The following is a 144,179-nucleotide window of genomic DNA, read 5'->3' as shown; positions in this document are numbered from 1 at the left end:
TTTTTTTTTTTTATTTTATTTTTTATAATTTCCTTTTCTGCTGTCCCTAGTGGGAAATCCAACAGAAAATCTGACACTAATCAAACTCCTATATGGTTTGGACTTCTGAGTGGAATTCCCTAGGAATTCTGGGTCAGATTTGCTGTGTATTTTTCCACTGCAAATCAGACCCATGGGAACTTGCCCTCAGGATATGTCAAAAGTCAGATCAATTCGGGTCCGGGACCCGCACCTATCTCTAGAACGAGGCCCCTAAAACCCCGTTCTACTGATGTGTTCTTGCTACGCTGTTTCCGTAAGTCCCATAGAACTGAATGGTAGTTACGGAATAGCGTAGCTCGCATGCTGCTTCCATAACTGCCATTCACTACTGTGGGAGTTATGGAAACAGCATAGCTCAGCGAGCTATGCTCTTTCTGTCATTCATGGTCGGGAATCACACGCTTCAGCCACAACACAGAGCAGTAGAACAGGGTTTAGGGGGGCCTGTTCTAGAGATAGGTGGGACCCGCATCTATCTGACATTTATGACATATCCTGTGAATATGTCATAAATGTCTCTGATGGGAAAACCCCTTTAATGTTAAGTTGCTTAGAACTCCCCCATAGAATCCGTAGAGTAGAGAGGAGATGAATCCAAAGCTTCACTGAGTGATCAGGTTACAGCTGCCTATAGAATATGAAGAGGAGGTTGAGGGAGACACAGGAGAGAAGCACAGAGACTCTGCTGCAGCTTCTATTAAGTGTTCTATCTCACCCTAGTGCTGGATTCTCCACTACACTGCTCATTACTGCTGTATAAGCTCCCCCATTCTGCTGCTTCTATATGTGTGATAGAGAGGAGCAGGGTCGTCTCTTGTTTCTAGCTACTATGGGGTCTCCCATACACAGCAGTCTCCTCCCTCTCTGGAGTGGAGCTCCGGGAAAACGAACAATTCGAATTAAAGCAGACAAAATGGGCAAAGTGCTGAAAAATGCTGATTACGAGTGATATAATAGTCAAATATAGTGTTATTCCTCATGTACACACACATGAACAGCATGTACTGCTGCCGCCATAACGCCAATTCTAAAATATTTATACAATTCCTTCATAAAGTCTTTCTCTTGGCATAAGGTGGACCTCGCTGGAGACCTTCTTCAAGCTTGCTTAGAGTGGTTAAATGTGGGTAAAAGATGCATGTGTTGTATAATTCCCATTCTCCTTTTTTCTTTTTGCAATATTTATTTGAGGTGTTAATAGAGCCAACGCGATATATAGTGAATATACAATATTGGGTGTGAACTGTGAAAAATTGGTAATAAGCTGAGGTGTACCTGGAAGCTCCTAGGCCCCAAAGCATAATCTGTCACGGAGTCAGTACTGCAATCTTCTGATGTGCCAGTGGGACTAGTTGTAACTTCAACCTCTGCAGTACCTGTAGTTACACCCTTTGTTGGAATCTGTGCCTAACACTATATCACATCCTACCAAGAAAGGTGTTTGGGTTTTTTTTGTGGGGGGGGGGGGGGGGGGGGTTTAAGACTTTTCACACTGCTGCTTGATGTCTTTGCTAGGGGTTCCGCAGCATACAGCGTAATTCTTACCATCATACCTACAGAACCTCAACGAACCCTGTGCCCGACTGAACTCTTTAAGGTGTCGTGTTAAATGCTGCGCTATATTCTATTTTCTGTTAATTTGGACCAGATCTGCGATGAAATCTCCTGACAGCCTTTGACGCAGATGTGAACAGAGCCTAAATGGGAACCACTATGCAGTCTTCATGGCCGTTCTCTGATGCCTCTTCACTTTACACGGGTGTCGCAAAGCAATTTTACAAATGTAACTTTACTTTTCAGTGAAAGCTCCTAATCTTTTTAAATTTTGTTTTTCTTTTCAGTTTATTGAATGATTGACTTGTGGAGATCGGCTTTGTACGATCTATAGACGTATTCTAATATCTGGCCTACCTTTGCTACCGGCGCCGAGCACACAAGCCCATTGTACGTCTTGCTGTAAGATGTTAATCGCTGTCCATTTACTTCTGCTTTATTGTCCACTTCTAGCAGCGGCTCTTCAGATCTTCATATTGTTTCACTTGACTGTGTTTTTTTTCTCTTGACTCTCTTTGTTCTTGAATCATGTTTTACTATTATCGGTAAAAATGATTCTGTGATCCTGTTACAGCTGCTACTTGATCCCGTGCTTTTGATGGTTTTGTGTTTTCAGAACCTTTTAGTCCCTCTTGTTCTGTTTTTTTAAGAAAACTCAAAATACAAGTAGATTTATAGCTCCTATATTTATCTGAGCAGAAAGCATGGGGCATCGATTTTTAGTAGCCAAGCGTATGCATATAAAGCTAGCGTCACTCTGTTGTGATTAATGACCTCTCATGCAGCCATGCCCTGTGTTAGCAATCTGAACTCCTTGGGCTAAACTCACACGTTGCGGAATTTGGTGCAGAAAATCTGCATCAAAACCGCAGGTAGTTCTGCAGGTCAATTCTGCACCTAATGGTTTTTTGTGCGGCTTTTTATATGCATTTTTAGGTGTGGTTTTTAAATTTTGATGCGGAAATGTTTGCGCTGTTATGCTGCGGACTTTGGTGCGTTTTCTTTTAAAGCTAGTCCGATACAATTCGCAAGTGGAAACGCGAGATAAATTGACAAGTTCTGGTTTGTAAAATGCGCACCGCAGGTCCATTTACGTGCAGAAAAAAAAGGAAAGTGCAGATGAGGGTTCTTGAAACCTTATTTGCTTTGCGGTGTTATGCTGTGGATTTGCCGCATGAAAATACACGTGGCAAATCCGCACGTAATGGCCATCGTGCATTTGGCCTTAGGCCCCATGCACACGACCGTAAAAAAATCTCTAATTGTGGACCGTGATACGTGGTTTTTTTTTTTTTTTTTTTTTTTAGTTTTTTTTTTTTTTAAATACTGACCGTTATCGGATCCATTCAATTAGACTTTCTTCATGGCCAAAAGCGAGAGATAGATGGATAGATAGATATTTATTATTTTTTATATATTTATTTTTTTTTTTTTACAGGATAGACCAACAAACTTATTTTGGCTATGTTCACATCACGTATTTTTTTTTACGTGTACATCGAGGAAAGCTCCTAACAGTGGCATCTGCCACCCATATACGTTTAATGGATAGGTCATGAAAGTTTATAATCTCTTTAACCCTTTAGGGACGCAGCCTAGTTTGGGCTTTAAAGATTCTCAAATCCCTATCTCCTATTGCATGTGATCGGCGCTGCAATGTAGAGAACAGTAAAGTTTTTTTTTTTTTTGTTTTTTTTTTTAAAACGTTCATTTTTGGCCAAGTTATGAGCTATTTTATATATATGCAAATAAGCTTTGAAATGGACAACTGGGCGTGTTTTTTTTCGTATGTCCAATCCCTTACTTTGACCCAATTTTAGATCAAAATGACGGATAAAAAGAGATCCGTTAAAAATCCCATTGAAATCAATGGGATTTTTAATTTTGTCTGTTATGTTGGTCATCCATTCCTTTCACGGCGATAAAAGTGCAGAATACAGGGTTTTGTTTTTTGTTTTTTTTTCCCTTCTGTTCAAGAAAACGGATGGGTTGTTTTTATTATTGGTGTCCGATGTAAGGCTATGTTCACATCTGCGTCTGTGTGTTCTGCTCTGTCAGATCAAGGACATAACTAAACCAACGGTTCTGTTGCGGAATCCATTGACTTTTTTTAAAAGGATTTTTTTTAAATTAATTTTTCAAAGTACAAGTAAAGACAACATAAGCACTAACCTGTAAACTGGTTGGAACAACAAGGCACCATGGTTACAAGACAAAGTACAGAGAAGGCTGTGAACAAATAAAGGAGTATCATAATACAGGATATACTTTGCTGCTAATCCGTAGCAAAAGAGGTGACTACAGTAAATGCCTAAGAACAACTAAAAGAACACACATGCACACACCATTCAACCAAGCGCTCCAGTCATCCTGCATTGCTCCCATTCCATCCAGAAGGGTAAACCGACATTAGACTGCAGTGTCCGAGGCCTCCAACCATCTAGAACAAATCTTCCCAAATTTGTCAGGGCAGCTCCTGTTGAGATGGTTTTTGGTACATAGGTACGTATTTATTTGCGTATTGGACCCAATGCTCCAGACATGGACACGTCGTGGCCTTCCATGCCATAATCAACCTTCCTAGCACAAAACAAAGCGGAAAAATATTTTATCATAATAGCCGTGTACAATCTCATTCATTATGCCCAAAAGGCACAGTCTAGGGTCGAGGAGCCGAGGAAAGTCTGTTATCATGAAGGAGCTCCACTACCGCAGACCAAAATGGTGAAACCTTAGTACATAACCATATACAATGAAGGTATGTGCCAACAGCAGATTGACACCTAAAACAGCTATCCGACCTGGACGTCTAACCGGGGTATAATATATTCGGTGTTTAAATCTCGACTGCATTAGGAAATCCCTTGCACTGACAACGGAATCTAGGAACGAAAGCTCCACATCCCTCCACTTCCTCAGCCAAATCAGGAATATCCCTCTTCCACCCTGTAAATGCCCTTTCAAAAGGTCCTGGGGGTGCCAAGCAAGTCCTCCACTCTGGTTCTACTACACCTTCCTTGGGGTTTTCCAAACTGGGCTACGCAGGCATGGCGTAATTGGAGATAATGAAGAAAAAAAAAAACCTTCTCGATACCCCAAACTTCTCCTCAAGCTCCGAAAAGGACACCAAGCCACTCTCTGCAGAGTACAATTGACCTAAGAGTCGAATACCCACCCCAGCCCACATCCCTGCCCCCGGTAATGACATTAGGTGAGAACCATGGATTGTTCCACAATGGGGTCCTAGGAGAGTGAGGAATCCATTGACTTTAATGGCTTCTATCGGCTTTCCGCCGGGGTGTCCATTATTTTACCGGAGACAATAGCGCAGCGTGCTGCACTTTAGTCTCCGGTAATCTTGGCCGGATCTGGGACTGATGCCCCTAAATGTGTCTCCAACAAAGATGTGAACGAAGCCTGAAACAGAAATAAATTGCTTGTAATCCGTTATTTTTGATCACATCTGTTAACTATCGGATGATATTAAAACGAATTATACAGCGCAAGTGTGAACTTCGCCTAAGGTGCTGTGTAACTTGAATTTTCAGCCTTTATTTTAGTAGCTCCTCCGTGCTCCTTTCCATCGCCTCTTCTGTATTCCCATGAACTTTTCATCTTGCTAACTTGGCATGGAGAATGGATAAAACAAGTTGCGTTTTTGAGGAGGATCTGATCATACAAGCGCAGGATCAGATCCATAAAATGCTGATTGAATTATGCAAGGGAATATTTTGCACAGCTGTTAGAAATGACGGTCAGTCTGTAGAGTCTTTTATATATTGAGCGTTCAGAGTTTCCCTCCTTTCTGCTTTTTGGCTACTTGCAGCAGTGATTTAGTAACGCTCGCTGAAAGGATTACTATACAGCCTGAAAGCCTAAACCACATATAATTAGACGTAATGGTGGCGAGAACCATGGGCTCAAGGCAAAATGTCAATTTACTGTGTAGTTAAATACAATCTATTCTCTGTTATCAGCCATTCCAGTCTGTAGGGCTGCAGATGGCCTGTCAGCGCTCCTGACTTGTCTGTTTTAGTAATCGCCTGTAAAAAAACAAAACAAAAAATAAATTTAAAAAAAAAACGTCCCAGAGCATTTTGCCAAGGAACGAGTTCTGTTGTTCCTCCTGGAAATGTATAAATTGCCAAATGGGTGTTAGCGTTCCCCTTGTAAATAGGGTGTTTAATTACACTGTCACAGCCAATCGGTGCTGACCGCATCAGAAATGCCCAGTTCTCTGTTTATTAATATATTTACTGGAGGAATAACAGAGGAACGGCACAATGCAAAGTTCTAAGGTTAATATTATCCAGGATTCTCTCATGGGAGAATACAATTATTTACTAATATTGACCTGTCAGGAGACGTGACCGATCCTCTAACCTCTGTATGTAGGGTCACCCTCTTCTGCTTGTTGTCCGTTTTCCATGACTCTTGGTTGATTGAGTGTCGTTTCGTGTCATTACATGACCTTATGCAAATGAAGTACGACATGTACAGAGACTTTCTGGAAATCTATTGAATTTCCAATAACTAAAACAAAACAAGTGTGTGATTATGCAAGAGCAGGAACACGCTGCAAACATTGTTACCGTCCTCGAGTCAATGTCTGACATAAGCGTTTGTCATATCTTTGGTGTAAGTCCATGGAATCAGTGCAGTGGTCCTCCTGGCGATGTCATAGGGGCTTTATTATTTGCAGATATTTCTACGAAGAATAATTTATTTAGGTCTGAAGTTTAGTGATCTGGTACAAATATATACATGGTGTGCGGTTTTCTTCTCTGTTAAAATATTGAAAGCTAGCCGTTACCTTTTTGTCTTTCATAGGAAATATTAAAATAGTTATCAGGACGTATGTGATGTTGCATATAAAGCCCTTACGATGTTCTGCGTCAGTACATTGTATGACCGCCAGCATGCTGATGGAGCATGAGGGGACACTGAGGGAAGAAGTGGATCGGTAGGTGAGGCGAATATTTAGTTATTTTTAATTTTATGGCCGATGGAAAGAGGGGAATGAATGGCGCACGACCGCAGTCGTTGTGGCGCATGGATGTCCGAAAGGTGTCACAACTTCAAATTTTTTTTCTATCAAGACTGGCGTATGAAACCCCCCTCAGTGCCTCCATACTGGCTCTCCCTTTTCCACGAGGCCTTGGGTATTGTACATGTTGTGTAACATATGGATAAGGTAACAATTATCCACAAGTCCTGTCTCTAAATCACCAGACTAGTTTGATTTCATGCATTACACGAGTTTTTATAGACTGGAGTTCTTTTGTTTTGTTACAAAAATCTTGCGGTTTTGCCATTGTTGCAAAATCGACAAAAATATACCCTCGGGGTCCATTTAGATAATGTGGTTGAGGTGGTTAAACCACATCCAAATACTGCTTACGTTTTTACTGCAGTTTGATGCATTTTTCAATTTGGTGGCCGTTTTCGGATGCATTTTTTTGTTGTCTTAACTGCACCTCGACTGCAACATCTGAATGGACATTCAAGGGCTTGTCCAGTCCTTAAAAATTGATAGTCTATCCTGAGGACAGACTATCAATATTTGATCGGTCTGGGTGCGACTGCCGGGACACCCGCGATCAGCTTTTTTTAAAGGGCCCTTCCCCTTGATTTCCCTTACTGCTCACACTGAATGGCCGTAGCGGCGGTTCACAGTATTACAGCCTTCTCCCATTCACTTCAATGGGAGAAGGCTGTAATAATGTGAACCACCGCTACTGCCGTGTCGGCGATTCGCAGTGTGAGCAAGTAACCGGAATGAAGGAGAAGCCGTGCTCGTAGGAGCGCTGTGGCCCCTTCAAAACAGCTGATCGGCAGGGGTCCCGGCAGTCAGATATTGAAGGCCTATTCTGCGGATAGGCCATCAATTTTTAGTATGCAGCAAATAATTTTCATGTATCTGGATATCTTGTTTCCTTCTGCTAAATTACCACTTGACACTTAGGGGATGTTCACACGGCTTCTGTACAAAGCCGAAAAATACTAGATATTTTTTCAAGATTATTTTTTTGGGGTTTTTCCAAGGAAATGGTCAAAATCTGCCTAAAAAAAAAGCATCAAAAGGTGACCTGCATTTCTTTTTTACAAGGCGTATCTCTATGCTAGTTTTATGTAACTGTTGCGTAAAATGACACCTAGAATTCCCTACCTAGATTGTAGGAAACTGTTTGCAGGCATTTTCAAGGCATAATTCGGAGCGGAAAGCGACCGTTTTACGTTCTGAAATACACCTGAAAAAACTTCTTATATAAGCATTCCCTTATTAATAATAGTATTTAAACTGAACATTAAAAAAAGTAAACCCCTTCCTTTCCGGACAATGAAAACGTTGCCTTTATAATTGGGCTTGGTAGCCACAGGCAGTAAATATGAGAACAGCTGATTTGATCCCAGCAGTTTGCAGAGCTATTTATGGTAGATGAGCCCGGAGCATGTGTTCTTCTCTTCAAGCCATACATGGTTGCTCGTCTGTTCGGTTACCACACTGCATTTGGCTTTGAGTGCTCTGAGGTTGTAGCAATTCTCTAATTTCATGCGGGCAAACACAGGCATGGATAAAGACAACACTGGCAAATTCTGCCTGTTCTGCTACTTGGAGCTGAAAACTTTTTCCCAAAGTTTTTCTCCAGCCAATCCAGAATTTTCCGAGGGAGTGCTGGGATTGTCATCTGGTCACATGTCTGGTGCGAGTGCGTTTTTAGCTGCCGTCGGAAATTACTCTTAGAATCTTCTTGGCAACAGGCAAAGAAAATGTCTGCTTATTAATATTTACTCCATTATCGCGCTTCGACTCACAACTGGGAGTGACTTCATTTATTTTTTGCTTTTGAACTCTCAGGTTTTGGCTTTATTTTTAGTTAGAAATTCTTCGATTTCCATTTTTTCCCCTATAAGCAGATGGCTGGTTCTAGGATTTAATCAAGTAAGTCTGTTTTTGAAGTTGAAGTGTGTTACTACTTATGTTTCTGCTTTACATTTCCTTGCTAAGAATGAAGTTTATATGCAAATGTTACTTGGGAAAGGATAATTGTAAGGATATTTCAGACATCTGTTTGTCTTGAATGCATATTAATAGCAGCCATATTGAAGAACATGACAAAGTTTGACAAATTTATGTATTTATATTTAGTATTTTATATAGTCTTGTCTATCTTTTCTACAGTTTTCATAGTATCCTATTATGCCAGGTGTTTTATGTTTGGGTTGCAACTTTGCTGCGATGAGTTGTGGCTCTTCTTCCTTCTGGTGATTTGTCTTCCCCATGTATTTATATGGCATCGTTTTGTAGTATATACTATTATAGGTAGTGCGCCTCTTTGTGTGTGTTTTTTTTTGCTTTTTCACTTCCTTCTTGGAATAACATTCAGCTTGCGTTTTAAGTGTGAAGATCACGTTGATCGTACCAGTTTTGGGGTCCAGATGAACACAACAAATGACATTCTTACATTTCTATGTGACTTTGTTATTCTGATTAGTTTGACTTGTTCTGTTTGTTTATACAACTTTTATCTCCAATTTTTTTTCTCGTTGTTTTGGTTTGCCAATGCAACTGTTCAGATGTTCTTGTGGTGGCGTTCTGATTTCACATGATAGTCACTTGGAGTTGTTGGACATTGTGGTCTCTTAGGCTACGTGACCGCAACAGACTATGGAGTTAGTACACTTCATTGTCGACTGATTTTAGTCCTGTTGTAGCCCCTGAAAACAATGGCGGTTATTCTGTGGGTAACCAATTTTACAACTTGGACTACATTTGGAAAAGTCTGTCTAGTAGCCCTAAACTTTTCAGCTATAGCCTTTTCACCTTTTGAAGAGGACCGTAAATGACGTCCGTCTATGCTATTCTGCTGATGTTACCAAATTTTAATTTTGAATGGTTCTAAATAAAGTTCGACTGCACCCAAAATTGTATAAATACATGTTTGTAGGTTCGTGCTAGCCAACACAGGTTGTACATCTGTGAACTGCAGTAGATAAAGAAGATAGGCCGCACTTAAGAGGTGGAGATAACCGGAGCCACTGGAATAAACCACTGGGTATTTTTCTCCACATTTTTTGAGTGTTGCCTACCTTCTTTATCTAATCTGTATACTTTGGGGGAAGCTGGGACTATGCCCCAAGTTTGGCGCACACCATTGAATCAAAAGGAACCATTAGGAGTGCTTTTCCCATCTCTACTCTGTACATCTGTGAAATGATGTTTCGAGTTGCGTAATATCTGAGATGAGTATCCTTCAGCATTGTAGCTGTAATGAATCTACTTTTTCTTCCTACTGCCCAACCATGTGGCCCTGTATGTAACACTTCTGTTTTGGAGCGTCTCATGTATATGGAATTTTATCAGTAGTGGTAAGGAGCCATAACTAGTCACCATGACAAGGATGTAGGACATTCGTATCTGTGACTAATACAACCAGACGACAATATTTAAATTGTATTGGTAGAAGTAGGTTCTCATGGCAAGAATGTCCGGGTTGGTGAAGATCATGTCAAATTTACCAAAATTCTGAATGGAATAATTGGTTAAAATGTTGTTCTAGAATTAGGCCTCCTTCAGACGTGGCGGAATTGCTGTTGAATTCTGCTGCGGACAGTCCGCAGTGGAATTCTGCAGCAGCCGTTTTTTACATTTTGTTTCTATACATTTTTAGGAAACTTGGTTCAGACGTTGCAGAAAATAACTGTGCGGAAATCAGGCTGCGGTTCAGAACTTCCCCTCCACAGCATGCACGTTATGTTGCGGAGAAGCAGCGGAATTTCACTGCGGGTTTCAGCCTTTGCATTGCAAAAACTGAAATGTATGGCAAGTCCACTGTGATCTCTGTAACGTCTGACTTACCTGTCAAATGTGCAAATGTTGGTGCAGATTCGTTGGGTAATTGCCCCGAATCTGCACCAACATTTTGCAGCGGAAAAATTCTGCCATGTGTGAACATGGCCTTATGGTTTTGTAACTGCTATCTACTTTGTCATAACTTAGTCCTGTCAATAACACCATATGTGATGGGTATGAATCGGGATCTGTCCTTAGGCTTCATGCACACGACCGTAGCCATGTGCACGGCTGTGATTTTCGGGGTCGGCCGGCCGCAGAGTGTAACCTGCGAGACGCGAGCAAATTGCAGGCCGTGCACGTCCATTATTTTCTATGAGCCTGGACCGCAGAACATGGCCGTAATAAGACATGTCCGTTCTTTCTGCGGTACAGGCTCCAGGGCCATGCACGGACTGTGGAAACCGTGGTTGTGCGCATGGGCCCGTAGAAATTAATGGAGCCGCAATTCTCCCGTGGATTTTCGGGGGAATTGCGGCTGCAAAAGCACATTCGTGTTTATGGGGCCTTACTGCTAGGCATAGTCGTGATTTTACCTAGCCCGCATTAACAGTGATGATCTTATAGGATTGTTCGAACAAATTTGAAAGTTTCCCATGTTTTACCAATGTGATGGGACATAAGTTTTTAGAACATGTAGCGTGTATTTGTACAAAATACACACTGTGGGTGCAAATGTCCCTTTTGGTCGGCTGCTTTTAATACTGATCTTTGAGAAGACTACTAATTCAAGCCTCCACAAGGAAACAAGACCACATGCAATGCTGGAATGGCGGCACTTCCATATGAAAATATATTGTACTGAGGAATACATTTTTTAAGAAACAATGTTAATACTTTTGGAGAGAATATGGTCCAATAACTTTATGAACATTTGAGATTTCAGGAGAAAGCAAAATGTTGTATAGACTATTTGGTAATGTTGTTTTTATTTATGCAACATACATCTACATACCAAACCATACATATTCCATACCCTTGCATCTTACAGCTTCCTCAAGGTTTATGAAACTCTGCAAAAATTTTGACCACAATTTCAGAAATTTTAGTAATTTACCGTTCCAAGACAATAGTTCTAGCCACGTGTTCCTTTACTGCTAAAGATATTTCACCGTTTTTCCTTAATATGTACTAGCTTTGACTCTGTGTGTGTGTGTGTGTGTGTGTGTGTGTGTGTATATATATATATATATTTATATATATATATATATATAATTTTTTTTTATACTTTGTGTATGTGTGTGTGTATATATATATATATATATATATATATTTTATGTATATGTCCCAGATAGACTTGAAGAGGCTCTGTCACCACATTATAAGTGCCCTATCTTGTACATTATGTGATCGGCGCTGTAATGTAGATTACAGCAGTGTTTTTTATTTAGAAAAACTATCATTTTTGACGGAGTTATGACCTATTTTAGCTTTATGCTAATGAGTTTCTCAATGGACAACTGGGCGTGTTTTTACTTTTTGACCAAGTGGGCGTTGTACAGAGGAGTGTATGACGCTGACCAATCAGTGACCAATCAGCGTCATACACTTCTCTCCATTCATTTACACTGCACTAGCGATATAGCTATATCGCTATGTGCTGCCACATAAACACACTATAACGTTACTGCAGTGTCCTGACAATGAATATACATTACCTCCAGCCAGGACAGATGTGTATTCAGAATCCTGACCACTTCTCTGTGATTTACAGCATAGCAGGCGTAGTCTCGCGAGATTACGCTGTAAGCTGTCATTTACAGCGAGATCTCGCTGTTCTGTGCTGTAAAGCACAGAGACGCTACAGAGGTGGTCAGAATTCTGAATACACATTACGTCCTGGCTGGAGGTAATGTATATTCATTGTCGGGACACTGCGGTAACGTTATAGTGTGTTTTATGTGGCTGCACATAGCGATATAGCTATATCCCGCTATCTGCAGTGTAAATGAATGGGGAGGAGTGTATGACACTGATTAGTCACTGATTGGTCAGCGTCATACACTTCTCTCCACAACGCCCACTTGTTCAAAAAGTAAAACACGCCCAGTTGTCTATTGAGAAAGTCATTAGCGTAAAGCTAATATAGGTCATAACTCAGTCAAAAATCGTTTTTCTAAATAAAAAACACCGCTCTAATTTATATTACAGCGCCAATCACATTATGTACAATATAGGCCTCTTTAATCTGGCCATTTGTTCTTCAATTGGTAGGTTAGTCTAATATGTAAATATCTGGTAGTGTATGGATAGATAACGCCTATTGGAGTTTGACAAAGGCGTTACTTATTCTCGGAAAGCATAATTTATTGTGCATTATAGATCACTTCCTGGTGCAAAAGTAAATAATTTTAAATTTACAAATAACCTAATGTCAAAAAGTGAAGAAAAAATAATAATTACATAGTATATATCACTAGCAAGGTTGTACTTGCTTACCAAAGTACCATCATCCAGTGGGCCTGACCTCCGACACAATAATGAGTTTTTGGATCAGTTTTATTTTTTTCGTTTTTTTTTGGGCCAAAGCCGGATATTGATCCAAAATAAAGGAAAGGTATAAAGTCTGATGCATTTCATTCCTTTGGCTGAAAAAAACAAAACCTTTTACCAAAAACTTCATTAAAACTGCATCTGTGATCTGTGAACTTAAAAAAGTTTCCCCCCCCCCCCCCGTGTTTTTTTTTTTTTTTTTTTTTTTTTTAGAAAAATTAGATCAATGATAGGCCTAGATGAGGGATGTGACCTGACTAATGGCAATCTTGTTCTTGCCTTCACTATTAGTAGATGTGACTGACCTTTTGCAGTCAAACCAAAGCGCTAACAGTCTAGTTGGTAGGCGTATACTGAAGAAGAACCCCAGTTTTTCCCATGGCACATCTCTGATTACTTAGGTCTGCAGCTCAATGCAGAATTGCTACTGAACGAATGGTAGAGAAGAGGCTGTGAGACTTGGCATCTTACTGCCCAGGGTTCTAGACAAGTCTTAGATATTCATTTCAATCAGTAGAAACTGTTATGCTTGATACATTATCAGGGTCATGATGTCCTCCTCTACAGTCTCACCGTCACACGTATGACCGGATGTTTACGGTTGTCCAGAACGTTCTTCAGAGTGTTGCTAAGTAAACAAACAAAAACAAATTGTGACACTGGAGAAGGTTGCGGAGGCTGAAAGCTGGAGAAAAATAAAACCAACTACGTCGACCCTTTGTCAAAGTTGTTCCTATGGCACGACACATTTAAGATTTGTGTAGTGTTTTAAGCCTATGTCACGTCGCCCAGCTGTGTAGAAGGTCAGATCTTGAAAGTGACCATCTGGTATGTAGGTTAATTTTAGTGAGGGGTGTTGCACTGATGTTCTGGACACCATCTTTCTTTATTTTTTTTTCTATTAAATGAGAATAGTTCTCTAGCATGGCTCCGTATACCTCTGTTCCTAAATAACGAGTTGTCATATGCCACATGAATTAATAGCAGATTGGCTTTATTACTGAAGGTGTGATCTCGTCTCCATACCAGGCATTGCCAAAGTGGGTTTTTGGATAACATAAATGATCTCTAAAAAGGTTACTGAGAAAGCTGCGGGAACGCTTTTCACATTGACAGGGATATAGGGAACGGCTTTATGTATCTTACTAAATTATAATTTCCTGATGATGCGGAGAAGGTAATAAGAAATCCTACAGTGTGTGCTCCTCTATATATATTTGTGTGGTATTGGTGGCAATAATAATTCTAAAAACTGTTTTCCTTCTATGGGGTATGGGTCCCTCAAATACTTTCCTGACACTTAAACCTCATGACTATATTGCCTATAAATTTTGTATTTATCCAAAATAGGGCACTATAAGCCTGCTTTGAGCTCATACTGTACCTCTGCGTGCCTCCTTATTTTATATAGATGCACATGAAGCTTGTGACCTGAAGCATTGCATGCCATATTACCAGTGTATTGCTTTGAGGGGAGTATATGGCGGCACACTGACATTGATCCATAATAGGTGTGCCCGCCATACTGTATGCATGGACTCTTGTTTAAATAACATTCACGTGAGTCCCAGGCAAAAAAAAAGTCTTGCTTTACTTGACATGCACTGCATCTCCTGACCACAAACTTCATTTCATGAAATCTCCATATCATGTAGAGACATAACTTTTATTTTTTTGTGGTTGTACTCCTGTGAGCCTTGTCAAGTATTGGGAAAAGTTGTCAGACTCTGATCTTCTATAGTTAAAAAAAAAACTAATTGTGACATTTTTCTTTTCAAACGTAAACATTACTGCCAATAAATGTCATTAGGGTTTTGGATTTACATTTTACCTATATTTAATTATATATATATATATATATATATATATATATATATATAATTTTGCATTCTAGCTTAGACCGGGTAGTCTTTCTGTCCAACAAAATGGTTAAAACCATGACCACATAGAGAGAGAGAGAATTGTAGGGCTTCATTCAAATCTGCGTCGGGGTTCCGTCAGACTCTTCCATCAGGGGAACCTACGAACGGAAACCAAAGTGAAACCATAGCTTTCCGTTAGCCTTACCATTGATTTCAATGGGAACGCTCCAGTTGCTAATGGTTTCCGTTTTTTTTGACCGAATCAATAGCGCAAAAGCTAGGGTTTCCGTGTTTTGGTTTCCATTCGTGGCTTCATCTGACAAAGGTCTGACGGAACCCACGAAAGGAACCGCGATGCAGATGTGAATGAAGCCAGATGGAAAAAGGTGTACCTAGCAAATGTACAGCATGCTGAGAACTGGAAGTCTAAGGTGGTCCAGTCTGTTGCAGATTTGGTCAAAATCTTCACAATAAGATATGGACAGGTGGCAGCCACGTACCTTATTGTATTGGGTTCCCAAATGATGAACCAATGTGTACTTCTAATGGAGATGAAACTTGAGTAGGAATAGAAAGCAAACTAATATGAACAATCCATGTTCATGTAACAGCGTTGTGTAAGTAGATTATCCACGATCATTACCTCTTTTAAAATTGGAAGCATATATTGTATTTCTGAATTTTAGAATTTCTTTCCTACTTGTAAGGTCACATTCACATTGGTGCAACATAGAAAGCCTTGGCATGCCAAACCGTGGCAAAAACTGTACTGTAAATGCATGTGGTCTGCCCCATCTGTGGCTTTAACATTAACCGAAAAATATTCCTATAACTAGAAGTATGAAAAAATGTTATACCGCAATAAATAAAAGCATATTAACAAAAATCACGCCCTTTCAATCACACCCTGTGAATGGGACGAATGCAGGTGCCAGCTCCAATTTATAGGCGCATTGGCTTCTGTCCTAGTATTTGTCCAGCCTTGCACTACGGTGTAATATCTGCTTAAATTCCACAGTATCGAAACCGTCAAATGTGAATCCAACCTGCATTAAGTGCAATGAGTAATAACTATACAACTGTTTATCTTCTGCTATAAATGAGATTAAAGTGGAAAATCTTAAATTGCGGACATAAAAACGGAGATGTGGATTGTTTTAATAAATATATCGATGTTCACAAACGTAATCCTAAAGAAATCCCTGTGATTATGTTCAGCAACATTCCTTGGGGAGACCTCTTTTTACTTCTAAAGAAAGGTATAAATACTCATCTTTCTTCATAATTGTATATAAAATAAACCATAGAAAGATGCACACTACATTTTGGATGTGGTCTGTTTTTATTCCTTTAAATGTGAATGATCAGTTAAACTAAATCCCTTAATTGTAGCACAGCTTTATGGTAAAGTTAATTTGGATTTCACCTCTAGCTGGCTCCGGTACAGGTATGTGTCCAGACACTTGCCGCCACCTTCGTGCTATTTCACGTGCTTTCAAATAGCTTCCCTGGCACAGGAAAGACCACAGAGAGAGCTCTAGGTCAGGTCTATTCTCATGCAAATGTTCTGATGTCTCTAATAACTTTTATTTTTTTCCATCGTGTCATGACTAGTTCAGGGCCTGCGGAGGCGGTTCATGACAGAGATTCTCTTTTTGGTGGTGTTTGAGTCCATGTGTCCGGCAACACTACCCACCACACACCCTGCACTAGGCATAGTATGGTTTATCCATTTAGCTCAGAGTATTAATTAAGACTTCTTCCCATCATAAGTTATGGCATACCACTAGGATATGCCACAACATTATGGTCCGTGGGGGTTTGACTTCTGGGACCAGAGCCAATCCTGAGAACGAAGGAACCAAGTACCCTTCCGCTTTTCTCTTGTACATTGACTCTCCCAAGCCACTAGCTGTGCAAGGAAATGCAACACCATCCCTTTCTAATTAATAGGGCTGTACATTTCCCTGCAGAATGGGTGGCTGGGAGCGCCACTGTACAAGGAAACACTGAAGGAGCTAGTATTGTGACCCCCTTTGTTCTGAGGATCAGTGGGGGTACCGGCTGTCAACCTTCACCGACCTTAGTAAGTGTCATAGCCTAACTATATTTCATCACTTTTGCACTAGCCGATTTTTCTGCCTGTAACGATAGCCGATTGACATTAAAGTAAGTCAATTGCCACTCATTTGGTCCATCTTACATGGAGCAGTCGTTGGTACTCTATGGGGATCGAGCGGTTTTATTAGGGTCCTTCTACATGGGTCAATAGTCAGGCAAACGAGCTTTCATATGAATGCTCGTTCCCGATCATTGCCCTGTGAACACAGGGCAACGAGCGGCCGATGAACGAGCAAATGCTCGTTCATCGGCTGATTGTGTACTTTATGCCACAAGAAATATTATCGTTGTTGGCAGCGCATCTCCCTGTGTAAGCAGGGAGATGTGCTGCCGACATGATAGTTTGTCCCCCATGCATTTCTATCGTAGTAGCGATCGCTCGTCCCCATACATTACAATCATTCTCCTTATGAAAGTAGCAAACGAGCGCCGATCAACAAGCTGCCTCATTGATTGGAGCTCATTTCACAGCCCATATCGGGCCGTGTTAGAGAACCTTCAGTGAGATAATTTGGGCACACACCGTTCCATTATCGGCTGCACATCACTGTTTACACAAGGAGATGTGCTTCCTGCGACCGAATTATTTAAATGCCCGCAAAAAAAAAAAAAATTTGATCTGCCGACAAGTGAGCATTGGATTGTTTGTTGGTTGATCGCTGTACATGTTACACAGGCCAATCAGGAACACGCATCCGACATGTTGGGAAAGTTGCAATGTGTTAATCAGAAAAATTAAGCTTCAGGGTTAAACGTAGATGATAAAAATAAATCCCTTATGTAATTTCCCATGTCCTGTCTACTCTAGTTAGCTGAGTAGCTGGATGCCCAGGGGAACAACTTCATTAAATCCCAGCCACCATGTGACTTGGCACACAGACCTACTAAAAACCCACAGGTAGAGGTCTACACAACTGTGCAGCTATTAAAAATAGTTCTAACCCTTTACTGGATTTATAATGAGATCATTCAATGTCAGTGCTTCCAAATGTTGGAATGTTCCTTGATAATATGTCCTCATTTATTAGTATTTTTCTACGGCTATACTATGTATAAGGCTCACCTATTCTCGATGATAACTTGTAGTTGGTTTGTGTATTGCATCCGCTTATTACAAATTTATTGTACAGAAAATGTCTTCCGTGTCTGGTGTAGATGACATGACACTTTTGTTATAATCCCTTCGGTGCTAGAATGTTCTTTAATGGGACTTGTGCAATGATTTTATTGTATTGATCTTGGAATATGGACAGTTTGTAAAAAGTTCATATTTACAGCTATGAATTGACCAAAAACTGCTTCTCGTCCTGGGTATATATTCATATTATCTGACCGCATGACCAGTGACTGGCGCTCGACTAAACGTAACCAAGTTGTTGATCGGCGGTAAAATGTAGATAAACAGGACTGGATTCAATATTTGGTACAACAAACGAAGTGCTCATTCAGACGAGTGAAAATCACGCTCAGCGCACTGATCCATTGATTTCAATGGGGCCATTCACGCATGCAGGAGTGTCTGTTGCGTGAAACTCACCGCATGTCCTATATTGGTGCGTTTTTCACGCACCTACGCACCCATTGAAGTAAATCGGTGCATGAAAATCACCCACATCACACGGATACACATCCGTGTGATGTGCGTGATTTGCGCATCACTTCCATAAAAAAAGTGCTTTGCGAGTGCGTGAAACTCATGCCACTCGCAAAGCACACTGATTCATAAAGCAACACGCACGGACCAGATTCACGCCTGTGAATCTGATACGCTCGTGTGAATGTAGCCGAACAGTGGCTAAGCTTTATAAGTGAGGGGTCCTGAGATGGCGGTGGTGCTTGGCGGTGCATTGCAATTTTATGTTCAAACAATATTTGAATAATTTTTTTTATATTTTCCAATTACTTTTTATTTGCAAAGTTTTACAACCTTACTGCATAATAACCAATGCATCAAAGATGGGTACATTTACAGTAATAACATAGTAGGGAGGATATCGTTCAATTATTTAACAAAGATGGAGTTTAATAAGTCCTTCCCTATTCTTTCCCTTAACGTTGCTTTTCCTTCCCTCTAGCCCCCTCCCACCCCGATTCACCACGAGCTCCTGTGCAAAAAAAAACAACAAAACAAATAAAAAATTACAAAATCCATTAGAACTTCATAAGTAGAAATTTCTTAATCCAAAGATCCCATTGCTCCACAAAGAGCATATTCTTCCCTCTTTAAACTGGAAAGTCTATGCTCGATGTGTATAAATTTAATTCCTCTCGCCTCCCAAGCTTTTACGGACGGGGGAGCTGAGGAGCGCCACCTTGCTGCTACTTCTAACCTAGCTAGGAATAATGATTGACGTACCGGAGTGCAATTACTTCCTACTTGAAGAATCGTAGATACATCTCCTAAGAGACATACCTGAAGAGCCAAAGGGATAGTACAATTAAATATATATTCTAAGTAGATAGTTATATCCAACCAGTATTTACTTAGTTTGGGAAGGCGCCAGGTGAGGTGTATCCAGTCGTCCTCTGGACCTAGACATTTCGACACCAGTTTGTCTCAGGCCTATATTTTTTAAAAAGGTAGCTGAATAATATGGTCTATGGACTGTATTAGAATACTATTTGGAATAGCAACTATGAAATTGTGAAATTTTATAGTTGATATTGGAGGATACCCTCGATTTGTTGGTACACTTTAAACCATAAGTCCTCTGTACCCCGATATCTACATCATCTTTTCTGCGATTTGTGATTTTATTAGGTTGAGCAAGGTGGATTATAAATTGCTCATATAACCTCCAAATTGCTCACCTTTTAATAACCGTTTCTAACGAAGTGCATTATTCCCCTTTTTTCCCACATATATCTTTGGCGGTGCATTGCTATTTTATGTTCTAACATCAGTCAGTATTTGAATTGTTAATGTAGCCATATAAGCCTGCATTATTCCTGTGTATATACCGCCTGCATTATTCCTGTGTATATACCGCCTGCATTATTCCTGTGTATATACCGCTTGCATCATTCCTGCGTGTATATACCGCCTGCATCATTCCTGCGTATATACCGCCTGCATCATTCCTGCGTATATACCGCCTGCATTATTCCTGTGTGTATATACCGCCTGCATTATTCCTGTGTGTATATACCGCCTGCATCATTCCTGTGTGTATATACCGCCTGCATCATTCCTGTGTGTATACACCGCCTGCATCATTCCTGTGTATATACACCGCCTGCATCATTCCTGTGTATATACACCGCCTGCATCATTCCTGCGTATATACACCGCCTGCATCATTCCTGCGTATATACACCGCCTGCATCATTCCTGCGTATATACACCGCCTGCATCATTCCTGCGTATATACACCGCCTGCATCATTCCTGCGTATATACACCGCCTGCATCATTCCTGCGTATATGCACCGCCTGCATCATTCCTGCGTATATGCACCGCCTGCATCATTCCTGCGTATATGCACCGCCTGCATCATTCCTGCGTATATGCACCGCCTGCATCATTCCTGCGTATATGCACCGCCTGCATCATTCCTGCGTATATGCACCGCCTGCATCATTCCTGCGTATATGCACCGCCTGCATCATTCCTGCGTATATACACCGCCTGCATCATTCCTGCGTATATGCACCGCCTGCATCATTCCTGCGTATATACACCGCCTGCATCATTCCTGCGTATATACACCGCCTGCATCATTCCTGCGTATATGCACCGCCTGCATCATTCCTGCGTATATACACCGCCTGCATCATTCCTGCGTATATGCACCGCCTGCATCATTCCTGCGTATATGCACCGCCTGCATCATTCCTGCGTATATGCACCGCCTGCATCATTCCTGCGTATATGCACCGCCTGCATCATTCCTGCGTATATGCACCGCCTGCATCATTCCTGCGTATATGCACCGCCTGCATCATTCCTGCGTATATGCACCGCCTGCATCATTCCTGCGTATATGCACCGCCTGCATCATTCCTGCGTATATCCACCGCCTGCATCATTCCTGCGTATATCCACCGCCTGCATCATTCCTGCGTATATACACCGCCTGCATCATTCCTGCGTATATACACCGCCTGCATCATTCCTGCGTATATACACCGCCTGCATCATTCCTGCGTAGCCTGTATTATTATGGTGCCTACCTGGAGGTTGAGGTTCAACTTTTGTATGGGCACTATATTGTTACTATCTTGAGGCATACAGGTTTAGGGCTTGTTTTCGCATCAATCTTGGTTGCATGTGTTTGCTGCCAACTGTGATCACCGCCACAGTCTATTTTGTGTGATTTTAATTGTTTTTATTGAGATAACTACAGTCATTGTTATGATTGCTCTAATAAAGGTATATTGATTTATGAGTTGAAATACTACTATGGTACTGTGGTATCCTTTTTTTTATATAGGTAATTGCTTTAATATGGTATATTACACCTTGCACTAACATAGGGGACAATAGTTTGTGGTGCTGCTTATACTTCAGGCAGGCAGACAAGATGTTCATTGGTTAAATTCTAAACCTAATAGTGTCAAAGGGAACTGGTCACGTTCAACATGGTGTCCTACTTGCGGGCCGGATGAGCTGAGCGGATTGATATAAAGTTTTGTAGGAAAATATTCAGTATAACTTGTTATTTACTGATGTAAATCCCTGTTCTTTCTATACTTAGAAGTCCAGTAGGCGGGCCTACTCAATGATTGACATCCTGCCCTTCTTCCATCCAGAGATAGCTGTCAATCACTGAGTTGGACCACCCACTGGACTCCCAAGTTCACAATAAGCAGAGGTTTAGATAAATGACTAGTTGTTGTTCTAAATATTTTGTAACATAATCAAATCAATCCACTCATCTTCTCCTGCTTTATAACATTCTGCCTGCAGAATGGATTGTATAGCAACATAAAAATTAAGTCTGACCGAAAAATCACCTTAAGTGTGAAATTGGAGGGAAGTGGTGGTACAGTAGAAGGGCTCCTGTACCTCTATAGAAGCCCTATTATGACTAGGCTCAAAACGGAGTAATTTGGCTGTGTGTATGAGCCCTTATGCAGATTGCATGCAGTAGGGAGTGGAGCTACTGAAAGCTTGTGTGTAAGGTAACAAGGCAGAGTAAATACTGCAGAATAAAATTCGAATTAAAGTGTTCCTCCGGTTAACTTGCCAGGAGGAGGGAGTAGTGTCTTTCAGACCTCGGCCTGTTCCTTTTGTCAAGTCTAGGGTCTAGTAGAGCACTACAAATGTACCCTGACAAAGCTAGGTGAGTCCTGACTATCTTTACTCCAGGGGAGTAGGAGGAGACAATCTTCTAGAAGTTGTGAGGGGTGCGATTTTAATTTCTGAGTAGAAGTGGGAAAGTTTTTAAGGAGACGTTTGACTGTTTTGGAAGCCTCAAATATTTTTAATGTCTGCTGAGAAAGGTGGTATACTTTTCCAATATATTGTAAAGTAATAGAAATGTACAGATGACATTTCCTCTCCCGTCAATGGTTTAATGGTTTTTAAGAAGTCCAATAAGAACTTCCCAATTTACTACCCATTCACCGGATATTCCACACAAGACATTGCGTTTGGAGATTTTTCAGCCTGGTGTGGGATTTTGTGAGGTCATTTGTTTCCAGTCATTATTCCTGTAATTTAATTTGTATGTTCTGCGCTCTATGTCCATTGTATTTCTATCTTGTGTGACTTTTTATTAAGGGGATTTAAGGTATAAACAAAACAGGTTGCACTGCCAGACCACAAAGCCTTGGCACTCCACGAGAGGCCGAGCTGGGATTTACAAAGAAGATAATCGGCCAGTTTTAAGAGGAAACCTAAAAACCACGAGTCCTGTCCTGTCCACCTGCCAATATAAATGAATGCAAACGGAAAATGTTTAATTTATTGTTTATCTTGAGAAATGTCCACCCACACTAGCAGGATTGTTTTTGTATAAATAAACCTTGGAATTTATTACCTTATGACAAATTCATAGTTCTGTCTATAGTTAGGGTTTTGCTCTGGAGCCTTTAGAACTCTGTTGTGCCCACACACCATAGATGTATGTCGGCCAAACCCATCAACGGGACCGGTCAACTTTCCCATTGGGGGTGAGTTAGGACAACCTTAAACATATTGTAAAGAAGAATCGGGCATGTTTTTAATTTTTAACATTCCGGATCCTTGTTTCTCACGGAAGGTAAGCCGCCCCCAGAGAGTTGTCTGGTATTGACTTACAGTATTCCACTCTTTCCTTTTGAGAACACCTGCAAACTCAGCTGAGCTTGCATATGTATGGGGAGAGGGGTTGTGAGGAATAGCTGTCGGCCAAAGGAGCATTCGCCGACCGTTATTTAACCCCTTCCCTCTTTGGACACTTCTGACCTTCCTGACAGAGCCTCATGTTTGAGATCTGACATGTTTCACTTTGTGGTAATAACTTCGGAATGCTTTTACCTATCCAAGCTATTTCTGAGGCTGTTTTCTTATCACACATTGGACTTTGTTACTGGCAAAATTTGCTCGATACATTCAGTATTGTGAAAAACACCAAAATTTTGCAATTTTTTTTTTTAAAAATTCGCTTTTTTCTCAATTTAAATGTAGCTTCTTGTAAGACAGGCAGTTATACCACACAAAATTGTTGCTAATCAACATCCCCCATATGTCTACTTTTAGATTGGCATAATTTTTTTTGAACATCCTTTTATTTTTCTAGGGCGTTACAAGGCTTAGAACTTTAGCAGCAATTGCTCACATTTTCAAGAAGATTTCAAAAGGCTATATTTACAGTCGCCAGTTCAGTTGTGAAGTGGCTTTGAGGGCCTTATATATTAGAAACCAACAAATAAGTCACCCCATTTTAAAAACTTCACCCCTCAAAATATTCAAAACCGCATTTAGAATGTTTCTTAACCCTTTAGATGTTTCACAAGAATTAAAGCAGAGGTAAAATGTACAAAGTTAATTATTTTTTATTCTTTTTGCAGAAATTAATTTTTAATTTTTTTTGTAACAACGTTTTACCAGAGAAATGCAGCTCAATATTTATAACCCAGGTTCTGCAGTTTTAGGAAATATCCCACATGTGGCCCTAGTGTGCTTATGGACTGAAGCACCGGCCTCAGAAGCAAAAGAAGCACCTAGAGGATTTTGGGGCCTTCTTTTTATTAGAATATATTTTAGGCACCATGTCAGGTTTGAAGGGTTCTTGCGGTGCCAAAACAGTGGAAATCCCCCAAAAGTGACCCCATTTGAGAAACTACACCCCTCAAGGAAATGATCTAGAGGTGTAGCAAAATGTAGATGTAGCAAATTTTTTCTAATTTCCAGAAGGACTAAAGGTGAAAAAGCACTGCAAAATTTGTAAAGAAATTTCTCCCGAGTAAAACAATCCCCTATATGTGGTAATAAACGGCTGTTTGGACACACGGCAGGGCTTAGAAGGGAAAGAGCACCATTTGGCTTTTGGAGCTCAAATTTAGCAGGAATGGTTTGCGGAGGCCATGTCTCATTTTCAAAGCCCCTGAGGGACTAGAACTGTGAAAACACCCAAAAAGTGACTCCATTTTGGAAACTACATCCGTTGAGGAATTAATCTAGGGGTGTAGTGAGCGTTTTGACCCCACAGGTGTTTTTATAGAATTTATTAGAATTGGGCAGTGAAAATAAAAACTCCCTTTTCTCCAATAAGACGTAGCTTTAGCTCAAAATTTTTAATTTTCTCAACAAATAAAGGAAAATAAGAAGCCCAACGTTTGTAAAATAGTTTCTCCCAAGTATGGCAATACCCCATTTGTGGTCATCAACTGCTGTTTGGGCACACAGAAGGGCTCAGAAGGGAAGGAGCGCCATTTGGCTTTTGGAGTGCAGATTTTGCTGGGTTGGTTTCTGGGCGCTATGTTGCATTTGCAAAGCCCCTGTGAGACCAAAACAGTGGAAACCCCAGAAGTGAACCCATTTTGCAAACTACACCCCTCAAGGTATTCACCTAGGGGTGTAGTGAGCATGTTAACCCTGCAGGTGTTTTGCAGAAATTAGTGTGTACTCGATGTTGCAGAGTGAAAATGGGATTTTTTTGCATAGATATGCCAATATTTGGTGCCTAGCTTGTGCAACCATAACAAGACAGCTCTCTAATTATTATGCTGCGTTTCCCCGGATTTAGAATCACCCTACATGTGGCCCTAATCTTTTGCCTGGACATATTGGCAGGGCTCAGGAGTGAAAGCGTACCATGCGAAATTGATGCCAATAATGTGGCGATTTACAAAGTATTGGTTTACAATTGCAGAGGCTCTGATGTGAACTAATAAAAGAACCCCCTGAAGTGACCCCATTTTGGAAACTGCACCCCTCAAGGCATTTATTAAGGGGTGTAGTGAGCATTTTCACCCCACAGGTCTTTAACATAAATGATTGCATTGCGGATGGTGCAAAGTAAAAATTTCAATTTCTCTTTAGATACGCCATTTCAGTGGCAAATGTCATGCCCAGCTTGTGCCACTGGAGACACACACCCCAAAAATTGATAAAAGGGTTCTCCCGGGTATGGAGATGCCATATATGTGGAAGTAAACTGCTGTTTGAGCACACTGTAGGGTTCAGGGGGGAGCAATCGCTGTTTGGCTTTTGGAGCGTGGATTTTGCTTGGTGGTAGTTTTGTCTGGAGTATTACTGGTATTTCAGTTTATAATGTGGGGGTACATGTAAGATGGGCAGAATAAATCAGGGGCATAGTCAGGTGGTATAATAATGGGGTAAAAAACCACAAATGTGTGTTACGCTGTGAAGCAATCCTTTCTGCACAGGCCGGTGTCTCACTGATAAGGGCGTGGGGCATTTCATATCATCATTACCCCTCTGTATGGATACTTTAGGACTTCATTCATGTGGTCTGATGCAATAATCTCTTTACTTGTGTCCTTACCTTTTGTCATTTCTATACGAGGGATACTGAGGTAGGTTCTTGTTTTTGGGAGGATTGTATATCTAACTGCTTATCAGGGCGGTATCCCCCATTTGAACCAGTTACAGCAGCCATCTGCTTTTTTAAGTGTTTTTACTTTGTCTTTGTGGAGTATTTTTTGTTAATAAATGTATATACTTTTATTATATCTCTTGTGTCTATAGACTCTTTTGCCATATACATACCCGTGTGTGTGTGTTCTTTGTCTTTATCTATTGTAGTTTTTTGGGTATATGGCAACCTCTAAGATGCAGCGATCGCTGTATCCAAGGGGTTAATGGGAGGGATCGGAGGTATCTCTGGTTCCTGCTGTTACAGGTGGATCAGCTGTAACATACAACTGACATCCACCGCTGATGACGCCAGCTCCGCTCCTGAGCCGGCACCTTCTTGCCGTCGGCTACGGAAGCCTTTTATGCCCTGCCTCTGGGCGGGGCCTCAACAGCTTCCATACTAGGCAGACCGGGAGGCCGGTATTAGGCTTCCGGTTGCCATTGCAGCCACCGGAACCCCGGCAATCTCATTTAAGGGGTTCCAATGAGTTGCAAGCTCAAATACAGCGAACACTTTTGACCGCTGCATTTAAGAGGTTAATGGCGGGGATCAAAGCTAATTTCGGTACCCGCCGTTAGTCAGCTGTAAGATACAGATGACATCCGGGGATGATGGCACCGAGACTGAGCCGGTGCCATCCATTTGTCGTGTGGATACGGCAAAGTGCAGGAAGCACTGGCTTTCCATGACTTATCCATACGACAAATGTTGGGAAGGGGTTGTCTAGGATTAGAAAAAACATGGCTACTTTCTTCGAAAAACTGCGCCACACCTGTCCATGGGTTATGTCTGGTGTTGCAGCTCCACTCTATGGAAGTGAATGGGGCTGAGGTACAATACCAGACAGCACCTATAGACCGGTATGGCGCGGTCTTTGAACAAAAGCCGCCATGGTTTTTTTAATCCCGGACAACCTCTTTTTAAGGTGTATGGCCATCTTTTAGTCATCGAAGGTAACTAAATGTCATTTTAATGTATTGCCTTTTTGTGTGAGGTTGTAGTATGAGGTATAGATTTAAAATGTTCTTCATGTAGTTTAATGAGAGCGAACACCTGTGGACATTCAATGGTAAATCCTCATATGATCATAAGCCGTTTCTTGAGGATTGGATTTGAGAAATTCTGGTCTAGTCAGTGAATGGCATCTAGTGCAAGGCGGCATGATCTGTTCCGTTTATGTTCTTACCATATTGAATTTGTCAATATGGCGTCATAGCCATTTGCATGTAGCCGGTACAATGGCGCATGGAGTTATGATTTTGTTATACGGAGCAATATGCATTCCGCGTGCCTCCATATTACGGCATCCCATGGAACTTGGCATGGCGCGTCTCCCAGTTGTACAATTTTTTTTTTTTTGCAGAAAGCCTATAAGTCAATATTTTTACTTCACGTATAATTGTAAATGTATAGTTTGTTTCACAGTAGGAATGGCGCTGTTATTTGGGCATCACACTGACTCTCTTATACTGTGGTTATTTGTACACTGTTTGACCATACACCATATGGGAGGTCGCCAACAGAAGGTACCGCACAGGGCATCGTCAAATTTAAAGCTGGCCCCGATATAATTTCTTGGGGAATATCCACATGGAAGCCAATCAGAGTAAGTGACTTGGTAGCAGGAATAGGTATACTGCTTTAAAGCAGATCTGTCACCAGTTTATGAAGTCTTTATCTCCTAAGGCCTCATTCACACGGCAGGGTTTCCCGGCCGGGTGCCGGCCGTTCATAAATCGGCCGGCACCCGGCTGCATTAGGAATAATAGACCCCTAATGGGGCTATTCACACGGCCGATTTTTTGACGGCCGGGAAAACCGCCCGTCAAAAAATAGGACATGCTCTATTTTCGCCCGGGTACCCGGCCGCCCGGCTCCCATAGAAGTCTATGGGGCCGGGTATTACCCGGCCATCACCGGGATGTGTCCCGAGTGACGGCCGGGTTTTCCGGCTCTTGCGCTCTATCTCCTCCTCCTCACAGCGCAGAGTGCATGTGAGGAGGAGGAGTTGATGCCATTCTGACGAATGGCATCGCTGTACACGGTGTGGCAGGGCCGGGGTGTACAGCAGGTGGAAGGGAGCGCTGCGCTGGCTCCCTTCCCCTGCTTGTTAAAAGCGCCCTGGCCCGGCGACACCTTTGATGGCGCCGCTAGCAGCTGCAGCAGCTGCTACTGCTGCTACTACTGTAGCGACGCCACTATAGCAGAGCAGGGAGGTATCTCCCCGCTCTGCTATGTGCTAGCCGCACTTTAGCTCCTTGAAGGAGCGGAATCCCCGTGTGTTCGGGGATTCCGCTCCTGGACAGAGCGCTTGATGTCTCTGTCCATATCTGGGCAGTGACATCAGGGGAAACTCCTGAAGCGGAATCCCCGAACACATGGGGATTCCCCTTCAGGAGTTGCCGATGATGTCACTGTCCGGATCGGCCCGGCACGGATGCATAACTTTATGCAAACCGGCCGGGCAGAATGGCCGATTTTACCGGCCGGCACTCGGGCTCGGACGCGACCCGGTCGTGTGAATCCCGCCTAACTAATCTAATACCTGCTATGATGCTGATAATTAGTGATATATTTTTTATAAAAAACATTTGCAAAGTTGAGCATTTTTCTAAATATGCTAGTTTGGCTATACTTGCAAAAAAGGAGGTGACTTTCTTTTCACTCTAAGGGGTGTAATGTTTTCTGTATGACGCTGTCCAATCAGCTTACAGCTTCTCTCCCTTCCCTGCTGAGCAACGCAGCCTGATCATACAGTATACAGCTTCCATTCCCGACTGTGTATTCAACTGGCGATATCTCCGGTTGTGTCACAGCTAGAACTGCGATCCTGCTGTCATATGAAAGATTAGAATCTCCTCTGTTATATGCCACCAGCCGGAGATATGGCTATTTTGAAGTGATCCCCCCCACTTTTGTGGAAAAAGGCACGGCCAGAGTCCAACAAATTTTTCTTATTTGCGCCAAAAAACTTGCATAACTTGTAGTGGAAATCTATGCCAGCTCCTGTCTGGCGCAGATTTTTCTCTGGGGCGTAGAAAGGTAGAGGCCTGTGTTGGATGACCCCTTCAACCCCCATTCGAACAATTAATTGAATAAATTATGCTCAACTCAACGCACCCCTTTTCCCCTTCGGTCTCCTCAGCATGACGCGGCTCATACAATGTACTGATGCTGGTGTGTGTGTGGCGCAGAGGGGACCCAGAAAGGAGAAGAGGTGAGTGTATTCTTCTAATTTCATGGCCGATTTGGGGTGGGAATGGATGGCGCTCAGCCACGGTAAGATGCAACAGATTTATTGAGGCTTCGCCTTTTTAATCTGTTGCATGTTACTCCCAGAAAAGCAGATGGCTAAGACTGGCGTATGAAACGCCAGTCTCCGTAAATTTGCCCCACAAAGTAAGGCCCATTTCACACAGCCGTATTCTGGTCTTTCTTTTGCATCAGTATTTGTAAGCAAAAAACAGGAGTGGGCGCTATGGAGTTCATAGTTACAGATCATGCAGGCGGCACACTGTGTTAGTTGTGTAGCTATTCAGGAATAGGTATCTGCTGCAGAACCATACACAGCCCATGGAGAGAAATGGCGCTGTTTCTGGAAAGGAAACGGACTATTTTAACCCCCCCCCCCCCCAATCCTGAATAGCCACTTTACTTCCAGATTTGCCACTGATTTGACCCATTGCTGTGTAATTAATCTGCAACTGGTAGGGCATGCAGTGGATTTAACCAAACAAAAAGACAATAAAAAAAAAAGTTCTCGGAAATACACCCTGAAAAACTGCATCATACCGCAAAAAATGCGCACACACATAGAAAAGAGCCTGTTTTTTTTTTCTTTCTACCTATCCGGTAAACTGATCCGTCAAAAACAAACATTTTACCTTCCGTTGCATTCTGTCAGTTTTTTTTATTTCAACGGATCCGCTTAAACGGATGTGAACGAAGCCTTTAAAGGGGTTATCTGGGAAGTTAAATTTTTTTTAGTAGGGGATCCAAATTAAATAAACAAAGAAAAACAATATTTACCTATCTTTGCCCTGGCGATCCAACTCTGAGGCTCCGACGGCACTACCGGTCGTTGTTTACATGCGTGTAACGTGTGACCGCTGCAGCCAATTAGAGGGCTCAACGGGGCTCTGTGGTGACGAATCGTATTTCTGGCATAATACCAGAAATACAACATATGGTTGCTGAGCAGTCCGATTGGCTGCAGCAGTCACATGCTGCGCCCATGTAAACAACCAGCGGGGGTGCCGCCGGATCCTCGGCGCTGAATCGTCCGGGACAAGGATAGTTGAGTATTGCTTTTTTGGTTGCAATGAGTGTGAATTGGATTGCTAAGAATTCAGTTAACTTAAATGTCAATTTTTTTCCTAGTTACAACACTATTCTTTTTCCCAGCTTGTAACATTTATCTTGTGTATGTAACCCATGTTGGGGGTCGATGAACTAATTCAGCCAAATCAATTCGCTAGCGGAGCCCACGCGTTGCCCTTACATCATTCTACATGATCACCCCTGTCATTTCTTGTAGTTAATGGAGAGATTACTGTCAGATATTGCACATAATATAAAGCACATGTGCAGCCGTGGTGTCCTCATCAATGTTTGGTACCACAGTGATTGTATACGCAGGACTGGATGCTACCTGCCGACTGTTTAGCTCTGTCCTCCTTAGCACAGCAATCTTTGCACTATCCTGCCAGCGAATAGGAGGGGTGACCAGTTCGCTCCTGGAAGAGAGATAGTACTTTGTATTTTTTTATTTTTCTTCCCCGTCTTGGATTTTTACTTCTGTTGCGTTTTGTCTTTTTTAGTTTATTTCTGAAGCGTTTGTTTTAATTTGACCCATTCTGCGCTTTTTTAACCTCTTCTTCCAGTCTCTGCACTTGAGTGCCTAATTTCTGTCTGTAATCTGATTACTGGCTTGGTTTGCTCCGGCTTCCCAGCCCATTGCTATGCACTCGCTGTGCTTAGTCTCTCCAGCCTGACGGCTTCAGTGCAGGATTGGGACATTGCTCCGTCTCTCCCTGCTGGAACGGGCCTAGAGCTGCGGTTCTCTCTGCGTCTGCTCTGCTGCTGCCTATACATTGAGGTAACTGATAAGAAGCAATGTTTAGGAACCGATGGATTTCCAGCTATGTGGGAAGTGTCATTTGCCCCGAGGACCCAGGTTAGTGTCTCAAGCAATTAGTTAAACGAGCTTCATACGATTTATTTTATTTTTTTCTTAATTTCTTGCCGCATGAATTTACAGGAGTTTATTATATATATTGTGTGTTGTATTCTATTTTCTTCATTGTTTTTCCTATACACTACAGACAGATTAGATAGATCTGCTTATGAGCTTACGTTGACTTTACCTCATTAACGTTAAATATGTCACAAAGTTTAATCCGGATCTATTTGTGTATTCTGCCTTTTTGTCTCTAGTTTTGTTCATTTTTTTTATTTTTCTTGTATTCTTCTGTTTGTTTAAGCAGCAGAAAGGGATTTATCCTAAGAGCTTGGTGTGTGATTTCAGGTAGCGCCCAGTCTGTACAGAGCTGCAGCCCATGACCGGGAGAATTGCATTATGCAAGGAAGCTTTTCATTAGGATCTGGACTGTGCGCCTTGCAGCTGCTGGGCACAGCGACCAGTTGTGTGTGTTGTAACCCTTAGTAATGAAATATGTTGCTGTCTGAATAAAGGCTCATTCACAACTACCTCCGAGCTATTCTGAGCCACAATATGGCGCCCACCATGGGGTCGCCAGGGTGATAATGTACCCCCGTATGCCTCAGTTCATTCATACAGAATCCGATAGAAAAAAAAATAGTTGCATCTATCAAATTTCTGTATTTTTGGAGTTTTTTTTTATTTTTACCCCCCCCCCCCCCCCATCATTGAGGTGGGGGGATATCTTCCTAAGGGCCGGTTCACACGTTTCGTAGATACTACAGATTTTCCACTATGGAATTTGCTGCAGAAAATCTGCATCAAATACAGTAGCAGCAAAGTGGATGAGATTGAACAAATCTCATTCACCTGCTGCGTAAATACTGAGCGGAAAATACCACTCAGAAATTGACGTGGTACAGAAATTCATTCTGCAGCATGTTCGTTGTCTTTACCTAAACGCTGCTTATATGTTGCAGGATTTCCCCATTGGCCGGCTTCCTGGGATGACCCTTCATCCCATGTGACCGCCGCTGCAGCGGTCTCCTGGGATGAAACGTCATCCCAGAAGGCCGGTCTACTAGCTTGCCGGCTAAGTGTTGCAGTTTGGTGCTCTTTTTCGCCCGGAATTCCCTGCGGCGCACAGGACTGATGCGCTGCATGCTATTACGTAGTGTATCCGCCACGTGTGAACTCAGCCTAAGATGGCAATATACATAGCGCCGTATGCTCTGTATTATGAAGCCATGTGATATGGCGTGCCGCAATCCAGCCTCCTCGAGGCATGACGTCTTATCGTTCATTTATACGTTACGATTTATCAGTGGCAAGCGATAGAGGACGATCAAGGTTTACAGCGTTCTAGCTATTGTATGTACCATGAACAAATATGTTCTCCTATTTGATAGAAGTCGGAGAACATCTTGATGAACAATCCTTGTGTGGACGATCTGTTTCCATCAACCATAAACGATCAGTTTTATCGGTGATCGTTTTGTATATCTGTATTGGCTGAGTATTATTACAAATGTTTGGATTCGTTTGTATTGTAACAATAATTGCTACGTATTTACAGTAAATGGGTTTTGACATATTAAAAATAAAACAAAATGCGTCAGCAAAATTGCCGCTCATGGATTCCGTATGAATACATTATGTTGCACAGGTTGTATTCAGACACATCGTAGTTGAATTGAGGTTTTCACAATTTTGTGCAAAAAAAGTATGCAGTAAACGGATTCATCTGCAACATGTGAATACACCGTAATGTGCAACATTCATATGGGACCCATGAGATAAAAAAAATGGTTACCTCGCATGCTTTTTTACAGAGGTTTTTTCCACCATTGCTTGTTGATGAGAATACAACGCCGTACGACTGATCCGCCATAAAGGGTCCGTACACCCGTTCTTTCAGCTGAATAGATGCAGCGCTGCCTTTAATGATTCATGTTTTCCTTAATGAAGCAAGGGAAAACTCTGAAATCCGATTAGAGCATTATCACATAAGGGAATTGCCTCATGCAATATTTCCCAGAGAAATTTCTAACTGGAGAATTTGCTAATTATTTTTGAAACCCAAGTGCCTTTTTTCTTTTCCAAATTGTGTTTTAATCTGGCTGACCCACAATGGAAAACCTGACGGCGCATTTTTCTGCCAATGCTACAGCCGGCAATTGTGCCACTTCATTAAAACTGATATGAATGACTTGTGACTGTTTTGCACAGCTCTATTGTCTGTCCTGAGAAGTAGGATGGGGGAGGAGTACTCGATTCCTCCCCTTCTGCGGGAAGCATTGCTGGTCATGACGTGTGGATGGAGCTAAATGTGACTCCACTGGTGACTAATCTGTAAATGTGACGTGTTCCTGGTACCAGGTTTAATGTTCGCACGTTGTAAACTATTGCAAAGAGTTGTATAAAATGTGACTGGGGAAATAATTTTATTAGATGCAGGTTTTTTTTTTGTGTTTTTATTTTGTAATTTTTTTTTTAATTTTTTTTTTAAGTTCCAGGTTAACATTTGATAAACCTTCTCTAATACTTTAGGCAACTGCTTGTACTGCAATGCTCCAATATAGTCTATCAGAATTGCTGCCCGTAAATATTGGTGCGGACTAGTGAACCCGGTGCCGATTTGAAGATCATTCTTGCCTCGGATTTACTTTATTAAACTACAAGATGTGGATTTGCGCCATTGAATTAAAATGGGCGCCATATACTAATCCCTGAGGTGTGGACATAGCAAGTATGAGCTATCCCATAATGAGGTAGGCAGCTGGGGGTATTTCCGGTACCTTGAAATCTCCCTTTTTAGTCTGTCAGCGACCATTATCTGTGGTCTGTCTTGTACTGGCAGCAGCCTATAGTCTGCTGCCAGATTATCAAGTTGTAGCATATAAAGTCTGAACCTGTGCTATTGGATTGTTCACGCTTGTAAAGAGCGGTTCTGAGCAACATTGTTAGGGAATTGTGGCATAGTATTCATGCAATGTGTCTAGAGGGGGAAATCCTGTGTATTACAACATGCAACGGTATATGGCGCAGTATGGGACCATAACATTCTTTAGGCGCTGTATCTATACAACCTAAATCTGTACTATAGGTGTATGCAGGACCTGCTGTCACAGAAGCAGTCCGTCCTACTGACCTGACTGATTCAGGTTTGAGCACAATATACAGCTTCTATGTTTGCAGGATACATAGAAGCTGCATCTCAAAAAGTACATAATTTTTTATTTTTTTTATAAAACCAAATTAAAAAGTTTGAAACCCCATAAGTGTTCAAAAGTTTACATATACATACAATATGAGTTGGACTGGTGCAGCTGTTTACTGGCATTAGTGGGGCACCCATCAACTTAACATTCTGATCTTTATTATTAAAATTGGAAAACTCTCGGTCTTCATGTGAGCCTAAACTAAAGCAGTACCTGCTCATAGCTGAATTGGTTTTTAGAGCATATACAACTTCATTCTTGACGGCACTCATAGCGCAGTCAACTGCGCTATTGATTCTGTCAAAACGACGGAACCCTGTCACAACGCTGACAAACGGAAACCATTAGCTAGGTTTCTGTCACCATTGAGTCCAATGGTGAGGGAAACGGACGCTAAGGTTTCCGTTTGCCTTGAGGGGTTAATCTGACGGAACCCCCTCCGCGGAAAGGAACGGTGATGTGAACACAGCCTTACTGTGTCACAATATGTTAGCTGTCCAAAGTTTTTAGAAGGCCAAAGTGAGAGAAAATATGGCAAGTTAATCATCTGTATATTTTGAAGCTGATATTTTTATATTTTTAAACGCTGAAAAAAGTCTGTGTGAACAAGGCCGTAAATGCGGTGGCGTCTTCCTTGAAGGCTCTATCTGGTAAAAAAAAATAAAAAAATGGCTTCCTCTGCTATGTATTGTAGTATCCAGCATGGGGTATTTCTTTGTGCAGGGGGTGCAGTGGATAGTTATACCCTCCGCTCCTGCACACTTCTGCATTATTAATATATTTTGGGTCACTCTTCAACATTTCTGTCGAACTCTGCATTAATAAGTTGATCCCATGCCGTGTGAATCCATCCTTGGTGCTGGGTATTCTTCCATTCTCTAAGGCCTTATTCACACGGACCTATGTAATTCAATGGGGCCATTCCGGCATGCAGTGTTTTTCACGCAGCGGTTTTCTGTTGCATGAAACTCACTGCATGTCCTATACTTGTGTTTTTTGTGCATCGCGCACCCATTGAAGTTAATGGGTACGTGAAAATCAAGGACCGCACAGACAAACATCCGTGTGCTGTCAAAAATTCACACACAAGTTCATAAGAAACTAAGAGAAAAAAATAAATAAAGAAATATGTACATAACCAGACAACTGGTGCCACACGGAACTGCAACGCATGACAAACGTGTCCATTTTTTGCAGACTCAAAACGGACACGTTCGTGTGAATCAGAACATGGAGTACAGGCTTAGGCCTGTCTTTCAGCTCTTATTGCCAACATTTTAATGTGATGACAAAATTGTCAGTAACTGAGTGAAGTTGCCTTTTATAGAAGTAGAAACCCACATCCGAGTATAACTTATGATGGCACCAGGTCTGGGATAATTTTTTTTTTTAAATTTTCTTTTTAGCCGATGACATGGGATTCTCAGAAATACTCCTTGCAGCAAAAATAGCTTAGTATGTGTTACCAGGGGCCCGATACACTGCAGACTTTCCGCAACGGATTAACCGGTGGAAACCCTGCAGCATTTACAGTAGCAGCAAAGGGCATGAGATTTAACAAATCTCATTCCCACGATGCAACTAAAATCTGCCCATAATTCATGCGGAAATTCAGCTGCGACTGTTAATTTATGCTGCAGATTCTGAGCTGGAATGCTCCCCCCCCCCCTCCCCATATACTTGTATAGGGAGTATAAAATCTGCAGTAAAAGTGGCAAGCTGTGTTTTTATTGCGGCTTTTTACTGCATTTCCGCATTGATTCCGCAGTATAAATGGCAGCTACACTGCGTTTCTACAGCTATATGCGCAGCAGAAATTCTCCTATTTTCTGCGTATTTCTGTGATTGCGCTGCAGATTTTCTGTTGCAAAAAATCCGCAGCGTATCTGTCCTGTGGGAACATACCCTAATTGTTTTGTTTTCTGATTTGAATAGATTCCAAACCCATGTCAAATAATATTTGATTTAAAATGATAAATATTTATTGCACTCCAGACGTTTGGAGCGGGTGGATAGGACATCCCGGCCTCTCTTTCATTGAAGACTTGTACCACTATTGACCTGTGAACCTGGTAATTTTTGGGAAAGATAGTGAACATTCTGTTGGGAAGCTCACTAGATAAACCCTAATGTGAAGATGTTCAGTATATTTAGCTATTATTGGGTTTATTTCTTGATTCACACCGGTTAGTTTGCTGCAGTTTTGGATGCATTTTTCTTTTATACCTTTTAGGATCCACTCCTTGATTTTGATAAGGCCGGATTCACACGAGCGTGTGTTTTGCGCGCGCAAAAGGTCCATAAAAGCTCCGTGTGTCAGCAGTATATAATGCGTTACTGTGTGATTTTCGCGCAGCCGCCATCATTATGACACTCTGTTTTTATTTTAGTAAACAGAAAAGCACGTGGTGCTTCTGTTTTCATTCATAGTTTTGACTACTGTAGTGCGCATCACGCGCGGCGCACGGAAGTGCGTCCATGTGCCATGCGCGGTTTTCACGCACCCATTGACTTCAATGGGTGCGTGATGCGCGAAAAACGGGCAAATATAGGACATGTCGCGAGTTTTACGCAGCGGAGGTACGCTGCGTGAAAATCAATGACCGTCTGAACGGCCCCATTGACTAACATAGGTCTGTGCGAGGCGCGTGAAAATCATGCGCGTAGCACGAACGTATTATAAGTTCGTTTTGAATAGGCCCTAAAAGAAATGCGCCAAAAACTGTACCGGTCAACCTGGACTTTTTTAGTTCCTTTTTAAAAAATGTTGAAATTATAAAAAATATTGGTATTAAAATGAGTGAGTATTGCAGAGATCTGTATTTTTATGTAACCTACTTTGTGATCGTCCAAGTGCTTAGTATTCTAATGATCTTTTAGTGTATTTTTCTTACCTTTTTTCTTGTTTGTTTCCTAAGGTTTTAACAGAGAAGGCCCAATCAGACATAAAAATTCAAGACTTCAATTAAGAAAAATCTCAAGGTACAATTAAAAACTAAACTTGCATGATTGCCAATACGTAGTATAAAATAACTCCTTTTTTGTAAAGTTTTGTTTTATTTTTCCTTTTTTTTGTGTGTGCAGTTTTTGAGCTCACACCCTTCATTTGATGAGTAAGCAGAGTGGAGCCAGTTCAGTGTGTGTGTGGTCACAGCATCCCAAGAGCACGGAATACAAGCCAAATCTGTTTCCTTTTCTGAGCAAGAGGGCATTGGATTCGGGTTTTATCCTCTTCCAACGCACATTCCTCCACCCCACGTCGGCCTAGAATCCTTTTATCTATGCAAGTTTCTGAGCTCTCTTTGTGCCCGGCCGCTTGGAGATTTCCCATTCAGCAGGCCAAGGGGATACTGGAGTTTTTCATTTTGAATTCCTTAAAGCCTGAGGCCACGTCACTTCTAATAATCAAATGATTCTATCAGCATTTACATGGATTGCGCTGGCGTTATCCACCATGCGCTCTCGTCTTTATACGTGATAATCGGCTATGCTTTATTAGAACTGGCGTCCGTTCATGCAGGGCTTTGCTGACATTTTGTTGGTCCCACGTTACAGTTTGATGAAATTTGTTTGGATAGAATGGGACCAGAGAATACTCATTTCGAAAGCTTTCCACCCTTCCACTAATAAACACGGTCAGCAGTGATGTCATATTTCCACAGGATACATGACCAGTTTATTTTCATTTAACGGTTCTATTACAGACGTGACCCCGTGCCTCTCTGGTGGGTTTCAGTATCGAGAAGTTAATCTAGTGTCAAATGCTTTCAAAATAAATTTCCCTGTTGAAGGATGAAAAATTAGACCGGGTATTTTATAGTTTTTATATAAGCTCCAATGTTAGTTTAGCAATAGGATAAAATCGACACAAGCAAAGCAATAGAAAATATATACGGTCTAGAGGAAATTCTTATGATGAAAAAAGTAGAAAGTAACCACTTGTAGGTCATTGAATTGTCCTTTTAGGCAAGTTTTGTTAATTTTGACAACTTTTTTTTTTTTAAACACGTTTTTTCATTTTGTAAGGTATACATACCTCATAGAAGGAGGGGGGGGGGTCACCGTGGGGGTTCTCAGATTAACATGGTTTTGATAAAATAACCCCTTCCCGGCCCAAACTGAAAATGACCATCCCAGGAGTTGCAACAGTGGGGAGTAGGGCTGTGTATTATGGTTAAAACCTCCAATCCCAGCAAATAACCTTCAGTTATGTGATCAAACAGGATCTCCGCACTGTACAAGGTGTGGAGCCACCTTATAACCGTTATCGCCAGTCCCAGCGGCTTAATAACTTGGGCTTGTGTCATGGAGACCACTCAGGAATTTACAAGGGCCAGCCCTGGGGATCTTCGTAAAGTCCTATTAGGCCATACTTCTAGTATGCTCTAATACGTACCTATGCATATTTTTTTACGTGCTGGCGCAATATTCTTACAGGCAAAAGTAATTTTAGAAGAACATTTTCAAGAATACTTGTAGAAAAAACTCCTTTAAATGTGGTCCTCATACATAATGGACAAAGCTTGGCCAAACCCGGCAATGTAATGTGTATGGGGCCCTCTGACTTGCCACGACTGTAGACGTTGGAGGATAGAGGCGTCAGGCATGTTGGATTTCCGTGAAATAAAAGCATGATATGGCGATCCACTTCACCGTGCGAGGACTTTTTTTTAGAAAAGTATTTAATTAAACAGTCAATGTTTCAAACGCGTAAGTGGTCTTGTATCCTCACTTCACCATACCTGGTGTTTTATGAATTTCTTTTCTAATGAAGTCCTTGTACTTTCAAGTAGATCGTTGGTTCATACTTCTATTTCGCTGTTAATACACGTTGTGCCTGATTGGGGTCCGTGCATCGAACCACAGAGGACAACTGGACACTGGAGCTGGATAACTTTTCCTTTTTACTACATATGTTGAATTTCAACTTTCCCAATCCTTTGCTCCCACTGGAAGTAATCTGCTGCCAGATGTATCTGGAAGCAACGTATGCCCCGCTGCCCATTTAAATCAACATGCTTGCTGCCCCGTAAAGTTTTTTTCATGTGTATGTCCACCTTAAGTTTTTAGATCAGCAATAAAAAAAACACCTTATTTTTAGAAAAAAATAAGGGTTTAGAACACCTGGAAAGCTGTGTGATCTGTACCACAAGTATAGCAAATGCCCAACCTGCAAGAACCACGGAATTGCTCCCATAGGTGCTGTAATGGCCAAATTTTGTTAAAATGCTGTAAAATAACCACGCTGCCACCTGTAGGCTGTAACTAAATAGAACATCTGAATATCTGTGCATTCAGGTTATAGTGCACCTACTTGACACAATTATAAATGCATATAAGTGAATTTTGATATATTACATGGACTTGAATAAATTGTTTCCGTATGTTTTGTTTTTTTATTTCTGGGCATTTCACAGGACCCAGAGATCCAATAAACTTTTAGGAATCAATGAGGTTAATACATGCACCTTCTCTACTCTTAGTTATTTCTTAGTTATATCTGTTTCTGGAAATAGTTGCAATGACAAGAAATGCGTAAGTAATGATGGTTTCCTCTGATATTTCACCCAGCTTTGCAAGAATCCTGAGCAGCAAATCTATTTGGTTATGCAGCAATATAGAAGCAATGGATAGATCATTACATTCTATGCAAAATTGCTGTATTGATATTTAGGAGTCTGGTAAAAGTCGGTGACGGTCACGGTTTGCGATATTGGCAGCCTTGTTGAAATTCACTTGGTTTTTATTTTTCCAAAGTACAGTACAAAAGTATACAACATCCCAATGGTAAAGTCTCACAGTATTGTATTTGGCCGCCATGTTGTATTTTACCTAACTCGTATTCTTTAAATGTAGCAGTGCTTGATCGGTGATAGGTTTTCTTTTTTATTTCCCTAAAACTAGCTTCCAAAAACCCTTAGACTGTGGAATTCAAGGAGATTTTGAAAACAACTCAAAGGATATTGATGCACACCTACTCGCTGTACTTCCGAAAGGTAAGACCTTTTAATATCTGATCACCGACAAAGCCACCGCGAGAGATGTGAACGTAGAAAACATAGAAGTACGTTCTGTAAAAGTTCACTATATCCTCCTATGACTTGGTTATTAGAAGTGTTGCGTGATGTGGAGCCAGCAGATTATTTTCTCGGCTCTGACACACATCATGGAAACTCTGAGATATGGAAACCTGGAAGCCGTTCCTCTAACACCGTTTCCTGACTCTTTATATCCTGGTTACTCTAAAGAAAGTTCACGTTACTATTCCCAGTTGATCATCTGGCATCCGGATCTGGGGTTAACGTTTTATATTAAATTTATAGTTGTTCTCCATGGTTATAAGTTTTTTTTGTTTTTTAGAGGATTGTTTTTAGAAAGGTGCCACAGTAGGTTAGTTGTGTTTTTCATCTGTAAAGAAGCTATGAAGAAATGTAAATCTATATACTCTCAAAGACTTTAGAAGCAGAGCACACTTTGCAGGGTTTAGCTTCATCTATCGGGTAATATTGTCGGTTGTTGTATTGCTGGGTTAACCAGGGTTGATTTTGGATGGAGCTGTCAGATAAAGATAATTTCCAGGTTATTACCGTATACACACACAAACGCTGTACACAGATTTTCATCCACCATGCCTTTTTTTTTTCCCCAATGGGGCTCACCATTTCCCTGTCGCAGACACCTTTCACACTCGTGCGCGCTCGCTCTTTCGCTCTTTTTCGCTCTCTTTCGCTCTTTTTCACTCAGAAGTTGTCAAACCAACCTGATTTTGTTTTTATGAAGAGGTGAGCAGAAGCCTAGACAGAGGTGGTCGCTGTGAATATAGTGTTTTTGGACTTTGACACTGTCCCTCATAGACGTCTAATGAGTAAATTAAGGACTATAGGTTTAGAAAGTATAGTTTGTAATTGGATTGAGAATTGGCTCAAGGACCGTATCCAGAGAGTTGTGGTCAATGATTCCTACTCTGAATGGTCCCCGGTTATAAGTGGTGTACCCCAGGGTTCAGTGCTGGGACCACTATTATTCAACTTATTTATTAATGATATAGAGGATGGGATTAATAGCACTATTTCTATTTTTGCAGATGACACAAAGCTATGTAATATAGTTCAGTCTATGGAAGATGTTAGTAAATTACAAGATGATTTGGACGCACTGAGTGTTTGGGCGTCCACTTGGCAAATTAAGTTTAATGTAGATAAATGTAAAGTTATGCACCTGGGTACCAACAACCTGCATGCATCATATGTCCTAGGGGGCGCTACACTGGCGGAGTCACTTCTGGGTGTACTTGTAAATCATAAACTAAATAACAGCATGAAATGTCAATCAGCTGCTTCATAAGCCAGCAAGATATTGTCGTGTATTAAGAGGCATGGACTCGCGGGACAGGGATGTAATATTACCACTTTACAAAGCATTAGTGCGGCCTCATCTAGAATATGCAGTCCAGTTCTGGGCTCCAGTTCATAGAAAGGATGCCCTGGAGTTGGAACCAATACAAAGAAGAGCAACGAAGCTAATTAGGGGCATGGAGAATCTAAGTTATGAGGAAAGATTAAAAGAAAGAAAAACCTATTTAGCCTTGAAAAAAGACTAAGGGGGGACATGATTAACTTATATAAATATATTAATGGCACATACAAAAAATATGGTGAAATCCTGTTCCATGGAAAAACCCTCAAAAAACAAGGGGGCACTCCCTCCGTCTGGAGAAAAAAAGGTTCAACCTGCAGAGGTGACAAGTCTTCTTTACTGTGAGAACTGTGAATCTATGGAATAGTCACCGCAGGAGCCGTCACAGCAGGGACAGTAGATGGCTTTAAAAAAGGCTTAGATCATTTCCCAGAACAAAAAAGTATCAGCTCCTATGTCAATGTGTAGAAATTTTTCCCTTCCCTTGGTTGAACTTGATGGACATGTGTTTTTTTTCAACTGTACTAACTATGTAACGTGCTGTGGGCCCCAGTGCTTCAAAAGCAACAGTGATAACTTCTGAGCCACCGTGCTGCCCATAGATGTAATGTGGTGTCCCCCCAATTAACTGTCTCATATAGTGAACTTGTATCCAACCTTTAAAAGAAATAAAAATGTAGTCCTGGTCACACTGATGCCATAAAACTTTCTCTTACGCTAATTTATATAAAATGACATGTACTGATCTTATAGATGTAGGTATTTCTTATAGGTGCTAATGGTGGAGGTGCTGCATCCACACAGCTATGTAACTTCTATTCAAATCTAAAATAAATGGAAGCAATGTTGACCTTTACCACAACTATTAATGGGCATAGTGGATCCGTATGTATCTGTAAATACTTATCCAATCGCGTTTAATTCACTCAATTTGTAATTGTTTTGCAATTTGGGCCCTGCAAACTGGGGGTTCTGGTTGCAGAGGGCATTGGTCGGGCATTACAATGATGGCAGTAGGTGGTTAGTTTGGATGTTTTATTGATAAATTCGGTCAGAACTAGTTAAATTTTACTCAAAATCAAAGTGTCTAAACTTATTCCAAGATTCCTTTGATTTTTACCAGCAGTTTTTAATAGATTTCACGACCTATATTATAATATATTGCTAGCGATGTATTATTTAGCGGACTCCTAACCTTCAGATAGCCTCATTTCTCTATTTACAAGAGCATTTCTTCACTTTAGTTTCAGAGTTAAGAAAACTATTTGAGCCCAACAGGAGAGTAATTACAGAAATGAAGAGGTGAGTTCCATGTGCTTTTTAGTAGGCCTGATAGAAATGAATAGGGGATTTCCATGTGTTATGAACGTCCTCTCCTCCTTTTTCAGAAAGGAAAGAATTGCAAGACGTTTGGAAGGCATTGAAAATGAAGCACCACCGATAATGTTACAGAACAGGCTACTGGAGGAAGACACTCCAAGATACATGCGAGCCACCGATGCATATAGCCCTCTTGTAGGTACGAGATGTCAACATATTCTCCTCCACCTGCATATGGTGAAATTATAGAAACCTTGTAGGTTTTCCTTTTACAGGGTTCCATCATCTTTTTTCCTTAGGGCCGGTCAACATTGGTAGAGGTCACTGGGCAAAATAGTTTGTAGGGGCACTTTACGTGGAGACCACTCCCTGATTTTTCACAAACCGAGTAAAAATTCAGTAATATTACATACAAAGTGCAGAAGAAAACTAGGCTAAGTTGGTGCTGGTCTGGGTAGCACCATGTTCCTAACCGTAACCAAGAGTGGCAGAGCTGAGGATAAACTTATTTAGTTTGATTTTTGAACAGTATAGTGCAGATGGTGGGTGCCCCAGGGCATCTGCCCTCCATGTAATCCTTGAGCTTTTTACTATAAATTTTGCATATTAAATAACTCTGGTCATGTCTATGGCATTGCTTTAAGGGTACATGCCATTTCTAAAAACTTCTGACTTGTCTGAAGTATTGTTTGGTTGGGGTCCTGGACTCCTACTGAGATCAGGAACAGCTTGGACTTGCTCTATTAGGAAAGCCAAAAGAAAAGCCGAGTAGTGCATGAGCTCATAGAAAGTCTATACTCTGCTGATCATTGCCGAGGGGCACAGCACTCTGCTAAGCGCTTCTGCCTCTGATCTCAACAACCTGAACCGCACCGATCAAAACTTCTGACACGTCACTGACTTTTAAAATAAAATAATTAAACGCTACCCATTCTTAGAATCGTAGAGATTCCTCTTCCGGAAAGCTAGAAGGCACATTTTATGTGAGTTCTTGCCTCATAAGTCGATGACTGGGATGAATAATTAATATGAACATGTGAACAACAGTCAACTACCATTGGTTATGCTGCTTGTTTATTATGTAGGTGATTAATATTTGATTTTGAAGTTGATATTTGCTTACATGGAACATGCAGTGATTCCGTGAAGCTTCTCTCAGAGCTGGCGTAAACTTTTTATTATTTTATTGCTGAAGTTTTTTTGGGTTCTTTTCCCAGGACACACAAATGATGATGCAACCTCAGAGTCTTCAGTAGAAACACATTCAAATTTAAGATATCCAAATCCAGCAGCAGATGTTCAGGCCGAGACTACTAGTGTTCTAGGAAACATGGATGTACAAGAAACAGAATCTAAAGCAGATCGGATAGCTCGATACAAAGCCGAACGTAGGCGACAGTTAGCTGAAAAATATGGCCTTCCTTTGGACCCTGAAGGAGATTCAGAATACCAGTCTAGGTATACACGAACAAGGAAAGACAGTGACACTTCCGAGAAACGGTCAGGAATTTTTGAGGATGATTATTCCAGGGACGATGTTTCTGATTATATGTATCGGCCCGAGAGCAGGAAGGCTCGGCCCCCTGACACTAAACACCATGACCTTAACGAAAATGTGTCACCCCGCGATGCTCTCCAAAACCTGGAAAATAATAACCAGTTTCATGGAACCTCACAGGTAGATGGTCCTACCACTGTTTCTTCACATGGGCCGGGAAACATTTTAGGAGAAGCACCAGTTTCGCCCAAGTTCCCTTGTCATGCATCCCAGACTTCTCCCAAGCGGTCTTCTTCCCCAGTTTCCATCTCTGCAGAACACCAGACTGACCCAAGGCAAGGGTAAGCAAGAATCTAATGTTAATGTTCTTCCAAAACAGGATTTTTTTTAAATATATTTTTTGGAGGGCTATATAGTACAGACCTGTATCATAGGTTTTGCAAACTGGCCAAATCTGACCCCATTCTAGCAATGAGTTGAATGTTCTTTTTATAAAGGGTTCTTCATCAAAATGTGTCCTTTCTGTCTCTCACCTCACCTTCTTTATGTAGAAAATAAATACCCTGAAATGTTTTTTTGCAAACAATAGGTAGAAAAAAACAGGGCGATTGTAGTCCTGCTGGACCTCACGAAATGGACTTCTAGGTAAAGAGTGATATTCATTGGGAAATAACAGAAAACACGTTTCAGCTGCAAACTGGAGCCTTCATCAGGCTCTAGTGACTTTATGAGCTCTGGTTTGGTGCTGAAAAGCGTTCTGTTATTTATAAATACCACGATCTTCATCTGGAAGTCCTTTTTGTTATATCTAGCAGCGCTGCAATCACCCTGTTTTCTACCTATTGTTTGCATCCGATTACGGCTGTGTGCCCATGGATCTGTCACCAGGGAAAGCAGCAGCCTATTCACTTATCCAGGGTTGTGCCTGCCCAGCACATCCTGACCAGGTGAACAGTTCTGCTTTTACTTAGGTCTGTCCAAACCCTCTAAGGTTCCATTTTATGGCACAAGATCTTTTTCTCTTTTTAACCAATGAAATGTTTTTGGCTTGACCGTCGTAGCCATCATTTATTCACTCTTGTAGATTGTCACTTGAGATGACATCCCCCAAATACATATACTTGTACTCTCATGATTAATTCTGACACACAAATGCTAAGATACTTTGTCACTGTTGGTGATCGGGCTGAGGACCACCACGTTTGCACTCCGTTGGTAATGGTTAAGGATACAGCTCGGGTGCTTTGATGCAGTAATTTGTAGCACAGATGCTGGAGCTTATTACAGGCGTGGGAACATATCCGATGCCTTATAATCGGCAAAAAAATTTGGGCATTAGATTTCATTAAATAGTGTCCTTGTTGTGGTATAGTCATCCACAAAATATTTTTTTATATTTTGTAGATGCCTTCGTGGCATGTTCTGACTGGCATATTTCCATTCTTTTGAATGCTTTGCCCCTGTATTCTCCAAATAACATTTCTCAATCGAATATCCCTGCCAGTCTATATGCCATAGACCTCTCATTTTGACTTTATCAGTAGCAGATTGCTCTTTGCACAGTTTACTTGGAAAACGAGAGCTTGTCTGATCTATCACAGGGGCACTGCTTCCATATTGCAGGTGGATACATCATTTTCTGTAGGGCAGGAAGGGTTTTAAAGATGGGTTGGGTTATTGTCTGTTCATGGTTGAGTTTCATCTGTGCACATATCTAAAGGTTTTTTTTAATTATTTATGGACTTATTTGTATACACATCCATTATTTGCAGTCTGTCTGAATTATTAACTAGCACTGGCCTGTATGGCAACCATAATTAAAATCCATCACGTTTTTACAGTACAAATGTAGCAGAAATTAACTTTGAATTTTCTCTTTTGTGTTTGGTTTAGTGTAGATTAGGATAAGTAATGCAGTTTATTTTCCTGTAGCCCTATATTAAAGCACAGATAACAGATTATGATAAAGCAGTGGGGGAAATGAATTAATATAGGTGCACCGTGTCAGCAGTGTGCCATCCCCCTGTGCAGCATCCCTAGGGCCGAATTTAGAGGAACGTGGGGAAACTCGGACGTGAATAACGGCAGTTTTTCACGTCCAATTTGTCCCAGTATGCGTCCCGTTTTCACAGATCCCCACAGACTTGAGACTATCGAGGGATCTGTGAAAACTGAATAAAATAGGACCTGTTCTATATTTCAACTAAATAAATTATGCACATCTCTGGCTGTCCTTGCGCCAGAAAGAGAAATCTACGCCAGCTATAAACTGGAATAGATTTGTTATAATTTACACCAGTTTCTGGCATATATTATAATTTGTTGGGCTGCAATTGGCCACACCCACCCACCCTCTTAGTCCCGCCCACCTTTTTTAAAGTGCCGTATGCAGCATAAAAATGCAGAGGTCGCAAAACTGGTGTCGATTTGCGTGATAAACTCCCCCTTAAGGTATTTGTTGTCAGTTTTGGCGTCACTTGTCTATATGGTTGAGCTGAATAGATTTTGCAGGGAGTCCCATATCAGAAACCAATCAAATATTCGCTTTAGCAGATTTTATTTAACTTCCTGCGATCAGAAATGAAATCTGGAATGATTTATTTTCTTTGACATCCAGTAATGATAAAATGATGTGCTCGTTTCCAGGAACGCAGTCCTGATCTGAGACGACACTTGCTCTGCATATAAATGAGTGTATTGATAGTGGAGACTGTTCTTGGCCTTGGAAAATTGATCTAAAGAAGCGTTACCGTCCCTCTTGTAGATAAACTTTCTTAAGAGAGTCTGATTTATGTGTCTAGTTATGGGGGGGGGGGGGCTGCTATGAAACTTTTTTTGGTCTTCAGAGCCTTGTGCAACATAAGATAAAAAGTTCACGTTTTCCTGCATTTAATGTGAGTGAAAATATCACATTGGTAACTGGCCGTATAGGTGTCGGCAATTACCCCCAACTTCCCCATAAACGTGCACACTCAAATAGGGCGAGCGTATTAAGGTGGCCGAACGCCATAACATTATAACTCGTGGGGGTCTGACCTCCGCCCTGTTGTTCAGAGGTAATTACTGTAAAGGAGCTATGGTGCTTACACTAGCGCTGCGTTCCTTCATTCTGAGGATTGATTGGGGTCCTGGCAGCTGGACCTCCACCGATCAGTAAGTGATGGCATATCAAGTGCACAGAAGCCGTGCAGAGAAAGCTTATTTTTTTTTTTCTTGTTGCTTACATAGCGCCTACATATTCTGTAGTGCTGATTTTTATTGTTACAATAATTGTAGCCTGCAGTAACTCCACAATCGCACTTAGTGTAGAAAACATTGCATCAAATTTTAAAAATGTATGGGAACTTGGCCAAAAACTTTTAATGACTAAACAGCCTGAGAGCCCTTGAATCTTACCCCTGCCAGTTTTTGACATGGTATTCGTCAATTCAGCAGATTGTGTCCGGCCTGGGAGCTGCAGGGAATTCTGATTGTGGTGCAGTTTTTCGGAAGGAAAATCCGCTGCGGAAAACGAATAAAAAAATAAAATAAAAAATGTCATACTTGTATAGTTATGGAGACTCGTCCCTCTGTCGTCCTGCAGTCCGGCCTCCTGGAACGACGTTTCAGCCCATGTCACCGCTGCAGCCTGTGATTCGCTACAGCGGTCACATGGGATGAAATGTCACCTCAAGAGGGCAGCCTGGATGAAGAGTAATTCTGGGTAAGTATAAGGTGGTTTGTTTTTTTTCAGAGGTTTTTTTTTGCGGCGGAATCACAGCTTTTCTGCTGCAAACTTTGCAACATCTGCGATTTTGTTTCGGGTTTTGCCTTATTGAATCCAATGAGGAAAACCCACAACATATAAGCAGCGATTACGCAAATACAATTGACATGCTGCGGATTTAAAAAAAAAACAAAAAAAAAAAAAACCGCACCGCGGGTCAATTTCTGAGCGTTTTTTCTTTTTTTTTCGCTCATTTCCGCAGCGTGGTTGAGATTTGTGCTCTGTTGCGAAAAAATCTGCAGTATTTACGCTACGTGTGACTTTACCCCTTTGGCCTCGTTCACATTAGCGTTGGGTTGTGTTTGTTTTTCCATTCATGGGTTTCTCAGACTATTAATTTCAATAATAATGCTTCCGTTGTAAATGGTTTCTGTTTGTCTCCGTTCTGTAAAGTCTCCATTTTTTTTAGCGGAAACAATAGTGCAGTCTAATACGCCATTGTTTCCGCAAAAAAAACAAACCTGAAACCTTTTGGAACGGCTCCAATTGCAACGGAAGCAAATCGTATTGCAGACGGAAGCTATGGTTTCCGTTTGTCTTTCCGTTCATGGATTCCTCCAAAGGTCTAACAGAACCAGATGCCGATGTGAGTGAGGCCTTAGAGCAGGGGTCTCAAACTCGGCCGGGTAAGTGGGCCGCATGTAGAAAAAATGGGAAGTTGACGGGCCGCATTACTTTCAAATTTGATAGAATACAAAATTATTGTTAATTAGTTATTTGAACTACTATAACACTATATTACTAGAATAATAATACTACATTACTATAATAATAGCGCTAGGTTTAAAATTTGAGATTTCTCCACGTGCTTATTTCAACAATCGGTGCCCTCTGTAGATAAGGCCACGGTGCCCTCTGTAGATAAGGCCACGGTGCCCTCTGTAGATAAGGCCACGGTGCCCTCTGTAGATAAGGCCACGGTGCCCTCTGTAGATAAGGCCACGGTGCCCTCTGTAGATAAGGCCACGGTGCCCTCTGTAGATAAGGCCACGGTGCCCTCTGTAGATAAGGCCACGGTGCCCTCTGTAGATAAGGCCACGGTGCCCTCTGTAGATAAGGCCACGGTGCCCTCTGTAGATAAGGCCACGGTGCCCTCTGTAGATAAGGCCACGGTGCCCTCTGTAGATAAGGCCACGGTGCCCTCTGTAGATAAGGCCACGGTGCCCTCTGTAGATAAGGCCACGGTGCCCTCTGTAGATAAGGCCACGGTGCCCTCTGTAGATAAGGCCACGGTGCCCTCTGTAGATAAGGCCACGGTGCCCTCTGTAGATAAGGCCACGGTGCCCTCTGTAGATAAGGCCACGGTGCCCTCTGTAGATCAACACACCCCTAGATAATGCCAGTGTCCTCTTCAGATACTGCCACAGTGCCCTCTGTAGAGTCTGCCCCAGTGATGTCAGGGGCTTGCCCAGAGCTGGAGTCCCAGAGCAGAGCCGCTTCTGGCACACTGCCTGGGATTCCAGCTCTGCTCCTGACATCACTGTCCATATATGGACAGATGTCAGGGGCAACCCCAGAGCTGGAGTCCCAGGCAGAGCGCTAGTAGGCTCTTCCTGGGACTCCAGCTGTGCTCCTGACATCACTGGGACTCCTGCTCTGGGGAAGCCCCTGACATCATTGTCGATGTATGGACAGCGATGTCCGAGGCTTCCCCAGAGTCCCGGAGCAGAGCCGATAATAGCGCTCTGCCCGGGACTCCGCTCTGGGGAAGACCCTGACACACTGTCCATATATGGGCAGCGATGTCAGGGAATTCCACAGAGTCCCGGATCAGAGCCGACACCAGCGCTCTGCTCGGGACTCCGGCTCTGGGGAAGCCCCAGACATCGCTGTTCATACGTGGACAGCGATGTCAGGGAATTCCACAGAGTCCAGGAGCAGAGCCGACACCAGCGCTCTGCTCCGCTCTGGGCAAGACCCTGACACACTGTCCATATATGGACAGCGATGTCAGGGAATTCCAGATACTAGCGGCTGCGTGCTTGAGACCCCTGCCTTAGACGCTGGTGAAGAGGAGGGTTATTTCACAGTGGTGTATGGAAGCGTTCACAAAGTCCCTGTATTTTAGAATGTAGGTTTTTGTTCTTCCTTTTTTTTCTTTTCTTTCTAGACCCCTATATCCAACCTCTCTAAATTGACATTTAACTTGTCTCGCATTAGACTAGCTATCTGTTTATTTCTAATCTCTTTGTGCCTTCGAGCCATGCAAATAATACACCAGAGCGTTAATAAAGAGAATGAGCTTTTTTTTTTCCTATACTTTTTTATTATTTTTAAGTTAATAGTTTAATTTGTGTTTCTTGGGATCCCTGCTCTCCTATACATTACATGTAGCCAGGTCAGAATGACTGTGGAGTAAAACCAAATCCCATATGTTAATATTTAGCGACTGCATGTCAGATGGTATTTTAATGGAAAACATATGTTCCTGAAATATTATAAATCTTCGCTATTTTTCCTTTGCCATTTATTCCTCGGTCTTCTCGTGAGAATCCACGAAGAAATGATTTAATCACTGTCACTATAAAACCTTTATGTAAAGAAAATGCAAAGTCGTTGTGTACACGTGACTTAAGAGGTTGTTCATGTTAGGATCTTACTAGTAGAAAGGGTCAGTCATTTATAATACAATTCTGACATGTCATAGAAATAGCATGGGGGGGGGGGGCTCTGGGACCCCAGCCATGGACAAGAATAATCTCTTCTCAGAGAGTACAGTATATGGTCATACGGTTCTCTATGGCGTGGAGTTCGCTCTCCGGGGAAATCCAATGCAAGCCGAAGCTGCTTTACCTTTGTTCTTCCAGCGACTGCTTGGGCTCAGTGTCTGGACTCACATCAACCACAACATGTCTCTGACCTTACTAAAAAGTTTTTCCAATGACCGTGTCTCTTGTAGCCATAGATCTCGAAGGTAAATTTCACTCTTCATCAGGGCAAATGAAAAAGGGGATAAATGGGCAGATCTACTCGTTTATGTAGTGTTGTTGTTTTTTTTTCTGTAGCCAGCTACCAAATGTATATAGTGCTGCCATGAAAACTTAGGTATTACCTAAAAGGGCATTACCATCGCTAGGTTATGCCATAAAATTCTGATTGGTGGGGTCCCAGATGTCAGACCACCACCAATCTGCGATGCGCTATATAATGGGAAAACCCCCTTTAAACTGCACTAGATGGCCATTACACGAACTTTGACTAGATTCTATGGTCAGTCCGTCTTGTTTTCCTTTTGTCCATTAACAACTGTAAATTGTAGACTATAACATAAGGCTCTGTATACACCTATAAGGGTTAGGGTGGATAAAATTTTCTGTGAGGGCATTTTTTACTTTAAAGGCATGCATACGGGTAGGGTAAAGAGGACCTGTCCCTAGGTCAGATAAGTTGAACTGGTTAACTGACCTGAATAGCGCGGTCTCCTCGATTCCAGCGCTGGTTTTTCCTTTTTCCCTGGACCCCGTTCCAGAGCCACTGTTGTGTTGACTCCCTCTATGCTAATTTGCTCTAGTTAGCCAACAGGGCATGAACTACCCTTAAGCTGCCTCATGCTGATTTGGTTTGTACAAGAGGCAGGGCAGCTAGCTCCACCCTGATGGCTAACTGCAGCAAATTAGCATACAGATGTAGCCAAGTTTATCTTGTCTCTGATAACTTGCTGCAACGTGAAATCACACAACAAAAGCCATTGAAAAAGGCAAGTTAAAGTTTCTTGCCACTGTGTATTTAATGTGTAGAGAGTCCAGGTAAAGATGGCTACATCGGTATAGGGTGCCAACACTGTAGTGGGCCATATCTTTAGAACAGGGTCCGGGACTAAAAAAAACAAAATGCGCTGGAATCAGGGAGACAGCGCTATTCAGGCCCGTTAACCAGTTAGATTTATATGACTGAGGGACAGGTCCTCTTTATGGCCTTCACTTATACCACGGAAGTCCAGGGTGCCGTTGGATATACCGATCTCAGAACAGCATGGGTTATACCTTTTTTTTTCTCAATCTTTTCACTCCACCACCTTTTTCCATTTTTATCTAGCATATTATTAGATAAGGGGAAATTAAACAGCGGCGGTGCTGGGTTTTCATGCAGATTACAGCTGATCGCTCGGGCCCCATCACCTGAACAACCTTCGATCAGTTTATATTGAGGATACCCCGAAATGTGAGCAGTTCAGATTTCTTGTTTGGGACTATATCTATGGAAACTAAAATGTGTTTTTACTAATGACTCTTGCGTGGGAAGGGATTTATTTTTATTCATTTTTTCTTTTCTTTTTTTTCTTCTCTGGATAGAACTAGTCAATTGTTCTCTGCTCTTTATTTTCATCACTTAGAAGAAATCTGAGACTTTCAATGTTTATTGGACACTAAACTACCTCTCCAAGCCTTGGAAAAGCTCAAATGGGAGGCAGAGCATTATAAATTCTCACAGTACGCAGCCTCTTCCAAGCCAACCACCGCTGTGTGATCCGGGTCTCCGTGTTCATACGGGTCATGTTACATTACATGGCAGCCCAGAGAGCACAATACAATTACCTAATATGCAGCTGTTGTTGGCTGCCCCCTGTTTAGTTAACTCCATTACAGGTAGAGCCGAGTCTACAATAAACTAAGCTCTTATCTGGCAGAATAACGTAGAAAAATGGCTTATAATTCATGGTTATTTATTTAATAACCGGATCCCTCCAGCTGGCCAAATTAAGTTTCTTTCCATATGCGCTGGGAGTTCTCGATTTAAAGAAGACATCTGTGTTGTCTACCCCCCCACCTCAGCTCCTTCCAAGAGTGTGTACATTTAACGGCCATCTGCCCCTTAGTTCTTCTGCCTGGGGATCTACCTGCTTTGGTAATATTTGGGTTGGTTGATTGGCATACAGCAAGGGAAAATAATTATGATGGACTCCGAGGTTATTTTTCTTCTAGCTCTGCAAGGAGTTACGACTTTGTTAGTTAGAATACCACAAGTGACCACCGTAATCCCTCCATGTCCTAGGCAGGCACGTGGGCTGTGTTCACAACAGCATTGCCTTTACGTTGAGGGGTTCCGTCGGAGGTTTGTCGGGTTAACCCCTTAATGGACAGGCAAACGGAAACCTTAGCTTCCGCTTGCATCACCATTGATCTCAATGGTGATGAAAACGTTGCGAGTGCGCTATTGATTCCGTCAAAACAACGGAACCCTGTCACAACAGTGACAAACGGAAACCTTTAGCAACGTTTTCGGCACCATTGAGATCAATGGTGATGCAAATGGAAGCTAAGGTTTCAGTTTGCCTTTCCGTTGAGGGGTTAACCCAACGGATACCTCCTCCGTAACCACTCAATGGAAAGCGACGCTGATGTGAACAGGCCCTTAGGGCAGCTTTACTTTGTGAGGACCTTACAAAATAACTTCTCCCATCTCAGCTTCCTGGACCTTGTGTGAGATGAGTTGCTCTGTAATGCTTCCCTACTCTAATAGACGTGGTGCCAGAAGGGGATATGCCCGAATATCTAAAGCAGATCACCCCTTTTAAAAGAGATGATCTGGTTTCATGATATAAAAATTGTGTAATGAAAAGCTATAAAAAAAAATCCCCAAAATGTTCTGTATCAATTCCTCACATTTTTCAAGGTCTCTGCTTGCAGTTATTCAATAGGAGTCTTCATTGTTTACTCTGTAATCACATCTGCCTTCTGCTTAACCATAGAAAAACTGGCTCCATCACGTGACCGAAACCAACGGCACCTGATTGAACCCACTGACTTTAATGGGTTCCGTCGGGTTTCCCTGATGGTGTCCGTCGTTTTGCCAGCCAAAATATCACAGCGATTTGGCAATCCTAGTATGGCTGAAGACTGGCATCTTTAGCCTAATGACGCGCTTATAGACTTTCTATGTGAGCCTGCCTTCAGGCATACTAGAATTGCCGATCACAAAAACTAGTGCTTTGTCTCTTTGGCTGCGATCAGTGGGGGTCTCGGCACCCGGACCCCCACCAATCAATACTTCTGACATGTCACTATGACATGTCAAAAGTTTGCTGAACTGACATTTCTCTGTATTCAACTACACAGCAAAGGGAGAGAAGATGTCCTAAAATATATTGTCTGCAAGGAACCATTTCAGACTGGGGAGGTTCTGACTGTGGAGTTCGTCAATCCGACTAGTGACCTACAATTTTTGAAACCTATTTGCCCCATGATCATGTGTCCTCCATACTGAGAAGCTTTCATATATGTTACATATGTATGTGAGAATATAATAGATCCAGCAGAGAACATAAAGACACTTTAGTGATAAATCCTGTGTATTTACATCCTATATATTTATTCACCTACCATTCTAAGTGCTACCGATTTTGTTGGTGTTTAGACTGCACTTCAATAGATCTGATCTTTGTATCTGAGTATCCGGGTCTAGTTTATCCATCTGCTCGGTCTTTGCTTTTGTCTGTTTTGTGCGTTTGTTCTCAGTCTATACTTTTTGATAAATGTGAAAGCGTCTTCCTTTCCAAAACTCTGCAGTACCAAAACGGAAAATAAAAAGTTACTTGCTCTACACCGTTTTTCTTGCCAAAAAATACTGGAAATTCAATTTTACTACACCTGCTCCACTGCTTTTTATGACTTGAACGTGAGCCTTGTGCTATTTAAATGCGGTACAATGTACAGAATATGAGAGTCTGGATTACTGGAACGCTTTTAAGGTGATCTCTTTTATGCAACAGTGCAGGGAAGCAGAAACCAGAGTGGTTCCTACAGAAAGATTCCGATGGGGACACAGCGTCTCTCATCAGCTGGCCCTCCAGGTACCAGAGCTTGTGGTTTTGTGGCTAATTCTCACATTTTAATTCGGTTGCTCGTTCCCAAATTTTAACAAAATCCAAATTTTAACCACATTTATCCCTAACCACAGAACTGGAATGGCCCTGTGGCATCACATGCGCACCTGTTTTTGTTTTCTCCACCACAAACTTATTGCACAACTAATTGGCTAGCAAATAAAAAAACTAAACTGAAGTTCGTCTAATGTAATAGATTTCATAATGGCTAATAAATTGTAACCCTTTTTTATTTAAATACAATAATTTGGCCTTGAAAAGGAAATGCTGTGGAGATTAAATATGCGTTTTATATATTTTTAAAAGTTTCCGTCCTTTTTATATACTTTTTTTATTTTTTTAGTTTTTTTGCATTCAATTTTTTTAATTTTCTTCATGGTCTTTTTAGTTGGTAGATCTACCTTGACCGCTACAAGGGGTGCCATCTGTTCATTAACTTACCATTTGGAAATGTACTAAAAAATGGTTTACCAGATTTCCATTTAATTTAATTTAAACAACCAGGATGTATGTTATCTTGTCCTTTTTATAAAGTTGTGGATTTATTTATAAAGTTTTGTGGTGAAGTTGTAGAAACGAGCCTCTTGTATTGGGCTTTGTTCACATGGCGGAGTTTGTGTGGACGGTCCCACAGCAAATTCCGCCACGGAACTATTCCTGCCGTCGGTAGTGGGAGGTTCGGACAGAATCCATCCAAAGATCAAGCAGGACGCTTATTTCCCGCTAGTGACTCACAGCGAAATTAATGGGAGGCGGAATCCGCCGCAAGATTTCCTCTGTGGACATACCCTAAGGCCCCGTGCACACGACCGTATTTTAATCTATCCTGAAATGCTGTCCGTAAATACGTTTCTGTAGGCATCAGTAGTTCATCCGTATATACGGAAGTTTGTCCGTAAATACGATCTGTATTGCATCCGTATTCCATCCGTATATACGGATCCGTGAAAACAGAGGGAGGATGCAAATGTCATCAGCATGTTACATAGCAACGCTTCCGTAAATATGGACCACATACGGATGCACATCCATAGCTGTCCGTATTTACGGAAGCTCCCATAGACTTTTATGGGAGAATCATCGCTATAATTACGGACAAGAATAGGACAGGTTCTATAATTTTTTTCAGCACGGACACCCACCAGTAAAAATACTGAAATGTGTCGGTAGCCAACAGAAATTAATGGGTTAGTAATTACTGTCCGGAATTACTGGTGAAAAATACGGTCGTGTGCATAAAAACGTATATTCTTTTTTTAAGGCAGTACGAAGTTAATACCATATAATATACTGGGAAACTGAAAAAAAAATCATTAGTGATGTGGATTTGGAAAAAACTACGATTCCTCTGTATTCGTTTGGGTTTCGTTTTTACGACTTTCACCGTGTGGTAAAAATGACAAATTTACTTTATTCTGCTGGTCTATAAGATTATGACGATACCGTGTTTAGATCACTTTTCTTTGTAAAAGGAGTAAAACGTTAGGCCCCATGCACATGAACGTGCTTTTGCGGCCGCAATTCCCCCGAAAATCCACGGGAGAATTGCTGCCCCATTCATTCCTATGGGGCCATGCACACGACCGTGGTTTTCATGGTCCGTGCATGGCCCCGGAGCCCGGACAGCAGAAAGAACGGGCAAGCCTTATTATGGCCGTGTTCTGTGGTCTGGGCTCATTGAAAATAATGGCCAGCTGACCCGGAGTGCATGAGGCTTTAATTGAAATTTTTTTTTTCCATATTCTGAAAGCCCTAGCTTTTTTTTTTTTTTTTTTTTTTCCATGGATTGAGCGGTGTAAGGGCTTGTTTTTTGCGGCACAAGCTGTTGTCTTGAAAAAAAATTTCACCACTAAGTTGACAAAACAGCGATTCCAGCTTTTTATATATTTTTTTTCTTTTCACCGTGCGCATTAAATAATGGTATATTGTAATAGTTTGGACTTTTACTGACACAGCGATTTTACCAATTTTGCTTTTTTTTTTTTTACGCATTATATTAGTCCTCCTAGGGGACTTGATCCAGCGATCGCTGGTACAATACACTGCAATACAAACATATTGCGGTATATTGTCATTTTGTGGGTCAGTTCACACAAAGTTCTTTGACACATTTTTTGACGCGGAAAACGTGCCAAAAAACTGACTTCAATGAGAGACGGAGGCTTTTTTTTATTTTCCCGCGAAAATAAAAACCGTCTCGTGGGATAAAGAAGCTACATGCCCTATCTTCAGGCGTTTACGTCTGACCTCTCATTGACCTCAATGGGAGGCAGAGAAAGCTTATTTCGCAGCGTTTTTTGCTCAATGGCCGTGGGCGAAAAATGCAGCGAAAATCGGCGTTCAGGGAGAGGAAAAAACTGTGTGAACCCAGCCTTAAAGGTATCTGTTAAGCCCTACCACAGGCAGGGCTTTACAGAGGCAGAGTGAAGGCCATCCTGGTGGCCTTCATTAGGCCCCTGGGCTGCCATGACAACCATTGGCGACCCTCGATCGCGCTATGGGGCCGCCGATGAGCTGTCTGAATGGGGGCGCCCCCCTCTCGAATGCCGCAGATGCTGTGGTCGCGATTGACCGCAGCATTTGAGGGGTTAAACTGCCAGGAACAGCATGATCACTGTTCCTGGTTAAACACAGCCGAGACCCGCAGGGTATGGAGCGGGCTTACCGCGTGAGTCGCTCCATACTTCTCCTCCTGCACCTTGACGTAAGTGCACGCCAAGGTGCATCAAGGGGTTAAAGGCATTTTTACATGGGCCAATCCAAACTGTATGGGGAGTAACTATCATTAATAAGATTGTTCGGGTCCCATATAGCTTACTTAATGTCCGCAACACGTCCCCTGTTTACACGGAGGGGGAGTGCTGCTAACAACTACTAATTTCAGGGCAGCATAAAAGGTCAATCCGATCATTGACCCAAGTAATTAACTTATAAAAAAAAAATCCCTGAGACCAGGTAGCCAGTGCATCTGGAAATAACCTAAAGACATAGTAAGGCCTCAATCAGGCGGCTGAGTTCGGTCCATGATATTCGGACCTTGTGTCGGCTGTATGTCCCAGACCGCCCGGGCTCCCAGCATCCTCATTATCTATAATGCTAGGAGTTCCTGCTCCCCACGGTAATTCTGTTCCATACTGAAAACCTTACTATACGGGACAGTATTCCCGCAGGGACTCCTAGCATCATAGAGACCTATGATGCTAGGAGCCCAGCTCCCTGAACTGTGGTCTGTCCAGGAAATAGGGCCAACACCTGGTTCGTATAACACGGACCGAAAATGGCCATCTGAACGAGGCCTAAGTCTTGAGACATGAGCTTCTTTCTTAATCTTAGGGGAAATATTATTGCACAACTCTGTAAATAGCGATCAAAATAAATCCCTGGCTCACCATCCCTTCTCCAGTAATATAGTACATATAACTTCAGTTTCCTACTGTTGCCTATATAACTTGGGTTGTTTTCTATAGAGTATTTTGAATGGTCTAACTCGATCCTTAATTCTGTGGTACTTTTTTCCACCATTGAGTAACCCATCACATATGTATTGTAATAGAAGTTCTTTTGAAAACAACAATGGAAAATGGCTTTACTCCAGGAAGTGGTCTTTCCAGTTAAAGACTTTTTACTACAATCCACAATTATCACCCACTACTGGGACCCCCACCAATCTCAAGGATGGGGGTCTCAAACCCCCTGTTCCTCCCTTACTGCAACCCCGCAGTGTTCAGGACTTTGAATGGAGTGGCAGTCGAGCATGGAGGGGAACAAATGGTTCAGGATCTCCGTTCCCGCGATTCAGACCCCCAGCGATCCGATAATTATCACCTATCCAGAAGGAATCATTGTCTGTCTATTCTGGGAATACCCCTTTAACTCTGAAATAGTACAGTCTAATTAAATGGTCGAATATTGACTTAAAGGGTAGCCATCTATAGTTCGCTCTGGAAAGAAACCTTTCATCCATATGCAGGAGAGTATTTTTGCATAACTTTCGTAGTATTCATTTTCTTAGTCTCCCTACTCTTTACTGGATCACCACAAAACGAGTTAGTACCTTTACTGTTAGGCAACATAAAGCCACGTGTCTAATAGCAATCATGTCTCTGGCTGGAAGGACATTCTGGGGGTAATAGTTTTACAACCCACGTCTTTAGGCCAGACCTGTGATGCAAGATTACTTATCCGAGGTTTGTTAGTATTAAAAGGGTTTGTCTCATCTCCACAACCTTTATGAAATGAAGACTGTGATCAGCGTAACACTGGTCTGATGTCCCAGAGCGTCGCAGGTTTTCAGAAGTTGCGGCCCGGCATACATTGATTCCTTTTTAGTGGCCACTGCAAGGAAAATATAGTATTAGGGTATGTGCACACGACCTATTTTAAGGCGTAATGGAGGCGTTTACACCTCGAATTACGCCTGAAAATATGGCTCCAATACGTCGGCAAACATCTGCCCATTGCTTGCAATGGGTCTTACGATGTTCTGTGCAGACTAGCTGTCATTTTAGGCGTCGCTGTCAAAAGACGGCACGTAAAATTACGGCCACGTCAAAGAAATGCAGGACATTTCTTGGGACGTAATTGGAGCCATTTTTCATTGAAAAACCGCTCCACTTACATCCGTAATGGACGCCGCGAAAAACACATGCCCTTGTAAAAACGTCTGAAATTCAGGAGCTATTTTCGCCTGAAAACTGCGCCGTAATTTCAGACGTATTTTGCGTTGCCGTGTGAACATACCCTTACAAAGAGCAGGAGCTGCTGATATTTGCTCTAGTGGGTCTTTGCTCTGGCTCATATTTTCTTTGCTAAACTGGCATATACTTCTGTAGAAAGAGTTGCCATTATTTACTTGCACCTTATGCTGCTTTGTAAATACCGTACCATGTGTAAGATCATTTAGGGGGCAGGCGTGGTAAAATGTTAGTATTCAAATGAAGCCGTGCTAAACTAAAAATCTTTGCCCTTCTGCATGACACAAGCTACTCTTATCTCGCTTCTAAAAGGCACTTGGATATAGTTTGCCGTTCACTTTTAGGAGACTTTCTGATCTCGGTAGAAAGTTATTCCACAACAGAACTACGTGACTTGTTACATTTGTGTTGCGTCTTGTAATGACCCCGGCTTTCTCAAGTTACTTCCCTTTATGTCCTATTTATCAAATTCTATCCTTGTCTATTGTTATGTTCTGTCATGATCATTATACTAATTCTTTACATTTCATTAAGTTTGGAATTCTAATTCATTTTCTTTTTTAAAGAGTTAAAGTTAGAGAGAGACTGGTGCGAGATGAGAACATGCATGGGAGTCCAAAATTTGACACAGAGACCTCTACCCAAAAGAAGCATCATGCTGCCCCAGCCTACTATAAGCCTTTTCAGTCCGAGAACTCTGCATTCGATAGAGTCTTTAAGCAGCCAACTCCAGGCCGTCAACCCATCCATGGCCACATCCAACCCGCTAATGTTGCTAACGCACCCAAGATTGTTTCACATACGGAGTCTGACAGCGTTATGGTGTCTGCCTTTACTACCTCGCTAAGAAATCCACGGGCAGTCAACGAAGTGAATGTTGAAAAATCACGTCAAATTTCTCAAGGTCTGACCAGTACACTCGAGCCCTACAAAGCTGCGACTAGTGATGGTAAACCACATGACTCTTTTGAGGAAAGTCCAAGGTTTATATCCTCCAATGTGGACAAGCCGAAAAATGACGTACCACCTCCTAAGAACATGCTTCCATATGTGTCCGAAAATGTTCTACCCCAGAACAAGCCAATTGGCAGCTCTGGAAAATCAGAAGCCATTATGTATCTGCAGAGTGGATTAAGCCCTCACCCGTACAGACCACTAGGGCAACCCAAGGAGGTTTCAACAATGAAGCATAAAATGCTGGTGCGCTCAATGTCAGACTCTGGCATGCAAAAGTCAGAAGCTATTCATATAAGAGACTCGGAAGAACAAAAGGAGATGGTTTTTTTGGGCACTGAAGAAAATTCCGACCTTGCCAATGGAGAAGCTGGAACGGTAAACACTAAGGTGTCTGTGGCCCATCTTAGGACTGCATTTTTGGAGACCGCGAATACCAGCAAAAAAGCTGACCCGTGGGTGATGTTTGCAATTTTTTTTTTACCCCATTAATATTGTGTGACCCTGCACGTCCTCAACTTAATGCACAATGTAATCTGAGACACACTTGTTTGGTGACCAAATAAGCCCACTCACACTTTGTCACTGATCTACCTCTCTTTTGGAATGTTTTTGTCTGTCCTCTTGCATGTTTTTGACATTCGAAATGTTTGCTGTGCTCTTTTCTTTCATCCTTATCTTTCTCTCTTTCTCCCTCTTCTTCAAATAACCTTCATCTTGGTTGCAAAGTGAACCCAAGACTGAAATGCCAACATCAAGTGTTGATTTTGGTGCCGCCAATGAGCGGGAAAGAGGCCCGCGAAGGCCAAGACTCTATATCTCTCCTGGGGACAATAGAAAGACTTCTGAAAGATTTAGAACCCAACCTGTAACTTCAGCTGAACGAAAAGAAACAGATAGGTACGCAACTGAATGATGAGCTGGAGTCCGTACAATCGAGACCGATGTTTGAATGGCATGACTGTGTGTTTTAGGGAGCTGCCCAATGGATCACGCTTTATTTGATTTATTGCGCTTGGCGTTTTGAGCCTATGGCTGAAATTCGAAACCGCTTTACTTGTTTTTCAATCCCATATACGTATTTTTTTAATATGAAATCATAACTTTAGTTTTATGTATTTTGCGTTATGGAGACGCTTTACATTTAACCTTAAAACACCTATCGTTGCACTTTTGTGTTTTTTAGTTGATTTGCTGTGAAATGGATTTGGTCACGTTTTGCATGAGTATTACATAACTAGAGAACGTGTGTTTTGAAATAAGACCGGAAAATGATTGTTTTATCTTCCACAGATCAACATTTTATCCATCTCCGCTAATGCAGACAGCAGAAGGTAAGTGAGTGTACTTAACGGTGTGCATTTTTTGTTTTTCTTTTTAGGGAATTTCACCGATCTGTGGTTTTGACACATTATTTCACCTTTCTTCTACTTGAAGACTGTCTACCTATACATATTGCACTCTATTTGTACCCTTATAACATTAACGTCACATGGACAACAAGTGTGAAGTGTCTCCAAAAAGGACAAACCACTTAAAAAAAAATTTTGCCAGATTATTTCTGTTTCACTTACATTTTTGTAATTCTACAAATAGCCTCGAGATAAACAAAGAGCATGTGCGGTGTGATGCTTAGTAGTGTAATGTCATGCAACTTTAATAGCATTGTGCAATTTACACCACGTTGCGATGTTTTGGCATGCCAAATCCATGTATTGTGTAGCTGTATGCACTATGGGATGTAATGGTGCAAGCATTCTTCTATCTTGCCGTACAATAACTCTGACCTCTCTAAAGGGGCTTCCTCATCCTATCGAAAGAACAGGGGTTCCCTAACCCCCATTTGCCCATGCAATCCGGCAGCCAGCTGCAACAGAAGTGGCCGCATATGTATGTGCCTCTCTGCGTTTAAAGTCTGAGTTATGGAAAGAGCTGAGCCTTGCTTGCTTGAAGCTGATGCAACAAGCCATGCTTGGCATCAACCGGGTTTAGGGGCCCCCAATTCTCCCGATAGGTATGGAGTTTTTGTTTGTTTGTTTATTTGCTAAATGTAAAATTGTCATTTTTGGCTTTTCCCAAAGAGGAAGCGAAGCTGGACGAAAGAGCAAAGCTAAGTGTGGCTGCAAAAAGGCTTTTGTTTCGGGTAAGTAGACTGCAACTTTTTGTTAATATTGATGTGGCCTTTTGCACTGCAGTCTGCAGGAACAGGGTTTGATCCTTGCTACGGTTGTTCATGTTTATTATCAAGACCTTTATTATGGGTGAATCATTTTTGGGCAGTATTCCAATATAGAAGAGAGGTTAATTATTTCTACCCAGGACTCTATGTCAATAGTTTCATTCATCTACCATATAATGCGGCGATTGCTATAATAGTAGACCATAGTTTTCCCAACCAGGTAGAGTTTTATTCACAAAGCAAATTGTGTTTTGAATTGCTAATATAGAATATTGGTTCCTTGTCTGTAATTTGAAAGCCGGGAAAAGTAGACTTGTTGACTATCATTATTAATATATAGTGATGTTATATGTAAAGCTGCTCAATCTGAGAGCAGGGGGGGGGGGGGGCGCAACAACAACAAATACAACTGACATAATTAGATATTCAATTTTACTTGCATCTCATTACTAATATTTGAAGGTGTTGTGCGGATTAGGAAAATTTCTGTCCAAAAACAGCGCCACTCTTGTCCAAAGGCTGTGTCTGGTATTGCAGTTCAGCCTTAGGCCTCATTTACACGAGCGTGTGTGTTTTGCACACGCAAAAAAACGCAGTGTTTGGCGTGCGCAAAAGGCACTTGACAGCTCCGTGTGTCATCAGTGTATGATGCGCGGCTGCGTGATTTTCGCGCAGCCGCCATCATAGAGATGAGGCTAGTCAACGTCAGTCACTGTCCAGGGTGCTGCTGATCGGCAGTAACTCTTTCAGCACCCTCGACAGTGAATTCCGATCACAATATACAGCAACCTGTGAATAAAAAAAAGACGTTCATACTTACCAAGAACTTCCTGCTTCCTCCAGTCCGGTCTCCCGGCCGTTGCCTTGGTGACGCGTCCCTCTCTTGTCATCCGGCTCCACCTCCCTGGATGACGCGGCAGTCCATGTGACCGCTGCAGACTGTGCTTGGCCTGTGATTGGCTGCAGCTGTCACTTGGACTGAATTGTCATCCCGGGAGGTCAGACTGGAGGAAGAAGCCGGGAGTTAGCGGTAAGTCAGAACTTCTTTTTTTTTTTTACACGTTCATGTATATTGTGATCGGAAGTCACTGTCCAGGGTGCTGAACCAGTTTAACTCTTTCAGCACCGTGAACAGTGACTGTCTCCTGACATCGCGTACCGGAAAAATTTTTGGCGGGTTCGGTCAAAACGAGTTCGGCCGAACCCGGTGAAGTTCGGGTCGCTCATCTCTAATTTGACACTCCGTTTGGATGTTTGTAAACAGAAAAGCACTTGGTGCTTTTCTGTTTACATTCATCCTTTTGACAGTTCTTGCGCGAATCACGCAGTTCGCACGGAAGTGCTACCGTGCGGCATGCGTGGTTTTCACGCACCCATTGACTTCAATGGGTGCGTGATGCGCGAAAAACGCACGATTATAGAACATGTCGTGAGCTTTATGCAACGCACTCGCGCAAAATTCACGCATTGTCTGCACTGCCCCATAGAGTAATATAGGTGCGTACAACACGTGAAAAGCACGCGCGTCGCACGCGCGTATATTACGCTCGTGTAAATGAGGCCTTAGGGTATGTGCATACGAGAAGTGCCTTTTACGTCTGAAAAGACAGACGGTTTTCAGTAGAAAACAGCTGCCTTGTTTCAGACGTAAAAGCTCCTCCTCGCATTATGCGAGGCGTCTTTGACGCCTGTAATCTTGAGCTGCTCTTCATTGACTTCAATGAAGAACGGCTCAAATTATGTTGCAAAGAAGTGTCCTGCACTTCTTTGCCGAGGCAGTCATTTTACGCGTCGTCGTTTGACATCTGTCAAACGACGACGCGTAAATGACAGGTCGTCTGCACAATACGTCGGCAAACCCATTCAAATGAATGGGTAGATGTTTGCCGACGTATTGTAGCCCTATTTTCAGACGTAAAACGAGGCATAATACGCCTCGTTTACGTCTGAAAATAGGTCGTGTGAACCCAGCCTAATTCACTTAAATGGAAATTATCTGCAATACATGGCCAAAACTGGGTCTGTTTATAGAAAAATAGTGGACAATTTTTCTGAACCTGTACAACCCCTTTAATCTATTCAATTAGAATTGGGTAAGATGGTTTTAGTTTTTTGTTTTTTTTCCCCCCCCCATTTTACCATTGTTTATCTCTTCATAGCCATGGGGCCACTGTTATTCTTCTTGGCATTGCTACTAGTGAAATGTAACATTTCCTGCCCAGTTTCTCTAGGGTTTCTTTATTTTATTTTTTAAAAAACTTTATGAATATCCTGTCTGTTGTACTTGTTATACAATAAAGTACTGCGGAAGATACATAAACCGTACTCAACGTCTGTTAAATTATTGAAATAAAAAAAACCAATAAGAACTTCCATGCGCATCTGCCATCGATATTGAGCACAAGGATATGAGGTATATAATACAATACAGAACTTTACACTGCACGCAGGAGGGTAATATTTACATTTTAATTGCAATGGGTCAGTCAGGAAAACCGAATACACTACAGTAATCCAGGGTCCAATACACATCATCCGTTAGGCATTCTATCTTGTGGTAGGGAAACACGGAGGTCGCTCACGCTAAAGGAGGTATGATGAGATGAACACCACCCTCCCCAAATACTCATGAACTTATGTTGGCGATCAAGATGTTTGTACACTAAAGTTTTCGTATGGAAGGACAGAATTCACCAATTTCTTCCATTGTGAGGCCGTAGGGGAGTGATCTCCCATCCAACGGATGGCTATAGCTTTTCTGGCTAGAAACAGGGATTCATGGAGGAAAATTCCTTCGTAATGGGACCAGGTGTCCAGTTGTAACAGACCCAGTAAACCGATACCTGGTTCACCGGGAACCGGTCTGTCCAATTTCAAAGAGAGTAGATTTGTTACCCCTCTCCAAATGTTTTTCTATAACCGGGCACAGCCAGATCTCCCTCAGTACTTTTATTCCATTGTTGAATGTCTTCCTTGATATCAGAGTTTTGTACTAACAAGAAAACGGTTTTATCCCCTTTATCACTGTAGAATTATTTTTTTTGGTCCCAACATTTTGGATGCTAATGTGTAAAATCTATTTGGAGTTCCCGTGGATCTGTCCTAGTGCCAACACCTGTGTCCTCAGTGTATGTGACCAATAGGCTTAATTGTAATCGATCCTAGTAAAATGTGTTTGACATTGTTGTGTTTTAATTGCAGGAAATGGAAAAATCTCTGGACTCAAAAACCAGTAAACCACGTTCTAGAAATGCTGCCGTGGAGAGGAGGCTCCGGCGTGTACAGGACAGGTCCCGCACTCAGCCCGTCACCACCGAAGAAGTGGTTATCGCTGCGACGTAAGTGCTGGCACGACCCTAATTTGTTATGCTGGGGGCTGGGCACGGTTCCCAGTTTTTTTTTTTGTTTGTTTTTTAAATTGAGGGGAGAATGAAGGACTTGTAGCTTAGGGACCCGGGCACTTCACACCACGTCTGCCAGAATGATGGATACTGAGTGAGATGCTCTGTGTTTCCAAAGGGAATTGAGACATGAATCATCTAACTGTGGAGGCCTTTCCAGGAAAAACCAGGTCATTATTTCTTCCCTCTAGCACCAAATAAAGTACGTGCTGCGCGTTCTGAAATTTGAGTTGGTGATACTTTTCTCTACATAGTAATTAAGTAAGAGGTGACGTGAAGCTGGAACAATGGTGGTTCTCTTGTCACAATGAGATATTTGAGTGTTTTAGAGATGCTTACAGTTGAATTATTTGCATTTTATAATTTCACATTTTAATAGCCACCGTAACAGTTGCAGTAAATGAGTTCAATGTCCTAGGTTATAGCGTATCCACTATGGGCGCAGTTAGGGGCATAGCTACAGGGGATGCAGACATAAGTCGCATCTTGTGCCTGAGGGGGCTCAAAGCCCTCACTGCCACATGCTGTAACCGGATCCCCCACACACTGTCCCTGCTATATTTTGTATTGGGGCTCAGGAGCTTCAAGTTACACCTCCGTGCTCCGTGGTGGCGGCCTTTTTGTTAACATACCTGATACTTACAATAATGCACCTATTCAACTCACCCGTGAAGGGAACTGGTCATTGGTTTTGAGCACGATTAACCACCACCATATTGTAATACGTGATGCAAACGTGTTTCTGAAGATGCCCATATATAATCGAACTGATAAACCTTAGAATATCAACTTTGAAAGTGCGCTGTAAGCAAATTACCTGAGAAGTCATCCGGGCGTGGTTGCGATGCAGAGGAGTCTGGCTGTCAACTCCCTAAACACTAGGCTTGATTGACAATCTCTTTCTCCTGCTACATCCTCTCAAGCTAGCTACGAACCTAGGCATGCGCCGTTGCGCTGTATTTCTGGCACCTGCGCAGGGAATTAAAGAGGCTCTGTCACCAGATTTTGCAACCCCTATCTCCTATTGCAGCAGATCGGCGCTGCAATGTAGATAAGAGTAACGTTTTTATTTTTAAAAAACAAGCATTTTTGGCCAAGTTATGACCATTTTTGTATTTATGCAAATGAGGCTTGCAGAAGTTCCAGTGGGCGTGTTTAAATTAAATGTCCAAGTGGGCGTGTATTATGTGCGTACATCGGGGCGTTTTTACTTCTTTTACTAGCTGGGCGTTCTGACGAGAAGTATCATCCACTTCTCTACACAACGCCCAGCTTCTGGCAGTGCAGACACAGCGTGTTCTCGAGAGATCACGCTGTGACGTCACTCACTTCCTGCCCCAGGTCCTGCATCGTGTCGGACGAGCGAGGACACATCGGCACCAGAGGCTACATTGATTCTGCAGCAGCATCGGCGTTTGAGGTAAGTCGATGTAGCTACTTACCTGCAAACGCTGATGCTGCTGCAGAATCAACTGTAGCCTCTGGTGCCGATGTGGCCGACACGATGCAGGACCTGGGGCATGAAGTGAGTGACGTCACAGCGTGATCTCTCGAGAACACGCTGTGTGTCTGCACTGCCAGAAGCTGGGTGTTAACGAACAGAAGTGGATGATGCTGATTCGTCAGCATCATACACTCCCATTCCTAACGCCCAGCTAGTAAAAGAAGTAAAAATGCCCCGATGTACGCACATAATACACGCCCAGTTGTACTTTTACTGTAAACACTCCCAGTTGTACTTTTGCAAGCCTCATTTGCATAAATACAAAAATGGTCATAACTTGGCCAAAAATGCTCGTTTTTTAAAAATAAAAACGTTACTGTAATCTACAATGCAGCGCCGATCTGCTGCAATAGCAGATAGGGGTTGCAAAATCTGGTGACAGAGCCTCTTTAAGGTGTACGGTCCACCGGCTTTCTGTGTATCTGCGGGTACCGGCGCCTGCACAGTACACAGATAGTCGGTGGGTAGTACACCTTCCCTATGCTGACGGAATGAATGAGTGGTGATGTCTCTGGAACAAAAGACCCCTTTTTCTAATGCGGACTACACCTTTAAGCTCGCAGTCCTGTGTTCTTTATAGGACTATACTATGGCCCCTGACCTCTAGGCTGCCATGCGAAGTAGGTAAATGCCAGAGAATCTGACAGTTAAAAACACACCAGTAAATATACGCCATTGAGTTGCCTGTTTCTGTATACTGTTTCTTAGTTACTTCTAGTTTACTCTGAGAAAACTTCATCAGGAATTTACCCCCTTCTCCCAGATTCCCAAATGGCAAATCTCTCTGGTTATGCAGTGACGTATCCACCACACTCTTCATTCTTCGTAACTAGGCAGAGTTGATGTTCAGGAAAGTTGGGGGACAACCTCTGTGGATGCTGGTTTGATACAACCCAGCTTTTCCAGAAACAGATATAACTGGGAAAATACTTAATTTTTTGGGGATTTTTTTTTTTTTTTAATGCTTTTATATTTCTATACAATTCTACTGCTTATCTCTAGTTTGCCTTTCTGTTCTCGATTTAGTTGTGGGCTCGTCATATATACAGAGATACAGATTTCTCTCCCTTGGCAGAACCAGCACCTCTATTAATAATCGGGTATGTTCACACGCTAGCTGTCATTTACGGCTGAAATGACAGCCTGTTTTCAGAAGAAAACAGCTGCGTTGTTTCAGCCGTAAATGCTCCTCCTCGTAATATACGAGGCGTCTGCGACGCTCGTATATCTTGAGCTGCTCTTCATTGAGTTCAATGAAGAACAGCTCAAATTACGTTGCAAAGAAGTGTCCTGCACTACTTTGCCGAGGCAGTCAATTTACGCGTCGTCGTTTGACAGCTGTCAAACGACGACGTGTAAATTACAGGTCGTCTGCACAGTACGTCGGCAAACCCATTCAAATGAATGGGCAGATGTTTGCCGACGTATTGTAGCCCTATTTTCAGGCGTAAAACGAGGCATAATACGCCTCGTTTACGCCTGAAAATAGGTCGTGTGAACCCAGCCTGACTTGCTATATAGATTTTTTTTCTTTTTGCATATTTTACCCTTTTTTCCTTCCTCTTGACTCACTTTGCTACTCTTGTTTTTCCTTTTTGCGGTGTTAAAGCAAGCCTATCCCTGACGCACACACAGTGACTACACACACTGTAACCCCAAGAGTCCCCAGTCCCACTGTTACTAAGAGTTGTGTGCACCGTATCAGGTATTAGAGGGGACGCGTCTTGCATGCCAAAGAGAATGATAGTCAAATGTGACAGATGCCCCATTAATTATTAACTCTGGTTTTAACACCAACTGTTGCTGTTACGCTGACACTATAACCGTTTGTATGGTGTGGATGCATGACTTCTAACCTGCCTGAAAGGTGCATTATATGAAAGGGCCGTCAATGAAATCCAGACATGCGTAAGTTTTTGTTTTTCTTCTACTTTCCTCTGTTTCTGTTTTAAATATGACTGTAGATGTGATTTTGTGGACCGGTTATGTCGTCATCTGTTGTAATGACAGACATTGTTTGTAATGGATGGAAAAACACGTCACGTTTTCTAGTCTGTCGCACAAATGGAGTGTTTTTGGTCTATTCCGTTTTGACGATTTTGAGAAGAGATGTCCATATAGCCATTAATGGCATGTATGAACTCTGCACATCTTGTACTTCTATTTTTTTGGGGAAAGTTGTAAGTCTACAGCCTCATGCACACGACCCTTGTGCCATTCGGGCTGTTTTTTATGGCATCCGATAGTCTTCACGGACCCATTCACTTTAGCGGGTGAATGGGGTCTGTGTTTAATGGTCCAAGTCTCCGATCCGAGGAAAGATAGAACATGTCATATATCTTTCCTCTGATCACTAACGTGACTCGGACGGCGCACACAGTGGTGTGCATGAGGCGTAAGGCTATGCAGGGTCAAACTTTTAGCCACAAACATACTTTTTTATGCATTTTTTTTTATTTATTTTTTTATTTTTTACAAAACACTATGGTTTAATTCGAAATTGCATGAAGGTTCCCATGAGTGTAAAAGTGCTGGCTGGCGTTTTCACAGCGTGCCAGTTGTCTACTTTCAGACCATATATGGGTATGGCGGTTTATTTTTCTATTTTATCGTTTTGGGTTTTATATTGTGTTTTTGTGAAGTGTCATGGCAGTGAAAGGGTTAATGTATTTATCGTATGCACTAAGTTCCCTCTAGTGTTGGCTGAAAGCAACCTCCACCTTTTGCATCCAATTTGTTTTATTGCTTTAAAGTATCTAAAATAAAATAAAAAGTAATAAATTATAATCCACTTTGCAAATATACTTTTATTACAAATCTGCTACTATTTTGTGTCTTCAGCTCCTATGCTGATCTATGTGTCTCCGCTGAATCCTGTTGTTGCAGCCCTTGAATAAAATGTTTTATCTCATGGGTTTATTACTGCTTTATGTCTAATTTTAAAGTAGAAGTCCTGATAGTTGTCGCTGCTTGTATCAGAATGTGTACACGCTTGTGACGTTTTTAGTTCTTTATGTGATTGGTTCAGCATGTTTTGTGTCTTGGTGCCTGTTGTTTTATGATGGTAGCAGGCCGCTGTATTTGGATATACGTTATTTATATGTCTCCTCTTCCTTCTCTCCTGTGGCTCTAAATTGTAGTTTACAGGCATCCGCACATCACAAGGCTGCGTCCAAGGCAGAACCAGAAATCGCTAAGGAAACTAGCGCAGAACCCAGTGCCCCTGAGGAACCAGATTCTTCTTCTCTGTCCTTGGCTGAAAAGATGGCCTTATTTAATAAACTCTCCCAACCGGTCACTAAAGAGAAATCTATTCGCAGCAAAATGGATATCCGACAAAGGAGGATGAATTCACGCTATCAAACTCAGCCGGTTACTCTGGTTGAAGTTGAACAGGTAACTCCCACCCCCTGTTCTTCTACAGTAAACGTTCACTTGGTCTCTTGTATAGATTTGCTCCCTACTTCAGACGTGTAATAAATGACCTGTTTAATGCTCACGCTACCATATGCAAGATAGTCCTGCTGCTCCTTCAGGTTCTGCATGCTACTGTAGGCTTTCTCCATCTTTTCCACAGTACCAGTGTTGCAACAAGAAACAAAAGAACAATAGCGAGTTTCATTATATAGGAGAGGGATTGAGCAAACTGAACCTTGACAACTAGGAGAGTCTGCCAGAACAAGCTACGCAATGATGTATCTTGCTGGAGGCCACATAAATAAAATCTCATTAAAGCTTTCATTAAAGGGGCTATCCTACAAAGATTGTTTATTTTTATAAAGCACCACATTTCTAATAAATTTTGTATTTCAACTCATTAAAAAAAAAATAGATCCAGTGTAGCGTTATTACATTCATTTAGAGAATGGCGCCATCTGGTTTCAAAGTGTATAGCAATGGGCACGTCCAACTAATGAGCGGAGTGCTAGTGGACACGTGTGCCCCCCCCCCCCCCACAGCTAGTTCTCTGCATGGTGATCCTCTGTTTACTGCAGAGCAGATAATGGAAATATATTTCCTCCCTGCTTGTCAGGAAAGGAGCAGAGCCTCTCAGTAGCATGGCAGCATAGCGCAGCAGATTCCTTCTGCTTGTTAGGACTGTAAAGCTGGATTGGAAAGTAAGAAGTGACTATATGGTCAGCTTCCAGATAGGGGAGGAGACTGATTCTGCTCCCTCCACTACCAGCACAGGTTAGCAGCAGCACCAAGGGGGACAGATGGAGGTCAAATCTGATGGAGGTTTTTTTATTTTATATACTAGAAACACTGCAAGTTATTTTAAAACCGCTATTAACAGCATTTCTGGACTTTTAGTATGAAGAGGATTCATGGGATAACCTTTTAAGTAAATACTAAGTGTAGTATTTCACGCATATGTATAAGTTACAGTTCGATTATTGAAATAGAAGACCACTACTGATCTTTAACAGACTTTTCTGTGATGGAGTTTTCATTCCCCTATATTTTCTGTATGTTGGTCCTCTCTTTGAGAACCCCCCCCCCCCCCTGTAGACCATTTTTGTGGGGTCATTTCAAAGAGGTTCCACGTCGTTTACAATATTACTGCTTGTTGTGGTGCGAAGTAGGGGAGTTTCAAAAATGACATTTGGGATCTTGCTATTCCCTGGAGTCCTCTGTTCAGACTTCAAACGTATGTGCTGGGGTGGATAAAAGGGGCATTTAATGTGTCCATGTGTTCTTCACTGTTGTATTTGTAATTGGATAGTTGTTCCAACATTGCCATATACAAATATTAAGTGACAGGGATTGTAGACAATCTTATACTTCACACTCTATTGCTTTTCATGATTATATTGTCATATTTCAATTCAAAAAGATCTAAAATCGAGACGCTGAATGAAAGATCCCATCATTGTAACAAGTCAATATGATCCCCTCAAGGTGTCTTATCTGTCACCCTAGTGTAGACACGGCTGCTGGACCATTTTAGCTCGGTTGGGACTTGAACTTGTTCAGTTAATTAAATTAAGGTTTCAACATTAAAAAAAAAAACTGTAAACGATCTCCGACATTAAGCTGTATCGGTTTACTGACATGTGTTTTTGGTTTATTGTCTGTGCAGTTTAAGAACGGAGGTGAAAAGATCGCTCCATTATCTCAAACCGTGGTAACATCTGTGGCAACTTTATCGTCTCGATCGTCTCCTGTCTATCCCGGGGACATGAATGTCACAAAGTCATCTAATTATGACGAGAGAATATCAAGTGTCTCCAGCGCTTCAACTCAGCTTCACACTTCACTGGAGACCGGAAACACTACAGAGAGAAGCCTGTTGCTGTCAGAATCGTGGAGTTCTCCTGCTGCCGATAAAGAATTGAGGAAACCATTGTTTGACGTGACCAGAGTGTCTGTGGCAGAAGATAGCAGCAGCCTGAGAACATCTAGCGTGTTTCAGAAGGAAGACGTTCATCCTGCTCTGAATGCTACAAAGGAGGAGGAACCTGCAAAAGAGCAGAAAATGCTTGGGCATGTTAACTCAAGTAAGAGCACGGTGGAATTATTCAAGCAACCGACAGTGTTACAGCCTGCTGTACGCAGAGAGCTGTCAATAGAGAGCGCCCTGCAGGTACAGGTGGAGGATATGCAAGCCGAGAAGACAAATCTGCAGTCAGACGGGACCACGTGGAGCGTGAAGAGTGCACTCGGTAAGAAGCTGTTTTATTTCAATGTAACGTTGTGCGAAAACAAACATATATATTTTTTTTCTCCTAGAACAGTGGTGGTTTTATACCCAAAAACCTGCTTCTACCCCCCTTAAACTCTTAGTGGGCCAGGGAGCTGGGATGTGGCGAGCAGGATCCACACTATAGAGCAGAACTGACCTGGAAAGAACAAAATGGACATTGGGGAGATTTTCTCTTTAAAGATCAATCAGCTCATTATTACCAGTTCACATTACACTAATTGCCCGACGTAAATGAAATGATAAATGATCAACATTAAAGAATGGGGTTCATCATCGATCACCTTTACCGCTGGTGACAAGTGTTCCCTCCATGTCAGATCTGCAGGCACAGGGACCATTACCGCTTCAGTAATATGACCCTGATGTCCACTGACCTATCTCAGCTCCCTTAATCCCTAGGGTGGAGTGGCATTTGGTTTTAATGGATTTCTGTGGTGTTCCTTTAATGTACCTCATATTAACCATTATATTTATGTAAGTAAGGCATCGTTCACATATCCGGCAGCGCTCTATTCTGACGTCGACTACGCTATTGATTCCGTCAAAACGACGGAACCCTTTCACAACTGAGACAAACGGAAACCATTGGCACCGGATCCGTCACCACTGAAATCAATGGTGATGGGCACGGAAACCTATGGTTTACGGTTGTGTCAATCTGGGGTCTGTTCTGACAGAAAGCTCTGATGGAACATCAGAATGGAGCCCTGACGCATTTTTGAATGAAGCCTAAAATATTGGAAATGTACGGTTTGTTTGTTTTTTATACTGTTCTTGTCAATGATAGTCTGTGTCAAAGTGAGTTTGTAGAGTTGTCTCATTCCGCTATATATGTTGGCATTTTGAGCCAAGTGGGCATGTTTAGGATGGATTCGGGAGAAATCGCGGTCATTCGGCTTAAGGGGTTTTCCCACGAGGGACGTTTGACATATCCACAGGATATGTCATTAATGTCAAATAGATGCGGGTCCCACCTCTGGGACCTGCACCTATCTCTACCATGGGGCCCCCTAAACCCCGTTTTAGCTTTGTCTGCGATCACTGACTCCCGGCCACTTCCTGACTTTATGGTCGGGAGTTACGAAAACAGCGTAGCTCAGCGAGCTACGCTGTTTTCACCTTCATGGTCGGAAATCAGCCGACACACAGAGGTAGAACTGGGTTTAGGAGGCATCTATCTGACATTTATTACATAACCTGTGGATATGTCCTAAATGTCCCTCGTGGGAAAACCCCTTTAAAAGTACATAAATGGGAGACTTGGCATTGTTGATTCACCTGAGATCCTGCTACCTGCCCTGTAATTCTCCTTTTCCTATGCTCTCGCTGTTTCTGTCCTCGGGTACAATGCTAGTTGCTCATTGTAGTGGTTTCTCCATTAAGTTTACGTCTAGAAATGGCAACTGTTCAGTGTTCCCCCTGGATGTATTTTTTAAGCAGTACGTGATTTCTATCTTGTGCAGTAGTTAAGATGCTGAGCGTCCGTTCTCCAGTTTTAATATTTTCTGGGTGGCATTTGAACATGAAGATGATAATTGTGGCTGGTCCTGATGTTTACATTTCCACCAGGGCCTGTTAATAGCCTGGACCCCTCAGTTCTGGTCAATAGGTTTTCAGAAAAAAGTTCAGGGACTACTTGGTTCAGCGCATTAGTTGGATCCTTAGATCCTGGAGTTTTATTAAAACTGAAGAGCCTTTTAATATTTTTCTATCCACAACCATAAATACATGGTACAAACATTTCTAAAGTTTCCTTTTTAATGGCAGCCAATTTATGTGGATTTTTCCCTATTGTCAGCACGACCTCGTTACCGCTGCCCTTGACACATCTGATTTTATATCCTGGACTTTGATCCTGAGTGCAGAGCGTGCGGCTCTATTGCATCCATGTTGGTCATTGTTCTGGCAGCATTGCATTGTTCTAGCAACTGGGAAACACCTTAAAGTTTGGAGATTTACATATAACGTATTCATTAATAGGCATTGATGGGGTTGTAACTTTAGATTTTTTTGGTGTTTGTTTTTTTTATTTCCCATAATTCATTATTTGCATAGTACATAGAGAACTTCTGTTGCATATGAGGCCACACTTAAAATTCAGGAACGGAAAAACTGGTCGCCTCGTAGTCTACTTGCGAACCGAACTATTAATTCATATATACATAATAATGCAGCTTTATCTGTCTTTACATTTAAAGACTCTGTCACCACATTATAAGTGGCCTATATTCTACATAATGTGATTGGCGCTGTAATGTAGATTACAGCAGTGTTTTTTGTTTAGAAAAACAATCATTTTTGACGGAGTTATGGCCTATTTTAGCTTTATGCTAATGAGTTTCTCAATGGACAACTGGGCGTGTTTTACTTTTTGGCCAAGTGGGCGTTGTACAGAGGAGTGTATGACGCAGACCAATCAGTGACCAATCAGCGTCATACACTTCTCCCCATTCATTTACACTGCAGATAGTGATCTTATTACATCACTATGTGCAGCCACATAAACACACTATAACATTACTGCAGTGTTCTGACAATGACTATACATTACCTCCAGCCAGGACGTCATGTGTATTCAGAATCCTGACCACTTCTCTGATTTACAGCATAACAAGTGTAGTCTCGCGAGGTTACGCTGTAAACTGTCATTTACAGCGAGATTTCGCTGTGCTGTAGTTTCACACACACGCTACAGAAGTGTCAGGATTCTGAATACACATGACGTCCTGGCTGGAGGTAATGTATATTCATTGTCGGACACTGCAGTAATGTTAGTGTTTGTGTATGTGGCTGCACATAGCGATATAGCTATATCGCTATGTGCAGTGTAAATGAATGGGGAGAAGTGTATGACGCTGATTGGTCACTGATTGGTCAGCCTCATACACTTCTCTCCACAACGCCCACTTGGTCAAAAAGTAACACACGCTCAGTTGTCCATTGAGAAACTCATTAGCATAAAGCTAATATAGGTCATAACTCCGTCAAAAATGATCGTTTTTCTAAATAAAAAAACACTGCTGTAATCTACATTACAGCGCCGATCACATCATGTACAATATAGGCCACTTATAATGTGGTGACAGACGCTTTTAAGCAAGAGAATAAGTTAAAAGCCAAGTTAATGCCTCATGCACACGAGGGCATTACAGATCCAGACGACCTCCAAGTTCTATAGAGCCAAAAGACTTCTATAGGGCCCTACTGGACATCCAAATGTCTTCGATTTCATACATTGGTATATGGAGGTGGTTTTTTTTTCTGTCGGATTTTGGATGAGTTCTGTTCTGGAGCTTATCTGACACCTATTATGGCTTCTTTACTTATTACAATTCCACTTTATGGTGGTCTCCCAGCTTTGCTAGAGTAGCAAATCTGCCAGATTTTGTAGTGGGAAATCTATTAGCAGATATTGTTCATGATTCTGGAAGTTGGCATGCGACCCCTGTGTGAGCTGTAATGCTCTATTGCTGGTCATCCAGCTTACCCAGAAACCGATATAACTAGAAAACTGGGCAGAGGAGACCATGTATATCGTGATTTTCTTTCCTCCTTTGGATACAAATTCTCTAATCCAGTTATGTAGTCCTGTTCTAAATGGTAATAGACCGTGTACAGACAATGAGGGTAATTGCCCCCTCAGGCCACAGGATTTTGAATCCAAGGGTCAGCGCAGACAAGTTATTTGGCTTTCTCAGTGCTTGTTTTGCCTCCCCCTGGTGGTGAGGACAGTTCGTTGCCTTCATGTTTCGGAATGCGGTTGCTGTCCTCTTTGATTTAAAAAAGGAATTTACTACTTTTTGTGATACAATCAGTGAAGATTTATAGTAAGGTGGGTGTTAGGAAGCCCCCCACTGTATATGAAACACAATTTACTGATCACGTTTAGTATGGGGACCATTGCTTGTATCATGCAAGCAAAAAGCTTCAGTCCAAAAATATTAGAGGATAAATAAAAATCCAGCTACTGTTTTTTTTGCTCATGTACTATATCGATAAGGGGATACACAACTGATTTGCAGTGTGTGCGCGCGCGCTCCCCTAGATTAAAGGTTTGCCTGGTCTTTCCTATATGCCCTCCTCATGGACCAGCTCCGTGATTTCAGCCGTAATGGCCGCTGCCGTGGGAACATACCCTCAGTCTCACAAAGAACCTGGATATAGCCTTGAAATTATTTTACTCTTAAGGCCAAATGCACGCGTCCGTAGTAGTTTTGCTGTCCCCAAAACCACGGATCCATTGTGGTCCATTTGCCTGTGAAAAAACTTTCATAGTGCGTCCGTGTGTCATCCATATTCACGGAAAAAATTATTGTCACCAGCTTGTCGTGCCGCAAATATGAACCGTATAATGACACGACCTGAGTTTTTGCGGCCCAGTCGTGTGCATGGAGCCCTATAAATGGGTCCGTGTGCTATCCTCAAAATTGCAGATTGCACACGGAATAAAAAAAAAACAGGGTCGTCTGCATGAGGCCTTATTATAACCTGAGCTATGCAGTTATCCACAGCAGGGAGCGGCTGTCATATGGGTGAGCTTCTCGCCCCTTGCCTGTCTGACAAGGTCAACATTGTGTCTCGTCTCCAAGCCTTTTTTTCTGTATACAGCAGATTAACAACATCCTGTCCTTTGCCACAATGTGTCTGTCCTGCCCCGGTGCCCTGAGGGAGAGGTTATGAAAGTTGCCACCTCTGAATGACTCATAATTTTCATTCAGAAGCATTTCCCTTCCTATGAACTGTTTGTCGTACTCGGCATTATGCATTCGTTCTGCTGAAATGTATATGCCGGGAAGAGGTGAGTGCATAAGACGCCTATTTCTTAAAGAGACATGCAAACAAGAGGATAGATGTCACTAAATCTCCTTAATGATGGCAGCGCTGAGCGGAGGATTGATCTGTTTGCATTTCAGGTCAGCAATGGCTAGAAATGATATCATTTTTTAGGAAACACATGTGTAACCAAGGGGATGAGCTCAGCTGGCAGATTACAGCGGAGGAGCGAGGAGGGGGGGGGGGGTTACAAGTAGAAGTCTGCAATCCATGTGACTGCTCACTAATGCTGGGCTTTTCTTCACAATAAGCAGAGATTGTCGAGCCGGCCTCTGAACCTCTTGGCACCGCCACAACATCACAAGCCGTTTCTCACACTTCGCCTGCGGTATCCAGCAGACCACAGACAGAAGAGCTAGAGGAAAGGGAGACCCCGGAGAGAACAACTGAGATTTCCCCTGCCGCCGACACCGATTCAGACGAGGATTTTGACATCTCTGGCAAAAACATGTCCATCCGAGACAGGTAATCCTATTGAAGCCTGTTCACTCCATGAGCAATGTTAGGTGCATGACTTTAGGATTTTTTTTAATGCTCGCTATACTAAGAATGTCTCATATACATTATGCATACAGCACTGAAGGGGTTGTAGGATTGGAGGGTAAAAATATATTGCAAATGTTACCTACAGAAAACGAGGTGCGGTTCTCTTCTGTCTTCTCTATTTGGCCATTATTAAATCCGTAGAAGTGATTACATTTGTGACATGATATTTAAGACGTATATCCTTGGCAAGGGCAACAAGGAAAATACAAAATATAATTGATTATTAAATCCATTGTTATCACAAGGCAGTAGGGACTTGTTACCCTGCAGTACATTGGACTTGGTGAAGTCAGTGGGATTGAGCCGAGGGACTGGTAATGTTGAATCATATTATTGTCTGAATCCTATGGTTCTCATAACACTGTCATTGCCGGCTTAGTCAGTCGCTGCAGCATTGTGTCCATTGGATGATGCCGTCATACACCCCGTGAAACAAAGGGTCCAGGCTGTCCTGTTTGTTGTTGTGACGCAACGTTCTTATCTTCCTTGACAGACCCAGGGGATACAATGAGTTTCTGTGTCTCTGTCTCTCTTTATTTAGAACTTTCAGGGTCTGAGTGCTAATCTAATAAAATGTAAGTAGTCTCTAGACCTGTTGGATTACTGTATTTCACCCTCCTTCTCTGATGTCCAGAAAGTTCAACATGGTGTAAACGTTCTGTTTTCTTTAATTTGGTCTTATTGTTGATCACCATTATGTCTCATGGAGAAATGTATTCAAATATGTTCTATTCATAGCTATATTAAAATGAGTGTGTATAGCTTTAAGAGTTAAAGGCACCACCATAAACCGTTTCATTGTCTTTTAATTTAAATATGATATACAGCAGACCTATAGTGTTTGACCTGCACTCGTTCTGACGACTTCTGCTAAAAAAAAAAGTCTGGGGGACTGCTAAAAAGTCTGCCAGAAACTTTATTTCTATTAGAGTGTATCAGAAAATGGGGGTGCTGCAGCCTCAATGTCCTATGTGCTTAATGAAAATTTATTTTGAAATGTTAATTTTCTGTGGTGGCACTCTACTTATTCTGCATCCCATAGTACAACCAGGGCAATTGTTGGCACATTAATATGCTAACTTTTTCCTAAAATTTGTTGCATTGCATAAAACCAAATGCCAGGAGTCTAGGCTATCACATTTTGCAGAGTAGGACATCCTTTAATGTCCATCGATTTTGTCCAAAAAAACGTAGTGCAATGTTCTTTCGGGTCTCTGTGGACTACATGACTTGCTAAGAATGTCTCCCAAACAATGTGGCATATTATTCCTTCTTAGGCTGGCGTTGTTGAAGAAGAGTGGGGAGGAAGACTGGAAGAACAGGATTAACAAAAAACAGGACTACAGCAAAGTGTCTGTCATAGAGCGCAGCTCGCGCACCCAGCTGCAAGAAATTGAGCAGTCGCTGAAAAAGAAGGTAAAGAGAACCATGTTAGGCATAAACTGTCCAACTTGTCCCAGCACTTTGAGATGTAACAGTCCTGCTTGATGCTCGCTAATTGCTACTGAGCGCTGAAGCTGAGGACTTGTACAGTACTTAACTCTGACCACAAGATTTCTAAACCCAGTCATGTATAACTCATGTGAGAGGAGCGCTGCACCCGGGTGGTTAATGCACGGGAATTTCTTATGTGTGTTGATTTAAAGTTTCTTGGAAGTAATAAAATGATCCATACGAGCCAATGGTCTAGCTAGAACTTTGCAGCTGCACTCTTCATAGTACTCGGTGGCCTCTTCATTCCTTGGTAAGTTTTTATATCGTTTTTATAAGTACACAACAACTTTAGTTGCATGAGCAGCGTAATGGTGATAAGATAAGGGTGATTCGAAGAGTCTGCCAATATTTTGGTTTCTTCACAAGGGTGAGGTCCAAATTAAACAAACTCAAGGTTCCCTATTACTAGAGTTAGATTTTCTTCCCATGTTTGCAAATTTGATTACATTTTTTGATCTTGGGGGAAGTCTCGTGCTTGGGCGGGATGAGCTTTAATAAGTAGTCTATAGTTGCACCAAACTTTTAGTAAAGAATAGTCAGGTTATGACTACGCAACAGGGGCCGTTGTGTGATCATCGGATCCCATATGAATGTCTGCAGCTCAGCATAGTAGCTGGAAAGTTGCAGTTTACTACAACTGGATTCTGATGTTGTGGCCAGGATAATGTGAATCAATAGGTGGGTCGTCCTTGTAACGCTACAGGGTCTCCAGCTCCTGATAGGCAACAGAAATTCTGCCTCTTGTGCATCGAAGGACTGCAAATTGATACCTCATGCGCTGTTCTAAATCCATTAAAACCGATCCCTGCAGTGCAGGTGGCCGGCAATGCCAATGTGTAGGGAAAAAGCCAAGGTCTGGGTCTCATAGGTCCAGTGGCATGCTATATTGTAACGGGTGGTCTATGAAGGTAATATTTCACTAATAAGCAACAAATTTTAAGAGCTGTCCAAGAATCAAAAATCATAACTCATCCAGAGAATAGGGGATGATCTTCTGATCGCTGGGGACCACATTGCTGGGAGCCCCGCCGATTGTGAGAACGGGTTCCTGAACCCCCTGTTTCTCCTCACTGCTCGACCGCAGTGAGGACAACATTGAATGTAGCAACGGTCGAGCACGTGCGCTGCTGCTCCGTTCAAAGCCTATTGGAATGACGGAAACGGCAGAATACAGTGGTTGGCTGTTTGTCATTCTCATAGACATTGAATGTGGCGGCAGATGCAGGTTTGAACGCTGTCCATTTAAGCTCCCCACTGCGGTAGGGTGCAGTGAGGAGGATTTGAGGTGGCAGGACCCCTCTTCTTGTGATTAGTGTGGCCCCCTCCGATTACAAAATCACCTATCCTGTGGATAGGTGGTTTAGGATTCTGGATAAACCCTTTTAGCAACAGTCTATCTGCCACCTGTGTTTTTTCCATCCTTTGAACAATAAACTGGATATGTTATAAATTCTCTTTTTGCTCCAAAAACAGCACTAGATCCCTTTCAAGAAATGCCATGAAGCCTTTTGGGGAAAGGTTTACCATTCACTCCCTTAACTGGATCCAACCCCTTATTTAGCACTTAATATATGACTTTTACATAAAGCTGTTAAATAGAGGTGTGAATAAGGTCTAATGGGAAATTTACAGTTTATTAAAGTCTTCTGGAGTCATTAGTGGAGATTTTTTAAAACTAGTACAAAGGAATAGTGGAGTAGTTGCCCATAGCAATCTATCGGATTTCATCTTTCATTTATGAGAGGCCCTTTGGAAAATTAAAAACTGACTTAATTGTTTGCCCTGGTGATCGGCTCCACTTTGCTCTTGCACCATTTTTGATCTCCCCTTATTTACCTATTCACATAGCTGTCCACATATCGTGCTTTGCACATTGTACTGCTTCCGTCTTATCTTGTATTTGCTTTGACCCATTGTCGGCCAGGTTAAGGGCCATGAAACATATTAGATTCACTGTATCCTGCTGTCCCTGTGTGATTGACATGAAGGGAAATAGCTGGCAGAAAACATTCAGTTCTGCATATCCTGCATTAGATGAGGGATTTTTAGAGGTAGTTCATGGTCTAGAGTTTGATCTGCTTAAAGGGAAAGGGTCCTTGAGCCTACAAAAATGATGCTGGATTATTTTCTAGTACGCTGGACACGCTTACTGCTGTATTGTAGGTATCCTGGAGGGTAAGAATAGGGGGTCACCTCATTTTGGTAAATCACTCCATCCTGGCCCAAATTAGCTGAGGGGGTAAAGCATTTGAAAATGGTTGAAATGTCTTGAAGACTTACTCCACCCATAGCTGAATATTCAGTTTTGGTGTAGTTACCTGGCACCCACAATGTCTATGATCTAGAGATGACTGAGGATATTATAGCGTATTCCCTCCGCCTCCAGTGCTGACTTTAATAAAAAACAGGAGGACATTTTAAATTTAAAGTAATACAGAGGTACATATCCTGTGAGGTAGTAATTATCGGCCACCACGAGCAGAGCATTAAACGTAATCTACTAAAGTCAGCATTCATTTTTAGTTTGGGGCCAAAAAAGTTTTCTTTCTCATTCGTTTGCGCTCTATCTCGTTTGCGCTCTTACTTTCTCTCTTTGCTATTTCTTGCTTTCGCTTTTTCTTACTCTCTTCTCAGTTCCCCTTCTAAGGCCCTGAAGGGTGATGAACATTGGCTTGCAAGGTCCCTCATAGGTTTCAGCCAATCTTTGGGGGTCCCAGCAATGTCCCCCTCTGTGATCAGAGACCCTTCTAACAAAATGTGATTATCCAAAGGTGTTCAAAGCAGGTCTGTAGTCATTGCTGACATCACGTGGGGTAATAAGATATTAATAACTCGTCTTCCTTATGGTCTCGCTTATTGACCTTCTAGTTAGTAATATGGAATATTTATAAAGATTACTGGAGAATGGCCATAGTAACACAATCAACCCAATCCTGTATTAGAAAAAAAACACTTGCTTTCCTATGCTTGCTGGGGGCAACACCTTAAAGGGAACCTGTCACCAGCATTTCAGCTATTGAACTCTACTCACCCCTCACTGGCCGCTGCTGTCAAAAGTCCATTGCCGTTATCGCCTCTCCTAAACTCCTCTGAAAGGAACGGTCTGCAAACATTTTGCGCCTTTTATGGTAAGAATCTAGCAGTCTTGTTCGTTCCGCTTCTGCCCGCCCACCGTCCTACTGGCCCGCCTTGTGTGGCGAAATCTCGTCATAGCATGAATGCACCAGTCATGTATGGTCAGACTCCCTACCCTACTACAGAGCCGACTAAGAAGACAATTGTAGGTTACATAAAAATGATTTTTCACCCACTACCACCAGGTATTGCTGGTTTAATAGGTGAAATGCTGGTGACCGGTTCCGTTTAATCCTTTGCTCTCATTTTCATAAGTGTCCGTCTCTCAAATAACCTAATACAATACATAGGATACATTACCGTTGTGTATGGGGGAGTTTGCATTATACATTTTGCATGTAAATGTAAAGTTTGAAATTGTTTTTGTCTTGGTTGTAGTTGAGAAGGATGAGTAAATGATCACGTGGTATTGCCAACCTTCTGTATAAACAGGGAATTTTCTATGTCTGCTTTTTCTACTTCACAAATTAAATTATAGGCAGTCAGCAAGTTTACGTGTAGAATATCATATACACATTGGTCTAACAGGGGTTGATCTTCTAAGTCGACAGTATGTTAAAAATGTACCTTTTCCTGCTCCCTTAACATCAAAGTGTCTTTGGAGGTCCAGTAATGGGTCCCAGGTGCACCCACCAATAGCTGTATACCTAGGAAGATGAACTCTTAAGAAATGACCCTATACAGTACCCACTTCTATACTGTTCACACAGCTGAATGCCATATGTGGTGTACAGTTCCCAAAGCGCTTTCTCCATCACTTACTGGAGATGAAAGCAGATCTAATACATGTGTTCTTGAAACGGAGAACACCCTTTAGTAAAGTCATTATTGTTCTATTGCTAGGGGGTTTCTGAAAGAATAAGCAGGTCATTTTTTTTGTTTGCGCAAAATCTGTCTCAACATTTTCTTAGTGCATATTTTCTTTCTTTACATCTAGTTTGTACAGAAATGGAGTGAAGTACCACTGGAACATTAAAAGAACACTGATACATTGTTATCCCCCATACATTGTTATCCCCCATACATTGTTATCCCCCATACATTGTTATCCCCCGTGGAGTTAGGGCCCTTTTACACAGGCAACATTATTGAGCAAACGGCAACGATCAGCTGATGAACGAGCAAATGCTAGTTCATCGGCTGATTGTATCGTTTTAAATGCCGACAACGTTATCGTTGGCACATCTCTGTCTAAACAGGGAGACGTGCTGCCGACATGATAGAAATGTATGAGGACGAACGATCGTAGTAACGATCGCTTATTCCCATACTTAGCTCCTTGTGAAAGGCGCAAACGAATGCCGATCAACGAGCTGTTTAAGACCACCATATCTCTCTCTCTCTCACTCTCTCACTCTCACTCTCACTCTCACTCTCACTCTCTCTCACACTCTCTCACACTCTCTCACTCTCTCACTCTCTCACTCTCTCACTCTCTCACTCTCTCACTCTCTCACTCTCTCACTCTCTCACTCTCTCACTCTCTCACTCTCTCACTCTCTCACTCTCTCACTCTCTCACTCTCTCACTCTCACTCAAGCACGTTCGTGTGCATGGGGCCTTAGACCATTGGGTTTTAAGGCCCAGTTCAGTGGTTTTTGATGCTGATTTTGATGTGGAAACCGCATCTGTGTTGGCCAAAAAAGCTCCCTCCATGGATTTCAATAAGAGGCAGAGGCAGGTTTTTGTGTTTTTTTTAATGAGGCGGTTTTTGTCCGCTCCCGGAAAACAAGTGTCATGCCCTTTCTTGTAGCGGTGTCCGCCTTTGAACATCCATTAAAATCAATGGGAGGCAGAAGTGTTTTTTTTTTTCCCACAGATTACACCTGATCACTGGGGGTCCCTGAGGCGGGACACTCTATGGTCAGTTTATCATCATGACCCTTTTAAAGCAAAAGGGATTGTCTAAAGCGGGCAACCTGTTTAGGTGGTAGTTGATATTTAATTTTTTTGTCTGGACTGTAACCCATAAGAGGTCCACGAGTTAAAGCCTCTTTATGGTTGAATTTCTATTTAAAGTCCTTTTTTTTTTATTTTTTTTAAGGTTTTTTTTGTGTATAGACAGCAGTTTTCAGATTGTTCATTAGGAACTTTTCGAATACAACTTGTCATGTTCTAGGAGGGTAATGGCACTTGCGTCTCCTTGTAGTAAAATAATACTTTTAAGACTATATTGTATTAAACCGTAATTGTTTTTTTGTGTATATACTCTTACAAAGGCGCCGATCATATATGTGCTCTCAAAGTGGCAGGACGGTCCTATTACAATATTGTATTTGGTTTCACTTACAGGCACACATACATGGTATGGTTTATAACCAGAAGCTGTTGCAATAATTTAAGCTATCTCTGAAATTTTATTCTGATATCCTAAGCATGTCTTGACACTTATTTAGGTCTTAAAGCACAGAAGCATAGCAAATATACAGCTTGCCTGAGGGCGTACGCTATGCTTTTTTACACCTAGGAATCTCAGGACTTTCCACTGACATTAGAAATGTATGTCCCTCCGATTCAGAAGGAGAAGCATACGTTAAAGGGACTAAACTAGCAATTGCTATTAACTTCTTGGTAAAAGCACAAGGTCATGCTTAGTATTTTATGTAGGTTACGTCCAGTATGTCCTACTAGCAAGATAGACAGGGACATTGAAACCCATAGACTTCTTCATAGACTTATTCGCCCCTTTTATCTTAAGTGCTTTTAAGTTTCCTTCAAGCAGGAAACTTGTTAAGCAAATGTTTATAAACCTCTTCCAGAAATTGCTGGATTGTGAATTGAGGTGAATTTATCGGTTGCACTTTTTTGGTTGTGCAGTTCTCTTGGGGAGGGGGGGGGGGGATCACCTCTCTCCAGATGGTGCCGTTTTAAGACATTTGCAGAAGTGTTAACTTAGTTCATGTTTGGCTGCCTTCATCTGGGATTAGATTACTGTTAAATATCCTTGGCAGAGGCTGTAATGGAAATACGTTTCTGAAGGAAAATTATGGTTTCGAATTATGGGCCGTTTTTTGCCTCTAATATACATTTTAACTCTGCATTTACACAGTGCAGTTGCTAAATATCATATCAGCTGTTTTTTTAAATGCAAGGTTAGCTAAACCGGAACAGCATATCATCGCATTGATTTTGTACAAATCATTAATCTAAAGTATTAGAAGGGATTGTCCAGGATTTGACCAATAGGTCTGTTAACACCTCCACCAAAACCATGCTACCGGGGAGACCACCTCACACCAACAAGTAGAAAAATGGCGGCCTCAAAGATGGTTTTATTCGGAGTAGGCTTGTCCCTTAACTCTTGTCCCAATTTGATTTGCCCTTGAACTAGTGTAATTTAATTCTTAAAGGTGTCTTCCACTACCGGACGACTGATGACCTAGCCACCGGATAGGTCATCAGTATATCATCGGTGCGGGTCAGAAACCCAGACCCCGCTCTGATCAGCTGCTACGGTGGCCTGCGTGCATCGGATGATGTTGCACAGTATGCAATGTACGGAGCCGGAAGCAGTTAGTTGCTATGCAATGTACGGAGCCGTGCTGCAAAACATGGCAAGAAGGGTCCGGGTGTCGGACCCCCACAAATCATGCACTGATGACCTATCCTGTGGATAGGTCATCCGTTGTCCGGTAGCGGACAATACCTTTAATATCTATTAAGATGGGAGAAGTTGGGGCTAATATGGACATCCCATCCCATTGTAAGAACACTCTATTATCTCATGCATCTCATAACAAAATGTAATCCCGACAGAGACTAATTCAGATAAAAGAAGCAGAAACAATAAGGTTGGGGGTTACTTTTACTCTACAAAGACATGATCTGCCATGTAGGAAGGTGCGGATCCCTGCACTCACAGAAAAAAAAGATCGTTCAAGGTGAAGGTAATCCTAAAGGGATGAGTTCACAATGTCCTGTTTTACACACAGCCTCATGTGTACTTTTAAGCTAGATGTACAGTATACAGCGATTTTGTTGCCCAGTGTAAGAAGCTTGTGCTTCTTGGGTCTCACAACTCTAGTTTAATTGGAGTCATGGAACTTTTTTTTTCTGGAGTTAAAAAGGTTTGTCCAACAGCTCCTTCGAGGAACCATAGCGCTTGTAAAAGACCTGTATCTTTAGGAACATCCTGCCATTATGCAAAGCTGGGAGTAGGTTGATTGAGTGAATGTCACAACTAGACTCTAAGGCCTTGTTCACACGGCACTCAAAATAAATACTCGACGTGTAAATGCGTAAAAAATGCTAGCGGTTTTGCAAAGCGGTTTTTAAAATGGACGTTTTGACCCGTTTTTTGGGCACATATTTAGGACTCTCATTGACTATGGCAATTACGCGCGTTTTACGGACCAAGAATTGACCTGATGCTGTTTTTTTTTTTGTTTTTTTTTACGCAACACCTTTTTAAACACGAGCGTAAAAAAATGCATCTTATGCACTACAATGTGTTTTCCCATTGAGGCCTAGAAGTATATATTTGTAATTTTTTTTACACACTTTTTTTTTAAACATTTTTCATGCAGTATAGATTTCCAATTGATTTTAACAATTTTTCTAGGCTATGACTCGATCAGGTAATTGGTTTTGGCCATCAGACTGTGTGCCCACTATGTCAACTGAAATGTGTACGGAGAAGAAAATACTCATGATGGCTTAATTTATTTATTTTTTTAAACATCTCAATGTGATGTAAAGAAGCCTAACATCATTACTTTATTCCATAACTTTAGTATGCATCTATGAAGGGACAGATTTTACAATGGTTTAATAAAAATCTTAAAGAAGCCCTCCTGCAAATATATATTTTTTTTTTGTGCACCTGTTGCTAACTCTGCATTATTCTAGCAGTGTCTTTTTTGTTTCTTTTGAGATCAGTTTCATCCATGTATTTTCATATTTCATTATGGGCAGCTATTATGTGATATCAGTCTGACCACTAAAATAGACCATGCCCTCGTGTGTAGACAGGTCAGTCTCCTGTGTGGCTGACTTCCTGTAAACTACAGAATACATCACCTTTTTAATCCCTCCTGGCAGCTCTGAGACACCTCACTTCCACATCTAGCTCTGTTTTCCTTGTTCCTCTGTATGTCCCCCATGCATATAGTACTGCTGAAGAGATGTCTGACCTTTCTAAGGGAGCAGGAGTGCAGTGATAGAATAGGTGAGTCCCTACAATGAATATCTGAAGAGTTCTAAAACTCCCCTATCTCACACTGTCTGTGAGTGCGGTCTGCAGAGCGTGAGTTTATTTGTATGAGATGCTGCTACTCACTGCATCCTGCTTGTAAGTGCTGACTTGGAGAAATCTATCACCAGCAGAATGCAGAGGAGACAGGCTGAAGCTGCATTACATAGGATGCACAGACTCTACAGTGAGGACAGAAGTTCTATGCCACTGATCGATCACTTGCTGTATTTAGATAGGACACAGAGCAGGTGCAGTGTGATGAGACTCCACCCCCTCTGCCTCTACAAAGCCAGAAGCATCATGGGAAAAGTCTGCATTAGTGGAACCATATCCGAGAGGAAAAAGGACAAATAACCCATAAATGGCACATCAACTAAAACGGGTATACACAAGAGACACTATTTTTTAATAGCCTAATCAGCACTATATAGGCAAAAAATAAAACAAAATTGCTGGAGTGCTTCTTTAAACTTTCCTACTAACTGATATGGCACATGTTTACTATTCTGTATGGGGTTTAGTATATGAATAGTATTTCTAGGGAGTCCGTATGAGGTTATTCTGAGGATTTATTGGTGAATACCATGATTGCAGAATACAGTTGACATGCTGCAGCAGTCCTGAGTAGCAGTAGCCTTGTTACGTTTAGAAATAGTGCTGCCTTTTACCTATGATGTATGAAGTATTTCTTCACTTGGGTCTTTCTACTTCATCACCCTGTTTGTTTTAACCTGTAGGAAGAAGGAGATATTAAAGATGATTATGCCCTGTCTAATCAGCTGTGGGTAAGCCGGACTATGCCACAACGGCTTGGAAGAAGTGTTTGTAATATTGGCTGTGCGCTGTCATATGCTTCTTTGTGCAGCTTTGAAGTGATGTCATCGGATATTGCTCGGTCTAGTATTGACGTATAAAGTATTGGTGCTGATTCTATGTGCTGCATTCCAACTGAGGTCATTGCGTACCGTCTGCTTGTCCCTCTCCAGTCTTAGTTTGTCCATCACATACTCCTTTGACATATATAGATGGTGGAGATTCTTTCAGGACTGAGCTTAGGAATATACCGGATCATTTCATATACAGGAACATTGCGTTGGTCTCTGGCTGAATACATTGCATGGGCTGTGTATGGCTTTTGAAGCACACAAGGAGTTATCAAATTTGCAGTCTTTCCGTTGTTTTTTTCCCCCCCCTGCTTGTATGTCGCTTTATGCTGCTTATAAAGCGAGTATTTATACTTCAGCATTTTATTTTTTTTTCCTTTTTATTTTATGACCACTCCTTTCTTCTAATTTTCTTGCTTTGCTTCTGCCTCTGTCCATAGGAACCTGTCTATGCTTCTATTTACACTCCTGCTATACCTGCCGCCTATAAATGCCAGTATTTTGTTCCTATACATCAGGTGAGGAAACCGTGTGAACCAGCAAATATCACTATTGTTTCTTATGAGAACTAGGACCCGAATAGTGCCAATAGTAGTAGCATGGCCAAATACAACCTGTCACCTTTCACCCTGCAAGTGAAGTTAGATTGTTGTGCTCTTGGATGCGAACATTAGGAGGTAAAAGATTTGGTCCTCATCCAATCTTTAAAGATACATTCGATCAAACTATATAAGCCCCCTTGCCACTGCACTGCGATCTTATCACCGTGTACCTTCTCTAACATTCTATATAAAATCTAAGATCTGACAATCTATTAACCTCCATGATCCAAATGTAAGAAAATAGAGCTAGCGCTGGTTTATTGAGTATTTCTACCTGAAAAGCCATGGAGTTGTCCTCTTCTGTCAAATTGTCAATTCTATTTAGCCGTTTCTCGATTTTTAGATCTTTCTTGAGTAGCTGAATCGTTTTCTAGCTGTACTTGTGACCAGATTTGTTTTCATTTAGCTTTTCTGGAAATAGTTAACCAAGCAATGGCCAAATAGATTTGGAAAGGGTTTTCTGATCATTAGAAGGGGCTTTCCGACCATTATTTCCTGATCGTGGAAGTCCTACTGCCGGTACCCCGGTACTGATCCTCAACACTGCGAATCCTTAGTTTTTTCCTGATTTGTGTCTGTAATCACTTGGATGGAGCCATGTTGCAGTTCCTAGCACAGTAGATGGACGAGACTGTCGCTGTGCAGAACAGCCAAAAGGACCTTCGTTCGTGGGATCGGTGGAGGTCCTAGTCATGTTCCAGAATATTTTAAGTAGGGAATACCCCTTTTAAAAATTATCCAGAGAATGACCACTTTTTTATTTTATTTTTTTGGTCCTTAAATTTGAGAACACAGATCAGTTAATGTCGCCAGTGATTTTGCCTATATATAGTATATAATAGCCAGATCATTTAGATGGCTGGGCAGCTGTTTGGCCTTTTAGTATGGTTTAATGGGCACTACAAGGTGTGGGTTTACAGTACATTTACCAACTAGTCAGTGAGTGTTAAAACTAAGGCTGGGTTTTTTTCAGATTTTGCTCTGCTTGCACGCCGATTTTTGTGGCGTTTTTTTGCACGAGGCCATTGAGCGCCGTCAGCAAAAAAAGCTGCGAAATACGCTGCTTCTGCCTCCCATTGATGTCAATGGGAGGTCAGAAGCATAAACGCCCGAAGATAGGGAATGTCCCTTTTTCCCGCGAGTTGGTTTTTCCGCTCCTGGGAAAAATACGCCTCCGCCTCCCATTGAAATCAATGGGAACTATTTTCGACTGTTTTTTTGGCGAGTTTTCCGACGCGATTTCCGCGTCAAACTGTGTGTGAACTGGCCCTTAGCCTTTCTTTTTTTTTTTACTATAATTTTTGCTGATTCTTAATACAGGTGCCAAAGTGCTTTTCCCCGTTGATACCCCCTGTAAAATACACGCCGCTCTGGCTGATACTAGCGAGTTGCTATTTTGGTGTGTTCTACTTTCCCATAGCTCATTTCTCTTTCTTTCTTATTTTCTTTTTATATTTCTTTCTTTACCTTCAAGGTCAGTAATGATAAAATGAGAGAGTCCAGTCCGGTGATGTTTGCAGAACGTCATCCTTGGAGATGGAAGGTGAATTTAGATAAATAAAACTGGGACGGTAATAGGTTTTTGTGAAATCCTACTGAGATTAATATGGTATAGCCCATAGCAATGTTCTAGAAGTGTGCCTGCTAACCTCCAGTAAGGGGTAAAGATGGGTATTGGACTTGTAGGTCAACAACTGGGAAGCTTTTTGGTTATAGAAGCTTGTCGTGAAATTACAATGTGTAGCAACAACTTGTTTACCGGTAAGTTTGTAGGGTGGTTATAGTTGCATGAAAAAGGTCTTCCTGTAAAAATGTTCAAGGGTTTGAACCTACAGTACGTCAACCTGCAAAGAACAAAGAGGCTCTGTGGTAAAAGTGCTTTCCTATCAAGGATAAGAGTATAGACTTTTAATTCCTGAATAGCCATTAATTTCAGAAGTACGATGGTCACATCCTGCTTACATAGGATCCCGACTGATGTCCTGAATGTCCCTATCTCCTGGACCACTCCTTATATAATCTGCTAAAAAGATCAGATTCATAAAGTTATTCACCCAAGTTGTAGGACCCTAATTTAAACTCTTAGGGCTAATGCAATTTACCGTGGTGATTTTTGCAGTCCACAAAACCACGGATCCGTTGTCTGTATTTGTGGTGCCTTTGTCCCCCAAAATTTTCTGTTGTGCATCCATGTGTCATCAGTATTCACGGATCAGCAAAAAAAAAAAAGGGAAGGCTGAAATTGACAAGTTCGTCCCAACCCCCGGAGTAGGTCACATGATCGCTCAGGAGCCAATTCCGGGCATCGCTTGGCAAAGTATTTTCAATTGTGGACGACAAACGGACAGTAACCCGTATACTGTCCACAGTTTTCACGGTCCCATACCTCAATGGGCGAGTCCGTGCCGTAAATACGGACAGTAAAATGACTTGTCCTGAGTGTTTGCCTCCCCCACATGGATCGGTGAACATCATGGTCGTGTGCATGGGGCCATGTAAATTAATGGGTCCCTATGCTAACCGCAGAATTGTGGATAGCACACAGACCATAAAATTATGGTCGCGTGTATTCGGCCTTATTTCACGCTCCTTAAAATCTATGCACAAGCCTAGAACCTTTTATCATGTGCTCTGGATTGGTTTAGAAACCTACTTTTATATATCATTTACCAAATAAGTCTCTGATGTCCTAGCTCAAATTATAGGAATAGTCAAAATTTTCCCTGTCCGTATTTGTATGAATATTTTGCTATACATTGTTATACCTTGTCTTATCTAAGAAGTGTAAATACCTCTGACTTTAGACCGGCTCGTATAATCCAATTTAGAGCGGGTTTGGCACAGGTAGAACCGTCTTGTCACTTGGATCAGATTCTGAGCATCGCAGATTAGCCCCTCTTCCATCTTTCACTAAGCTAGATGAGAGCAATAAAGGTTAAATGCCGTATGTCTAGACGGCAAAGGACTCCTCCATCTGCTATCCACCATTTGGGGAAGCCGGGTAGAGTTTATACAACAAACACTTGCATATATAATTGTCTATTTTGGATTAGAGTATAATCCCGAAAATATGACATTTTTGTTCAGTGTTCATCCTGGGGTGATGAGCTATTTATAGAATGTCTTTTAATTAAAAAAAATAAAAAAAAATTATGATGATTAAAATATTGTTTGGCTCAGACAAGCAGGCGTGTTAATTAGATGGAGCAGTGGGGAGATGAGCGGCTGCCAGAAGCCTTTTACACTGCTTATTTTGGGGGGACTGGTGACACAGTTGATTTTTCCTGTCCAATTCTATACCATCCGGTCTGTCTGTTTTACCGTCAGATGGACCCCATGGAAAATATAAACTTAATATCTATAATATAATAGGTTTAGCTTGGGCCTGCATGAGATGTTGCCAAACAAATTTCATAGCAGCCAATAGCCAAAGTACTACAATATCCTGCAACATTCCGGGCATGATTCTGTACTTCCGCTGGTATAAATGCTGGTATAAATGTTTTTTTTTTTTTTTTTTTCCTTGGTCAGATTGTATGAATGGACTAGTGTAGCAGTTCTTACTTCTAGACCAAGCGCTGGTTACTTTGTTCCTCTGACCGTTGGTGCACTACAGAGGAAGCCGACTTAGTAAGGCCCCTTTCACACTGTGTTTGCAGTGTGTTTTCTGTATTTGCCAGGAAAGCAATGTGTATGCGTTAAAGTAGATCCATAGGCTCCATGCATTCGACAGAGGCCAAGAGTGTCCTTTTTGCCTCCGCCGGACTGGTATACGAACGTTATGCCTTTTTTCTGTTGTATGGAGTATTGCAGTGGATTGCGCATTTCATACAGAGGCATCCTGTTTTTTTTTTTTTTTTATATTTCATGGAAGCCTATTGGTTGTTCGCAGTGTGTACCTCCGACTTATGCTACTGTGTAGACCTAGTGCCATACAAAGTGTGCAAAGACCTTGTGATATGTATAGTAAGATGGACTTATGTGCCGGTTTTGCGTTCTGATATGCAATCTGCACCACCACCGCTGGCATTGGCACGGCTACCTCTTCAGCCCCCTATAGCTACGCATTTTGCTATAGTGTAATTTCAAGATGGCATTGGACCAAATGCTATTTTCACAATGCAAATGGTTTCATAAATCCTACAATGAATGGCTTGTAATGCGATATTCTAGTTTCCAGTGCAGCGTCTATTTTTACCAATTAATGCTATTAGAGTCCGGTTCTTGACAACTTTAATGTAAAACCATCTCCCAAAAATATTAAACATTTAGTGAAACATACTGCACCTTTCTGCATTGGAAGGAAATTAGAAAATTGACTTTCCATTAGTTTAGTGGCCTGTAGGAGATTTGACATATTGGATCAGAATGGCAATTATTCGCATTAAAATTACCTAAGTATTTAATTTATTTCCATATCTTGTTTGTGGGTTCGGGTCAATTCACACAGTTTTTTACGCAGAAACCGCGTCAGAATAAGCGCCAAAAAATGGCCGAAATCGCCACTTATTGACTTCAATGAAAGGCAGAGGTGTTTTTTTTTTTTTCCAGGTGGCTTTTGGCAGCTCGCGGGGAAAAAAAAGGACATTTCCTTGCCTTGGTTTCCGCCTCTGACCTCCCATTGAAAAACCTGCGGTGCTAGTTTCCGAGCATTTTTCGCTGCGTTTTTTGCACACTGTCCTTGCATTAGTTTCAATGGCCGCGGGCAAATAACGCAGTGGGAAAAAAACCACAGGCAGTTCAAAATCTGCCTCAAAATTCCTGAGGGAAATTGCTAAAACATGACCAACAGGCAGAGCGGTTGTGTAGTGTGCGAGTGTCATTTCCAAGTTTTGGAACCATTAAAGGGAACCTTTCCCTACGTTCCCTCTGGGCAGCACGAGTCAGGCTCTGTTCATACTGGCATCATGGCTTCCATTCTAACATCCGATCTGAACCTCGACCAACTAACCCAAATGATTTGTAATGTCCTGACGGGATTTTCGCAGCATGCATTGCTATTCTTGCCAAGGGAGTATCATAGTGCAAGTGTGAACATAGCCTTACTGACAGGGACTTTGCGCTTAGGGACACATGTTTTTACTCAGATCTGTTTGATTCAGGAGTTATTAAATCTTAAATGCTATGTACACCTTTGAGGGCGTTTTTTTTTTGTTTTTTTTTAATAGACTAGTCCGTGTGATTAGTGTAACTTTATAATTAGTCTTTTTTTAAAAAAAATAGTTTTACTTTTGGAGATACAGCTGTTCTGTATTCTCTATACAGAACAGCTGTATCGTTCGGTTTTCACTGAATGTGTCGGTGCGTTTTGCGTGTCAGATGTGATCAGTAACAGCTTGATCCTGCGCGTCTAAGTTCATAACTTAGATGTGATTGACACGCATGATCCACCTGTAATCTGAGACACGCAGGACCTGCTGTCACTGAACCCGTCAGGTCCGTGGGATGGATTCCGTGTAAATCGAGAGATACAGCTGTTCTGTATAGGGGATACAGAACAGCTGTATCTCCAAAAGTATTATTTTTTTTAATAAAGACTAAATACAAAGTTACACTAATCACACTGACTAGTCTATTAAAAAAAAAGTTCTCACGCAAATCGCCGTTGCGTTGTTACCTATAGACAAGGAACTTGAAAGAGACCTTTCGACTATTGCAAAAATGAAAACCTTGTAGTCTTAGCCCAAGGCTGAACGCACGCAGCGCTTTCAGGTGCCATGTGTTGAAAAAGCAAATGGGAGAATAGTTATTCGGGTGTTGTTCAGAGTGGGTTTGTAACATGAGGGTTTTTGTCACGGATTACAGCAAAATCCTCAAGTTTTTCCGCCGCGTCTGAAGTAGGGTTTCACAATCCATCGAAATATCGATACGATTTCAATGCCGTGCCCCCTCAAATGGTTCAATACTGTTAATTTATGTATTTCGATACTAAGCTGTGCGGCCGAACTGCTTAGTATTGTAAAACATGAATGAAATCAGAGCGGGGCTGCGGTTGTATAATACAGATATTGCCCCGCTCCTGACTGCAAGTGTGCACGCGCGTTCAGCATGATGTGATGCGGCCGACACTGCACTAATGAGCGCTGGCACTGAACAGAGAACAAGAGAACAAGGCGCACTGCAAAATACCAACCTTTTTCTGTATTCAGTGGCGGCGCTCATTAGTGCAGTGACGGCCGCATCACCTCATGCTAACCGCATGCGCGCTTGTCAGTAGCGGGGCAATGGATGTATTACACAGCCGCAGCCCCGCTCTAACGGCAGAGATCAGAAAAACCTCATCACTGCCTCTATTCCCTTGAATGCTGTGATCAAAGCTGACTGCAGCATTAAAGGGGAAAATGAGAGGGGGGACATACCATATATGGGCAGACAGCCCAGGGTCCATTGAAGGACCCCAGGGCTGTCTGGACATACCCAAGTATACCCTAATAGGAAATATGGTCAGACAATTGCCTGTGTACTATCAGTATAAAGATATGTCCGTACATTAAAGTTGAAAACTAAAAAAGTAAAATAAAGTACTATTAAATGAAGAAAAAAAAGTTTTTTGTTTTTTTTTTACAATAAACATTAAAATAAAATCTCAATACATAAAATATACACACATTTGGTATCGCCGTGACCGTAATAACCGGCACAACAAATTTATAGCGTCCTATAATGTGTACGCTGTAAAAAAATAAAATAAAAACGGCTTTCTTTTATTAATGTGAGGCACTAGGTATTATGAATTTAGAACATCCATGTGCCCCACACATTAACCCAATGTTGTCCATTGACTGGGAAACATGATGGGGTTAATTACTATTAATGTGAGGCACACGGAGGTTTAAAATTCACCACACCACGTGCCTCACATCAGACTATTGACTTTTTTTTTCCATTTTTTTTTTCTTTATTATTGTTGGCAAAGTATCGGTATCGTGACATCCCTAGTCTGAAGTAATCTTAAAACCTTCGATTGGCAGGTATATAGTGAAAATAATGAATCACACAGGCAGAACACGTTTGTGTACAGGTGTACTTTGTCCAGTGACACACGCATCCTTCAATATGGTCTCTTTAATGCTGTTGGATCTAAGGTCATGTTTCTCATTTTGGCTTCTGAACTTCCCTTTGAGGAGTAGAAAGCCAGGGATGTTTCCTTCCTGTCATGGTTATCGTCTTATGCTGTCAAAAATTTGCATTTCAATGTAGTTCTGTACGAGCGATCACTGACAGTATGGTAGTAGGAGGGGGAGGGTTGTATTTCTCTAGTCATAAAAATCCCTATATTTAGAGTAGTGCTGGAATGAAAGCAATGTAACGCTCCATATACCAGATGTGTACCGGTTGTACCATAGTTTGTATTGGGAAGCACCGTGATATCCTAGTGTTCAGCCTCTTTCATGTCATGTTGTTTGTTTTTTTAACTTTAATAATATGTAATTTTTAGGTAAACCTTCTGTGCTGATTCCTTATTATATCTGAGTGGTCGATGCTCTGTTTTTCTGATTACAAAGCTTCAAATCCCCTGCATAGACAGTTAAATGATCAAATTCTGTCTGCCTGCAGTCTCCACTAGAGGGAGCTTACTGCATACTTTACATACATTAAACCCATTAGGGGTTGTCCGGTTTCCACAAATTTATTTTTTTTTTTTAGTATGAGTAAGTTACACAAACTTCCAATTAACTTTCTGTATTAAAGGGAATGCATCGCGCATATATATAGATATATAAAAATATTTTTTTCCTAATCAAAACCAGTAATCTAGTTTGTTTTTTATTATTGTAGATTGTTTTTTTTTTTTTTTGTCTGTACAAGATTATGGGGGCTGCCATCTTGCCTGAGCTAATTTTAACAGTACTTCGAGAGATGCTTTAAAACAGTCACATTGACCATAGGAACCTGTAAATAGGATGGGGACCAATTGACTTCTTGTATGGGAGAGTTCTCAGCATGCTCTGTGTTATCTATATATAGGTGTTACCTGTCAGTGTAATCTTGCCTGTGATAAGGAGATGACTGCTGAGAAGTGATCTCTACAGAACAGGAAGGGTCAGTCTATAGTAAGGCTGTGACCAGAGTGAAAACTGCAAGATTTTAGGATTACTTTTTAATATAGAAAATGTCAAAAAATAAAAACATTTTTTAACAACATTCATTGTTTATTTTCAGTGGATAAAATTCTATTCATTATGTGATGAACACAGGTACTCGTTACAGTATGTGTATCAGAGCTGTGTCTTCTAAGGATCTCCGCACCTGTGTGTCCATCACATGACCATGGACAGAATTGTATCCACTGGAAGTAAAGAATTAATATTTCTACTGAATAACCACAAGCGGAGATCTTGAAAACGTGAGGAATTAATACAGAAGTTATATTGGAAAATTGCAGGCAGACATTTTACCATTCAGCTCTGTCTGAAGGTGGTTTGGAGCTCTGTATCCGATAAACAGTGAAGCAGCGACTATTAAATAGGTTTGCACATAATTTTGGACCGATTTAAAATAAAAAAAAAATGGCGTTCAAGGCAGACATTTACTTTAAATCTGGGTAATTTTAAAGTTTTATCCAATGCTAGTCAACACTCAAGACAAAGACCATCTCACCCTTATCTGAAATATATTTTTATTCTATTTCCTGGAATTCTTAAATTTCTAAATTTGCATCTGATTCTCTCATTGGAGGTGTGGTCATTTTCGATATTTCAAAGATGCTTCTCTTTTACACTGGGGTCATTTTCATGGTTATATATGTTCTTGCTGACGGCTATTTGATGCTGACGGCTTTTAAAGAGGATTTTTCTCTAGATTTCATCATTCGATCTGCATACGTTGTTAAATAGATCTTAGACCTGATGAGACTGATGTACTTACTTTGAGAAAGGATTCTTACACCAATTTTCAAAGTTTTCCTGCCTGATGTTAAAAATAGCATTTTATGAGACAAAGTATTTGAATGATGCATTCTCAATCTTCTCCTACCTAAAGCTGACGAGCCCATATCCATGTCCCTCCTCCCTTGCACCCTCGCACTGTGCTGAAATCTCACATGCTCAATACAAGCTGCAGCTTCCCTGGCTCTGCAGGGAGAGCCGATCTTCCAGCAGCAGTTTGTGTGGAATTACAGCTGCTTTCTTCTACTGCAGAGGCAGGGAGACTGCAGCTTGTGCATGTGCGAAATTTTAGCATGGTGCGAGGGAGGAGGGACACTGATAGGAGATCTTCAGGTCTAGGTTTGAGGAGATTGAGATTACATCATGCATATATGTGGTCTCATGCATATGTGTGGTCTCATAGAATGCTCACTTTAATACCAGAGTAGATATACAGATATAAAAGTTATCAACCATTATAAATGTGTACAATTGTGTTACGCACACTTGTTTTCAAAAAGGGGTCGGAGCAGGCCAAGTTAAGAGTTTGTCCTAAAATACTCTTTTGCAAACATAGACAATTAAAAGCTTAGCCGCTCAAACAACCCAAATGAGTCCGCAAATTGTCCGATGATCCTCATGGTATCCACCTTAAAGGGTAACCAAATTTTTAATAAACTTCTGACGTCCTAGTGACATGTCAGAAGTTTTGGTGGGGGTCCGAGCACTGAGCCCCACCACCAATCGCTAAAACAAAGCCGCAGAAGCGCTCGTGTGAGCGCTAAGCCTCTTCGTTTCTGTTTCGCTTTTTCCGGAAAGCCGATGTAGCGGTGGATGGGCTCGTAGACTTTCTATTGAGCCCGTACACCGCTACATCGAATTTCGGAACAAGCCAAACAAACAAAGCGGCTCAGCGCTCACTCAAGCGCTTCTGCTGCTTCATTTTAGCAATTTTGGAGGGGTTCTCAGTGCTCGGACCCGCACCAATGAAAACTTCTGACATGTCACTTTGACATGTCAGACGTTTGAACGTTTAGTTACCCTTTAAGAGAAGGTAACTGCACAATAAAACTGGTGCAGCAGATGTCCGTGCTGGCTTGGCTCAATAGTTTCACGGTCCTCTCGTACTACGGGAGAAATGACAGAGTAGCACCGCCAGTAAATTGTGATAAAAAACAGGTTTATTGCTACTCCGTTTTTAAAAACCGCATATAAAAGTCAAGGCACCCCAAGTAAGCCCGACCCAGGGTTTCGCAGTGTCTGCTTCTTGCCAGTCAGGAAAACTTTGAAAATCCATGAAAGAATGGATGTATAATCCTCTCTCGAAGTAAGTGCACCAGCTTTATCAAGATCTATTTTATAATGTATGCAGTTTGTGTTGTGAAATCTGGTGACGGATCCTCTTTGGGGCTTTGATCACAGTAGAACATACAGTAGATATAATAAACATCCCCTGTATGTTTCTGTTCCAAGGAATGGATAACATCAGATGGCTGTGGAATATGATAAGAGATGTGGTGTTTTTCTACAACTAATAAAACTTTCCTCTCTCCAAAGCAAAGGGTTACTGATGGAGCTGGGGCACGTATGACCATTGAGGAGAGGAAACAACAGATTACCGTTAGAGAAGAGGCCTGGAAGTGTAAGGGCCTTGGAGCCTCCAATGACTCTACTCAGTTTACTGTTGCTGGGCGAATGGTAAAAAAAGGTTTGTGGCCTTCGCTTATTCCACTATGCTTGTTCTAGAACGTGTTCTAGGCTTTTTACATTTTATCAATAGCTTGTTGAACTTTGAAAACAAACTTTTGTAACGCAATTCCCACCAATTTATTGTTGAATCTGTTACTGTCCACACTAAAATTACTGTGGTCTCAAAAACAACCACGCTATACTGCAAAAACTACCACCGCATCCTCCTCCGATTATGTTGGTGAACCCAGTTTGAAGAGGACATTTATTGATTTTTTTCACTGCCCTCACTAACTGGCCCATTCACATTGGTGCTCATTCCAAGCCCAGTATGCCATGACACGGACTCTGCTAGGATGTATTGGGTTGTAGTACATTTCACAAAGTTATTTTTTTAGTCACGGCTTGAAAGTTGGGACTGTCTTACACCAATGTTGTATGATACCCTTGGTGCCGTGGATGGAAAACATATTAGTATATCTATTAAATAATATATATCCATTTAACTTAGGGGTTTGAAAATCTGGTGACAGAGCCTCTATCTCCTATTGCAGCAGATCGGCGCTGCAATGTAGAGAACAGGAACGTTTTTTTTTTTTTTTTCAAAAACGAGCATTTTTGGCCAAGTTATGAGCATTTTTATATTTATGCAAATGAGCCTTTCTTATGTCTAACTGGGCGTGTATTGTGTGTGTACATCTGGGCGTTTTTACTTGTTTTACTAGCTGGGCGTTGTGAATAGAAGTGTATGATGCTGACGAATCAGCATCATCCACTTCTCTTCGTTACCACCCAGCTTCTGGCAGTGCACAGGCACGCAGCGTGTCCTCGCTCGTTTCTCCTGTGGGAGGAAGTGAGTGACGTCACAGCGTGATCTCGCGAGGACACGCTGTGTGTCTGTGCACTGCCAGAAGCTGGGTGGTAACGAAGAGAAGTGGATGATGCTGATTCGTCAGCATCATACACTTCCATTCACAACGCCCAGCTAGTAAAACAAGTAAACACACCCAGATGTAACTAACACAATACACGCCCACTTGTACATAAGAGAGGCTCATTTGCATAAATATAAAAATGCTCATAACTTGGCCAAAAAGGCTCGTTTTTGGAAAACAAAAAACGTTACTGTTATCTACATTGCAGCGCCGATCTGCTGCAATAGGAGATAGGGGTTTGAAAATCTGGTGACAGAGCCTCTTTAACATCATTATGTTGATCCTGAAAGCTAAAGAGGTCGACATTGATCTGGAGTTTTTCTCCTACTTTTATCTCCTTATTACTGTAATGACTATTTGTTTTTTGTTGCAGGCTTAGCCTCACCTACAGCTATAACATCTGTACCCTCACCAGTGGCTCTTAAGCTGAAGTCTACCAATGTTGTTACAAAGCCTTCTGAAGGTTTGTAGATTGAGCGAACATCGGCTCTATTTTTCTTTACGATCTGTATAATTTTCAAGCTAATAAATAGAGATTTGTTTGCACAATTACAATGTGCTAATGTTTTATTTTATCTTTCAAAAAAAAAAATCCAGCCATGCAGTAAAACCGTAATCTGGCAGCATAAAGTTCTAATGAAAGTAAAGCAGACCCCGTGGTTTCCACATAGGGAAATACCTGTCACAATCCCACTGATCGTCATTTCATTAGCCTGTTTTGTTTGTTCACTAATTTATTATTTTGTGCACTTCACATAATTATTGTAGTCCAGTAATGGTGTACTGCCATCGTTTGCTCTCATGAGTTTTTACGTTCAAGACCCAATTATACAGATGCCGGCAGCTGCCTCCTATAGGTGCGCTATCTGTAGTCCTAAAGGAACACTAAACCTAGAAATTACTGATTAACCCCTTCCCGACATGCGCCGTACATGTACGGCGCTGTCGGGAGGTGCTTCCCGCAAAGCGCCGTACATGTACGGCGCAGTGATTGTGCGGGCTCAGAAGCAGAGCCGGCACCATCACCGCGGGGTGACAGCTGTATTATACAGCTGGCACCCTCCTGTAACTGCCAGGACCGGAGCTATTCTCCGATCCGGCAGATTAACCCCTCAGATGCTGCGCTCAATAGGGCGCAGCATCTGATAGGTTTTCACCCGATCGGCAACCCAGTGATGCAATCGCTGGGTTGCTGTGGCAATCGGACGCCAGAAAATGGCGTCCGAGTCTGCCTTGTACGGGAGCCCATGAGGACCCGCCTTCGGCGTGTCCTCATAGGCTTGCTGTCAGTGAATAACTGACAGCGCTAATACACTGCACTTCGTATGTAGTGCAGTGTATTAGAGTAGCGATCGGGGCATCAGGCCCTCATGTCCCCTAGTGGGACAAGTCAGAAAAGTAAAAAAAAGATAATAAAAATGTGGTAAAACAATAAAAACACACACATTTCAAATAATAATAAAGCTAAACTGACTTTTTTCCCATAGTAAGTCTATTATTATGGGAAAAAACGTAAAAATTAAAAAAACTATACATAATTGGTATCGCCGCGTCCGTAACGACCCAAACTACAAAACTATTATGTAATTTATCCCGCACGGTGAACGCCGTAAAAAAAAAACATGAAAAACAACGCCAGAATCTTTGTTTTTAGGTCACATCTCCTTCCAAAAAATGCTATAAAAAGTGATCAAAAAGTCACATTTACTCCAAACTAGTACTAATAAAAACGACAATCCGTGCCGCAAAAAATAATCCCTGACACCGTTTCGTGCACGCAAAAATAAAAGTTATGGGTCTTAGAATATGGCGACACAGAAAACAAATGATTTTATAAAAAAAGTGATTTTATTGTGCAAAAGCCGCAATACATAAAAAAAACTATATAAATTTGGTATCGCCGTAATCGTATCGACCCGCAGAATAAAGCTAACATGTAATTTAGGGCGCACTGTAGATGCCGATAAAAAAAACAATAAAAAACGATTCCAGAATTGCTTGTTTTTGGTAATTTCCTTTACCAAAAAATGAAATAAAAAGTGATCAAAAAGTTGTATGTGTTCCAAAATGATACCAATAAAATCTACAGCCCGTCTCGCAAAAAACAAGCCCGCACACAGCTCCATCAACCGAAAAATAAAAAAGTTACGGCACTAGTAATGCGGTGATGAAAAAACATCTCAATGCGCAGGCCGGAGGGGAACATTCCTGCAGTTTCAGGGCCCTAGTGTTTAGGAACTAGGAAAGGGAAGGGACATCGCACATCCGCTGGAAGCGAGGGCGCCCGTATTATACCAGCGCAAAACTTTCCCAGTAATATTTCCCAAACTACGAAGGAGAAAAAGTCCCCAAAAGGTGCAGAGCGTTACAGAAGGGGAGTGAGAAAGAAAACCGTTTATCAGTGTGACACCGGCCTGTGCATAACGGATCGCTTCACAGCGTAACACACACCTATGGATAATTGTATTATTTACCCCATTATTATACCCTCTTATTATGCCCTGATGTACTCCGCACAGATTACATATATCCTGATGTACTCCTCACATATTACATATATCCTGATGTACTCCTCACATATTACATATATCCTGATGTACTCCGCACAGATTACATATGCCCTGATGTACTCCGCACAGATTACATATGCCCTGATGTACTCCGCACAGATTACATATACCCTGATGTACCCCGCACAGATTACATATACCCTGATGTACTCCGCACAGATTACATATACCCTGATGTACTCCGCACAGATTACATATACCCTGATGTACTCCGCACAGATTACATATACCCTGATGTACCCCGCACAGATTACATATACCCTGATGTACTCCGCACAGATTACATATATCCTGATGTACTCCTCACATATTACATATATCCTGATGTACTCCTCACATATTACATATATCCTGATGTACTCCGCACAGATTACATATGCCCTGATGTACTCCTCACAGATTACATATACCCTGATGTACTCCTTACAGATTACATATGCCCCCACATTATAAACTGAAATACCAGCAAAACCCCAAACAGAACTGTTACCGAGCAAAATCCATGCTCAAAATGGCGGTCTTTCCCTTCTTAGCCCTACAGTGTGCCCAAACAGCAATTTATGGCCACAAGTAAGGCATTACCATACCCGGGAGAACCCGCTTAACAATTTATGGGGTAAGATTCTCTAGGGGCACAACATCTTGTGCGGTGAATGGGCAGATCAGTGGAAAAATTGCAATTTTCACTTTGCACCATCCACTGCGTATTCATTTCTGAAAAACACCTGTGATGTCTAAATTCTCACTACACCCCTTGATAAATGCCTTTAGGGGTGTAGTTTCTAAAACGGGGTCACTTTTGTTTGGTACATCAGGGGTTTTGCAAATGCAACATGGCGTCCGCAAACCATTCCAGCAAAATCTACGCTCCAAAAGATAAATACCGCTCCTTTTCTTCTGAATGCTCCCATATACGTAAATAGCCTATTATAACCACATATGGGGCGTTACCGTACTCTGGAGAAATTACTTTACAAATGTTGGGGTGCTTTTTCTTCTCTATTCCTTGTAAAAATGAAAAATGTTGATCTAAAACTACATCTTGTTGGAAAAAAAAAATATTTTTCATTTTCATAGCTTAATTCTAATTAATTCAGCAAAAAACCTTTGGGATCAAAATTTTCACTATACCCCTAGATGATTCCTTAGTGGGTGCAGTTTCCCAAATGGAGTCACTTTTGTGGTGTTTCCACTGTACTAGTACTACAGGGGCTCAGCAAATGTGACATGGCGCCCAGACACTATCCAAAATCCAAATGGTGCTAGTTCCATTCTGAGCCCTACCGTGTGTCCAAACAGCCGTTTATGACCACATGTGGGGTATTGTTTTACTCGGGAGAAGTTGCTTTACTAATCTTATGGTGCTTTTTCTCCTTCAGTCCTTGTGGAAATGAAAAAAAAAATACCTAAACCTACATTTTATTTGAAAAAATGTAGATTTTCATTTTTACGGTCTACTTCCAATAAGTTCTGTAAAACACCTGTGGGGTCAAAATGCTCACTATACCCCTAGATAATTTCCTCAAGGGGTATAGTTTCCAAAATGGGGTCACTTGTTGGGTGTTTCCACTGTTTTGTCACCTTAGGGGCTTTGCAAATGTGACATGGCCTCCGCAAACCATTCCTGCTAAATTTGAGCTCCAAGAGCCAAATGGCGCTCTTTCCATTCTAAGCCCTGCTGTGTGTCCAAATAACCGTTTATTACCACATGTGGGGTATTGTTTTACTCGGGAGAAATTGCTCTACAAATGTTGTGGTGCTTTTTCTACTTTAGTTCTTTTGGAAATGAAAAAAAATTAGCTAAACCTACATTTTATTTGAAAAAAATTAGATTTTCATTTTCATGGCCTAGTTCCAAAAATTTTTGCAAAAAAACTGGCCGGTCAAAATGCTTGCTACACCCCTAGATAAATTCCTCGAGGGTTGTAGGTTCCCAAATGGGGTCACTTTTGGGGGGTTTCCACTGTTTTAGTTCCACAAGACCTGTTCAAAGCTGACATGGTACCTAAAATATATTCTAATAAAAAGGAGACCCAAAATCCACCAGGTGCTCCTTTGCTTCTGAGGCCGGTGCTTCAGTCCAGTAGCACACTAGGGCCATATGTGGGATATTTCCTAAAACTGCAGAACCTGGGCAATAAATATTGAGTTGCATTTCTTGGGTAAAACATTCTGTGGTACAAAAAAAATGGATTCAAAATGAATTTCTGGAAAAAAATAATGAACTTTGTAAATTTCACCTCTACTTTGCCTTAATTCCTGTGCAATGTCTAAAGGGTTAAGAAACTTTCTGAATGCTGTTTTGAATACTTTGAGGGGTGCAGTTTTTAAAATGGGGTGACTTATTGGGGGTTTCTAATATCTAAGGACCTCAAAGCCACTTCACAACTGAACTGGCCCCTGTAAAAATAGCATTTTGAAATTTTCTTGAAAATGTGAGAAATTGCTGCTAAAGTTCTAAGCCTTGTAACGTCCTAGAAAAATAAAATGATGTTCAAAAAACGATGCCAATCTAAAGTAGACATATGGGGGATGTTAGTTAGCAACATTTTTGTGTGGTATAACTGCCTGTCTTACATTTAAATTGAGAAAAATGCAAATTTTTGCTATTTTTCGCTAAATTTTGGTGTTTTTCACAATTAAATACTGAATGTATCGGGCAAATTTTGCCAGTAACATAAAGTCCAATGTGTCACGAGAAAACAATCTCAGAATCACTTGGATAGGTAAAAGCATTCCGGAGTTATTACCATATAAAGTGAAACATGTCAGATTTGAAAAATGAGGCTCTGTCAGGAAGGTCAAAAGCGGCCAAAGAGGGAAGGGGTTAAAAGTAGTCCGTTTATAAACAGTGTTTATCATTCTGCAGGATTTTCTCTAAATTTTCTTGAAACTGTCTTAAAGGGTTGTCCAGGCTTGGGGTTGTTTTTTTTTTTATACTGATGACTTATCCACAGGAACGGGCCACATTGAATTACATAGGTCCGTGGGTCGGCTGCTGTTTCAACTTTTCATAAGATTTATTATGGGGAAAAAAGGCTGTTAGTGTTGTTTTTTAACATGAAATTTATTTTTTTTTTACAACGTTTTTATTAACTTTTTTTTTTTTTGTCCCACTAGGGGACTTGAAGGCATGAAGCCCTGATCGCTATTCTAATACACTGCACTACCTACATAGTGCAGTGTATTAGAGCTGTCAGCTATTCACTAACAGCAAGCCTATTAGGCTTCCGTACTAGGAAGCGATTGTTAGTCTACGGTTGCCATAGCAACCATCGGAACCCGCGCGGGTGACGACGGTTGCCATTAGCAACCATAGGGTGCGATCTAATCTCTTAGATGCAGCGATAGCTGCATCGAAGGGGTTTATCGCCGGATCGGAGCCTAGCTCCGGTCCTGGCCGTTAGAGCACGATGTCAGCTGTGACAAACAGCTGACACCTGCGCCCTTGGCAACCCTCATGGTTGCCGACAGGCTTGAAGACGCTTAGATGCAGCAATCAAAGTGATTGCTGCATTGAAGGAGTTAATCGGCCGGATCGGAGCCTAGCTCCAGTCCTGTACTTTTGCAAAAGTGTCTTCTAGGGACCTAGCCCCCTCTTGAGTACAATTGGAGCAATTCATCTTCTCTTTGTTATACGATGGAATATGGTAAAGTATTTGCCTTTGTTTTGTAAAGTGACTTAGAACGTTTACTTATTCACTCCTAGAAATTGAAGCCAAGCCTGAAATGCATTTGGAATCTGATAGAAAACTGGATAAACTTGAATCGTTTTTGGGAAAATTACACAATAAAGGTGAGTGTTCGATTCTGATGAAGCTTTTTTATTTCTGGATTCAAATAGGCAATTTTTTTTCAATAATTCTCAAAGGGTATTCCAGCAACAAACATTTAAGGCATATATCCGTAGGATATGCCATAAGTATTTAATCCGTGAAGGTCCGGTTGCTGGGGGGCCCTGTGTCCTCTGTTGCTGCCCTGGAGCCAGATAAAAAAAAGTAGGAAAGCACTGGCACTTCTAGCGGGTAATCGACCATTTCCGTCACTCATTAGACCACCTTTCTTTTTTTTTTTTCTCTACCACTAGTTATGTTCCTCAGTCCTAGGGGTTGGACCTATCCTGATCAGACAAGTTTTTTTGCTGGATTCCCATATACAGCTTTTGATGCAGTGTTTTTTTTTTTGTCTTTTTTAACCAACACTGCAAGTGGATGCAAAAGAAAGTAGTATACATCACTCATTTATACTACCACTTCCTTTTTGAGCCATCCCCTGCTTTGATACGGTTTATCCTCACTACATGACCGGAATGAGGAGAACTTTGAGTTGAGCGGAGGATGAGTACAGCGTTCGGCTGTTTCAGTCAGTCCCATAGACATTGGATAGAGCAGCAGGGTGCATGCTCATCTTCATTCAAGCTACTTCTCGCTGTGGGGGATGCAGGGAGGAAGAGCAACGGTAACTTGGGACTTCCATCCTAGTGATACTCTGCGCTGGGGCTCCCAACGATCAGGCACTTAGCATTATTCCTGTGGATAGGTAAATGTTGATTTTGGGAATACCCCTTTTAAAGGGCAAAAATCTTATATGAAATCCTAAAGCATACAGATTATAATATATAATATAAATATAATATATTCTCTTTATTTTTATTTTTTTCTTTAGTTGGAGGCCTACAGGACACAACACTCTCAGTCACCAGTAAATCGGTGAAGGAAGTTATGAAACTTGATGACGATGAGACGTTCTCTAGCTTTTACCGACCATTGGAGCTTCAAGCCAGTCCTGCGCCGTTCTTCTTTGATGAGGATTTTGATCTTTTGTTTAGCGCAGAAGAACCAAAGTGAGTAAATGAGTCACAAAGGGGTTTTCTTCGTTTTGGGTCAAATAACTGAAACATTACTTGAGCTTCATTGATAATGATAGACAACTTGACATGACACTCCTGCATCCCTATAGGACTGTTCTGCTTGCTGTGGGTTTGTGAGTTACCAAGCCGAAATTGCGTTATACAAAGAATAAGTCACCTCTTATGCTAGTGCCATGAGTTTTGACTTTGCATCCTGTGTATATTTTCATTTGAAAGATGTGAGTTGTGCAAATTTTTTGGGAAACTTGATCGGGAGTTAACTGCATGCTAAAAGGACAGAAAATACTATGGACTGAATTATTTTTAAATAATTCAGGATGTTCTAGTGTTTCAGCCGTTCTTCTTGTTTTCTTCTCCCAGATCAGAATGGAAACACCATATAGATTGTGTATATTAGGAGTGGTTTTGCAGTATAATAATACCAATAGTAGGAAGCCAACTGAGAAAACAAGCCTGACTTTCCCATACATTTCTACCCATGGGTATCGTATTGCAGCACCTAAGATGGGTCCATGTATTTACCCTCATTCCAGCCCTGTGGCTAGCAGCAGATATATACATGGCTGGAGGCATGCCTCCACAACATGAATTTCTAGATGTTACAAGAGTGACCAAACGACTTGGGTGGTCTGTGGGGTAATCATATTCATATAGTTTCATTTAAAAAAAACTTTTTCCTGCAAAAGTAGAGGGGGTCCAAATGTTAAAATACCTCCCAGACCTCTGTAGTATCAATCATAGAGTAATAACATATGGACCAATTGTGTTATGGGTAGTTCTAGTAATGGGGTAGAGATGCAACTGCGGGTCGGAAAACGTCAACCGGGTGAAACCTCTTGTATTTTCACTCCTGGACGGAGAGGCAGGCTACTCGCCAGACAGAGCTTCGATAACTACTGTAATTTCTATGACCCTGCACCTGTGTGGGATCAGGACAACTTTCTATCTGTTGGGAGCAAATATTGCTGGTCATCGGTGAATGGCAACCTTTAAAGATCTTGAAGACCATAATGAATACATTTATAAAATTGAAAAATGTTCATGCAAAAAATGTATTTACTTAAACTAATACCCCTTTTATTACAAGAAAGCAAGGTTAAAGCTTAAGTATACCCATAGTTTGTATGTATGATCCATGGCAAGTGGTCATCTGCAATGTCCTGTTGTCATAACCCTTGGGAAACATCATTGTCCTATAAAAAGGTTGTCAGGAATGATCTCTTATGGCTGTTTCTCAGCATAAATACGGCTCCTGTGCTTTCACAATATGTGCGCTCAGTCTGTACTAAGCCAGTGGGAATTGCATTAATGGATATTAAATGTCATGCGTGTTTTATTGCTTGTTTGGACTCCAGGCTCACTGCCTGCTAATGTGGCTCTGCAGAAATGTCCAGGGCATTCTTCTCATCAGTTTACAGGCGCTCAGTGGAATCAAGGCTTTCAGCGAGGCGGCTGCATTAGGCCATATAATTCATGCCTTACCTTAAATGGATTATATTTCTTATTTCAGCACAAGCCAGGAACATGGAGGAGAGGAGCTGATCTATTGTAACGTAATATGTCTGAGCTTATCTAACCATATATTGCGAGAGTATAGTCATCGGGAAACATTTCTCTGCAGCTCATTTTGGTTTTTTAAAGGGATCCTGTCATCAACATCTTACCTGTTAAACTCACCTGACCCCTCAATGGCCGCAGCTGTCCAGAGTTCGTTCCTGTTCTCTTCTTTCCTGAAGTCCTCTTCTGTCAGTAAATATAGTCGTTTAAACTTTTCCCGCCTTTTATGGTAATTATTTTTCCCTCTGGGATGCAGTTTCTTAACCACGCCCACTGCCACCACCTGTCCGGCCCTGAAGGAGCTGTCAATCAAAAAGAAGGAGGTGGAGTCCACTCTGAGATGCTGGAGGAATGAAAACCTGACTTTTCAGATGAAGATTTGACTCTTTTCTGCTCATTTGCATACAGCGTGGAACCACTGAAAAACGGAATACTAAAGCTACAGAGCTTACTTAGAACATATTTATAGCTTAGATGACAATGATTTTTCACCCACTTTCACCAGGTATTGCTGGCTTTATAGCTAAAATGCTGGTGACAGGTTCCCTTTAAGGTCTGTAGTTTCCCTGTAGTTTAAGGTCTGATTATAGTTTCCCACCAAAATGAGAAAAATCGGCACAAAAAATTGTTGATTTGACCTCCTCTCCTCTCAGGGTTTTGAATTCTGTTCAGCACTTTTGCTGGATGACCACCTATATGGTCACTATTGCGCAGTTCCCACCCAGTTTTCCTGCATATTTGCTCTGACAAATGGTGGGGGATGCATGTCTAGAAGTATATGTTCAGTAGACTGGGTTACTACACCTGTCGGAGCTCCAATGACGGCCATTTTGGTTACCACATAACTTTCCCAGAAGCAGATGGCATAGTTTTTTACAAACTTTTTTTAGTTTAATATTAAGGCCCATTTTACACAGAATTATTTTTTTTCTCCTGTACATTTGACTTTTATGCATCGGGACCGCTCTCAGCACATACGTCAAACGTATCCATAGACTCCCGTTTTACTGACCGAGGCCAAAAGTGTTTTTTTGTCCTCCATGGAGCAGTATATATATGGTATGCCATTTATTTTGTTTGCTGGTTAGAATCACATAGTGGACTATGCTATTAGTTTTTTAACATGGTAGCCTATGGGTGACTGATTCTATTGTATAGCATCCCTCACAGACATCCGTACGAAGTATACATTATGGGCTTTTCAAAAGCTTTTTATGACCTTCTGTTAAACGGATGCCTAACAGTGGTATCCATCATGAATAGGCTATAATGGTATCCGTTTAACGAATACATCATGAAAAGGGTCCTGAGAGTTCATGACGTATCCATTAAATGGATACCATTATAGCCTATGGGTGATGGATGCCACTGTTGTGCATCTGTCGGGAATTTTTCCTGACATAGATGTCAAATGGAGACCATTAAACGCAGTGTGAAAAGAGCCTTTTGTGCCTCACACACGAGCGTGTTTGGTCTGTGATATACGATCCGTGCGTCGGGCGCATTTTTCCGGACTAAACACACTGCAGGGAGCCGGGATCCTCGCGTCATAGTTATCTATGAAGCTAGGTGTCACTGCCTCTCCGCGGAACTACTGTCCCGTACTAAAAACAGGATTACAGTACGGGACAGTTGTCCTGCAGCGAGGCAGTGATGGCTCGTGTCGATCACTAGGATGCTAGGATCCCAGCTCCCTGCAGTGTGTTCTGTCCGGGAAATGCAGCCGACGTACGGACCATATATCACGGACCGAACACGATCGTGTGTGGGAGGCCTTCGACTTTTTTTTCACCCTTTTTTTTTTTTTTATGTGACTAAAAGTTGTGTTTATTCTGTGTTCTGTAAACCCAGGTTGACATCTGCTGTCGCAGAACACAAGCGAGCAGTGAGACCCGTGCGAAATGTCCAGGCTTCAGGAAACCCACTTAAAATGCTTGCAGCCCGAGACGACATTCTGCAGGAGTACACAGAAACCAGGCTAAATGTGGCATTCATGGAATCCAAAAGGATGAAGGTGGAAAAGAGTATGTATAATCCTCTATATGGTTGAAGACTAGGACTTTAAATTGCAACGTTGTCACATTTTAGCTGTAAATGGATTTTAAAAAAGAGGTTGACCCTACATAACTAAGCTGAACTAGTCTTTCCTATTGATCCCCTGCAATAGTTAAGGCATACCTGTTTCAGGAGACCTGTGTGAGTGTGTGAGTATATAAGGGATATCCCTATTTCTGGCCATTATGACTTGTATTCTAAATTTTTCATCATTTTTCCCTTCTGCTGCTGCTCTCTCTCTAATTGTCAGTGCTCCTGAGCTAGGAGGCAGTCTAACTGCTATGATGTCTACCATACATTACACACTGAGATAAGATAAGAATACTGCTCTCATCCCTAGCTAATCCTATATATGACCAACATGGAGATTATACAGCAACTATGAGCAGTATAGCTGAGAATCCTGCACTGTGGTGAGCTAAAACACCAACTAGAAGCTGCAGCATCATCTTTGTGTGGCTCTCATCACCTCTTCTTTAGACTTCTATGGGCAGCATGTAACCTGATCCCTTAGTGAGCTGATAATCTGTCCCATCTCTCAAGAAAGATTTCAAAAGTGAATTGAGTGAATGGTCAGTGCAGGTGGAGGAGGAAAGAAGTCTGTAATATATTTTATAAAGGCAAAAATGCCTCTTTCTCCACTTTCAAAGTTTCTTCTATTCGCTTGTACTGTTGATTAATGCAAAGTTTGTTGAAAGGTTAGTGACTATTTAAGGTGCCAGATGATTGTTATAGCATTACACCTCACTGCATGCATACATACTTATTCTACATTATATTGATCCCATCAAAATGCGGTGAGAGTTGGACTGTTACAGAAAGTAAAATTCCCATCATGGTAGTGAATGAAATGTTTTGTTTTTTTCTAGTGTCAAAAAATTCTAACTTTTCTGAAGTGGCCCTGGCTGGACTGGCAAGTAAAGAGAACTTCAGCAGTGTCAGTTTACGTAGTGTTAACCTTACAGAGCAGCACTCCAACAACAGTGCTGTGCCATATAAGAAGCTTATGTTAATACAAATTAAAGGTATGTAAAGAAACGTTGGCATTATGTAATGTATATCTCAACTTATTGGCATGTCTGTGTGATGTATATAATATCATGGGTGTCTAAAGCTTTAAGCGCATCAACAATTTGAGGAATAAGCTGACAAAGTGGGACTGTGGAAAGTGTGTGTGTGTCTTGTCCCTACACACCGTCCAGTCAGTGTCAGACTGTGTAGGGGGACACACTATTGACAAAAGGAATAGTAACACCCAGCTGTCCATTTTATTAATCTATTTCCAGGAGGAATAACAGAGGAATTGCACAATAATTGTTTTATGGGATTTATTAAAGTATTTTATAAAACAGATGGATTCGCAGAGCTAACCGATCCTCTTTTATATATTTACATATTTTGGTCTACATCCATTTGCTGTTAGTTTTAATACGTGGTTAGAGCGGTTTTCCTCTGTCAGTGATGTTCATTTACTGTGCCCATCGTTGACTTTTACAAACTATTCTCAATCTTTTGTTTAGGACGTAGACACGTTCAGTCCCGGTTGGTTGAGCCCCGGGCTTCCTCCCTGAATAGTGGTGACTGTTTCCTGTTGATCTCCCCGCTCTACTGCTTCCTGTGGGTCGGAGAATTTGCAAACGTCATTGAGAAAGCAAAGGTTGGTGTGCTGAGATGTTATCCCTCTCCCGCAGAGTGATGTGATCTGTTCTGGCACTGGAATTATTAACGAAGATGCTGCGTCATCTAAAACACCATCTAAGGCCATAGGGAGACTGATATATATGGATGCACCCTTAGAAAATATTGGTCCAGGATTACAGTATGCCAAGCATTTGAAGTGTGTCTTATAGCAAAGCCAGGAAATCCTCTGGATCGGAGGTTATGTGCCATTAGAGCCAAGAACTGATTTAGTATTTTTTGCAACTATAAATAAGGGGTGCAGTTTTTTTTTTTGTTTTTTTTACCTCCCCTCTAGCTCAATCTGTTCCCTCTCCCGTCGTCTTGCAGTAAATGTCATTGTCTCGCCTATTTTTTTTGGAGAAGTCCGCACAATAATCAGTTGGTCTGTTGCCTTTGCTTGTACAACCTCCTGCAGATTCTGTACAGGAAATTCCCACATTAAAAAAAAAAATCTCTTGACAATAATTCAATTTTACAATTGGTTTGAATGTAATGAGTTGTTGATCTACATCCATACAGCCATGGAGGAGATAATGAGGACCATATGAGTGCATTAAAAATAATAAAGTCCTTGGTCCATGTGAGGACAGATATGTTTGTATTATAGGCTGTGATCTTTACAGAAAGTCGTTTTTGTTTTCATAACCTTTTTTATGTGCTTAAAATATATAAATCTCTCTCGTCAGGCTTCAGAACTGGCTTCCATGATTCAGACAAAGAGGGAACTGGGATGTAGAGCATCGTATGTGCAAACCATAGAGGAGGGGATAAACACCCATACACACGCTGCCCGGGACTTCTGGAAACTTCTGAGTGGACAGGCGGAATATCAAGGTTAGTTATGTGAAATGCTGTCCATAGATATAAGATAGTGGATGGGTATAAAAAGTTAGGGGCTGATTGGCTGCCAATCCTGCCCATCTCACAATGCGTGGGTATGGGTTACGGCGGCATTCCTTTCCCCCCTAAAACAAATAGCTAGCGGCATCCATTATCTGCATTAGTGTCCTAGTTTACAGGCGGATTCCACTGAAGAACTGGATCTGCAGATATTAGAGGCAGTGGTTGTTAATCCCATTGAAATAAATAACATCAGTATGTTTTTTTTTCCTATAAATGCAGATGCTGGAAACCCAGAAGAGGATGAACGCTATGAAAATGCAATCATTGAAACCAACTGCATATACCGTTTGGCGGAGGATAAGTTAGTCCCCGATGATGAATTTTGGGGTAAAGTCCCCAAGTGTTCTCTTCTGCAGTCTAAAGAGGTTAGTGATCAGTCTCTATACTATTGCTATATGCGGGGTCGGACTGCGCCCCCAGAGTTTAGGTGTATTCTCCAGGCTTTGATATGATACTAGGTCCCAACTGCACCAGGGCCCATGGAGTTCACTAGAGTTTAATATACATAGTTGGGACCTGTCCTGCATAGCTGGGTGGTAGAGCCAAGGTCTCCTCTTCTCTGATGGGCTCAAGTTAGTCCAGTCCACTCTGATTCTGGGTGTATGTGTATCTGGGGGACTTCTGTTTTTTAGCTTTTTGTTTTATTTATGATTATTATTTTACAATAGTTCTGTTTTTACGAGCCATGGGCATGTATGTACCACAGAGGCAGCTTCTGCAGCTGGGAGGTCCATGATGGGGGAAACCCATTTTGGGCTGAGCCAAATAAATCTCCCCTTGGGTGGTGTCCGCCTGCATAGGGCTTTTCTGCTAACCGTGCAGGTGTAGAAAACGGGACTTTTAATCGACCCCAAGGTCCTGTGTCCCTTTTCTCTTATAAAGGTTGGGAATGGAAGAGCAAAACAAGGTGCGGTGACATGTCCAGAGACTGAATGTATTGCTCTGCTCCCCTTTTCTCTCAGTTTTTTTTTTTTTTTTCTTCATTTTTAAGTTGAGCTTTAGAAATCATAGTAAGACGGATAGAAGTTTTTTTGCTCTCTTTGCCAACCAAATCTTGGTGCATCTAAAGGCCCTGTTCACACTGTTTTATGCAGGCAGAAAAAAATCAGCCTCAGAATTCCTTCAGGAATTTTGAGGCAGATTTTGAACTACCTGCACGTATTTCTCCGCCTTTTTTGGCAGCGTTTTTTTGCCCTCGGCCATTTAAGCTAATGCAAAGACCACGTGCAAAAAAAAAAAAAAAACGCTGCGACAGACACTTAGACATGAGCGCCGCAGGTTTTTTTCTGCCTCACATTGATTTAATGAGCGGTCAGAGGCGGAAACCGCAGCAAGTAAGGACACTTTGTTTTTCCCTGCGAGCAGCCAAAAGCAGCCAGGGAAAGAAATGCCTCTGCCTCCCATTGAAATCAATGGGGGGCGATTTAGTCCGTTTTGAGTCTGAAAAATATATAGTAAATATTTTGTGCACAATTATTTTTGCAGGTGCTGGTGTTTGATTTTGGCAGTGAGGTGTACGTGTGGCATGGCAAAGAAGTGACTCTGGCGCAGAGGAAAGTGGCATTCCAACTCGCAAAACACCTCTGGAACGGTATCTTTGATTATGAGAACTGTGATATTAACCCTCTAGATCCCGGAGAATGCAATCCTCTTATACCAAGGTAAGATATTTTATATACACCTTTTGGGTTGAGCCAATATTCAATGATATACAGGAAATAGCAATTTAAATAGATCCTGCTTGTAAATACGTAAAATGATTTAATCGTATCGTTCTCCAGGAAAGGACATGGTCGTCCAGACTGGGCTATATTCGGTCGACTGACTGAGCACAATGAAACTATATTGTTTAAAGAAAAGTTCCTGGACTGGACAGAATTGAAGAAACCCACTGAGAAGACTTTGTGTGAGGAACTCCCAAAGCAAAAGGCAAAAGCGCTAGATTTATATAATGTGTTTAGCACTTCTCTCAGTGGCTTGTGGCAGGTGGATTAGTCAAGATATAATATGCAAGCGGGTGTTGTGTCACTGTAACATAAGGAAGACTTGCCATTCGGGATCTCGGAAAGCTTGGTGGTGAACCATGTAGGAGTTGAAATGGCCATGTAGCTTTCTTAGAAATAAAGGGAAACTCCTTCGCTTATATTTTCTGGTGTTTCTTTGTTATATTTGAGAGTCAAATGCTCTTGAAAAACTGTTTTAAATCCGAAGTGCACAACATATGAGTGCAGGCTCCAAGTATAATATGCCTTCATCTATAGACTCTCTTACACAGGCCAATGATCGGACAAACGCTTATTTATTGGCTGATCTGCTCGATTCTGCGGCCAATAAAATGGTCGCTAGTCGGCAGCACGTCTCCCTGTGTAAACCGTGAGATGTGCTGCTGACATGATGACAATGTATGGGGATGAACGATCACTTATCCCCATACATAGCCAATCACAGCTCCTTGTGAAAAGAGCAAACGAGCTCCGATCAACCGGCTGTCCTGTCGATCACCGCTCGCTTGTATAAGGACCTCTATGCGGCAAATAAAATGGTTGCTAGTCGGCAGCACATATTCCTGTGTAAACAGTGAAATGTGTTGCCGACATGATGGAAATGAAGGATCGTATTAATGATCGCTCGCCCCCATACATAACCGATCATTGCCCCTTGTGAAAGGAGTAAACGAGAGATGATCGAACTGCCTCAACGGACGGTGCTCGTTTTAATGTCTTTGCTTTGAACGGTTTCATTTGGAGTCTGACATCCATGACACCAATTCTATATGTATACCAGGAAGCTACTTGTGTTCACTCCTACATGGTCTTGTAGTGGCCACATTTTATTTTGATATGAAACAGATTTTCATGTACAGAATAGGACAGAGAATTGGTGGCCGATGGGAAATTTTGAGCAGCGGTCTACATACAGTTAACGCAGGATCAGTACAAAATGAATAACTTTGCGAGTGCATTACTGTTTATGTATATTATATTTCTGTGTAACCTGTGAAATGTTGACATGGGAGAGATTCTATGTCGAGCTGAAATCCCGGATGAATTGCAATGTCGGAAATCTCGTGAAACCTAATAAATAATCTAAATCTCCTTTTACTATGATTAGGAAGAAAAGCAAGAAGATGTTAAGGGCTATGATGTCATGCTGATGGTCCCGGTCTCTCAGGCGGCTGTGGGAACGGTTTTGGATGGATTTAACGTGTGCCGCGGTTACGGGCTGCTTGAAGGAGATGATGGGAGACAGTATGAAATTACGACTGTATCTGTGGATGTCTGGCATATTTTGGAATTTGACTACAGTAGGCTGCCGAAGCAGAGCATTGGTCAATTCCATGAGGGAGATGCGTATGTGGTGAAATGGAAATACATGGTGAGCACTACAGGTAAGACTGCTGGAAATAGTTTACCACCTATACAATGTTAATATTGCTAATAGATATTATATTGATAGACCATGTGGGATATGCTTCAAGTCGAATGTTGTCGCTTGTCATACACCTCAGGCATCTGTTTTCAGGAAGGCACGGTTGGTGGATTTCGCCATTTTTTGTAAAGCATGCTGCATTTTTTTTTCAAACCACAGCCAAACCTATTATCTTGTGGTCTGTTCCCCATTGATTTATGTGGGGAAAACCATAGCCTACTACAAGCTTGGTTTTCTAAAGTAGTGATAAATTCTCAACTGCTTCTTGAACCACTTTCCTGTGCCATTAGTTCTTGTATTTACATTTTCTCTTTGATAGCCATTGGAGGGGAACGGGCGGAAACACTGACAGCTCGACTATATGTACGGTCACAGGGAGTAATCCGTTCCATGGATGTAAAAACACAATGCTGAGTGCTGTGCATCTAAATGTAGAAGTTGAAGCTTTTGCATTCTGGAGGATGATCGTGAAACCTATGATGACAAATGGTGTCAGAGCTTTCCTGTGGCAGGAAGGGCTGGTTGGCATGCAGGGGAGACACAATCTGTGTCTTCTCTGCATGTCTCTGTAGACTGATCACTGGTAATGGTAACAGCCCATTAGATCACCATTATATACCGGATATCACCAGGTAACAAAAGATCATGTGTTCCCTGCTAACCTTAGCCCCTTAAATAAAGTAAATTTGTAGAATTAAAAAAAGAAATTGTCAGGTGTTCATACAAACATACAATAAATATCCATGGCTATTGATTGTTGTCTTTTGTGCCAACGCCCCCTATCTGCTCTTGCCTCTTAAAATGTTGCGCTATGGCGGCATCATACAGCAGTGTGCACGTACGGCATTGTTATCCATCGGACAATTGAAGGATTAAGCGTTCAGCTTCAAAATGCAGCATTCCAAAAATTTGCACTGGAAATGGAGTACCAAAAACACCCCAGTTGTGATAAGGTTAAACAAAAATAGCAAGAAAACCTGGCCGGCTGCATGTAAGAGGGAATGTCCGTAACTGATCTAGTATCTAATTGTGTGGCATCCAGAAATAGATGAAGTTCGCGGTAGAATAATACAATGCACAGTATAATATTTCTCCGCAGCCGGGGGTGTGTATAATATGTATAATCTCCTCTGGATTGTCCTCCCTGTATTTAATGGCTCAGAGTTACTTCCTTTCACTAATTGGCCTTGATTCCTCGTGACGTAGATAATTACATTCATTTCTAGATTATCCGCTCTGAATGTCATAAACCCGTTGTGAGAGCCACCAACAGGATTACAGTCAATCGCTGATGATTACGACAACAGAAATGCAATTATGTGTTCAGTTCTGCTTTACATTTTAAGGTGAACCTACCCTTTAGGGTATGTACACACAGTTTTTTGCAGGCTGAAAATTCTGCCTCAAAATTCCGTCTGGAATTTTGAGGCAGATTTTGATCTGCTTGCACCCAGTTTGCGGCGTCTTTCGCCTTGAGCGCCATGGGCAAAAGCACAGCGAAAAACGCTTTCTATTGATGTCAATGGGAGGTCAGAGACATAAACACCCGAAGATAGGGCATGTCGCTTCTTTTTCCCGCGAGCCAGTATTCCTGTTGGCGGGGGAAAAACGCCTCCCATTGAAATAGTGCTTTTTTTGCTGCCATTTTGCAAGAATGGCAGCAAAGAATTCATATTGACCGCGTCTTGACTTATGCGCTAGAAGTATAACGTTCCAGATGAGTAGATTTATTGACACTGTATGAAAGATAAGAAAAACATTTCTCCTTTTTGTTTTTTTTCTGATTTAGTTGGACAGCGGCATAAGACAGAACATGTAAGGGTTGCTGGAAAAGAAAAGTGCGCTTACTTCTTCTGGCAGGGTCGACAATCAACCGTTAGTGAAAAGGGCACGTCGGCGTTAATGACAATCGAGCTGGATGAGGAGAGAGGAGCACAGGCAAGTTACCTTTAAAATGGTAATGGGAGAAGGAATATTCCAATAAAGTGACACTCTGGGGGGGAAGAAAAAAGTAATGCTTACCTGGCCCTTGCACTGACATAAGTCGGAGGCCATGTACATATGACTGAATTCTATGGAATTTCTGTACGGAAATTCTGCAGCATTTACGCAAGAGGCATTGACATGCTGTAGATTGAGAATCCGCACCGCAGCTCGATTTCCATACACGTCTCCTGCACTTGTTTTGGTTTTTTTCCACAGCGTGTGGATGAGATTTGTTCGAATCTAATCCACATTGCTGCTACTGTAATATGCGGCGGTATTATCGCATGGAAATTCTGCAGCGATTTCATCCCATGTGCAGGAGGCCTTATTACTGTACAGGTTCCCAGACCGCTTATCACCGCTTTATTATTCTCATTATTATTTTTATATATAGACCGTTTTCATTAATTGAGGCCTATAGGTTTCTGTAGTCCGGACAGCGTGTAATATTTTATTTATGACCTGTAATAGGAAAAAAAGCAAAACCCTCTGTCCAGCCCGCTGATCAAACAAAGAGCAGGGTCCCGTTTATTTATCAAGGTGTTACCCTAATCCTTGTAATGATATGAAGTGTTCCCTTATATTAGTAACTGTTACCCAGATCCAAATAATTGTTCGTAACCGTAATTGTCCGGTGTAAATACTCAAACTGATCGATCGCTGGTGGAATTTGCTCCCTCATACATAAAAATGACTGTTCTCACGTGTGATATTGATGGATGGGAACATTATTAATAAACTACGAGACTGCAAAGGAAATCTTTCGTAGTAATCACAGTAGCAGTAAAGGGGTGAGAACATCCATCTTGCGATCAGAAGTTTGAGTCTTGCTTACTGATATTTACTTTACAACTAACAGTCTCTAATCTTCCAGGTCCAAGTCCTTCAGGGGAAGGAGCCGCCATGTTTCCTCCAGTGTTTTGAAGGTGGTATGATTGTGCATGCTGGGAGGAGAGAAGAAGAGGAAGAAAATGCTCAAAGTACGTCCCCATCATGACTGGTTCATGAGAGTATCTTATCCGTTATTGTAGACGGCTGCTGTGCGGTTCTCATTCTAACAAATTATTTATTTTTTTTTGCTTTCCTACTGACAGATATAACTTGTATTTTATGCCCAGTTTTTCTTTTGGGTACATACATCAGTGTTTTTACTCCCAATCATTTTGTTTTATGGCAAAAATATATAATTTCCTCTATACTGTAGCTTTCTTTGTTTAGTTTTACGTCGTCAACTGTTCACCTAAAATAACGCATTCAGGTTTTGATTGCTATTGATTGTGGTGGGAAATCGACACAATGAACGTTCTATTACTTCGCTGTGATCACACAGGAACAGAAAGCTTAGATCCCGGTAGTTTAATCACGGAGATGCAGAAAATAGTAACTGATCTATCCTTCGTAATAGTCTACAAAAAAATAGGCAGCACTCCTGGATCTCCAAGTGAAAAAAATCAAGTGATGAACTTTATTTGCATGCTTGAGAAAAGCAGTTGCATTATGGAATAGTGTGTCAGACCCAAGTTTATATGGGTTGTGACAACCAGAGAAATTACAATAGAATCAAAGCAAAATATAGCAAAAACAGTGGATTCCAAATGTGGAGGAATCGTATAGTAAACATCAATAGAAGCGCGCTATGTCATACAGAATGTAACATCATATTGCACAAAAAAATCCCAGCATTTACAATGGATTTACAAGCTTATCCATTAATGTGTTAATTGAGTGTTTAAAACAAAGCACAGGAGAGTTTGGGGTCTACCTGTGTTCAGTCAATCCACAGCAATGCGCATGCACGCGCACAACACAATGTATTATTACAATCGCCATTGCGAATGAAGGCGAGCGCCAGGTTCAAAGTATAAAAAAAAAATACAGGAACGCCAGAGTATTGGCAAACAGCCCAAAAGAGCCACGTTTCAAAAAGGCTGCCAGTAAGTAGAACAAGGGTATTAAGCTGCGGACACTGTCATCCAATTCGGGACGCAGTGCCCACAGCCAGGTGGTAGTTCGGAGGTGATGTCCTGTGGGTGAACACAGGCAATCACCAGAATGGACCGTCCAAAGTACCGAAAGGTTTAAAAAAAACAAAAAAAAAAACAGCAATGGCATACCAGAGAAACTGCATGTAGTGTGAACGCAGCCAAAAGCGAAATGATGTATCATGACCGATTGCAGGGACCTGGGACAAATATACAATACATTTTATATTTATATATTAATAGGGAATAAAGACAACAGAATAACGAATATATATATATAAATATGTACTGGAACTTTATAAGATAATTCTACTGAGGTAAAGGAAGCCTATTCTCCATCGTTCACTGGTGAGCCAAGAATTTTGTGGCGACTTCAAATACGTGTATCTAAAAACAATTAAAAAAAATAATTCGTAAATATAAGAAATTGGGTATCTATGTATCGACATCAAAAAATATACATGGAGGAAAAAGGACACGTCAAGGCAAGATAATATAAAGGGCAAACGGCATTAGAAGACTAACATAGTTAGAATACAATGCTGATTTTTAATCCACATTCATGCCATTGGGTTTGAGTGTCCCCAGCCTGTGAATCCATTGTAACTCTTTCCTTTTCAATAATTGTGACCTATTACCGCCACGTCTCAGTGGAGGGACATGGTCTATGACCCTAAACCTCAATGGCCATTCTGTATGCCTTAACTCAGAAAAATGCCTTGAAACTGGAAGTTCTTGTCTTTGAATGCGGATTGTGTACCTATGTTGGTTTAATCGTGTACCTATGTTGGTTTAATCGTGTTTTAAGATCTAACGTTGTTTCACCAACGTACCACATGTTGCAAGGGTACTGAAGTAAATACACATGTTCACTATTGCACGTCAAAAAATGTCTAATATTGTAGGTTTTATCCTTGGACACATCTGAAAAATGTATCTCCTTTCAATATAAGGGGACAGTTCACACATATTAAACACTGAAAGCTCCACTTGCGAACCGGTTAAGGAGAGTTGTCTAGTTATTGTTTGGCGACCCACATCAGAGTGTACAAGTTTATCTTTATTATATTGGATATTTTCTTGCTATATTCCGTGTAAGTAGAGACAAATGGAAAGCGACTGTCACTCTGACTTTATCTAGCCTCAATATGGTAGTCCTATCAAGTATTTCGACCTTCTCTCTATGCTCCCATATGATCCTACTGTGATAACCCCTTGAAATAAACTTAGAGGCCAAATGATCAAGGTCTGTTGTAACTAGATCATCACTTATGATTTTTGCCTGTAAAAATTGACTATAAGGCAAAGAGTTCACCATAGGTCTGGGGTGATTACTCTCGTATCTCAACATGTTATTTCGATCAGTTGGTTTAACATAGAGATTGGTACCCGGAGACCATTACATCCAAAAATTGTACAGCAATGTGAAAAAAAAAACATTTGTAAATTTGACATCCAGATCGATGTCCTTTAGATATTTATGGAAGTCATGAAGTTCGGACGCAGTCCCTTTCCAAATGAGGAAGATGTCGTCTATGTACCGCCACCACTCCACAACATTGTCTATGTATCCCACTACTTCCACAAAGTCCTCCTCCAGGACTGCCATGTATATATTTGCATAAGTGTGTGCCATATTGGCACCCATAGCGGTGCCCCGTAACAGCAAATAGTAATCACCAAATAGTTGTTTGCTAGAACTAATTCTAGTATGAACTCACAGAAAACTGGAGAAAACTCAGATTTATTTTTTTTAGAGACTGCGGCTAAACCCCTCACATGCTTAATCGACATGTACAATGCAACCATATCAAAGGATACCAAAAAAACTCTTCATTGGATGTCAGTGACATTCTGCAAACGCATAAGAAAATCTGCAGTATCTATGTAGGATTTGTTTTCAATGGCATATTGTCTGAGGATCTTGTCAAGATATGTGGCTATATTAAGAAATATAGAGCCCGACCCCGTAACGATTGGACATCCGGGGGGGGATCCACAAGACTCTTGTGGATTTTCGGTAGGGTGTATATAACGGGTGGTGTTGGATGTTCTACCCTAAGAAATGTATAAGTGCCTTCATCAATGAGTCGATGGGTCTTAGCATTGTGCAATATCGTTTCAATGTGCCTCATGAGTCTAAAGTTAGGGTCACCCAAAATACATCTATACACCTCCGTATCACCAAGTTGGCGTCTAATTTCTGCTATATACGAGAACGTGTCCGTGACTAAGACCGCGCCCCCCCTAGTCAGTGGGTTTGATGGTGCGGTCACCATCATGGGCAAGGTCCTGCAGGGCCAACCTCTCCTCACGAGTCATGTTAGGCCTAGCAAAGTGTTGGTTTGTGGCGCTCATGCGTACCTGTTCAACGTCACGCTTAACCGCCACTATAAAGGCTTCTATGGCGTTTGCCGTCTCTACTTACTGGCTCCTTTTTTGAAACGTGGCTATTTTGGTCTGTTTGCCAATACTTTGGCGTTCCTGTATTTTTTTTATACTTCGAAACCTGGCGTTTGCCCTTATTTGCAATGGCAATTGTAATTATACATCGTGTTGTGCGCATGCGCAGTGCTGTGTATTGACCAAACACAGGTAGAACCGCCCAACACTGCTGCATTTGTGCAGTAAGGCGTATAGGACGCCAAGTTCATGCTGCAGTGTATATTATTCTATGGAAAATATCCTGTGTTCTTTCTAATTGGTGAGTCACCGGTGACTCCTCAATTAGAAAGATCATAGGATAGTTGTTTTAACACTCTAACAAATTAATGGCTAAGCTTGTAAATCCATCGTACATGCTGCGGTTTTTTTGTGCACTATATTCCATTTTGTATGACATAGCACTTTTATTGATGTTTGCTATATGATTCCTCCACATTTGGAATCCACTGTTTTTGCTATATTTTGCTTTGATTATATTGTAATTACTCTGGTTGTTACAACCCATATGAACTTGGGTCTGACACACTATTTGTATGCTTGGGAAAGGCAGTTGCATCTGCCGAAACGTTGCTTATGGAATAAAGTTCATCACTTGATTTTTTTCACTTGGAGATCCAGGACGCGTATGAGGCGGCCGTTGGCTGCAGAATCCAGTTGCTCGGCTGTTCCTGGATCTCCGATAAAACAGAATGGCAAGAGCTGTGTACATGCGCAGCTCCCACTACACTAGCCCCCGCTTGGATTCTGCAGCCAGCGGCCGCCTCACCAGGTAAAACAGAGGTCGGGAGACCCCCATTCTGGACATAGATGCTCCAGGACCCGCACCTAGACACTTATGGCATATCCTGTAAATATGCCATTAATGTCTAAGTTGGGAATAGCCCTTTAAGGGGTTAATTATGGTTTCTAGTAATAGTACTCAGCACCTTCCATCAACTTTGGGAGGACAGAACCAGCATTATGGTTATCCTCTTTAATGTGTTTTACTTACATGTGGTCATTGATTTAATGTCTTTGTTTGATACTAGGGATCTGCTGCTATGTTTTTTTTTTTTTTTTTCTGTATATCTGATGGTTGCGTCCTTTTCCCCTACAGGTGACTGGAGACTGTATTGTGTGCGGGGAGAGGTTCCCATAGAGGGTAATCTGATTGAAGTGGCTTGTCACTGCAGCAGCCTCCGGTCCCGGACATCTATGATTCTGCTCAATGTGAATAAAGCCGTCATTTACCTCTGGCACGGCTGCAAAGCGCAAAGTCACACAAAGGACGTAGGGAGGACCACAGCCAACAAAATTAAAGAAGAGTAAGTATGGGGGCTGCCATTAATATTATACACTGCTGTGCCGGATTATTACGTTTTACTAACAGCCCTTCACTTGTATAGTGTTTGACAATCTGTAGGGATTACTGAGATCCCAGCCTTAGTGCCTTTTTACAGGTGTATTTTCAGTCTGTTTTTCCGTCGTATATTTGTTTTTCAGAAATGGCAATGAATCCCATGATTTTTGTTTGCAGTTTTCTTCGCTGATTGAGATTATATATATATATATGTGTGTGTGTGTGTATATATATATATATATATATATGTGTGTGTGAACAATATGCAGAACACAACTTTTAAACCATTAATATGCATTTCAATTCTGACATCCATACAAACTCAGTATTCATAGTCCATCTTCTGACGTGTCATAGACCAATGTCAGAGGAAGTATTGATGGAGGTCCCGGTGATAAAACCGCCACCGACAGAACAAAGCCTCTTCCGAATGACCCAAAAGAGGTTGACCGAGAGGAAGGGTCCTAATGCGATGTTCAGAGCATTGGCTGTAATGGTTGCTGGTGAGTGTGACATGTATGCTGCCTGATTTGTAATATCCTTCTTTTTAACCCTCTAGATGTCCTTTGGAAGCCGGGTTGCATAGCAGCAGCAAAGTGACAATAAATGAATGTGATGAGGGCTCAGAACTCTTAGGGTTCTGGGATGCACTTGGAAGAAGAGACCGTAAAGCCTATGATTGTATGCTGCAAGGTAAGCCTTACTTATAAATTCCTACAGATCATCAAATGTTACTGCTGGTGCATATGATACATGTTCTACTAGGCACGTTGTATATCTAGTGGAATACTTCGCTTTGTAAAAACAATTATGTGACCCTCACAATGCAGTAAACTTTTGAGAACTTTGCACATACGCTGGTCCAGTTTCCACTGAGACGGCCATTTCTGCAGTATATTGGACCACACTGCTCCAGACAGCAATCCTGGATTTTTGATGTAGTGCATCCACCTGTATACAGCAGTCCATAATAGACGATCCAATAGTCCGACATCACGACTAAGCAAAAAAAAATAGAAGCCGTATGACATTACGTTATTTTTTTTATGTTCGAACAGATCCTGGGAAGTTTAACTTTACACCACGGTTGTTCAGTCTCAGTAGTTCATCCGGAGAGTTCACTGCTACCGAATTCATGTATCCGTCCAGGCTGACATCAGTGGTAAATTCCATGCCGTTCTTACAGGAGGACCTCTACACGGCCGCGCAGCCAGGCAAGTACCCTAAACTATTCTAATCTTATAGAAGATCTGTCACGACACTATTTACTAGATCCTCCTTTCTCTACTTCACATCCAGACCAAATTCACAAATGTCTTCTAAAATCCAACACCCATTTCCACTTCTTCCTGTGCTCGCTTAAAGCTACCCATACACACAAGATGAAAGTCGTCCAAAATGGCCGATTTCAACTTTTTATGACCATTATTGGTTTAGAATTTTGGAGAACAATGGCTGAAACTATAGGAGTATGACCTTAAGCCGCATATCACGCCAAACGCATTTTTGGTTTTCTAATATATTTTTTAAGCTATGGCAACTATCTGCTAGTTTTCCCATCATATCATGTTTTTTGGCTTATGCCAGAAAAAGAAAAAGATCCTGGGGGAGATTTACTAAGCAAGATGCGCCAATTCTGACACAAATTGCAGCAAAAAAGTGGAATACATGGCGTTTTTAAATTTATTGTGTGTTTTAGACACTTTTTGCACCCAAGTGCCAGACTTTTTATTTTTTTTGAATAGTAAGCCATAAAAAAAACTAATATTTGGTACCGTGGCAATTAAAAAGTCTTATAGAAAAGTTATTTATTATTTTTTGTTATAAAAAAAAATAGACTTGTTTATGATACTAATAAAAACGTCCTCGTACAGCTACTTTCAGAAATAAATTTATGGCTCTTGGATAACCAACACCCAAAAAAAACAAAAACGCTGTCCTAAAGGCCCAAAATAGGCCGTGTTCTTACAGGAAAACTAAACCTAAAAATTAATAAGGGTGGATTCACATGGGAAGTAAATGCTGCAGACTTTCCTTGCGGAATATCTATAGCAGATTATAGACCCAGCAATGTGGATGACATTTGAATAAATCTCATCCACATGCTGACGAACATTTTCCGCATGGAAATCTGAGCATGCTGCGGATTTTCAAATTTGCACAACCCTCATTCTGTTCTGAATTTTCACCGTGAATTTCACCCTTTTTACTGTGGCAGGGGTGAAATCCGCAGCAAAATATGCACGTAACTGGTGTCGATTTTGCTGCGGAAAGTCAGCAGGATTTCCATCCCGTGTGAATCCATCCGAAGAGCAAACTGGATAAGGGGTTAATTTCCCGCATGTCTCTTCCATTTTCGGCTGGTGAAGGACTGCAGTAGGACACAGATTGTAAAGCCCTGCCCCCTCAGACAGGGTAGAGAGGGAAGGCTCCTGCTGCAGACAGTTGTTTTACAGCCAGACGCAAGATTATGAGAAGGTAGGGGAGGGGGTGGCTGATATCCTGGTATACATATATATGAATTATGTATAGATTTCTCAGTATTGCAATATAAGAACAAATTGGATCAACGGTAGAGAGCTTAAGGCTATGTTCACACGGGGTATTTTGCCGAGTTTTTTGACGCGGAAACCGCGTCGCAAAACTCGGCAGAAACGGCCCGAGAACGCCTCCCATTGATTTCAATGGGAGGCGTCGGCGTCTTTTTCCCGCGAGCAGTAAAACTGCCTCGCGGGAAAAAGAAGCGACATGCCCTATCTTCGGGCGCTTCCGCCTCCGACCTCCCATTGACTTCAATGGGAGGCAGGAGAAAGCGTATATCTCGCTGTTTTATGCCCGCGGCGCTCAATGGCCGCGGGCGAAAAACAGCGTGATAATTGCCGCGAAAATCGGCGTGCAGGGAGAGGAATATCTGCCTCAAAATTCCGTTTGGAACTTTGAGGCAGATATTCCTCCCCCAAAATACTCCGTGTGAACATAGCCTTAGGGAGGAATTGCTGGTGTTATATTTTGTGCATTTTCTATGTTTAGTATTCCTTTAGGTTTAGCAATCTCCTTGTGGTACTAGTTTGTACAGGATCATGTTACTTTATTTCTTTCTTTGTGATCTCCACCAAGTTGTATCAGATTACATCGAGAGATTACGAACAAACTGCAAAATAGTTTAATGTCTTTTTGCCTTATCTTAAATTGTCTTTATTTTATTACAATTAGAAGTATAGTAACAAGCAGTCTGCAAAATGTAGTTCTTGATTCCAGCAGCACAGTGGTTAATAAATTAGACGTGTTTGCTCCTTATTAAAACATTCACATATTTATTGGAATTGCACTAAAGAGTAAAAAAAAGTTTTGGAATTCTCATCGGAAATGTAAAAATTACACTTGGTGGTCAGCGCTGTGGCCTTGCAGCCCTGGGGTCCTGGGTCTGGCCAAGAACAATCTCTGCATGGAGTTTGTATGTTCTCCTCACGCTTATGTGGCTTTCCTCCGGGAACCTACGTTTTTGGAGTATGAGATCAGGAATTTATATTGTGAATCTCATTGGGGACTGGGATGTGAGTGATGATGATCTCTATATAGCACCAAAATATTCCACAGCGCTGTACAAACACTAGAAAATAAATACATGAAAACTAGTGCATTACGGTAGGATTGATCGACTCATGATATAAGTGAATTGTTTTGTCAGATGTATATATTTATGAATGATTTCTACTTCAGCTCTATTCCTTGTTGACAATCATCACGAGGTTTACCTCTGGCAGGGCTGGTGGCCCGTAGAAGACATCATTACTGGATCAGCACGGATACGATGGGATATGGACCGGAAAAGTGCGATGGAGACTGTGCTACAGTATTGCAAAGGTGAGAGCCTGACATGGTGTGGATTTTAAAGGGGTTGTTCACACATTTATCCTCGATTTATGTGGATAGGTGATTCATTTTCGGTGATTGCGGCGGATCCAACTACTGACCTTTTTAAAAGGAGATGCGTTGCATAATATCCCAGTTTTTAAACTATTGCCCATTAGATGCAGTAACCTTGATGACCACCAGGTGGTGATATGCAGAGCACGCCATATCAAAGCTTTACCTTCACAATGTAATTAGTACATTATATTACATGTCCTACCATAAGTCTGATGTGTGCGATATACTTTATATAATAAATATGGATGTGTCACTTAATGGTTAAGCTGGACAGTAACTCATGAGCATCTCCGCCTATTATTGCCTATTCCAGGACTTTAGATTTCACAACCTTCTCTCAGAATTGGGGTCACACTGCGTTTTTATCATGCTTTTTTTTTATTTTTTGGTAGATAAATGCCAATTTTGCAACAAGAACGCTACGTGGGAATCCAGACACGTCCGTTCACGCAACGGATGTGTGTTCTGCATATAAAGATAAACTCCTATTGCTTTTAATGAGAAACTGCCCTGTTTTTAGAAAAAAAAAGTGGCGTGCCACTTCCTGGCGCGGTTTCTGCAGTGTCTTTCGATGCAAAAACAGCATTGGATAAGCCACACACAGATTATCCCCATTGGCTTATCTGCATTCCGAAACGCGGGTGTTTTTAATGCAAAACCCTGATCGATATCCGAGGGTCAGCCACAGATTTCTGCTGCAGATCTCTGACAAATGCACTCCGTTGTGCGAAAGCATCCCTGAGCAGGTGAACGAGCTAAGCGGTTATTGCTTAAAGGTCTCAATATTCTGCCTCCTGGTGTCCCTGGAAGAGAAGGGTTTTCAAAGGGGACGACTAGTTTTTCAGTTTAACAAATTCCTGCGGTCTTTAAAGCCAAAACGCTTTCTTAGAGCAATAAAAAAAAAAAAACATTTTTCCATGGACGTAACTATAGGAGAACTTTTTTTTTTTGTTTCCAGGACGAGTTCTATTTTATAGTTTTTGGATACATTAAACGTATTCATTAACTTTTTTTTTTACTTTAAGGGGATGGAAAAAACAATTCTGCCGTTTTTTTTAAAATTATTTTACGCCGGTCACCCAGCGGCATAATTAACGTGTTAAATTAATTCATCGGTGCTACACATACAGCAATGCCAAATAGGTCTCTCGTGTTTTTTTTTTTATGTTTTAATAGTTTTGCACAACAAAAGCATTTTTCATAAGAAAAAAAAATGTTTTCTGTTGCTGCATTATAAGAGCCATAACTTTTTTGAATTTTTCTGGCGATGTGGCTGCGTTATTGCTGCAGGTTGGAGAACACTGCTTTACACTGAACTTCCATAGATGAACATGTATGTAGAACGCGGTCGTGCTCCTTCCAGGAAAATGAAGCTTATTCTATTGATATGGGAAGAAATATTCCTTGTGATTTATTACAGCTACAAGAGACGTTTTGCGCACACAGCTGCGGTAATCTCTTGGCGCAGGATCAGACGGCATTGTCACATTCACCCCTGTATAGAACTGGTTCCTGTTTTTTTTTTTTTTCCTTTTCTGTTAAATGATTCACTGGCGTGTCCTCACCTATATAAAGCATTAGTGTTTATTGCAGTATCTGTATATAGATCTAGAGATGGTAGAGGTGTCCGGTATAGATTGCTCTGTGTGTTTATATGTGTGTATGTATGCACACGCACATGCACATGCACACGCACACATATATACACACATATACACACATATACACACATATACACACATATACACACATATACACACACACATATACACACACATATACACACACATATATACATACATACATACATACATACATACATACATACACACATACATACACACACACACATACATATATATACATACATACATACATACATACATACATACATACATACATACATACATACATACACACTCCATAGCACTCCGATGTAGTAAGAAAGTGGTTTATTCAGTCAGCACAAGCTGCAACGTTTCCGTCCTGCTTTAGGACCTTTTTCAAGCATAGTGATACAACAACATGTGTGAAATATATAGTAAGTGTCTCATTAACATAATGAGTAATCATTAAGACAGTATACAATCAAAAAATTGTACTGATGTACACAATAGTAGAAAACTTAACCCCTTAGTGACCAGCCCATTTTAGGCCTTTATGACAGAGCCATTTTTTAAGTTTTTCCATAGTCTCATTCAAAGAGCTATAACTTTTTTTTATTTTTGCGTCGACATTGCTGCATATGGTCTTGTTTTTTGCGGGACAAGCTGGGTACATAGAATTTATTGATTAACTTTTTTTTTTGGGGAGAATAGAAGAGAAACTGCAATTTCGCCACCTAAATCTACGCCGTTTACCATGTGGTATAAATAACACTGACTTTATTGAGCGGGTTGTTGCGATTGCAACAATACCAAATTTGTATAGATTTTGTATGTTTTACTACTTTTACACAGTGAAAACACTTTTTTTTTTTTTTTTTTAAATTATTTGTGTTTGTGTCTCCATATTTGAAGAGCCATAACTTTTTTGTTTTTCCGCCGATGCAGTTGTATGAGGGTTTTTTTTTTTTGGGGGGACGACTTGTAGTTTTTATTGCTACCATTTTGGAGTAGATGCGACTTTTTGATCATTTTTTTTTTTTATCATAAGGCTGGATTTAAAGAAAACCGCAAATTTTTGCATTGTTTATTTTATTTTTTACAACGTTCACCGAGCGGGTTAAGTAATGTAATAACTTTATAGTTGGGGTCGTTACAGATGCGGCGATACCATATATGTGTAACTTTTTTACTTTATTTTGTTTAATAATAAAGCAGTTTGTAATGGGGAAAAGTGGGTTTTTAATATTTTTTCACTTTTTTTTTTTTTTTTTTCTACATTTTTAGTAAAGTCCCACTAGAGGACTTCGTTATGTGATTATCCGATCGCATTTATAATACACTGCAATACTTCTGTATTGCAGTGTATTATGCCTGTCCGTTTAAAACAGACAGGCATCTTCTAGGCCTCTGTATTCACTACAGTCAGACCTGTGAGCCAATATCAAGCCCCCCGGCTGCCATAGAAACCACCGGCACCCGGCTGCCATAGAAACCACTGGCACCCAGCTGCCATAGAAACCACCGGCACCCGGCTGCCATAGAAGACACCGGCACCCGGCTGCCATAGAAGACACCGGCACCCGGCTGCCATAGAAGACACCGGCACCCGGCTGCCATAGAAGACACCGGCACCCGGCTGCCATAGAAGACACCGGCACCCGGCTGCCATAGAAGACACCGGCACCCGGCGATCACATGCCAGGTGCGGGTGGGATGAGAGGGAGCTCCCTCCCACTCTCCAAAACAACTCTGATGCGACGCTCGCTATTGCGCACCGCATCTGAAGGGTTAAACGGGTGAGATCGATACTAATATCGATCTCACCCCGTCGAGCAGGGATGTCCCCAGCCCTCAGCTACCTCTGGCAGCTGAGAGCAGCGAGATTTAAAGGCTCCCTGCTCTGTTTGTTTATTCCGATGCAGCGCCGTGAAAAGGCTATTCCTTTGAAATAAAGCCCATTAGTGGCCGCCGTAAAAACACTATGGGGCGGTCACTAACGGGTTAAAATACAATAGTGTGTCATTGTGCTAGTGATAAAATTACCATGTAATGAATACAAACAATAATTTAAAATAAACCTAAATAAGCTTGATTGTTGCTAAATTGAGCATGCAGCAGTATGTGCAGGGATGGAGAACAACAGACCACTCACCAATCCAAAATGGTGTATGTAAATTCATAGATCTGTAATCGTAAATCAGCATCCGATCTACACATGGTGTCCAGCAGCTCAGCGTCTATGTTCATGCGCATGCTCGCGTGCTGAAGACGGAAGTGTATAGTTGCTTAGCAACCGATGAAACACAACATCGTCATGCGCGTTCAGGAGCTTTAGCCAGCGCACGTATGAAACGCAGCAAGAGGTAAAAATGCTGCAATTAAACACCTAACTGATGTCTGTTTGACTGATCATTGCAATGAAAAAGATAATCCATATTTATAACTCCGTAATCTTAAATATGCAATAAAATATGACAATCCTAATATTGTAGTGGTGCCGTTATTCGTTTCAAATTCAAGTGTACGCCGTTAATGATATCAACAGGGAAAATGACAATGTAACACACAGACTATATTATATGCACTTCAGTCCTCCAAGAACGAGGTATAATAAGAAAAAAAGACAAGTCAAACAGACATCGGTAAACCATTGTTGCACAGAACAATCAATCCTGGTGAGTGGTCACGATGTTCCACTGATATCTGTAACGAGAAACATAATGTATATAAATATTCAATTGTGAGACACACAAATACAACCTGTATTACACACACAGATGCAAATAAACACACGTGTGTATACGGTCACCACGAGGGACATTGCAAGGATACCGAAGAAACAGATCATGTACATTTTAATTGCTTACATTAAATTCAATATTCAGACCCTTCGGTTTTAAAGAATCCAATTGGTGTAACCACTTTAATTCACATTTGTGTAATTATATGTGCCTATCTCCACCCCTATGAGGAACAGGAACATGTGCAAGTATCATGAACCTATGGTCTTCTTCAGAATGTCCCAAATTATATATAAATTTATTTATTTTTATTTGAGAGCGGTTACTCTAGATAGAAAGATGGGGCTAACAATTTATATTTTGTGTTTTAGGCAAGAACAGTAGAAAACCTCCCAAATCCTACCTTATTCATGCTGGTCTAGAACCTCTGACGTTTACCAACATGTTCCCGAGCTGGGAACACAGAGAAGACATTGCCCAGATCACAGAAAGGGTGAGTATGAATTGAGATCGCTGATGAACCTCTCCGGGTATTCATAGATAAGCCGATTATTGGTCCTCTATATAAAATATGTAGTAATCTTTCCAAATAAGCTTGACAAAACTGTAAAAATTCACAAAAATAGACTTAGGCCTCATGCACACGACCGTAACCATGTGCACGGCCGTGATTTTCTGGTCTGCCGTCAGCGGACTGTCAGCCACAAGCTGCCCGCAAATTATTTTCAATGAGCCCGGACTGCAGAAGACGGCCGTAATAAGACATGTCCGTCGTTTCTGCGGTGCGGGCTCCCTGGCCATGCACAGACCGTAAAAACTACGGTCGTGTGCATGGCCCCATAGAAATGAATGGGGCCGCAATTCTCCCGTGGATTTTCGGGGGAATTGCGGCCGCAAAAGCACGTTCGTGTGCATGGGGTCTAAACAGATACAGCTTTACATTTTTCACTTCCTATCCGAGCCTATATATATGCAATTTATGTATGTGCTGCTCGTTCTATTTGTAGTGGTTCAGACAGCACTAGGTTTGATGGGTGCACTAGTAGGGGCCCAACCCAGTAATAAATCAGAAGATTACTCGGCACGCCAATTGGAGTAAAGTGTTATTTTTTTATTATACCAGTGGCTGTGTGCTGGCCGCAGTGGAGCGCTTCTCTGCGGCCAGCCGCCTATACAAAAACGCCCATAATCCATATCCCAGTACGACTGAGGTGCCTGATGAAGGTCTGTTGTAGACCGAAACGTCGCACATAGCCACTGGCATAATAAAAAATAAGAATTTACTCCATTCGGTGTGCCAAGTAACCTTCTGCTTATTCTGTTTACATCAAATAATTTTTTTTGTGTTTGTGCAGGACGCTGAAGTCTCCAATCAGATAATCCTTGTAGAGGACGTTCTGGCCAAACTTTGTAAAAGGATCTACCCCTTGGAGGAACTCCTTGCCCGCCCATTGCCCGAGGGAGTGGACCCATTAAAGCTTGAAATTTATCTGGCCGATAAAGATTTTGAGGTAAACAATATTAAATGTATTACTTTTCCTGGGAGAATAGAGCACCAAAGTACCTTTGGCATAAACACACACACACACACACACACACACACACACACACACACACGCACACACGTTTTTCACGTCCGAGGTGCACTCTTACGGGACGCTTTATCACAGATCCCCCATAGACTTGAGTCTATATATGGATGCATAAAAACACAAGAAAATAGGACCTATTTTTCTACGGACCCTTCACACGCTCTGTTGAAACAACGGCTGTATGAACGGCCCCATTGAAATATATGTCTGTGTGACGACCGTTACACACTCGTCTGAATGAGCCCAAAGTACTCTCACGCACTCTCGCGCTCGCTCAATCACACACTGGAGGTCTGTTTTTGGATATCCCTGCCTTAAGATTCAGTAACTGTTTTTAACTCCACACAACACTATCGTTTGTTTGCAGATCGCATTAGAAATGTCTAGAGAAGAATACGACACGCTGCCATCCTGGAAACAAGTCAACGTCAAAAAAGCAAACGGACTCTTCTAAAGAGAAATCTCGTCGTCGTGACCTTCCCTCGCGGTTTGCTGGGTCATCTGTGAGCCTGCAGTTGTCTTCCAGCCGCCTCTCCACTGAGACACTGCTGGATTTTGCACTTGCTGTCGCTACATTTGTGCACGATTCAATGTACTGTTATATAATCCCGTGTACGGCCGTTGTGGATAGGACAATGAAATGAAGGACGTTACCGAAGTCCAGTGTGAGATCAGAGGACGGTGATTACGGCGCTGCCTATTGACTCCTGTCCCATTGTAAATGAACTGAAAGAGCCATTCAGAAGATGAGTGTTTCTCCAAGGAACCCCACATAGAACTACCGTGCACTTAAGCTAAATGCAAACTTATTCCTTGGCGGTAAACGTGTCCGTTTGGATTGGGTTCTCTCTTGTAAATGTTTTGTTTGTCAAATTCAATAGAATGTATTTATATCAACACTGTGTATTTAACTATGCAATATAATCACTGTGTAAGATTTGTGTGTTATTACACAAACCATAAAATACAATGCCAATACTGTGCTAACAGCGGATAACGTCGGGTTGTCTGTACCCCATATGCATTTGTGACATATTTTTCATTATTTTTTCTTTTGCATGTGGTAGTAATAAGGTCACATCATGGATGGACGCGCTTCTCTCCACTGCGCCCTCTAGTGGTGCAGAAGTGAAAAGGCCGAGCTAGCTGTCCCGATCTACAATCATCATGCATCAGTGTGTCGGGCGACTTGCGAGTTATTCACAGATTTGTTTGTATTTGTTTTTCCTTGTGCTTATATGTCAGACTAAAGGGGCTCATAACCAACTGTATAGTGCCTTGTTTTTGTGTACAGTTTATATACAGGAAAAATGTAGTCTGCATTTTGGAAGCAGTTCTAAAAGCATCTGATATTTGTACTTTATAATAGAAGACATCTCAGTTTCTAATACCGGATGTAAACTTTAAACATGTATTTTGTGATATAAGATCCCAAATTAAAAAAAAAAAAGCTTCACAAAAGGTGGTTGTGTGAGAATTATTTATGGCAGTATAGACGTTGTAAGGAGCTGCGGCGTACCTGATTGGTAAAAAAGTATGTATTTAGTTTTATTAATTAGATGGAAGTCGGTAGAAGAGAAAATAAAACCTGGGGGGTGTATTGGATATACACAGTAGTACAGCAGGGTGTGTGTGCTTTATGGCAGATGCAATGAATGGTAGTTAATTGACACATAAATGTTATAGAATATTACAGTACGCAGGAAGTTATGTAGTATAGCGCCTTTCGGAGACCAGAGGGTGACGGGGGAGCTGCGTACAGAGCCTAATCTCTGAATAGTTACATAGTTACATATAGTTACATAGTTAGTACGGCTGAAAAAAAGACACATGTCCATCAAGTTCAACCAAGGGACGGGAAAAGGGAAGGAAAAATTTCTACACATAGGAGCTAATATTTTTTTGTTCTAGGAAATTATCTAACCCTTTTTTAAAGCCATCTACTGTCCCTGCTGTGACGGCTCCTGCGGTAGGCTATTCCATAGATTCACAGTTCTCACAGTAAAGAAGGCTTGTCACCTCTGCAGCTTGAACCTTTTTTTCTCCAGACGGAGGGAGCGCCCCCTTGTTTTTTGAGGGGGTTTTACAAGGAACAGGATTTCACCATATTTTTTGTATGTGCCATTAATATATTTATATAAGTTAATCATGTCCCCCCCTTAGTCGTCTTTTTTCAAGGCTAAATAGGTTTAATTCTTTCAATCTTTCCTCATAACTTAAATTCTCCATGCCCCTAATTAGCTTCGTTGCTCTTCTTTGTATTTTTTCCAACTCCAGGGCATCCTTTCTATGAACTGGAGCCCAGAACTGAACTGCATATTCTAGATGAGGCCTCACTAATGCTTTGTAAAGTGGTAATATTACATCCCTGTCCCGCGAGTCCATGCCTCTTTTAATACACGACAATATCCTGCTGGCCTTTGAAGCAGCTGATTGACACTGCATGCTGTTATTGAGTTTATGATTTACAAGTACACCCAGATCCTTCTCAACAAGTGAATCCGCCAGTGTAGCTCCCCCTAGGACATATGATGCATGCAGGTTGTTGGTACCCAGATGCATAACTTTACATTTATCTACATTAAACTTCATCTGCCAAGTGGACGCCCAAACACTTAGTTTGTTTAAATCTGCCTGCAATTCATGAACATCTTCCATAGACTGAACTATATTACATAGCTTGGTGTCATCTGCAAAAATAGAAATAGTGCTATTAATCCCATCCTCTATATCATTAATAAATAAGTTGAATAATAGGGGTCCCAGCACTGAACCCTGGGGTACAACACTTATAACCGGTGACCATTCAGAGAAGGAATCATTGACCAAAACTCTCTGGATACGGTCCTTGAGCCAATTCTCAATCCAATTACAAACTATGTTTTCTAAACCTATAGTCCTTAATTTACCCATTAGGCGTCTATGGGGGACAGTGTCAAATGCCTTTGCAAAGTCCAAAAACACTATATCCACAGCGGCCCCTCTGTCTAGACTTCTGCTCACCTCTTCAGAAAAACAGATTAGGTTAGTTTGACAACTTCTGTCCTTAGTAAAACCGTGCTGGCTGTCACTTATAATGCTATTTATTGTCACATAATCCTGTATATAGTCCCTCAATAGCCCCTCAAACATTTTCCCCACGATGGATGTTAAGCTTACTGGTCTATAATTACCTGGGGAAGACCTAGAGCCCTTTTTGAAAATAGGCACCACATTTGCGCTGCGCCAGTCCCTTGGCACTATACCAGTCACTAGAGATTCTCTGAATATTATGAAAAGGGGGACAGAAATAACTGAACTAAGCTCTTTAAGAATTCTAGGGTGTAACCCATCTGGTTACTATCGTGTCCTATCTAGGCCTTCAGCAGTGCATTAGAGCTGTCATTAACTTGCCTACCCTCTAATAATGATTCTTCTTATTCTGTCCAAGTCTACACAGCAAAGCTGACCAGTGAGCTATAGAAAACAGGAAGTGTCAGCCTATTGTTACTGCTCTAGTGGCCAGTGTGAAAACTGCAATATTTCAAGATACATTTATTTTTTTTAAACTCGTTTTATTGAACTCCCATCTTGCAGTACAAGAATAAAAGAAATAACTTTCCATTGGTATTATATATCTCATAACATTGAATACAAAGTAGTTACATGGTATTCCAGACATGATATACATCACAAATTACAATTCAAACATTGCATCTTCCCTTATATGGGTAGGTGGTTATGATATAGGTCAAGTTGGCACCAATTATACATACATTGATAATAGAGGTACAAACGTTGAATTGTTTACCACATTAGTTCACTATATCTCTTTCCTTCCTCTCCTCCTCGACGATCAATGTAATAGAGAATGCATATTATTTCCCATACCCAAGGTCCCTGATGATGCAAGCCAACCATCCCAGATCTTCCCAAATTTATTAACACATTTCCTATTTCTGTACACCACTCTCTCAAATGGGATAACATTGTCAACCGAGGATTTCCATTGCCCAACCGTGGGAGGTCTATCCGCCATCCATCTCAGGGCTATGGCTTTACGAGCATAGAATAGTGTTTCCCTAAGGAACACTCGGGTATGCAATTGCCAATCCTCCTCCCGCAACAATCCCAACAGGCACAGTTCCGGCGTCTTGGGTATAGGCACTGACACAATGTCCCTCAGAACCTCAAGCACCCCCTCCCAGAAGGAGCTGATGTGTGAACATTCCCAAATGAGGTGTATAAAGTTTGCCCCTGAAGAGTGGCACCTATGGCATTCTGAGTTCGGTATCTGATCCATTCGATGTAGAAGTGTTGGTGTAAGGTAACATTGGTGTATTATGTATAGTTGGGTCAGCCTATTATTAACAGAAGGAGATACCAACATATGAGACTCCAGGGCTTCTGACCAGTCTTCCTCGGACAAGCCGGGGATAACTGCTTTCCACGCCGATTGCACCGGAAGCTTGTGCGACTCAGTTCGTACATTCAGGAGATGAGTGTACAGTGCCGAAATAATGCCCTTGGGTCTCTGTGTCTTTAGAACTCCAATCAATGGGAACTTCGAAAGAGACGGGGACTGCGTGTTAAATTGAGCGTTCAACGCATGTCGTAGTTGCAAATATCTGAAGAACTGGGTGCGATGTAAACAATATTCTTCCATCATCTGAGTAAACGATAGCAACACATTTTCCCTATAAACGTCCCCCAGACACAGCACCCCATTCACCTTCCAATACTCCGAACCCTCCATCATTTGTAAATGTGTGAACATGGGATTTCCCCACATCGGTGTCTCCTCCAAGGCCCTAAAGCCATATATCAACTTAGCTGCTTTCCATACCTGATGAGCTAATCTATGGAGTAGGAGTAGTCTCCCTCTAAACAAATTAGGATTCTCCAACACCGGCCACATGACTGATGTCCCCAGCAGCTGTCCCAAAGCATAGTCGGGAAAGGATTCTGTGCCTTGTCCTATCCATTCTTTCAAATAACGTAGTTGACCACTCAAAAAATAAATGTAGATGTCAGGCAGTGCCATTCCTCCCCTATCCCGTGGGCGTTGTAGTTTGGCCAATGCAATCTTCCTTCTAGATTTCCCCCAGACAAAGCTAGCCGTCAATGAGTGTAGTTTATTAAAAAAATATCTCGGAATGGGACCATTTGCATGTTCCAGTAAATATAATCCCTTAGGTAAAAGAATCATCTTCACCAAGTTTATCCGACCTGCCACAGACAGAGGCAACGTTTTCCATGTCTTAAATTTCTCGATAAATAGGGCCTCTAGGGGATATATGTTTTTATCATGAGACTCTGCAGGGAGCTTTGTAATGTATATACCTAACTATTTAAAATGAGTGACCACGGGCAGATTATAGTATACCTCCGGCCATTCTACCTCCCAAAGCGTCATCAGGGCTGATTTAGTCCAGTTTATTAGCAGTCCAGAATATCGGCCAAACCGATTCACAATATCAATTGCCCTTGGGAGAGTATCATGTACCTCGGACATGTAAAGGATCAGGTCATCCGCATATAGACCCACTCTACTTTCTCTGTCTCCAATTTTTACTCCCTGAAATATATGATCCTGTCGTATATGGATGGCCAGAGGTTCTATGGCTAGTGCAAAGAGAAGTGGGGATAATGGACATCCCTGCCTGGTGCCCCTGCTCAATTCAAAAAAGGAAGTACCTCTCCCATTAATCAATAAATTGGATTTGGGATGTTTATATAGAATAGATATCCATTTGGAGAATCCCGACCCTATCCCAAATTTAGACAATACCGCTTGCAGATATTTCCACTCCACTGAATCAAAGGCCTTGGCCGCATCAAGTGAGGCCATCGGCCATTGTTTGTTTAGTTTCCCCCCTACCTGTGAAACCGCCTGAGCCCTCCGAATATTCCCCGAAGTAGATCGCCCGGGAATAAAACCAGATTGATCTATATGATCCACACTCCACGGGGTCTTTGTCAGGTTTCAGTAGAATGATAATGGTAGCTTCATATAAAGAAGTGGGCAAAACTCCCTTTTCAAAGGCTGCTGCATACATCTGAAGCAGCTCAGGGCCAATAATCTCTAAATATCGGGAGTATACTTCCAACGGGATTCCATCAGGCCCAGGCGATTTCCCATTATTTAAATCCTGCACGGCCGTCTGCAATTCTTCCAGTGTAATAGCCTCATCTAAGCGGTCTCTATGCTCCTCAGCTAACTGCGGGAATGTAATCCCCTCCAAATATTCCAACAAGGAGTCTTCCGAATAATCACATTGGGATGTATATAAATCAGTATAAAATCTGCAGAACCTATCCCCTATTTGCTCGGCATCATTAAGAAATAGTCTCCTCTCATCCATGATCTCTAGAATGGCCGGAGATGATTGGTTGGAGTGTACTATTTGTGACAATAATCTCCCAGACTGATTACCTAGTTCAAAGGCGTTTTGTTTAAGAAAAAACAGCTTCCTGTCCCCCTTCTCTCGGAGATGTATCTGATACAATCTGCCCGCCTGCTGCCATTGCAGTCTATTGTCCTCAGTCGGCTCCTCGATATATGCCTGTTCCAAGTCCCTGCCAATCTATCTTCCTCTACCCTTGATATCTTTTTGATAAATGAGATAGTGGACCGCAAACAACCCCTCAAATATGCTTTAAACGTGTCCCACCTTAGGGAAATATCAGTCTCTTCTTCGTGGATTTCAAAGAATTGGTTTAACTGATCAGGAATACGATCATTAGTCCCTATCAGAGAAAGCCAAAATGGGTGAACCCTCCAGTTTAATTTGCTAGCTTGTCTATCGTATAAACGAAATGTCGCCTGCAAGGGCGCATGGTCCGAAGCACTGGGAGGGGCGTATTCAATATCAGTTACCCTAGGACCCAAGGAGGCCGATCCAAACATATAATCTATTCTAGATAACGCCCCCCTAGCAGGGGTAAAACATGAGAACTCAAGATCTTTGGGATGTCTCAGTCTCCACAACTCCACCCATCCCATCTCATTGATCAGTCGCTGCAAGTTTGAAGGTGGGTGCAGCTCCCCAGCCTCGTTCTGAGCTACGAATTTGTCAATATACGGGTTCAATAGAAGGTTAAAATCTCCCATACATACGACTTTGGCTTCAGGGTAATTAGCTACAAAAGTAACCGCTGTCTGCAGTATTGACAGGTTTGCTGGAGGTGGCGCATATATCCCTATGACAACAAATGGCGCACAATTAATGTATGCATGTACAAATATATATCTACCCTCTGTATCTTTCACCGTCTTGGTTGCATTCCACCGCACTGATCTATGAACCAGTATAGAAACCCCTCGAGAATATGACGTGTGCCACGAATGCTCTGCCAATTGGACCCAAGGTTTTTTAAGACGGTGGATTGTATCAGCCGTGAGATGGGTCTCCTGGAGGCATAAAATGTGCGGTCCGAATTCCCTCACGTGTGCAAACACAGTAATTCTTTTGCGAGGGGTGCCCATGCCTCTAATATTCCATGACATTACTTTCAGATCAGCCATACAAGTAATCCCTCACATGTTTGCAGAGGGTTCCCCCCCTTATCCCCTGTAGATAATACAAGTTATATACCAATATCGTAAATTTCGTATATTGCATAGATTGTGTAGCAAGCTGTGTAACTGTTATCCAACAAAACAAAACTTCCCCCTGTGGGGACTTCCATGAGAGTATACCCCTCCCATGGGCATACTTATCAGTAACCTGTAA

General features: G+C 41.6%; 1 protein-coding gene across 7 annotated transcripts; it reads left to right on the top strand.

Moving 5' to 3' along the window:
• The first annotated feature begins 40,307 nt into the window (after positions 1–40,307).
• SVIL (supervillin) lies at positions 40,308–137,906 on the top strand. 7 transcript variants are annotated; one of them, XM_075827490.1, is made up of 38 exons: positions 40,308–40,333; positions 42,998–43,055; positions 43,142–43,272; positions 44,291–44,912; positions 55,047–55,127; positions 60,421–61,263; positions 61,538–61,708; positions 62,102–62,142; positions 62,890–62,951; positions 66,189–66,325; positions 71,033–71,288; positions 72,976–73,558; positions 78,687–78,897; positions 80,256–80,394; positions 89,539–89,586; positions 90,126–90,203; positions 91,762–91,830; positions 100,712–100,862; positions 102,152–102,241; positions 108,058–108,144; positions 109,014–109,191; positions 112,627–112,799; positions 113,700–113,855; positions 114,351–114,487; positions 115,197–115,344; positions 115,633–115,778; positions 116,899–117,074; positions 117,195–117,342; positions 118,525–118,801; positions 120,632–120,780; positions 121,703–121,808; positions 126,352–126,559; positions 127,154–127,287; positions 127,653–127,808; positions 130,315–130,458; positions 135,244–135,365; positions 136,228–136,383; positions 136,832–137,906. In XM_075827490.1, exons 2-38 carry the CDS (start codon positions 43,048–43,050, stop codon positions 136,916–136,918), a joined length of 6,609 nt encoding a protein of 2,202 aa, XP_075683605.1. In that variant the 5' UTR covers positions 40,308–40,333; positions 42,998–43,047; the 3' UTR covers positions 136,919–137,906. The 7 variants fall into 7 exon arrangements, with proteins under 7 accessions (XP_075683605.1, XP_075683604.1, XP_075683607.1 ...); XM_075827489.1 differs by having other exon boundaries at positions 78,684–78,897; XM_075827492.1 differs by lacking the exon at positions 55,047–55,127 and having other exon boundaries at positions 78,684–78,897.
• Positions 137,907–144,179: the final 6,273 nt, after the last annotated feature.

This window comes from Rhinoderma darwinii, chromosome 5 (assembly GCF_050947455.1).
Source record: "Rhinoderma darwinii isolate aRhiDar2 chromosome 5, aRhiDar2.hap1, whole genome shotgun sequence".
In the NCBI taxonomy this organism is placed as follows: Eukaryota; Metazoa; Chordata; class Amphibia; order Anura; family Rhinodermatidae; genus Rhinoderma; species Rhinoderma darwinii.
This window is presented reverse-complemented; position numbering and strand designations above follow the sequence as displayed.

Coding starts and splice junctions, on each gene's coding strand:
- SVIL (XM_075827489.1), top strand. Junction 117,075..117,194: donor TGCAATCCTCTTATACCAAG/GTAAGATATTTT, acceptor ATCGTTCTCCAG/GAAAGGACATGGTCGTCCAG. Junction 117,343..118,524: donor AGGAACTCCCAAAGCAAAAG/GCAAAAGCGCTA, acceptor TACTATGATTAG/GAAGAAAAGCAAGAAGATGT.